This window comes from Bactrocera dorsalis, chromosome 2, assembly GCF_023373825.1.
Source record: "Bactrocera dorsalis isolate Fly_Bdor chromosome 2, ASM2337382v1, whole genome shotgun sequence".
Taxonomy (NCBI): domain Eukaryota; kingdom Metazoa; phylum Arthropoda; class Insecta; order Diptera; family Tephritidae; genus Bactrocera; species Bactrocera dorsalis.
Window position 1 is genome coordinate 69,294,901 of NC_064304.1, and position 131,931 is coordinate 69,426,831.

Genomic DNA, 131,931 nt, shown 5'->3' on the forward strand with positions numbered 1-131,931 from the left:
TGGATGACAATTGGTTTCGTCAAATGCTGCGTGTAGACCGAACTCAATTTACTCACTTATTGACACTCATATCAAGTGACGAAGTTTTTAAAAAATGTAGGGGCAAGCAATTCCTGATTGATATACAGCTAGCTGTCGTTCTATATAGATTGGGCTCTTCTGGAGAAAGTGCATCGATACGAAAAATTGCGTCAACTTGTGGGATTGGTGACGGAGGAACGTTAACAAATATTACTCGCAGAGTATTCAAGGCATTTTTAAAACAACTCCATTTATATATATATTGGCCAGATAATACTGAGCGCTCTTTAATAGTATGAGAAACGTTCAACGAACTACCATTTTGTGTAGGTTACGTGGATGGCACTGAAATAAAACTCGCCGAATCCCCAATAAAAAATCATGAAGCGTTCTTTTCCAGAAATCATATACGAGGGCTGTCCGATAAATAACCGACCTCAACGTGAAGCTAGTGGCACATCTGAAAAAAAAGTTTCTACTTCAAATTGTGCATATTATAATAGCTACTCGCCAAAATTTCAGAAATTTATCTTGCGCAATTATCTGTTGACAGTCGTTTTTGTGAGTCTATTTCGGTGATTTCCCCAAAATGGAAAAAATTTAATATCGAGCTGTAATTAAATTTTTATTTTTGAAAGGCAATACGCCTTCACAAATCAAAGATGAGTTGGACTCTGTGTATGGTGACTCTGCACCATCGTTTACCACCGTAAAATTTTGGGCAGCTGAATTTAAACGTGGTCGCAGGAGCTTGGAAGATGATGAACGTCCTGGGCGTCCAAAAACTGTAACCACTAACGATAACATCGCTAAAGTTCATCAATTGGTACTAGATGACCGCCGGATTAAAGTTAGGGAAATAGCTGAGATTATGAAGATGTCAAAAGAAACTGTTTGTCACATATTAAACCAAGATTTGGGCATGAGAAAGCTGTCCGCGCGTTGGGTGCCGCGTTTGCTTACGCTAGACCACAAACGTGCGCGCATGAACATTTCCAGCGCTCTGTTGGCTCAGTTTAGAGGCAATAAGACCGAGTTTTGGCGCCGATTGATAACTGTAGACGAAACTTGGATTCATCATTATACGCTCGAAACAAAAATCCAATCTAAACAGTGGATTGAAAAGGGGGAACAGGACCCAAAAAAACCTAAAGCTGTGTATTCGGCTGGGAAAGTGATGGCGAGTGTTTTTTTGGGACAGCCATGGAATTATTTTTATCGACTATCTTGAAAAAGGAAAAACTATAACAGGAGCTTACTACGCATCATTATTAGACAATCTAAAGGAAGAAATTTCGAAAAATCAGCCACATTTGCAAAAAAAGAAAGTCTTGTTCCACCAAGACAACGCACCATCTCACACCTCAACAGTCGCCATGGCGAAAATCCACGAATTGCGGTTCGAACTGCTTGACTATCCACCTTATTCACCGGATCTAGCACCAAGCGACTTTTTTTGTTTCCTCAACTTAAAACTGCGCTCGGCGGCCAGAGATTTTCGTCAAATGAGCAGGCAATCTCTTTCGTAAACTCGTATTTTGCAGACAAAGACGCCAAGTACTATTTGGAAGGGTTGCAGAGATGGGAGCATCGCTGGGAGAAGTGTGTGGAGTTACAAGGAGACTATGTAGAAAAATAAAAAAAAAAAAATTGAAAAAGTCGCGTGCATCATGGTTAGGTCGGTTATTTATCGGACAGCCCTCGTATATGCAATTAAAGCTCAAATGGTTTGCGACTACAAGCTCAAAATTCGCGATGTTGTCGTTGGCTACAGTGACTCTACTCACGATGCAAAAATATTTAAAAACTGTTCACTAAACAAATATCAGCCAAGATTTTTTTCAGGACAGGAGTGGATTGCTGGAGACTCTGCTTACCCCCTCAGTAACATTAAACGCCCTACAGAAGCAACTCTCAACAATTTGAACTACCTAAAAGAAAAAAATTCAACAAACAGCATAGCAAATACCGTGTAAGAATTGAACACTGTTTCGGCTTATTAAAAGAGCGATTTTGCAGTTTAAAAGAGCTCAGGATTCGGATTCGAAAGAAAAGTAGTCAAAAATACTGTAACGAATGGATACTAGTATGCTGCATTCTTCACAATATGCTACTTGATAACAGTGAAAATAAGAATTTCAACGAGAGTACAAATGAAGACATTTATGAAGAAGAAGTGGAAGAAACGATCTCAAGTAGCTTTGAATTAAAAAGACAATCGTTATATCATCTTATGTTTCCAAATGCTGTTTTATTAAATTAAAAATTATAATTAAATCAAAAATTCATTTTTCATTTTTATATATGTACATACAAAAAGTTGTATCACTAAAATTGTTACATATTATATTTGCACATTAGTTCAATCATCGCCAGTCTTTCTTTTTGCTCTAACTCCAATTTTTTATTTCAAAATCTTTATTTAACTTTTCTCTGTCCAATTCTAGCTTTAACTTTTCCAAATTTAACTTTTCTTTTTCAATTTCTATTCGTTGCTCAAAAAACTGTTCTCTTTTCTTTTGTATATCTTTAAGTTCACTAAGAATATTTTTTGGAGCACGTTTTTTCACTTTTTTGAGGAACGACGGAGTGGTAGGAGGATCTGTTGCTACCTCTGCTCCTACTGTTGTCTTTTCTGCTTTGTCGTTAAGTGAACCCGATGGTTCCGCAGATGATTGTGATGATTCGGCTGGAATTTCCATTACCTCTACAAGGTCTGCAAAATCGCCGCAGTATTGTGCTGACAATTTGCTGAAAGAACGGAGAATTATTAAAAAACCAAAAAAGTTTCACTTAACATTAAAGCCGCATTTACCTTTTATTGAGGAAACATCGCCAACGTCTATTCCAGCACCAGTCGATTTGCGCCACTCCTCAGCTTTATTATACATCTGCTTCCAGTACCAGACCTTGCAGCGCAGTTTCCACGCAACCACTGAGGTATGCAAATAGTGCGTTAACAATATTGTTTTTGGTGTTCGGTTCCCCAGTAAGCCATGTCACCCATATATATAAATAATTTTACAAACAACCGATATCTAATTCTACAGAACTTCAGCAACGCACTAATTTTGGCAGTTCATTTTAGCGCTATTCTTCTGGCATTCCTCCTTTTTCACTAACTGCTGGTTGACGGGACCCTGATTGTGTTTTGTTACCAGCTCAGAAAAAGATCAGGATCCGCTGTCAGAGAGAGTAAGAAAAAAGATTCTGATCAATTTATCCATGGCGCAAAAGCGTAGGGTAGGTAGGTTCGAACTGATGTAGTGCATGTTTTGAGCTCTTGAAAAATTCATTTTATCACATTGCGAAATGCCATCGTTTAGGTAGCTGATGTAGCGCATGTTTTGAGCTCTTGAACTGTTTAAATTTTTTATGTGGAAAATAAAGATAAAAAAGATAAAAAAATAAAACTAAAGATCCTTTTTTATACATATATTTCTGGGAAAAATATGAGCAATGATATTTTAATTTATGCTTGTATAAGTATACAAAATTTAAGACTTCGCGCATTCCCAACCCATTTTGCAAAATGTTTCTGTAAATTAACAATATTAAAATAAATATTAATTTTTTGGAAATCTTCAGAGAAGGAATATCCAAAAATAATTAATAATAATTAAGAACACATGGTATTTCTCTATGTTTCACTTAATTTTTTCACGTTTTTTACGCTATATATTTAAACATACACTCTAAGCATTGAAATAAGCTCACATTTCACACATTTAACGACGAATAAAACTAGAACTACGCGCTTTCAGCGAAACTAGCGAAATACCGCAAGACTTCTTTGACAACCCAAAAACCCAGAAAAGGAAGATGGAGTCATGTGTAGAAGTTTACGCAAGTGAGGAAAGTTCTCTGATCGCCATTCACTTGGGAGTGGCCAGAAACGATTCTTTTACATATGACTCAAGCAGCTCACGACTTCCGGTCTTTGACCAAGTATCCTCTGGGCAGCCTAAGAACATCCGTTTGAAGGCGAACTAAAGTGAGAAGGCGAAACATCCCCTGCATAGGGTTGCGCGCTGGGTTTGGGACCTGCCACCTAAAAAACACCCCCAATGAAAAGGAAAAACAGCCTCGGATGAGAGACCCCCCTCTTGATGACGACCATGGCAAACGAAATAAGGACTATGATTTGAGGGCATGCGCCTGAAATGTCCGGTCCCTTAATTGGGAAGGTGCCGCTGCCCAGCTGGTAGATGTCCTCGTAAAGATAAAGGCTGACATCACCGCCGTCCAAGAAATGCGATGGACAGGACAAGGACAGAGACGAGTAGGTCCCTGTGACATTTACTACAGTGGCCATATAAAGGAGCGCAAGCTTGGTGTTGGATTCGTGGTGGGAGAGAGACTCCGCCACCGAGTACTATCATTCACTCCGGAGAATGAACGTCTAGCCACAATCCGCATCAAAGCGAGGTTCTTCAACATATCGCTGATTTGCGCTCACGCCCCGACGGAAGAGAAGGACTATGTGACCAAAGATGCCTTTTATGAGTGCTTGGAGCGCACTTATGAGAGTTGCCCCCGCCACGATGTCAAAATCGTGCTTGGCGACTTCAACGCCAGGGTGGGCAAAGAAGGTATCTTTGGTACTACGGTCGGTAAGTTCAGCCTTCACGAGGAAACATCCCCAAATGGGTTGAGGCTGATCGACTTCGCCGGGGCCCGAAATATGGTTATCTGTAGCACGAGATTCCAACATAAGAAGATACATCAAGCTACCTGGCTGTCTCCGGATCGAAAAACCACTAACCAGATCGATCATGTTGTGATAGACGGAAGACACGTCTCCAGTGTTTTAGATGTGCGTGCGTTTCGAGGTCCTAACATCGACTCGGACCACTATATTGTTGCAGCCAAAATTCGCACCCGCCTCGCAAAAAACGCACGCCAACAAACACAAGGAAGGTTCCACGTCGAGAACCTGCTCTCTGAGAGCACTCGTCAATAACTCGGTATAAGGAAACTGTGGGACGGCATTTCAAACTCCTTACGTACAGCTGCAACCGAAACCATTGGTTTTCGGAAAGTGCAAAAGAACAGCTGGTACGACGAGGAGTGCCGTGTCACAGCGGAGAGAAAACAGGCTGCCTACCTCGCAACGTTACGATCGACCACAACACGTGCGGGATGGGATAGATACCGAGAGTTGAAGAGGGAAGCGAGACGCATTTGAAGACAGAAAAAGAAAGAGGCCGAAATGCGTGAGTACGAAGAGCTTGATAAGCTGACCGACAGGGGTAATGCTCGAAAATTCTACGAAAAGATGCGGCGGCTTACAGAAGGTTTCAAGACCGGAGCATACTCCTGTAGAACCCCCCAAGGTGATCTAGCCACTGATGCCCAGAGCATACTTAAATTATGGAGGGAGCACTTCTCCAGCCTGCTGAATGGCAGTGAGCGCACAACACCAGGAGAAGGCGAACCCGATACCCCAATCGATGACGATGGAGCAGACGTTCCATTGCCCGACCATGAAGAAGTTCGAATAGTAATTGCCCGCCTGAAAAACAACAAAGCGACATGGGCTGACGGATTGCCGCCCGAGCTATTAAATAAGGGCGGCGAAGAGCTGATAAGGAGCATGCATCAGCTTCTTTGTAAAATATGGTTGGACGAAAACATACCCAACGATTGGAATTTAAGTGTGCTATGCCCAATCCATAAAAAAGGAGACCCCACAATCTGCGCCAACTACCGTGGGATTAGCCTCCTTAATATCGCATATAAGGTTCTATCGAGCGTATTGTGTGGAAGATTAAAGCCCACCGTCAACAAACTGATTGGACCTTATCAGTGTGGCGTTAGACCTGGAAAATCAACAACCGACCAGATATTCACCATGCGCCAAATCTTGGAAAAGACCCGTGAAAGGAGAATCGACACACACCACCTATTCGTCGATTTCAAAGCTGCTTTCGACAGCACGAAAAGGAGCTGCCTTTATGTCGCGATGTCTGAATTTAGTATCCCCGCAAAACTAATACGGCTGTGTAAACTGACGTTGAGCAATACCAAAAGCTCCGTCAGAATCGGGAAGGACCTCTCCGAGCCGTTCGATACCAAACGAGGTTTCAGACAAGGCGATTCCCTATCGTGCGACTTTTTCAACTTGCTTCTTGAGAAAATAGTTCGAGCTGCAGAACTAAATAGAGAAGGTACCATCTTCTATAAGAGTGTACAACTGCTACCGTATGCCGATGATATTGATATCATCGGCCTCAACAACCGCGCCGTTAGTTCTGCTTTCTCCAAACTGCAGAAGGAAGCAAAGCAAATGGGTCTGGCAGTGAACGAGGGCAAGACGAAATATCTCCTGTCATTAAACAAACAGTCGTCGCACTCGCGACTTGGCTCTCGCGTCGCTGTTGACAGTCATAACTTTGAAGTTGTAGATAATTTTGTCTATTTAGGAACCAGTATTAACACCAAGTATCCTCTGGGTAGCCTAAGAACGTCCGGTTGAAGCCGAGCTAAAGTGAGAAGGCGAAACAAGCCTCGGACAAAGTCCGCTCTCGACGAACAAAAGCCAAACACTATAAGTCGCTCATAATTCCCGTCTTGCTATGTGGTACAGAGGCTTGGACGATGTCAACAACGGATGAGTCGACGTTACGAGTTTTCGAGAGAAAGGTTCTGCGAAAGATTTATGGTCCTTTGCGCGTTGGCCACGGCGAATATTGCATTCGATGGAACGATGACCTGTACGAGATATACGACGACATTGACATAGTTCAGCGAATTAAAAGGTAGCGGCTACGCTGGCAAGGTCATGTTGTCCGGATGGACGAAAATACTCCAGCTCTGAAAGTATTCGACGCAGTACCCGCCTTGGTCCGTTGGAAGAACCAAGTGGAGAAGGACCTGGCTTCGCTTGGAATATCCAATTGGCGCCACGTAGCGAAAAGAAGAAACGACTGGCGCGCGGTTGTTAACTCGGCTATAATCGCGTAAGCGGTGTCTACGCCAATTATGAAGAAGAAGAATATGAAATTTAGAAGAGCGAGTATTAAGACGGTTGTGTTGTGTTATACTATAAAAATAAAGTACATTTTCAAAATAACATTTTTCCCAAAAATTAATATAATATTTAGTTTAATATTGTTAATTTAATCTTAAATTAAACAAACTTATACAAGCATAAATGAAAATATCATTGCTCACATTAAATTTATTATTTAAATTGGTGTATAAAATTTATGCCACATTTATTATACACCCAGCGAATTATTTATAAAGCGGCCGTCAAATTTCATATTTTTCTTAAAAAAATTGGTGTGAGTGTTCACAGATTCTGCATTTTAAATTTACGGGATGACGTTTGAATTATTTCATATTGATTTATTTTATTTCTAAACGAAATATTTATAAAGCCAGGGGGCGCTTATTTGATTCCATTGTTATTTTAGTTGCGACAAATAAGACTACATGTGAATTTTTTATTGCATAAGTAATTTAATTAGCTATTTAATTTCATTATTTTTTTTTAAATTTTCTCGAAATCATAAAGAATGCCTCGCGGAAAAAAGAAGAGAAAGGAAAAATTATGGCATATCATGAACAGGGTTTGTCAAATCGAGAGATTTCAAGACGTTTAAATTGGTCGAAGGATATTGTAAGAAATTTTTTAAAATAGGGATCAATTATGGAAAATATAAGAGAATTGGGAGGCCTCCAAAAGTCAACGAAAGGCAAAAACGTAGCATTAAGCGACTTATCCTGCAAAAAATGTAAGTGCGAGACAAATAAAACAGCAAGTTAATTTGGAGATAGGAGTACGACGAGTACAACAAATACTTAAATGTGAATTAGATTGTATTTATGATAAAAAATGCGCCAAACCGTCATTGACCGAAAAACACAAATTGGCCAGGCTTCGTTTCGCCGAAAAATATCGCTTTTGGGACGACGAGTGGAAAACCGTTATTTTTACTGACGAAAAGAAATTCAATTTAGATGGCCCCGATGGTCTCCAAAAATATTGGAGGCCCATAGAGTCTACTAGGCAGAAATGTAAGCGACGAAATTTTGGTGGCGGATCACTCATGGTTTGGGCTGGGATAACTTACAGAGGGAAAACTCCAGTATGCTTTGTAACAACAAAAATGGACTCGGAATACTACATTAAATTACTGGATGAAGTTCTTATTGATTTCTGAGACAAATTTGTTGGAAATTAATTCATTTGCCAGCAAGACAATGCAGCGATACATCGTTCCAAGCTCAGAATACTAAATTTCTCGGCTCGGAATATTAAATTTCTCGATTGGCCTGCAATTAGTCCCGACCTAAACCCTATTGAAAACCTTTTGTCCGTGTTATCAGCCAAGATTTTCGAAAAGGAACAGCAATTTGATAACGTAAAATGTCTAAGAAATGCCATCGTTGAAAAATGGAAAACAATTGATCAAACCGTTATCCATTCTTTAATTAATTCTATGCCCAGACGATTGGAAGAAGTTATGGCTAACAATGGAGATCATATATCTTATTAAACATTTCATTTTTCTCTTAAATACTAAAAATAATGAATAATCAAAGTGGCTTTGTAATTATTTCGTTCGGCTTTTTTAAATTATGTTTGAGAAAGCTTGCATAATTTATATTTTTTCCTAAAACTAAGCATAACATTAATTTAATTAAATATGTATTCGAAAGAATAATACATAATATCAAAATTATGGGTTTTTCTTTCATTATTGAACTTAACGAAAGTGGCTTTATAAATATTTCGCTGGGTGTATAGTAATCCAAAAATATGAGTTCATATTTTTCCCAGAAATACATTTGTAAAACAACGGATAGTAATCCTTATTTTATTTTCCTCATAAAAGATTTAAACAGTTCAAGAGCTCAAAACATGCGCTACTTCAGTTCGAACCTACCTACCCTACGCCTTTGTGCAAATGATTATGTTATGATAACAAATGCCCACATACAGATTTGACAATGGTAATAGCAATAGATTTGACAGTTAGTAAGACATAGATTTTATCCTGTCGAGATGCCAAGTTAGCAATGTGCTGTCTCCTTTGGCATATTGCTAGCAATACATATTTTTAGCAAACTAAAATTGCCTGTTGAAATGCTCTTTATTGGTTCATTTTATAGTAGATTAGGGATGATCGATATTCAAAAAACATCGATGTTGACATCGAGTCATAATCGAAAGCTCAACATCGATGTTCGATATATATCAAAAACCGAACATCGATGTTGGATCCATCGAGAATTTTTCATTAATAATTGACAAAGAAATAAAACACAATATATAAATTCGAAATTTATTAAGCAACAGATCAAATTATTACATATCCCAATATTTTTTATTAATTGACTGAAGGAAAAGTAATTTTGGTAAAGAAGAACCTTTTACTCGGTTTCAGTTTGTTTGTTCTTCTTTATCAACCTCCCAAGGATAAACTCAGGCTCTTGGTCGCATTCTACACCGGCCACTGCAAGTTGAAAAGGCACCTGTTCAATCTAGGACTTGCCTCTTGCTCTAACTGCCGGTTCTGCGACAGGGAACCTGAAACCCCGGAGCACCTGCTAATCGACTGCATTGTCTGCAGTCTGCAGACGCAGGTCTAAGGCCCTTGGAATTACATTTCCGGATAGGGATCACATCGACTCACTAGCTCCCAGCAAAATACTTGATTTATCGATTTGTTGGGGCTTGGTGAGTCCCTGTGAGTTAGGAGAGGGCACAATAGACCCAAGGTCGCAGTGCATACCTCGATTAATTCTATTGTCTATTGTCTATTGTTGATAAAGAGTAGAACCACCTTTTGAAAAGCTTTCTGGGAAAAATAAGATAAGAAGAAAAGGAGAAAGATCCTTCTTTTACAAATCTACCTCTCGGAAAAATAAGAATTTATATTTTTGGACTACTATATAATAATTGTGGCATAAAATTTATATACCAATTGAAATAATAAATTTAAAATGCGCAATAATATTTTGATTTATGCTTGTATAAGTTTTTTAAATTTAAGACTTCGCTTATTCCCAACCCAATTTGCATAATTTTTCTGTAAATTAACAATATTAAACTAAATATTAATTTTTTGAAAAAATGTTATTTTGAACATGTACTTTATTTTTATAATACTGTTACGAATTTACTCCTTGCTAGTTTTACTTTGCTAGGTTCGTATCTCTGGATTGACGAATAAAACCAAAAACTGTTTAATTCAATTCAACAACTCTTTATTTTACAATAGTGTACGTCTACACTATAACAGTTTACTCTCAGCACTGGTTGATTACGTTGGCGCTGCCATGGCTTATATAGCCACGCACTTCTCGCTGATGCCGACGTGTCCTTCTAGAATATTGCGTCTGGAAATTACCAGAACATAATGCTATACGGCGCCAGACGCAAGCAGACAGCCGCGGCGCCAGACTCAGCAATTGTTTAAGTAGACAAGCAGACAGTGCGGCGCCAGATGTCTACAACAAGACAAATGCTAATCCATATGCCTACAGCTATTGTTCATAATAAGGGATGCATATAGCAATACAAATAGAACTTAATACTACTTTTGTAACAATACATATAACACAACCGTCTTAATACTCGTTCTTCTAATTTTCATATTGCCAAATTGAAAATGCCGTGGGCATATGTGCATATATTGCCTCTTCAAAATTTTCATAGAAATGAAAACTGCGTTGTCAAACTGCTGAAGTGACAGCTTCTAGCTTACTATACATGGCAAACTAGATAGTATTCTATATTTAGTAAGCTATGAGCAATGTGGAGTCTCCACAGGCAATAGAACCGGCAATGCAGCTAGTATTCTATATATTCTATCCTGTAGAGATGCCCGGTAAGTTTCATTGCTTTGGTGGACGTCGTGTCGTGCGTGAGGCCGTAAGTTAACATCAATGATCGATTCCGTTAACATCGATGTTGCGATATTTTTCGTATGTGCTTTCAATCCCTATAGTAGATTAGATTCCCAGTAGTGTTGTGACTGATATACATATGATATATTGTGAGTATTGCTGAGAAACATAATGAATTTGGTAAATAATTGAACAAAAAATTTCTTCCAGATGGAGGAATACGCAAGAGAACCTTGTCCGTTCAGGATTGTTGATGATTGTGGAGGAGCTTTCGCAATGGGTTGCATAGGAGGTGGCATATTTCAAGCAATAAAGGGATTTCGAAATGCTCCATCTGGATTCAATAAGCGCATGGTAAATAGTGAAAATGTTATTGGTACATAATCGAGTTATTGTAGTGATTTTAAACTCTGTTTAGGGGAAACTAAATGGAATGTTCTCGGCAACGCCGAACAATTTTTTTTGATTGGAATACCACTGTTGGTGTTAATATTATACCCTTTAGCTGAAGATGAAGTAATAAACACATGCATCATAGCATAACACACAAGTACCCAGCTAGAACAGTGACGGCTACGTTACTTAGTGGGTCTATTATTACACGAGGCAACAAAAGTTGCTAATTCTCGCGCGATTCTCTTTTGCTGTCGCCCATTACCTTCACACCAGCGGCTTGTGTTGCGCAACTCTGTTCGAGTTTTTTTTTTCTCTTTCACTTTACTTTAACCCATTGTCGTTTCTTTTTCCTTATAGGTGTTTGGGCCACTCTATCACATATACAGTGGCGGACAAAAGTCTACATACACCCCCTGTTTTCTTCGATGTGAGAGTACAAAAAGTTTTTAGAAAAATGTATTTATACAGTTTTATTCTAATATTTATTATAATAGCAATTAACTAAAAAAATCCATTATTTAACATAAAACAACAAATTTATGGAAGAAAAACTCAAAAATTGCTTTGACAAAAGTCTACATACAGTTCAAATCTCATACTTTGTACATTGTTATATTAACAGTAAGGTAACGTTAGCCTTTTTCTTTTATTTCAATATGTTTATTGTTTGATATTTATTGAATTTAGTTGTGGTTTAAACACTTCAATAGCTATAATGGCTCCGTGAAATGAAATATCAATTGATGTAAGAAATTTGGTGATAAAAGAAAGAAAAGAAAAAAAATCATTTGGTGAAATTTCTTAAATTTTAAACTTGAGTCGAGCAACAGTACAGACAATTCTAAAAAACTTTAAAAATAATGGTTCCAACGAAAATAAACCGCGCAGTGGACCCCCAAAAAAACAATCTCGTAGATACGTCAGCCTGATTCTCAACGAAGTAGATCAAAATCCAAAAGTAAATGCTGCAAATATAGCCGAACGCATAGCGAGTACGTCACAAATGAGTATCCAACCAAGAGCAATAAGAAAAAACTCTAAACGATAACGGATTCCACAGTAGAACACCACGGAAGAAACCTTTTATTTCTGAAAAAATCGGAAAATTCGTTTAAAGTTCGCCAAAAAACACAAAGAAAAGGAAATGGATTTTTGGAAAAAAGTTTCATTTACAGATGATTCTAAATTCACTCTTTTTGGTAGTGATGAAAGTGCTAAAATTTGATGGAAAACTAACGCCACGCTTGAACCGAAGAACGTAGTATCAATTGTGAAGCTCGGTGGCGGCAGCGTAATGGTTTGGGCAGTTGTTGCGGCCTCTGGAGTTAGAAATTCGGACTTTATCGAAGGTGAAATGGACGGTTATAAGTATAAGTCTCTGTTGGAACATAATTTGAAGCCTTTGGTGGATAATTTAGGGCTCGGTTCCGGTTGGATATTTCAACAAGATAACGATCCGATGCATGCGGCGCAAATTGTCAAGGATTGGTTGCTTTATTATACTCCAAGTCAATTAAATACACCACCTCAAAGTCCAAATATGAATATTATTGAACATGTCTGGGAGGATTTTGGAGCGTAGAATTAGAAAGAACCAAATTTCTAGCTCTGCTCTACTCTAAGAGCGCATATTGGGACCTTGGAACAATATTACATCTGCAGCGTTGACAAATTTTGCAGAATCAATGCCACGGCGTCTTCAAGCAGTTACAGATGCCAATGGGGACCCAACTAAATACTAAAACGTCTTAATAACTAGCATTTTGTAAAGTTTTTCGCACTAACTAAGATATTTTTGTACTGTATGTAGACTTTTGTCAACACAATATTTGAGTTTTTATTCCATAAATTTGTAGTTTTATATTAATTAACGGATTTTTTAAGTTTGTTGTTATTAGAAAGAAGATTAGAATAAAACTGTATCAACACATTTTTCTAAAAAGTTTTTGTACTCTCACATCGAAGAAAACAGGGGGTGTATGTAGACTTTTGTCCGCCACTGTATTAATCAGTTCTGACAATTAAGAAATACATTTTATGGTAAAGGTTCAGGAGAGCGGCTTTTCCGAAAACGTGCACCAATTTTCACGGGAAATGTCTTAAAATTCGTGTTTTTAATTCCAATTTACGAATATATATGGCGCGTTATCTATTTTTCTGTTTTTTTGCAATAAAAACAATAAAAAATATTTCGATTTTGCACAATATTCACGCTATAAATGGCATCACTGTTCGAAATTCAATTGAGAACTAGTGATACAAGCAGTGATCGGGTTCGAAATTCGAGACTATACAAGAATTGATAAAAATGAGAGATATATAATAGAAAAATATTATTAATTGGAAAAATAAAAATAAATTAAAATATCGATATTCTCAATATTCGAGTTTGAAAGAAAATTGGTAAAAATGAGAAATACACAATAGAAAAATAATAATAATTGGGAAAATATAAATAAATTAAAATATCGATACTCTCAAAATTTGAGGCTGATCGAGAATTGGTAAAAATGAGAAATACATAATAGGAAAATTCTTCTTCTTTCTGCAATAATAATGAATTATAAATTTTCCTATTATGTATTTCTCATTTTTACCAATTCTCGATCAGCCTCAAATTTTGAGAATATCGATAATTCGAAAACGATCATGAATCAATAGTGGCCATTCGCATTTACAACAGCTTTGCCATAATTTCGAACATACCTTGCCATTTTCGTTGAAGTGTAGTGATTGTAAAGTTTTTCATATTTTTATAAAAATAACAAAAAAACCTATTTATCTTATTGATTAACGAAAGAACATCAATAAATACGTGAATATAACTTATAGAAAGTATAATTTCAACATCCAAAGACGTGTAAAGTGCAAAAGTGAATTTTTGATTTCGGGAAATACGATGTTTTTTGATAAAAACAAAGAAAATACTGATTTTAAAGGCACGCGCCTAACATATTCGTAAATTAGAACTAAAAACGAGTAATTTAAGACCTTTCCCGTGGAAATTGGTGTACGTTTTCGGAAAAGCCGCTCTCCTGAACCTTTACCCATTTTATTTATAATTCAAAATTAAAACAAAGATTATATGACAGACTTTCACATACATACATATATCACCCTTTTCACTATCGTCTGAATCAATTTGTATGGCTTTCTCCATACATTTCACAATATCTTTAATTAATTCGATTTTTTCGTCATACTCCATTTTCTAAAATAATTATATTACATTAGGGTCGGCTTTAGTATACGATCCCACGATTTCAGGGTTAAAAGTGGTATGGTTAGATAATTGTTGCCGCCGCAAACTTATAGTTTTCGAGATATTTGCATTTAAAGTTGAAAATTTTGCAAATTTTATCTTGCAATTTCTCGATTTCTAGTAATTATTTATTTCATATTATGCACTTTTTATGCACTTATACTTCATTACATTGTTTCTACATATTTATTTTTTAGTATTTATTTAGTTATTTGCTTAAAATAAGCATTTTATATTTTACACAAATTTCATTACATGCACAATAACAAAAGTATTCCGTGTTGACAGATAATAAGTGTTGCCATAATTACACATTTATCAAACGAATAAAAGTGAATCAAAATGAATAAAAAATAAGATTATACCCCAAATACATAAATCATTGCCCCTTTTCTTCATACATCATAATTTTTCATCGGGCAGGCCACCAACGCAAAAAGGAGTTTTACTCAAAAAAAAAAATCCGTCACACCCCGATGTTGGATCGTCCAGTGTTATTTTTTTTTTGAATCGCGGCCGAAGGCCGCCAACGCAAAAAGGAGTTTTACTCAAAAAAAATCCGACACCCCGGTGTTGGATCGGCCAGGGTTATATTTTTGAAGCGCGGCCGAAGGCCGCCAACGCAAAAAGGACTTTTTCTCAAAAAAAACCTGACACACCCCGGTGTTGGATCGGCCAGGGCTATTTTTTTTTGAAGCGCGGCCGAAGGCCGCCAATGCAGAAAGAAGTGGGACGCGAATGGACTAATGTTTACCCTGTTTTACCTTTGTTGTGTTGCAAATAATCATTATGATCCTTTTATTAAATTATTAGATTAAACATACTTATACGCCTTAAAACTTTTCTTATTACAATGGAAAATTTATTTCAGATGGTATTTGTTTTCTGCGTTTGAGTTTTTATATCCATTCTTATTCGTTTGATAAATGTGTAATTATGGCAACACTTAATATCTGTAAACACGGAATACTTTTGTTATTGAGCATGGAATGAAAATTGCGTAAAATATAAAATGCTTATTTTAAGCAAATAACTAAATAGTTACTAAAAAATAAATATGTAGAAACAATGTAATGAAGTATAAGTGCATAAAAAGTGCATAATATGAAATAAATAATTACTAGAAATCGAGAAATTGCAAGATAAAATTTGCAAAATTTTCAACTTTAAATGCAAATATCTCGAAAACTATAAGTTTGCGGCGGCAACAATTATATATTTTCTTAATCTGGAGCATCAGCCCTATTCAACCATATCACTTTTAACCCTGAAATCGTGGGATCGTATACTAAAGTTTCCCCTTATATTATGTATATATGTATACATATTTGCAAATTACTTGCCAAAAGATGAAATAAAATTTTTTAAATATATTCAAAATATTAATTTCAAAAAAATATACTGAAATGCAACTATGTACTACGAAAGAAAGAACACGAATGCCGAAAAACGTCGCAGCGAACTGTTACGAATAAGAACACAAAGCGAGTTGCTGAACACTGGGAACTCGGCGCGATTCTCCTCTCCTCGTCGCCCCCCTCGCCTATAAACTAAGAGTTGCCGCAACAAAAGTTGCCGTGTGTAATAGGCGAGTGACATGCAGGTAACGCGTGCCAGTTTAATTGTCACACTTTTCTATCATTTTCTTAAGAGTGAATCAAAAAAGCTCCCAAAACTTTTGTGTACATGTGATTTTTTTATCACATTCTCGCTCACATATTTTCTGCCGTGATAAAACTATGTACTTATTTCTCACACTTTCGTTAAATTTAAGACAAATCGACAAAACTGCTTTCAGGAAAGCGTGGCGGTGCATTCCATATTAGCGTAGTGGGCAAACCACTCGCTTACCATTTCCTCAGTCTAGAGTTCGAAACGCGAAATATTTTTTTTTAAATTAAAATGTTTATATTAATTTCGGGTTGGGTTTAGTATCGCGCCGGTTAGTTTTGGCTCACTGTACCTAAACGAGAGAACCAAATTGAAAATTTTAAACACGCATCTACATATGCTTAAATTATCGAACTTTAACCCTTAAATGCATGGTTTTTCCTTTTTAAATACCAAGTGTGTATTTGTAAGTGGCGCGCCCAGCTGTCAAATTATTAAAATTAAAAAGTGAAATGTCATATCATGAAAGTTTGCGTTCAAAAACCAACACAGATATTTTTAGCACTTAATAAAAGTAAAAAGTACTGTGTTTGAGTTACCGTTTAGAAATTATGTAAGGAAGAAAACACTGATGTATATATACATCATCATGCATTTAAGGGTTAAGCACAATTCCGATTTATTTGGCGCCGCGATTTGAAGGTACCGTTGGAAAGAGGAAGTCCTCCTGATTAAAAAACATAGGGTTATAGGGTCCGCAAACGCTTAGTTTAGGAGATATTCGTCCTTAAAGTTCAAAAATTCGCAAAATTGGACCATTTCAAGGAGCTATTTCACCACATTAAACACACTTTTTTCACATTTTTCACTTCAAATTAATTAAATTGCACAATAATCTTTTAAATAAATCTACGGGTAAAATTTAGAATAGCATCCCCGAATTTCGAGGATAAAATGGGTATCACTGGAAAGGTGACGTTCTCCAGATCACGAAAATATACATATATATATAGTTGCCGCTGACTTATAGTTTTAAAGATATTTGCATTTAAAGCTGAAAAATTGACAACTTTTACATTGATAATTTGTCGGCGCCGCGTTTCAAAAAAAAATAACCATGGCAGCACTTTTCTTATTGTGCAAATGCAGAGAATTTAACTAAAATAAAATAATTAAAATAAAGCTTTATTTACAACAAATATTTAAAAAATTAATATACAGAAACGTTATAGTGAAGTGTTAGTATGTGAAAAGTACATAATATAAGTGAAAAAGTTATTCCCAATGTACGAATTATCAAAGTAAAAGTTGTCAATTTTTCAACTTTAAATGCAAATATCTTTAAAACTATAAGTCAGCGGCAACTACATATATATATATATTTTCGTGATCTGGAGAACGTCAACTTTCCAGCGATACACATTTTATTCCCGAAATCCGGGGATGCTATTCTAAATCCCAGCCAAATCTACATTTTACACTTTTAGCAGGTTTTTTACCTAAAAAATCTTTTTTTTTTTAAATCACATTTTACACTTGTTTGAACCTCATTTGTTTACCAAAAATTACGACGAAATGGAGCGCTGCCATGTGATGATACGGTAATTCGCTGAAATTCCTTTTTCGCAAAAATTCCTCTATTCATGCATATGGATATTTTCTTTTTTCAATTTATTAAGCAAATAAGTAATATTATATACATGTATTAGTAATATTATATAATAATATTATATGTATATATGTACATATCAGAGGCCTGCACGATTAAGGTAGGCATCGTACGATTACGTTACTAAGTAACACTTCTGACGATTACCACGATGCGAAGGTAACATTGCGCATCGGCATCGCGGCATCGTGGTACCGTACGATTACTATCTGGTATCGTCAATGGCAATTGAAACGCTATAGTCTTACATGATGTTAATTCGTTGCTGGCTCGACAACGACTGAACGATAGAGCAGAGCCGCTCAAAATAATGCGCAATTTATTTACCAACGCATACAATCACACATTTGATATCTGCTAGCGTATGATTGTGTGCGCGCGCTTGCTTAGTACACTGAGTGAAATCGTGCTATTTGGTTATTTTGTTATTAAAAATTTAGAAAAAAATAAAAAATTATGGTTTTTGATTAAAAAAGCAATTAAGAACAACAATAATTTTAAGTTAATTTTTTTAACTTTCCATGATTTTTTCCATATCGACGTCAAGATCGTAAGTTTTGATTCTCATTAAGTCCTCTATATGCTTATTCGAAACTGAATTCCTGTATTTCGAGTGTATTTTTGACGCTGGCAGAATTAGCGTCATAGCGTACATGCTTCGACTGCATTTGCTTGCCTATACTCCGAGTATAGGCATGAAAAATTTTGAGCGGCTCTGCGATAGAGCGTAAGCGTACGTGTGAAGTTAGTTTCCACAATTGTTCTAAGAAATGCCGACCACTGGTAACATGTTAGTAATCGGCGATGCCCGCGATGCCCGCGATGCCGATACCCTCGATGCCGATGCCCACGATGCCAAAGTACCGTTACGTAGCGTGTACTCGCCGCATCGGCATCGCCGCTTGCTAACATGTTACTTTTTTAATTACTCGTGCAGGACTCTGGTACATACAGTGGCGGACAAAAGTCTACATACACCCCCTGTTTTCTTCGATGTGAGAGTACAAAAACTTTTTAGAAAAATGTGTTGATACAGTTTTATTCTAATCTTCTTTCTAATAACAACAAACTTAAAAAATCCATTAATTAATATAAAACTACAAATTTATGGAATAAAAACTCAAATATTGTGTTGACAAAAGTCTACATACAGTACAAAAATATCTTAGTTCAGTGCGAAAAACTGTAAAAAATGCTAGTTATTAAGACGTTTTAGTATTTAGTTGGGTCCCCATTGGTATCTATAACTGCTTGAAGACGCCGTGGCATTGATTCTGCTAAATTTGTCAACGCTGCAAATGTAATGCTGTTCCAAGGTCCCAATATGCGCTCTTAGAGTAGAGCAGAGCTAGAAATTTGGTTCTTTCTAATTCTACGCTCCAAAATCTCCCATACATGTTCAATAATATTCATATTTGGACTTTGAGGTGGTGTATTTAATTCACTTGGAGTATAATAATGCAACCAATCCTTGACAATTTGCGCCGCATGCATCGGATCGTTATCTTGTTGAAATATCCAACCGGAACCGAGCCCTAAATTATCCACCAAAGGCCTCAAATTATGTTCCAACAGAGACTAAGTATAAGTACCGTCCATTTCATCTTCAATAAAGTCCAACTTTCTAACTCCAGAGGCCGCAACAGCTCCCCAAACCATTACGCTGCCGCCACCGAGCTTCACAATTTTATACTACGTTCTTCGGTTCAAGCGTGGCGTTAGTTTTCCTTCAAATTTTAGCCCTTTCATCACTACCAAAAAGGGTGAATTTAGAATCATCTGTAAATGAAACTTTTTTCCAAAAATCCATTTCCTTTTCTTTGTGTTTTTTGGCGAACTTTAAACGAAGTTTCCGGTTTTTTCAGAAATAAAAGGTTTCTTCCGTGGTGTTCTACTGTGGAATCCGTTATCGTTTAGAGTTTTTTTTTATTGTTTTTGGTTGGATACTCATTTGTGATGTACTTACTACGCGTTCGGCTATATTTGGAGCATTTACTTTTGGATTTTGGTCTACTTCGTTGGGAATCAGGCTGACGTCTCTACGAGATTGTTTTTTTGGGCGTCCACTGCGCGGTTTATTTTCGTTGGAACCATTATTTTTAAAGTTTTTTAGAATTGTCTGTACTGTTGCTCGACTCAAGTTAAAAATTTTAGAAATTTCACCATATGATTTTTTTTCTTTTCTTTCTTTTATCACCAAATTTCTTACATCAATTGATATTTCATTTCGCGGAGCCATTATAGCTATTGAAATGTTTAAACCACAACTAAATTCAATAAATATCAAACAATAAACATATTGAAATAAAAGAAAAAGGCTAACGTTACCTTACTGTTAATATTGCAATGTACAAAGTAGGAGATTAGAACTGTATGTAGACTTTTGTCAAAGCAATTTTTGAGTTTTTCTTCCATAAATTTGTTGTTTTATGTTAAATAATGATTTTTTTTAGTTAATTGTTATTATAATAGATATTAGAATAAAACTGTATCAACACATTTTTCTAAAAAGTTTTTGTACTCTCACATCGAAGAAAAGAGGGGGTGTATGTAGACTTTTGTCCGCCACTGTATATATAAGTATTATATAATAATATTACGTAATAAAGTGTACTGTATACAGTACAGTACGAAAACTCATATTTTAATTAGAATAATATATGTATATATCGTCGCCTAAAATACAAACCGATGTATCATCAAAAATAAATGGAAATCGCTGACAGATATAATAACCAAAATTTATCAATTTTATAACGAAAACTTAAATTTTATTTCAATATTGGATATAAAGTGGTTATATTTTTTGGTTATTATGCAGTCATCTTCTTCTTTACTGGCGTAGACACCGCTTACGCGATTATAGCCGAGTCAACAATAGCGCGCCAGTCGTTTCTTCTCTTCGCTACGTGGCGCCAATTGTACATTCCAAGCGAAGCCAGGTCCTTCTCCACTTGGTCCTTCCAACGGAGTGGATGTCTTCCTCTTCCTCTGCTTCCCGCGGCGGGTACTGCGTCGAATACTTTCAGAGCCGGAGTGTTTTCATCCATCCGGACAACATGACCTAGCCGTCTGAAAAACAACAAAGCGGCAGGGGCCGATGGATTGCCGGCCGAGCTATTCAAATACGGCGGCGAAGAGCTGATAAAGTGCATGCATCAGCTTCTTTGCAAAATATGGTCGGACGAAAGCATGCCCAACGATTGGAATTTAAGTGTGCTATGCCCAATCCATAAAAAAGGAGACCCCACAATCTGCGCCAACTACCGTGGGATTAGCCTCCTCAACATCGCATATAAGGTTCTGTCGAACGTATTGTGTGAAAGATTAAAGCCCACCGTCAACAAGCTGATTGGACCTTATCAGTGTGGCTTCAGACCTGGTAAATCAACAACCGACCAGATATTCACCATGCGCCAAATCTTGGAAAAGACCCGTGAAAGGAGAATCGACACTCACCACCTATTCGTCGATTTCAAAACTGCTTTCGACAGCACGAAAAGGAGCTGCCTTTATGCCGCGATGTCTGAATTTGGTATCCCCGCAAAATTAATACGGCTGTGTAAACTGGCGTTGAGCAACACGAAAAGCTCCGTCAGGGTCGGGAAGGACCTCTCCGAGCCGCCGTATTTGAATAGCTCGGCCGGCAATCCATCGGCCCCTGCCGCTTTGTTGTTTTTCAGTCGGGCAATTGCTATTCGAACTTCTTCATGGTCGGGCAATGGAACGCCTGCTCCATCGTCATCGATTGGGGTATCGGGCTCGCCTTCTCCTGGTGTTGTGCGTACACAGCCATTCAGCAGGCTGGAGAAGTGTTCCCTCCATAATTTAAGTGTGCTCTGGGCATCGGTGGCTAGATCACCTTGGGGGGTTCTACAGGAGTATGCTCCGGTCTTGATACCTTCGGTATCTATCCGATCCCGCACGTGTTGTGGTCGATCGTATCTTTGCGAGGTAAGCTGTCTGTTTTCTCTCCGCTGCGTCACAGCACACCTCATCGTACCAGCTATTCTTTTGCATTTTCCAAAAACCCATGGTTTCGGTTGCAGCTGTACGTAAGGAGCTTGAAATCCCACCACGTCCCACAGTTCCCTTATACCGAGTTGTTGACGAGTGCCCTCAGAGAGCAGGAGTGCAAGTCGAGTAGAAAATCATTCGAGTATCTGTTGTGATTGCAGCTTCTCGACGTCGAACCTTCCTTGTGTTTGTTGGCGTGCGTTTTGTGCTGCACAGAGGCGGGTGCGAATCTTGGCTGCAACAATATAGTGGTCCCAGTCGATGTTAGGACCTCGGAGCGCACGCACATCTAAAACACTGGAGACGTGTCTTCCGTCTATCACAACATGATCGATCTGGTTGGTAGTTTTTCGATCCGGAGACAGCCAGGTAGCTTGATGGATTTTCTTATGCTGGAATCTAGTACTACAGATAACCATATTTCGGGCCCCGGCGAAGTCGATCAGCCTCAACCCATTTGGGGATGTTTCCTCGTGGAGGCTGAATTTACCGACCGTAGTGCCAAAGATACCTTCTTTGCCCACCCTGGCGTTGAAGTCGCCAAGCACGATTTTGACATCGTGGCGGGGGCATCTCTCATAAGTGCGCTCCAAGCACTCATAAAAGGCATCTTTGGTCACATCGTCCTTCTCTTCCGTCGAGGCGTGGGCGCAAATCAGCGATATGTTGAAGAACCTCGCTTTGATGCGGATTGTGGCTAGACGTTCATTCACCGGAGTGAATGATAGTACTCGGCGACGGAGTCTCTCTCCCACCACGAATCCAACACCAAACTTGCGCTCCTTTATATAGGCACTGTAGTAGATGTCACAAGGACCTACTCGTCTCTGTCCTTGTCCCGTCCATCGCATTTCTTGGACGGCGGTGATGTCAGCCTTTATTTTCACGAGGACATCAACCAGCTGGGCAGCGGCACCTTCCCAATTAAGGGACCGGACATTCCAGGTGCATGCCCTTAGTTCGTAGTCCTTATTTCGTTTGCCATGGTCGTCATCAAAAGGGGGGTCTCTCATCCGAGGCTTATAGTTGATTTTCATTGGAGGTGTTTTTTTACGTGGCGGGTCCCAAACCCAGCGCACAATTATGCAGTCATATTGAAACAAAATTTGAGTTTTGGATATAAAGTAGTTACAGTGTGCGACAAAACTAAAGCACGGAATCTACCTTGTCGGTTTTTAACCGAATAAAATCATAAAATAGGCATTACATGATGTTTTATTGATTTGTATTATTAGTTCATGTATTCTTCTTTGAAAATTAGTAAAAATTAAACAAATTAACTTATTGAAATATTATATAAAATTAAATATCTGAAGAACTTCAAAAATCTGGTGCGACAAAACTAAAGCACATAGCCAATAATTCATATTAATTGCACATTAATTGTTTGTTTAACGGTTTTTAATGATCAAAAAATGTTGAATATGTGTAGTTATTAGCTAAATAGAAATATATTAGTGCATATTCAGTTTCAGTTCGTTATTCAAAATGATTGGTTGTATATTAAAGTAAAAGATATATCAATGGCTCGAAATAACTATTCTGTTCATTTTAGTAAAAAATTTTTTAAGGATTTTAAGAAAAGAGAATCGGTTTTGACTATTGCAAAAGAGTTTGGAATAAATCATTCTATTGTTTCCCGAACATTTAGCCGATTTCGCAAATAAAGCTCTTTGGTTACAGCGCATAGAGGTAGACGGCCACGGAAAGCAACCAAACGAGAGGATAAGGAAGTCATTCGGGCAATAAAAAATTACCCTTTTATATCGGCAATATCTATTGTAAGACAATTACGGTTAAATATATTACAGAGCTCCATACAACGTCGAGCTGTCCATGGGGGGTTTTCATGCTACCTGTAGTAAGTTAGTGCAAAAAAGCCGTAGTATTTATTTAAAGAACAGACTGGCGCGATTGGAATATGTGAGGATGCACATAGATTGAACGATAACCAAATGGTAAACTGTACTTTTTTCTGGCGAACTGAAGTTTAATATCAAAGATTGAGATGGGCTGAAGCTGGTAGGCAGACCGAAGGGACTACGCCTACATCAGCGCTATAAAACAAGCGCGGTGAAACATGGTGGAGACAATGTACTAGTGTGGGGTTGTTTTCCAGAGAATGGAATTGGGCCAATTCATTATATAAACAGTACATTGGGCAAATGCAAGCATAAAAATAATTTTCAGAATATTATGCTGCCGCATGTTGCAGAAGAAATGGTTTTAAAATGGAGTTATCAACATGACAACGACCAGAAACATACTGCTATTTGTGTAAAACAGTGGTTTGTTGATAACAGACGTGAGAATTGTAAAAATAAGGCCGTTTTATACATACAAGTAAAGGTAGCATGGAAAAGCATTTCCTGCGACACATAAAATAAATTAATTGAGCCCATGCCTCGCCGATGTCCACCTGTATTGAAAAATAAGGGATACGCAACCAAATATTGAAAGACATACATTTTTCAATCATAAAACCCTTTCGTGCTTTAGTTTTGTCGCACACTGTATATATTTTGGTTATTATGCACTCAATCTCATATTTTAAATATAATAATATATATATTGTCACCTAAAATACAAAGCAATGCATCATCAAAAATAAATGGAAATCGCTGACAGATATAAAACCAAAATTTACCATTTTATAACGAAAACTTAAATTTTGAGTGCATGATAACCATAAATTATAACCACTTTATAACAAAAAGTCAATATATATTTTTTTCAACACAGAAAGGGGTACTACGCGAAAGTACTTCAGTCACCCCGGATATTCGCTCGGCCAGGGTTATTTTTTTAGAGCGCGGCCGAAGGCCGCCAACGCAGAAAGGAGTACTATGCGAAAGTACTTCAGTCACCCGGGTATTCGCGCGGCCAGGGTTATTTTTCTAGAGCGCGGCCGAAGGCCGCCAACGCAGAAAGGAGTACTAGGCAAAAGTACTTCAGTCACCACGGGTATTCGCTCGACCAGGGTTATATTTTTAAAGCGCGGCCGAAGGCCGCCAACGCAGAAAGGAGTACTATGCGAAAGTACTTCAGTCACCCCGGGTATTCGCTCGGGTCATTTTTATCAGGGTTATTTTTTTAGAGCGCGGCCGAAGGCTGCGAACGCAGAAAGGAGTACTATGCGAAAGGACTTCAGTCACTCCGGGTATTCGCTCGGCCAGGGTTATTTTTTTAGAGCGCGGCCGAAGGCTGCGAACGCAGAAAGGAGTACTACGCGAAAGTTCTTCAGCCACCCCGGGTATTCGTTCGTAATATTATAATATTATCACAGGATTTTACTTATCTGTGTTTATTAAATATAAATCACATATTATTCATATATTCATATATGCATGTATCACTACATATTATAAAACAAAGTCACTTTTTCTGTCCTTATGTCCCCTTAAATGTTTAAATCTTGAAAACTAAGCAACTGATTTTGATGCGGTTTTTTTTAATAGATAGATTGGTTAAAGGGGAAGGTTTATGTCATTATAATGTGAAGAAATATATAAAGGAGGCGTGGCACTCGGACAAAATGTGGTAAAAAACCGTACATTTTTTGTTTACACAGCCATACATCATAAAAGAATCCACCGATTAAAATGAAACTTACTTGAAGTTAATCTTTGAAATATTTGCTTTCGTTCTGCATCAAAAAAAATAGTTGATTCATTTCTTATTTAACCAAAATTGTTTAAACAAGAGCACGATTTTTTCCAAAAAAAAAAACTGTTTGTGTGTTTGTTCGCTGTCAACCGAATGAAACATTAGAAGTTATGTGGGAATCTCACCCCACCTCATTCGTGTTGAATTAGACCGTATGGAGAAGATGTATTGATTCCCCGAATCCCTATGATACCATCGGATTTACCATTCCAATTTAAACGTTTACAATTTCCGGTAAAGACATCTTTTGTAATGACCATTAATAAATCGCAGGGTCAAACTTTCAACGTTGCAGGCTTAGATTTGAGTTGACTTGACTGTCTTTCACATGGCCCACTGTATGTCGCTCTTTCAAGAGTAACCTCAAGAGAAAACATGTTTGTATTGTCTAATGACAAGAAAGCTGTGAACGTTGTATATAAAGACATTCTGTAATATATTAATTGTTGTTGTAAAAATAAAATAAATATGTTAAAATGCAAAAAAATGTAGGGTATGAATTTAGATATTCCAAAGATAGCAAGGAAATCTTCATGGTATAAAGAAAGGGGGTTTTACTCCAAATGTAACGCGTGCGGGCCACGGGCAGTAATGAATAAATCAAAACTACAGGATCGATTTTAATCATTTTTTCAGTGAGTGACATAGACCTTATATTTTATTTCCGTGCGAAGCCGGGCGGGTTGCTAGTAATAGTATATGCAAAAGTGTTCACATATTCAATTTTAGCTTGAAAAATCTTCTTTATAGTTTTTTTTATAATTAATAAAGAAATAGAATCACTCGAAAGTACAAACAAAGAAAACGCTGTGAAACCCTGAAAAATCCTTCATTTTCGGTTTTTAAGGTGTGGCAATGCTGGTTTTCCTTGTAAATATAAGCGCTCTAAACTTTTCAGCCATTAATTTGACAAGTGATTTTTAAATTACTAAATTTAGTTGAAAAATTGCAAAATAAATGTGAGTTTATTTCAATGCTTACAGTGTATATTTGAATATACATAGTAAAAAACGTGAAAAAAATTAGTGAAACATGAAGAAATAACATATGTTCCTAGTGCAAATTTTTGAATTTTTAAACTTGAATATTTCAAAAAATATTAGTTAATTTTATGTTATTCTTGGATATTCCTCCTCTGGAGAAGCTCCCCTATCCGTACATACCCCATTTATACGGAAATTAGGTTTTTTACCCCTCCGCCAAAGTAATCGGAATCGTGCCGAACTTTATTTTAAAACCTATTTTATAAAAATCGGTTCACAAATTTTTCCACAAATTCACTTTAAAAAATGCTATTTTTTGCAAATTTCTAAATATATGCTAGTGTATTTTCATCTGTTGTGCATTGTACGAAACCAATTATGGATACATTTTCACTCACATAAATTACTTATGAATTATAAAAACCACTAGTAATGTTTTTAATTACTTTGGATTGTTAATTTCTTTGTAAATCTTTACATAAAATACACCTTTTTCTGCATTGAGTTCAATAATGAGAAAAACCAAAATGACTGCCTAATTTGAACTGTCAAATTACCGAGAAAGCACGAACAAAAGGGAATAAATTAAACCCACTTAGCAATAAATGTATGAAGTGAATGCGAAAAGGTGTTCAATGCTAAAATACTGTGGATGGCGTAGCCGGTGTTGGATCGACCAGGGTTATTTTTTTAGAGCGCGGCCGAAGGCCGGCAACGCAGAAAGGAGTACTACACGAAAGTACATCGGTCACCCCGGGTATTCGCTCGACCAGGGTTATCGGGATCGAGTTTACCATCCCTACTGGCAGCCATCGGGGCACATATAAAACCTCCGCACAATAACCACCACAAAAAAAAATGATTTTTTTTCCATGTAATTTATATGGGAAACAGAAAATTTGAAATAGGCACCTTTTAATATTAATATTAAGAGCTCATATTTTGAGTGACTTTTTTTTACACATTTTCGAAAGTTTTGAGCCTGTTTTTCAGTTGAAAAAGAAGGTTGCCTCTAAATGGCACACTCTAATGTATATACTAAATTTACCATATAATATGTTAGATGCCAGTAGAAATTTCGATAGGGGTTGTTTCCCTCCTCTACCGTCCCAGTTACACAAAAACAAAAATTCGTCAGTGTATATATGTCTCAGCACATCATGTAAATTATCTGAATTTCCCTTTGTTTTTAAAATAAATTGTTTCTGTAAATTGAAAATATTTAGCAAAAGTTTAAATAATATTTATTGAAAAAAAATGTATACATTACTAACCGTTGCAGTAGCAAATTCCTCGCATTTCAGTTTCTCGTCCATTTCCAATGCTGCAGCTATCGTTGTTATTGGTAGCGTGGAGGCAACTTCGGTTTGCATACTATCTATTTCTTCACCAGTCAGTCGGCATACTGAATGGTGAATTTCTAATTAAAACCTTACATTCGCGCACAGTTTTTTGTTGGGCCATTTCTTCGCTTTTATGAATTGTCTTTTATGTATGTATGCAGTTAGAGGATACAATAACAAAACAATACGTTCTCTATATTGATGAATACTTATAGAACAATATAAACTTACATTTTCTTTCATATAGCTGTCCATCTTTTTCTCCATATTGAATACTCTTGTCGTCAATACTTCTAATTGTGCAGAAATAGTTTTTAACATATTAAAAACTTCTGAAAAAAGTTATAAACATATTAGAGAACAATACATTTTAGAAAAGTATTGGATTACCATTTCCATCCACAGCCAAATTGTTTTCATTTCATTTTGCCTCTGAGTTGTAGCAACCAGAAACATCAAATTTTTTGCGCTTCAATGTCAGTTGTTCTACATTAACAAATGTGTACAAATAAAGTGAAAACTAAAACGACAAATTTACATGTACATACATTTTACAGGAGCTGAAGACGTTGTTGGGAATTCTTCAAAATCAATTGCATCAAAGAGCGCTGGTGAATCCATCTGTTCGTAAAATAAAAAATGGCAGTATCAAAATTCTTTTAAAAAATTCATATCATGAAATAAAATACATTCGGAAAATACCACAATTACTTTAAATAGTACTAATTTCAAAATTCATGAAATAGATGATGTAAAATTGGTATAAGAAGAAACTTGCCCTCATGTGGAATAGAAAAATATTTATAAACTATATCATCTTTTTCGATTTTAAACAATTGTGGATCTAATTTATTTGCCAACAAAATACCTAAACCAATTGACGATTCCAATGGTTCTTGAAAGTAGCTTTCAACACCCAAGAAACAATGCGCCGATACTATAGCACTACCAGACTCGTCTGTCATGCCCATTACTTTTATGGGGCCTAATTTTTGACTAAAACAATAAGAGTCTTTTTCTTTTTTATAATCTATATTAAATGAATTAATTTTAGAAATTTTATTGCAACTAAAATCTGCACTATTTCTTTCTTCAAGCCTTAAATGTAATTGCTGCAGGATTTTATTGGGCTTATTTATAAGTTTTTTTTTTAAAATTGCATGTGATTTTCAAACTTATAAGCGGAAAAGTTATCTAGAGGCCCATATAGCTTAGTACATTCAGTTAAATGGAGTAAACCATGTATGTTGTAACTAACTAAATATTGATTTCATCTAAACTTCTACATATTCGGCCGAACTCTGAAGGAAATAAATTGGAGAGAAATGTTATTTTTTCGTTAATTTTGCTTACGTTTATATTGCGTTTTTTCATCAACAATTGAAGCAACTTTTTACATACACCAAGGTCTACAAGGTGCATCGGGTCTAAAGGAAATTGGGAAACCATTTTGAAATTTCCTGACTCTAAAATGCTTTCTCTAAATTTAAAAGGAGTGATGTGATGTGATCTGTCATTTCTATTTTTAAAAGACAGGTCAGTCTTTAATTTTTTTATTTGTTTTGAAAAACAAACTCCGTTCTTTGTAGTCACCAATTTGATCACATTTAAAACAGCTACTTTTTCCAGTGTGCGATTGCACACCTGTAACAAAAGCTCTAGCAGGAGCATCGCAGCAAAATAAACGAATATCAAATTTTTTCTTTATAGGATAAACACTTACTTGAAGGCCATTTTTTTTAAATAATTTACCTCTTCGCAAAATTCTTTCAAAAAATCATTGATGTTTCAAGGTTTTTCTGTTCCAGAAAAGCACGCAATTGTAAACGGCAATACGTTTGGAAAATCAACTATGGACGCTAAAATAGGCCACAATACCTTATTTGAATTTTTGAATAATTTAAGGCCATCTATTCCCCCATGAAGCAAAATGGTATTCGTATTTTCCAGTTGAAGAAATAAATTATTCTTAAAATAATTTTGAATTTCCTTTTTCGCAGCGTTTGTAACAGATCTCTCAATGTATTGTGGGATACCCTATTTCTTAAAGCCCATGCTTTTAATTCTAAGCTAAATATATTATTTTCTATCATTTTTAAATTTACACTATCACTATCACTAATATCGCTATCGCTGTTTAGCAAAAAATCAAGGGAGCTTTCTAAACTGCACCCCTCCACAATAGAATCAAATTCAGAATTTATATCTTTTTCAGAAAAGTTCATAAACTGAGACGCACTAAGATTAAAAGCCTTTTTTTCTCGGCTCATATAAGTACTGAATGTATTTTTTTAATTTTAATTGTTATGTTTGCTACTTACCCTTTTCTCACACACGTTTGTAGTAACCACTTAAAAATTCTTTAATCAAATATTATATACATATTGTTGCGAATTTACTTCTTGCTAGTTTTACTTTACTGGGTTCGTATCTCTGGATTGACAAATGAAACCAAAAGCCGTTTAATTCAATTCAACAACTCTTTATTTTACAACTCGTCTACACTATAACAGTTTACTCTTAGCACTGGTTGATTACGTTGGCGCTGCCACGGCTTATATAGCCACGCACTTCTCGCTGATGCCGACGTGTCCTTCTAGAATATTGCGTCTGGAAATTACCAGAACATAATGCTATACGGCGCCAGACGCAAGCAGACAGCCGCGGCGCCAGACTCAGCAATTGTTTAAATAGACAAGCAGACAGTGCGGCGCCAGATGTCTATTGTTTCGACAAGCAAGCAGCCGCGGCGCCAGATGTCTACAACAAGACAAATGCTATTCCATATACCTACAGCTATTGTTCATAATTAGGGATGCATATAGCAATACAAATACAACTTAATACTACTTTTGTAACAATATATTATAACAAACAAATTTATTTAATTCCAGAAAATGAAAACTTCTTATCGCGACGTGTTCATAAAAGAAATCGCTTTTCTTTGAATTCAATTAGTCGCAACGAACAAGCAAACGTCAAATTCACGGTATCATGCCGTACGCTTTCACATCCATTGTTTTTAATAAGCAATGACAGCTAAAAAAATCAGTTTGTCTTCTTTTGTTTTATTTTTCTTAACATCTGTTGAGTGAAGAGCGTGTAATATAAAACAAGCAAAAGACACAATTGATTGATCTCTTACTCACTTGACAGAATTGTGAGGGTGTGTTAGTGACATGTAAAAATTGTGTAAATGTGTTGGAGTTTCGGTCACGCAGGTTTTGCTGGGTAGTTGCCATGTGGGGCTTTATATTTTAATAATAAAGATAGTGCACGGTTTTAACCTGCTAAATTATATATGACATATGTACTTGCGTAAGACTATTGTTTTTGTTTTTGTTGAAGTAGTTCGATTTCTAGTAATTATTCCTTTCACTTTTTATAAACTTCACTACATTGTTTCTCCATTATTTTTTTTCAGTAATTTAGATATTTGCTTAAAATGTGTTGCCTTAATTACACGTTTATCAAACGAATAAAAATGAATAAAAAAACTCAAACGCAGGAAACAATTACCATCTGAAATAAATTCTCCATTGTAATAAAAGAAGTTTTAATGCTTATAAGTATGTTTAATTGTATCTAATAATTTAACAAAAAGATCATAATGATTATTTGCAATATTTTTCGGGTTGAGTTTAGTATCGCGCCGGTTAATTTTGGCTCACTGTAACTAAACGAGAGAACCAAATGGAAAATTTTAAACACGCATGTATGCTTAAATTATCGAACTTTATTTTAAAACATATTTTATAAAAATCGGTTCACAAATTTTTCCACAAATTCACTTTAAAAAATGCTATTTTCTGCAAATTTCTAAATATACATAGGCTTGTGTATTTTCATCTGTCGTGCATTGTACCAAACCAATTATGGATAAATTTTTGCGCACATATGTATATTACTAATGAATTATAAAAACAACTAGCAATGTTTTTAATTACTTTTGATTGCACAGTTCAAAGTGGGCAACCACCGTGTAAACACGTCCCGTGACCTTCACGCGTTCTTTTCCTCTTTGCGATCGACTACGATAGTCTAGCTGATTCAGTTACCGCAGTAGTTGTTAGTTGTAGTTGTTAGTTTATTAGTGTAAACATAAAAAAAAAAAACTCAGTGTAAACATAAAAAAAAAACTCAGTGCCGTAGTTATCATTCGACACCATGAACAGGGCTGACCCCCCCGAAAGCAATAGGTTTCGGTTACTCGATCCCGATTTGCAACGTCCCGACAAACGACCAAAATTCAGTGACTTTGTACCACTTCCTGTGCCAAAACAAAATGACGACCATATCCCTCGGTTCTTAGTGGCAAGTGCCATCGGTACAATTGCAGATGACAAAATCCGTCCATTATCATCATATAATGTCTTTCAAATCGAAAGAGGTTTAAAACACATTTGCGGCGATAACACCGTTGTAACGGAACTAAGATCCGGTGACCTCCTCCCAAAAGTCGAAAATGCGAAATCGGCCGAAAAGTATATTAAAGCAACTCACATAGGCATTATACCTGTAAAAATTACCTCTCACAAAGGTCTTAACACCACGCAAGGCAGAATATTTTCCAGAAACCTAATCAATCTCTCCGAAGAAGACTTAGTAGAAGGGCTAGGAAACCAAAAAGTGATCGAAGTCAAAAAAATCATGCGAAAAGAGGGTACTAATCTCTACCGGTGCTGCAATTGTGACATTCGACCTAATCCGTAGACCAGAAATCCTTAAATTAGGATGGGAAAGGGTTCGTGTGCAAGAATTTATCCCAAATCCGATGCGGTGCAAAACCTGCCAAAGACTCGGTCATACCAAAAATAGATGTCGAAATATTGAGCTATGTAGCCAGTGTGCAACCTCTCCGCCACATAATCCATGCCCAAGAACATTCTGCATAAACTGCCAAATTGAAACCCATCCATCCAATGACCCTGGCTGTCCCACTTTCCTTAAACACAAGTCAGTAAATAAAATAAAAATAGAGCGCCGATGCACAATTAGAGAAGCTTGAAAAATCTTCAACAGCGACCCCAACACACATCAAATGCAACCCCCTCAAAAAAAAAAAACAAGGGCACCATCCTTCGCACAAATTGTAAAAAACACCAGCAGTATAATGACCGAACCAACAACTGTAAACACAACACACGACTTGCAAACAACTCCAGCAAACAAACCCCAGGTAGAAACTCCAAACAATAACCCACAAGCAAATAACGGAGCATCCAAGAAAACATGTCATACTAAATCAATCACACAAACAACTTCAACCATATCCAAACCTCAGCAGAAAAACAGCACAACAACATCCCCAGTAAGACAACAATCAGCAACTAACGTCAGCACACCAGAAATAGCGACTACAAGTAGAAATGCAGAAAAATATTACAGCCCACCCACCCCTACATACCCCAGCCCAATTATCAGTGATACCGAGAAGTCACCTTTCAGCCAATTACACGCAAAATTCCCCGATCTTAACGTCCTCATAACACCAAATACATATAAAACAACATTACCGTCACACAAGTCAACCAACATAGATAAGTCATAAATATAAATATCCTTATACTAACCCTTTAATTCATATACAAACACACATAATATATAACAAATGTTACCATTATTACAGTGGAACATAAACGGGTATGACAATAACTACATTGAACTTGAAATCCTAATAAAGATGTATAAACCCTCCATTATACTTCTAAACGAAACTCACCTTGCCCACAATTCCTCTGCCCCCACCCCCAAATCCTACGTAGGGCACTTCCACAACCTACCTCACATAATCTCAAAGAAACAAGGAATCGCCATTCTGGTTAAGAGAAACCTTCCCCACCACCCCCTTCCTACCCAAACCAATATATCCTCACTATCCATAGAACTTCAAACCCCCCTCAGGATCACAATAACTTGCGCTTACTCCCCGCCAAGTCAATCAATAACAACAGCTGACTTTTACAATCTTTTCCCCTCCCCTCCCCAACCCTTCATCCTTGCAGGCGACTTTAACGCTTGGAGTCCGCTCTGGGGATCTGCCTCCTATAATCAGAGAGGACATTCTATAGAAAATGCCATCCTCACCTCCAACTGCATCGTACTAAACGACTGCTCCCCCACCCACTTCTCAACCCACTCAACATTTACTCATATTGACCTTACGCTTTCCTCTCCCTCCCTTTCCAACAACTCATCATAGCACCTTATAGATGACCTTCACGGCAGCGATCACTTCCCGATCCTCATCAAAATTCTCACATCCCGACCCACCACTCCCTTCTCTCCCAGGATCAAATTTAAAACAGATAGAGCGGATTGGAACAAATTTGAAAGCGCATGCGACTTCTATTCCAAATCCTTCCCAACATCAACCAAGAAACTTCCAATATTCATAAAGCAATCCGCTGTGCATCCAACGTTTCCTTCCCTCTGTCCTCAACCAAACCAGTAAAGCCAGCCCCCCTATGGTGGAACAACGAAATTGCGTCCCTTAGGCAAGCCAAACAACAAGCGTGGCACAACTTCAAACGCAACCGGTCCACCACAACTCTCATTCAATTCAAAAAGCTGAACGCGCAATTTCGCCGGAAAATCAAAGATGCTAAGCTCGACTGTTTTCAAAAATTCACTAGCAGCATCAGTGCGTCATCCGATCCTAAAAAAATCTGGGCTGACATAAAAACACTCACCGGTTTACCCTCTAATTCCCAAATCTACTCCCTTAACACCTCTCATGGCAATCTTCTATATCCCCAGTATATAGCTCAAGAATTCGCCAGTCACTTCTCTAACGCCTCTTCAGACCAAACCTTCCCACCCGAATATATCGCCTCTAAACGCTTCCAAATCCTCCAACATCGTATCACACCAACCACTCTCTCTCCTTCAGCCAAACTTTTAGAAGCCGACATATCTCTTTACGAACTCCAACTCGCCCTCTCCGCAGTAAAAGGCCAGACACCCGGCATCGACAAAATATCCTATCCCATAATTAAGCATCTCCCCAGACTACTCCTTCACCGTCTCATTAAGCATTACAACAATATCCTCAACACAGGCCTCTACCCTCACGCGTGGAAAACCAGCGCAATAATACCCCTCTTAAAACCTGGCAAATCCCCTTGCGAAGTTAACAGCTATCGACCAATTTCCCTTCTTCCCTGCCTAGGTAAACTAACGGAGAAGATAATTGCTACCAGACTAACCTGGTACGCCCACTCAAACCAACTTATCCACCACAACCAAGTAGCCTTCAAGAAGGGACAAGCCACCACAGATGCCCTACTACACGTTGATCATTTTATTTCAAACGCGCTCTCCAGCAAAAACCATGTTTCCCTCCTTTCCCTCGACTTTCAAAAAGCGTTTGATCGGATTGAAACCCCGGTAGTACTAAGACAACTCGACAAATGGAAGATCGGCCCCAAAATGTACAATTTTATAAAATCATTTCTCTCAAACCGAAAATTAAGTGTACTTATATCCAACACCCGCTCTTCCATCTTTCCACTCGATAATGGCACCCCTCAGGGCCCCCCTTATCAGTCATCTTGTTCATTATAGCCTTCAATGAAATTAGCGACATCGTTAACAAGTTCCCAAACATCGAACATATACGCAGACGACGTTTTGTTGTTTTCCAAATCTAATGATCAAACAGAAGTCATGAGGACCTTTTCCAAAATCCTACGCCTATTATCCACATGGTCCCTCTCCTCAGGCCCCTCAATTTGTCCCATTAAAACCAAAATGCTCCATATATGCAAAAAACGATCCTGCAATTCTCCTTCATTTACCTTCAATCGTGTAAATATTGTATGTACAGATAATCTTAAGTTTCTCGGTATTGTATTCGATCCCAAATATTTCTTTCAAAAGCACTGTAATTACGTTAAGAAAAGACTCTATGTAAAGTTAAACATTATTAAGTACTTATCAAGCAAACGCTCGCTAATTAATTCGGCTCTGTTGATTAACGTGACAAACGCCCTCATCTTATCAACCATCAACTACGGCATAGAAATCTATGGATTACACGCTAAACAAAACTTAAAGATGATCGCTGCTCCTTACCATGCCGCAGTGCGAAGATCCATACGCGCACGTCATCCATAAAAAATATTCTGGTCGAATCGGGTTTGCCGGCTCTTCACGACAACTTGGAAGACAAAATATTCAGGCTCTATTCAAAGCTCACTCTAAGCCCCAATCCGCTTATCCGCATAGACTTCCAATCTGCTGCCTCAAGGGTATCCACTCCTAAACAACCCTCTTCAATACACGCCTGCTCCTTTTTCGCGAAGCAGGTTGAACTGCCGATCAAGCAACACATTCCGCGGTACACTCATCACCCCCCCTGGGCGGCCAGCAAAACATCCTTCATTAATGACCTAGCCTCCTTGCGGAAAGATAGCACACCAAACACCGTTTATAAAGCCAAGTTTTCCGAAACAATAGCACATTATAAATCGAACGGCTGGCAATTGATTTTCACAGATGGATCGAAGGCCTCACACACCTCCTATGCTGTGGTAAAGGAAAACCAAGAAGTTGTCGCGTACGGCCTCCTTTTTTCATTCTGCTCTATTTTCACCGCCGAAGCAACCGCTATATTCCACGCTGTTCAATACTCTGCCAAAAACAAGGGTAAACATATAATATGCACCGATAGTATGTCATGTTTCCAAGCCATACAAAACCACAACAAATCAGGCAGTATCATCAAAAATATAAAAAACACACTTATTTCCCTTCCGCGCAAGATCAAAATCATGTGGATACCTGGACACTCCGGCATAAAGGGCAACACACTTGCAGATACCATCGCCAAAGATATTTCCATCACACCAACAATCACATCCGAAGTCATCCTACCTAGCGACATATACCGACTAATTCATAGTCAGAGGCAAACAAAGTTATTACGTGAATGGGCGGATTATAATCACCATTATTCGGACATTAACCCCAACCGTACAAAACCTGTATACACAACATCGATACCTACTAACCACATCACCCCCTACACACGTCTCCGAATTGGGCACACCATAATTACCCACGCGCACTTATTACAGGGCATTAGATCCAACACCTGCCCCTTCTGTCAAGCAACAGTCAGCGTGCAACACCTACTGGTATCTTGCCCAGAACTTTCTTCTCAAAGACTTCATCATTTCGACAACAAGGACCCTCTCCTATTGTTAATGGACGCCACAGAAGATAATACTAGCAAAATTTACAAATTTCTAAAGGACACAGACCTACTCCGTCGTATCTGACCCAACCAGCCAGCCGAAAGCCTCTGCTGCTGGCGCTGCGTTTGCTTTAGTTTATATGATAATTAATTATTATGTAAGCTTTGTATAAATAAATAAAAATAAAATAAAATACTTTTGATTGTTAATTTCTTTGTAAATCTTTAAATAAAATACACATTTTTCTGCATTGAGTTCAATAATGCGAAAAACCAAAATGACTGCCTAATTTGAACTGTCAAATTACCGAGAAAGCACGAACAAAAAGGAATAAACTAAACCCACTTAGCAATAAATGTATGAAGTGAATGCGAAAAGGCGTTCAATGCTAAAATACTGTGGATGGCGTAGCCAGCCAGGGTTATTTTTTTAAAGCGCGGCCGAAGGCCGCCCACACAAAAAGGAGTACTATGCGAAAAAAATATGATACACTCCGGTGTTGGACCGACCAGGGTTATTTTTTTTGATGCGCGGCCGAAGGCCGCCCACGCAAAAAGGAGTTCTATGCGAAAAAAATCTGATACACCCCGGTGTTGGACCGACCGGGGTTATTTTTTTTGAACGAAGGCCGGCCACGCAAAAAGGAGTTCTATGCGAAAAAAATCTGATACACCCCGGTGTTGAACCGACTAGGGTTATTTATTTTGAAGCGCGGCCGAAGGCCGCCCACGCAAAAAGGGGTTCTATGCGAAAAAACATTTTGGTTTTCTTTATTTTGATTACTTGTCCATACAAAAATGTTGGCTGGGTTGCATTGGTTTCAGTTTGTATGGATAAATGAGCAAATACACTGATTTTTGGTAATTTTCAAAGGGCTCCCTACAGGTCTATAGGGGCTCTAGGGGGTCGAGGGGGGTTTATTAAAAAGTTCGATCCTTCCTCTTTCCAATAAGGTGGCGTGAGGGGGTAGCCCTCCCCCTGTTTTTCTCCATAAACGATACTAAAAATTCCCCTATTTTTCCTCCAAATATATTCAAAAATTAAATTGAAAAAATCTTCACAATTATTATAATCGTCTTTATTAAAAAACCGTTTAATTACGCGCCACGAACGGATTATCGGGGTAGCTGTGATTAACCCGTCTGTGTTCATACCCGTGACTGGACAGACAGTCGTATGCCTTCCAACAATCAGTACATATAATACTACCTGTTGCAACGTGCTTCTCTATCAAAGGTATGAGCACCTCAGCAGATCTCACATTGCCGGGACATATGTATAATACTTTCAGCCTAAGGTTGTCACTCCCATCCTCAACCATCCCAAGAACCCTGTGGCCTTCGACTCCGCTCTAAAATAAGATAAGATATACATACAGTGGCGGACAAAAGTCTACATACACCCCCTATTTCCATTGATATGAGAGTACAAAAAGTTTTTAGAAAAATGTATTTATACAGTTTTATTCTAATATTTATTATAATAACAGTTAACTAAAAAAATTCATTATTTAACATAAAACAACAAATTTATGGAAGAAAAACTCAAAAATTGCTTTGACAAAAGTCTACATACAGTTCAAATCCCATACTTTGTACATTGTTATATTAACAGTAAGGTAACGTTAGCCTTTTTCTTTTATTTCAATATGTTTATTGTTTGATATTTATTGAATTTAGTTGTGGTTTAAGCCCTTCAATAGCTATAATGGCCCCGCGAAATGAAATATCAATTGATGTAAGAAATTTGGTGATAAAAGAAAGAAAAGAAAAAAAATCATATGGTGAAATTTCTAAAATTTTAAACTTGAGTCGAGCAAAAGTACAGACAATTCTAAAAAACTTTAAAAATAATGGTTCCAACGAAAATAAACCGCGCAGTGGACGCCCAAAAAAACAATCTCGTAGAGACGTCAGCCTGATTCTCAACGAAGTAGACCAAAATCCAAAAGTAAATGCTCCAAATATAGCCGAACGCATAGTAAGTACGTCACAAATAAGTATCCAACCAAGAACAATAAAAAAAAACTCTAAACGATAACGGATTCCACAGTAGAACACCACGGAAGAAACCTTTTATTTCTGAAAAAATCGGAAACTTCTTTTAAAGTTCGCCAAAAAACACAAAGAAAAGGAAATGGATTTTTGGAAAAAAGTTTCATTTTCAGATGATTCTAAATTCACCCTTTTTGGTAGTGATGAAAGGGCTAAAATTTGAAGGAAAACTAACGCCACGCTTGAACCGAAGAACGTAGTATAAATTGTGAAGATCGGTGGCGGCAGCGTAATGGTTTGGGGAGCTGTTGCGGCCTCTGGAGTTAGAAATTCGGACTTTATCGAAGGTGAAATGGACGGTTATAAGAATAAGTCTCTGTTGGAACATAATTTGAAGCCTTTGGTGGATAATTTAGGGCTCGGTTCCAGTTGGATATTTCAACAAGATAACGATCCGATGCATGCGGCGCAAATTGGTAAGGACTGGTTGCTTTATTATACTCCAAGGCAATTAAATACACCACCTCAAAGTCTAAATATGAATATTATTGAACATGTCGAGGAGATTTTGGTGCGTAGAATTAGAAAGCACCAAGTTTCTACCTCTGCTATACTCTAAGAGCGCATATTGGAACCTTGGAACAGCAGTACATCTGCAGCGTTGACAAATTTAGCAGAATCAATGCCACGGCATCTTCAAGCAGTTATAGATGCCAATGGGGACCCAACTAAATACTAAAACGTCTTAATAACTAGCATTTTGTAAAGTTTTTCGCACTGAACTAAGATATTTTTGTACTGTATGTAGACTTTTGTCAACACAATATTTGAGTTTTTATTCCATAAATTTGTAGTTTTATATTAATTAACGGATTTTTTAAGTTTGTTGTTATTAGAAAGAAGATTAGAATAAAACTGTATCAACACATTTTTCTAAAAATTTTTTGTACTCTCACATCGAAGAAAACAGGGGGTGTATGTAGACTTTTGTCCGCCACTGTATGTAAAAAAAATTTATATTTTTATTATTACCTTGGTTGTATTTCCTCTTTCCAAATTTACTCTCATCTATTTGAACAGTTTTACCTACATCTACCTGGTGATCAACCTGGTATAATACTACGGCTTCGCGGCAGTAATTATACCAATCACATATATCTAGTAGCGCTAGATAAAACGGGTTCCCTGATAAAACTGTTCTTCCTCACTTCCGCATGCGACCAATGGGATGAATACGCATACATTAAATATAATACTTGAGGAAGTGGAATTTCTACGTTGTCGAACCGGGTATTGCTCGACCTTGCCTACGTAGTTCGGTTCCGACAACCACCTTTCCGGCATCGAAACACCCTAACAGTGCTACTTTTATTTAATGACAGCGTCTTTGGCACTTAATGCGTACGACACATTTTAGATTTTAAAATCAATCATGGCCGATCCAGCACCGGGGAGTGTCAGGTTTTTTAAGTAAAATTTCTTTTTGCATTGGCGGCCTTCGGCCGCGCTTCAAAAAAATAAAAATAAATAAAAATAACCCTGGCCGATCCAACACCGGAGTGTGTTAGGTTGTTTTTTTTTGAGTAAAACATCTGTTTGCGTTGGCGGTCTGCCCGATCAAAAATCATGATATATAAAGAAAAGGGGCAATGATTTATGTATAATACCCCAAATCCTATTTTTTTATTAACTTTTATTCATTTGATAAATGTGTAATTATGTATTTTAAAGTTTTCCCGATTTGCCAGCCGAATACAGAAAGTAGTTCGAAAAATAAAAATAATAGTGCCATGGAGGATATAACGCTCTGTTTAATACCTTAAGGGGGTATTCTAGTCTAGAAATGCTATTTAACTGCATTTTTTAAAGTCCAATAAATAAAAACTAAGAACATTTTTACTATCCAAATTTATATCAGATATTTATTGATATTTTAAGAATGCAAAAAAAAAAAAAAATAAAAAAAATAAAAAAAAATAAAAAAAAAAAATTTTGTCATAATTTGATTAATTGCGGCGTGGTGGCGTGGCGAGGGTTGAAAATAAGGCGGCGGCCTTCCTGACACGATTCCAACACTTTGGGTGATCCGAAAAAAATAAAATAAAAAAATTTTTAATCAGTACAAATGCCGCTATCGTCTGAACTAGGATAAATAAAAAAAAAATGTTTAAGTAAATGGCGACTGTTTGAACTTTTTGCCCGTTTTTTGGCAAAGATCAAAATTTTTTAAAAATAGTAAAAATCAATTTTTTTTAATAATTCTAGTTCCACCCATAGAGAGATATATAAAGAAGGTCCACACCAAATTTTAAGTAAATCGGCTCATTAGAACTTGAGAAATCATGTCAGAAGTGTTGAAAATAGTAGTTTCGAGAAAAACACGATTAAAGTTTTACGTTATACGATATTCGCTCACTAAAATGACAATAACTTTGAAAATAATTTGAGTTTTGAAAAATCCTTTTAGGATGATATTTTTGAATATCAAAACTATCGAAATATGAAAAAAAAATTTCGATTTTTTCAAATTTCTAGACTAGGATACCCCTTTAAGATAAGATAAATAAATGAGAATTGCACCGCGACCAAGGGTGTATTGTGCCCTCTCCTAACTCACAACGTCTCAACTAGCCCCAGCAAATTGATTAGTTCTAATATACTGCTAGGTGCTATGGAGGCGATGTGATCCCTATTTCGAAACATGGATCCAAGGGCCTTATTCCTGCGTTTACAGACTGCTGTGCAGTCCATTAGCAGGTGTTTTGGAGTTTCAGGCTCCAAGTAGCAGAACCGGCAATTTGCACAAGAAGCTAGGCCCATATTAAATAAGTGCTTCTTGAGCTTGCAATGGCCAGTGTAGAAGGCGATCAGTAGCCTGAGTTTTTCCCTTGTTTTGCGCGTGGTTCTACAACCCCTGCGGCAATCCGACGTTTTCGAGTCGTCAGTGTTCCACCTGATTGTACTATCTCTGAACAGTAGTTCGAGAACGGAGTCGCTCCATTCGCCTTTGTTGCTGAGGGTGATCTTAAAGTTCTTAGTAAAGTTCATCTTTTTGGTAATACTATCCCCAGGAAGAAGAGCCAGTGGTAAGACGCCACTTAGCTCTTCCATACATTGGGACGAGATTACCTCACCTTTGCCAGTCCCCTCTGCTGTCGTTTGAAGCAAAGTGTGCTTGGCGACTTGACCAATTACTAGATGTAGCGGGGTGAGCTCCAGCAAGACCTCAAGTGCATGTGCGCATAGCTCCCGACATACAGACGCAGGCGAGTCTTTGCAGCTTCGATAGTTTTAGTCCTACCGACGTCTGTACTGCTTTCGGAGCTCAAGCCTACGCTCCAAAAGTGATAATTGATCGCACTACCATGGTGTACAACCATCTGATAATCCTTGGTTTACATCCCCAGGATTTACCAGCCAGCCGATTGCACACCATCAGTGCCTTTGTGGCTTTGACGATGGCTGGGCTCCCATGCAACATGGAATACAGCGTGAGACCCAGGTATTTGACCATATTGGTCATCTCTAAGTCTCTGCCTCCGAGTGTTAGGTTTCTGAAGCCAGAAAGAGGGGGAAACTTTAGTATAACATCCCAGGATTTCAGGGTTAAAAGTGGTATGGTTGGATAGGGCTGATGCTCCAGATTAAGAGATTGTTGTTGTTGTCGCCGCAAACTTATAGTTTTCGAGATATTTGCATTTAAAGTTGAAAATTTTGCTAATTTTATTTTGCAATTTCTCCATTGCTAGTAATTATTTAATTCATATTATACACTTTTTATGCACTTACACTTCACTACATTGTTTCTACATATTTTTTTCCTGTACTTATTTAGTTATATGCTTAAAATAAGCATTTTATATTTTACACAATTCATTCCATGCACAATAACAAAAGTATTCCTTGTTGACAGATAATAAGTGTTGCCATAATTACACATTTATCAAACGAATAAAAATGAGTATAAAAATTCAAACGACGGAAACAAATACCATCTGAAATAAATTTTCCATTGTAATAAAAAAAGTTTTAAGGCTTATATGTATATTTAATTGCATATAATAATTTAACAAAAGGATCGTGATGATTTGCAATATTTTTTCTCCAAATATATTCAAAAATTAAATTGGAAAAATCTTCGCTATTATTGTAAATGTCCTTAATAAAAAAACGTTTAATTACGCGCCACTGGGACTCGATGCGTTAAGTGTGGGTCCCGTCCTCGGCAACGAACGGATTATCGGGGTCGCTGTGATTAACGCGTCGGTGCTCATACCCGTGACTGGCCAGACAGTCGTATGCCCTCCAGCAATCAGTACATATAATACTGCCTTTTGCCACGTGCTTCTCTAAGGTCGTCGTCACTCCCATCCTCAACCATCCCAGGAACCCAGTGGCCCTCGACTCTCCGCCCTAAAATAAGAAAAGATATATTAATTACATAAAAAAAAATATATTTTTTTTTATTATTACCTTTGTTGTACTTTCTCTTCCCAAATTTGCCTTTATCTATTTGAAAAGTTTTACCAGGGTCACCAATTTTACCTACCGCTACCTGCGGTTATCGGTTCCGACAACCCCCTTTCCGGCATCGGAACATCCCAACAGTGTTACTTTTGTTTAATGGCAGCGTCATTGGCACTTTAGGCGTACGGAAAATTTTAGCTTTTAAAATCAAACCTTGTTCTTCGGCAAAGGAAATACATTTCTCTTTTGAATCAAATGTTTGGAATATTTTTCCAATATTCCACATTGACTTCATTTCCGACACTTTAAGCACATTGGTTCGCTTTATGACACCTCGGCTGGTTGACGCTCCGACACAATCTATTTAAATACCTTAAGTTATTTTTTTTATTAATTTAAAACTTATATTACTTACCTGATGAATTTGCACTCATTTTTTAAAATTCAACTTTTAATAACACTGTGATAGCTTTTTTCAAAAAAAAAAAAAGACAAGACCAAATTCGACGGTTTCCCCCTATTTCGGGTCCTACGAATCGACTGCATCATTCTTTTTTTGAGTTACAATCATGGTTTCATACAAAAATTTTTGTTGAAGTTTTTCATCAAAGTGGCCCATTGTAAGAGAAAGGCACATTTTTCTTCGGTCTCTAACTTTTTTAATATTGACTTTTTTGGTAAACTTTCTTTGGCAAAGCTTCTCAGAATAAATCCGTCTTTAAGTTCTTAGATGACTGTAAACCCCAAAATCAATGTTTTTTGTGTCCTTATAGCCAATATGTCGAAAAAACTGAAATTTAATCCATTTTTTTAAATGTGTTTTCCCTCACGTTTCGTCAATATTTTAATTTACCCTTTGATACTTATACATTAAGTGACATCTTGTAATAGTAAGAAACGTTCTGAGCAAACTAACCATTAGAAAAAAAACTTAACAAAATTTGCATTTTTTAAAAAAGCTACACTAACTATGTTTGTGTGCTGTTTTATTTTTTTAGTATCTTATAAGTGTTATCAATAAGTATCATAAATTTGTACACAATATTTAAATTAAATTCATGTCAATGAAGAAGTTCGAATAGCAATTGCCCGCCTGAAGAACAACAAAGCGGCAGGGGCCGACGGATTGCCGGCCGAGCTATTCGAACTCGGCGGCGAAGAACTGATAAGGAGCATGCATCAGCTTCTTTGTAAGATATGGTCGGACGAAAGCATGCGCAACGATTGGAATTTAAGTGTGCTATGCCTAATCCATAAAAAAGGAGACACCACAATCTGCGCCAACTACCGTGGGATAAGCCTCCTCAACATCGCGTACAAGGTTCTACCGAGCGTATTGTGTGAAAGATTAAAGCCAACCGCCAACAAACTGATTGGACCTTATCAGTGTGGCTTCAGACCTGGAAAATCAACAACCGACCAGATATTCACCATGCGTCAAATTTTGGAAAATACCCGTGAAAGGAGAATCGACACGCACCACCTATTCGTCGATTTCAAAGCTGCTTTCGACAGCACTAAAAGGTTCTGCCTCTATGCCGCGATATCTGAATTTGGTATCCCCGCAAAACTAATACGGCTTTGTAAACTGACGTTAGACAATAGACAATAGAATTACTTGAGGTATGCACTGCGACCTTGGGTCTATTGTGCCCTCTCCTAGCTCACAAGGACTCACCAAGCCCCAACAAATCGATAAATTCCAGTATTTTGCTGGGAGCTAGTGAGTCGATGTGATCCCTATCCGGAAATGGGTTTCCAAGGGCCTTAGACCTGCGTCTACAGACTGCGATGCAATCGATCAGCAGGTGCTCCGGGGTTTCAGGCTCTCTGTCGCAGAACCGGCAATTGGAGCAAGAGGCAAGTCCCAAGTTGAACAAGTGCCTTTTCAACTTGCAGTGGCCGGTGTAAAATGCGACCAAGAGCCTGAGTTTGATCCTAGGGAGGTTTATTATGGATTTGAACCTTTTGAGGTTGTACCCCCCTATCAGCAACTTGGCATGCCGCATGCCCTGCGCCCGTTGCCAGTGACCTTCTCTGCCCTCTCTTTCCTCCTTACGGAGCAGTTCCTTTATCGTGTGGGGGCCCACCCCGGTGAATGGTTCGGGCCCTACCATACTTGTGGATGCTGCAGAGCAGGCAAGCTCGTCAGCCAGTTCGTTTCCGGCTATGCCTCTATGACCAGGTACCCAAACTAGGTGCACCTGATTCAATTCCGCTAGGCTGTTTAGCCGTTCCCTGCACTCCTTCACTAGCAGCGATTTGATCTCGTAGCCCGAGATTGCTTTTAGTGCCGCTTGGCTATCGCTGAGTATGGTTATTCTCTCATTACGATAGCCGCGGTGGAGGTTTATCTCTATACACCGACTTATGGCTAGGACTTCGGCCTGGAAGATACTGGGGAATCGACCCATCGGTATGGATAACCTTGCGCGTGGGCCCGCGATCCCTGCACCAATACCTTCCGACGTCTTCGAGCCGTCGGTGTACCACTTCAGTGTACTGTCCCTCAGCAACAGCTCAAGAGTGGAGTCATTCCACTCGCTCTTGCTACCAAAGGTAACCTTGAATTTCCTAGTGAAGTTAATTATCTTAGTAGTCCCGTCCTTCGGGAAGAGGGCAATTGGATTACTGGCACCTATCACCTCCATCCTCTGGGACGAGATTATTTTTCCTTTGCCGCATCCCTCTGACGTTATTTGCAGAAGTGAATGCTTGGCTACTTGGCCGATCACAATGTGAAGCGGTGTGAGATCCATCAGGACCTCCAGCGCCGCTGTTGGGCAGGACCGCATCGCGCCCGTCATGCAAACGCATGCTAGCCGTTGAAGCCTCGATAGTCTCACCACCACCGAGGCCTGTGCCGCAACAGAGGCCCAGGACACCGCTCCATATGTCACTATCGGTCGCACAATCATGGTGTACAACCACCTGACAATCCTTGGCTTGCAACCCCAGGATTTGCCTGCCAGTCGATTGCACACCATTAGAGCCTTCGTCGCCTTGACCATGGTTTGGTCCACATGCTGCTTCCACCGCAAAGTGGAATCCAGAGTGAGACCGAGATATTTAACATTGTTGGTCATCTCAATCACTTTGCCCCCAAGTGTGAGGTTCCTAAGCCCGGGTAAGGATCTACGCCTCGTGAACGGGACGATGGTTGTTTTCGAGGGGTTGATGCTCAGATCAACTCCCCTGCACCACTCCTTAGCCAGATTTAGCCCTCGTTGCACCAGGTCACAGAGAGTGTCCTCGAATTTGCCTTTCGCTATGATTACTATATCGTCCGCATATCCTTGGCAGCGAATGCCGTTGACGGTCAGCAATGCTAACAGGTCGTCCACGACAAGGCTCCATAGCAGGGGCGATAGTACACCACCCTGCGGACATCCCCTTGTTGTGCCTAGGCGAATCTTAGTACCCCCTGCAGTAGTCTCAGCAATCCTAGTGCGGAGTACCGCCTCTATCCATCTACGCACCGGTGCTTCCACATTCCTACCTTCCAGTGCCATTGCTACACTTCTATGAGAAGTGTTGTCAAAAGCTCCTTCAATATCCAAGAAGGCGCATAGCATGATTTCCCCTTTCTCCAGCGAGCTCTCTATCTCGGAGGTCAACTGGTACAGAGCTGTATTAGTTGATCTGCCAGCTCTGTATGCATGCTGAGCTGCATGCAGGGGTGCGTCCCTCAGCGCGTTAGACCTTAAATGATAATCTATTATCTTCTCCATAGTTTTCAGTAGGAAGGAGGTTAGGCTGATCGGCCTGAAAGATTTGGCCAGCGAGTAATCCTTCCTTCCCACTTTCGGTATGAAGATAACCTCAGCTGTTCTCCATGATTCGGGGATGTAGGCCAGCGCCAGGCTCTCCCTCAGCAGCCTTATCAGGTGTGGCATTAGAATCTGCTCACCCTGCTGTAGAAGCGCTGGGAAGATACCATCCACTCCCGGAGACTTGAACCTCTCGAACGAGGCTATTGCCCACCTGATCGAGTCCGCAGTAAACAGTTGTTTGGCGATCGCCCAATCAGTGCGGGACGGCCTGTGTTCAGTTGAGGGCAGACACCGATAAATCGGGACAGTCTCCGGGAAGTGAGCGCGCAAGAGCTCTTTAGCTCTGTCCTCTGCGCTGGTCGTGAAAGTCCCGTCACTCTTTTTGATGGCTAGCACTGTGTCCGTCTTCCCTTTAGCCAGAGCTTTATGCAGCCTGGCCGCTTCTGGTGTAGAGGAGACGTTCTCACAAAATCTCCTAAAGCTGGACTGTTTAGCAGACCTGATCTCTTTATTGTAAAGAGTCAGGTTGCTCCTGTACTCCTCCCAGACCCCTGTACGTTTTGCCTTATTAAATAGGCTTCGTACCTTTTTCCTTAGGTCTGCGAGTTTCCTTGTCCACCAAGCGCAATTGCGCCTGTCTGTGGATACCCCCAAAGGGCAGCTGTCGTTGTACGCATTAATTATGGACCCGTTGAGCATGGTCAATCTGACCTCAATGCCCTGGCCCGTGGCGCTACTGTCAGTCTGCCCCTTCCTCTTCAACTCCTCATCTAGCCTCTCCTGGAAGGTACTCCAATTGGTCCTTCGAGGGTTACGTCTAGGAGGGAACAGCTTGACCTCTGCCCTCAGCGTGAACCTTATAATTCTATGGTCCGACAGGGAGGGCTCCGTTGAGACTCTCCACTGCGAGACCAGCCCTGTTGCAGGCTCATTGCTGAGGGTGATGTCCAGCACCTCTCTCCTGCTTATCGTTATGAATGTGGGTTCACACCCTACATTCTCTACCGCTAAATTACTACCTACTAGATATTCTAAAAGGGACTCACCTCTCGCGTTGCAGTCGGTGCTGCCCCATTCCGTGTGGTGGGCGTTCGCGTCGCAGCCGATGATGAGGGGGAGCTTGTGCAGCCTACAATGCTCCACCAGCCTTTCCACCGCCTCCGGGGGTGCCGTTGCTGCCTCTCCCGGAAAGTATGCCGAGGCTAGGACGAAGTCTTTGCCCTCACTGTCTCTAGCCTGCACCGCCACCAAGTCCTGTGTCAGAAACTCTGAAATGCAAAAGAAATCAATATTGCTTCTGACGACTATACACGCCCTAGGCCTCTCGCTAGAGAGGTCCCAGATTACCTTATTTGTCTCGGTCTTCAGGCCCTTTACCTCTCCTTTGTATATCCAAGGCTCTTGGATCAGCAGCGTGCCCAGTTTCTCCGCCGTGAACCTGCTTGTTATGACCGCTGAGGCTGCCGCCGCATGATGCAGGTTCACTTGGGCAATTTCCATGTTGACGGCCATCATAAATTGGGCTCGAGGAGGGAAAGATCCTCGACCCCGCCGTCAACCGCGCTGCTGTCGATTGAGCCACCAAGTCCGTCTAGGAGCTCTTGTGTTGAGGGTAGCCCCATGCTCCGGCCATCATCGGGGACGTCGTTTGTCGGTCCTGGCACTGCCTGTCCAGCTCTGCTCACGCAGGGCTGCTCCGCCGACACGTCCACCTCCATCATCGCATCCTCTTGGGCGGATACCGGCACTGCCTGGCTAACGACGCCTTTATCATGTGGAGGCGCGGGCGTCTTGGCTTCTTTGCTCCCGGTGTCAGCAGGCTTGTAGGGCCGCATGACGACCGTGCTATACCTGTAAAACAGGCGGAAGCTCGCGGCCCGGACGTACTTGTACGACTCGTCGTCGATGTATACGTTCAGCCTCCATCCCTCCATATCGCCTAACTTCTCCTTCTTGCTGCTGGCAACACACCATGCCGAGATACTGAGCCCCCTGTTCTGGTTCCTCACCAGGCTCAGGGCGTACTCGTAGGACCTGTCCCCACTCCGAGGGAGGAAAACCGTCATGCTGTGCATGATTGGCACGTCCTCCACCCTCTTCGCGCAGAGGACAGGGCCCGTCCAGCCTCCCAGCTTTGGAGCGTGCTCTTTCAGCCAGTCGACGGACGACTCGTCATAGCAGTCTACCTGCATCATGCCTCCCCTGAAGTCAATACCAAGGAAAGACGCCGTGTATTCGACTCCTCCACACACCTCGTCCATGAGGATGTCCTGCAGCACGGTGAGCTGCTCCGGGTTTAGCGATTCCGCCGGGTATTTGAGAGGTAGAACAGCCATGCGAATGCCCCTAACAGCATCCGCATACCCGCGCCGCCCCTCTTCCACCCGGTGGGGAGCCGGTCCAGAATGTTGGCCCCCAGGTGCTTTCTCGTCTGTGCCCCTCACCCTCTTGGATCGTGGGGGCTCCTGTGGCGTGATTTGGCCGCTTTTGCGTTTCTCGGCCTGGGCACATGTGTCTGCGGGCAATGCCCTGCCTTCGCCCCGCCGCACGGACGGCGTTGTGCTGACCAGGCCACGGCCACTGCTACCGCTGCCCTGTGCTCGAGCTGGCACATTGCTGTCTCGTCCAGTTGCCGGGGTGACATTACTCCTTTGGCCCTTGCTCCTGGCTAGAGCCTCCGCCTCCTCCGGGGTTTTCCCATCATGGAGGTGGCGTAAGTACCACCTCATAGTGGAGCCACTCATCCCTCTCCTCCGTGGATCACCGCACCCGCCGGGTCGGCCAGCTTCTGGGAGGGGGCGTTGCCCACCTCTTCTGCGTCTTCTCCTCCTCTTTTTCGAGCCGTCAGGCTCTGCCCGACACGACTCACCAGAGGCTGACCCACTGCACCCTCCGGCGGGGGTCTTGGCGATGTCCTTAGCTGCATCGGCGCTAGTCGTTCCCCCCAGGTGAGCTCCGCTGCAAGAGGCCACGTCGTCAACATCCTCCCTGGCGTGCTCCTCGAACAGCGAGCGCTCCTCTGGCGTGAGAGCGGCATAGAAGCTGGGCTTACGCCTGGCCCCTCGACCCCTCTTACCTTCCGCTGCTCCGACCTCCTTGTCTTTGTCCGCTGCCGTTGTCCCTTGTAGTTGCGCTGTGTCCGTCATCAGTTCCGGTTTCGGTGTTTGTTTTTTGTTTTGCGTAAATTCGTTCATCTTGTTCTTACGACCCTTGGCTCAACAGGGTGAGCTGTCGGGTCTATGGTCTTTATGGGGATCAGGAAGGTCCGCCGCACCAGAGCCCCTTGGCGCGGTAAGGCCACCGTTACTTCCCAATTCGGCCCGGTGTTGGGAAGGCTCCGTTAGAATACAGCCGAATTTTCCTCCTGGCTGCAAATCATCCAATGGGCACGGGTCGCATGACACCCTGGATTAGGAGGTGGTAGACCTTGGTCGCCGCACGCATGCGGCTTCCGACAACCTGCCTGAATAGTGCTGAACAGCACCATCCACGCCGGTTGGGGGGCGCCGAGTATGCCTTGCGGCTAAGCCTCTGCACCGCGACAAGGTGCCTACCATTAGCAGAGGGAAAACTGACGTTGAGCAATACCAAAAGCTCCGTCAGGATCGGGAAGGACCTCACCGAGCCGTTCGATACCAAACGAGGTTTCAGACAAGGCGACTCCCTATCGTGCGACTTCTTCAATGTGCTGCTGGGGAATATTATTCGAGCTGCAGAACTTAATCGAGCAGGTATAATCTTTTATAAGGGTGTACAGCTGCTGGCGTATGCCGATGATATTGATATCATCGGCCTCGACATCCGCGCCGTTAGTTCTGCTTTCTCCAGACTGAACAAGAAAGCGACGCAAACGGGTCTGGCAGTGAACGAGGGCAAGACGAAATATCTCCTGTCATCAAACAAACAGTCGTCGCACTCGCGACTTGGCACTCACGTCACTGTTGGTAGTCATAACTTTGAAGTTGTAGATAATTTTATCTATTTAGGAACCAGCATTAACACCACCAACAATGTCAGCCTGGAAATCCAACGCAGGATTACTCTTGCCAACAGGTGCTACTTCGGACTGAGTAGGCAATTGAAAAGTAAAGTCCTCTCTCGACGAACAAAAGCCAAACTCTATAAGTCGCTCATAATTCCCGTTCTGCTATATGGTGCAGAGGCTTGGACGATTACAACAACTGATGAGTCGACGTTACGAGTTTTCGAGAGAAAGGTTCCGCGAAAGATTTATGGTCCTTTGCGCGTTGGCCACGGCGAATATCGCATTCGATGGAACGATGAGCTGTACGAGATATACGACGACATTGACATAGTTCAGCGAATTAAAAGACAGCGGCTACGCTGGCTAGGTCATGTTGTGCGAATGGATGAAAACACTCCAGCTCTAAAAGTATTCGACGCAGTAACCGTCACGGGAAGCAGAGGAAGAGGTAGACCTCCACTCCGTTGGATGGACCAAGTGGAGAAGGACCTGGCTTCGCTTGAAGTATCCAATTGGCGCCACGTAGCGAAGAGAAGAAACGACTGGCGGGCGGTTGTTAACGTGGCTATAATCGCGTAAGCGGTGTCTACGCCAGTAAAGAAGAAGAAGAAGCTGCTTCTGGTATTGATTAGACGTTTTCACTGAAATTCCTAAAATTCTCCTGTTTTGCAGACCTAATCTCATTATAAGCAGTTACGTTGCTTCTGCACTTCTCCCAGGATGTGATGGCCTGATTTAGAGCAGATAACGTGCTAAATTCCCAAGGCCGTTGTACTTCTGACTAACTTCTCATCCCCTTTTAGATAACGCTCTAACGTATCCCGATATGTGGTCCAATATGTGTTTTTGGGAATACGTTTGGGGGAGATTTGCAATACCTCCACCCCTAGCCCGAATCTCAAGACCCTGTGTTCTGACAGTGAAGGTTCTGACGACACCCTCCACTGTGATACCAACCCCGATATGAGTTCGTCACTCAGGGTGATGTTCAGCATTTCCCTCTTGTTGCTTGTGACGAAAGTAGGTTCACACCCTAAGGTTCGAGAAGAGACTCACTTGGTGCATTGCAGTCTGTACTCCCCCATTCAGTATGGTGCGCGTTCGCATCACACCCCAAGACCAGGGGCAGTTTGTTTTTCCTGCAGTAGTTCATCAAGGTGTGTCTCCTGGAAAATAGGCCGCTGCCAGGACGAGGTCCACACCTTCCTTGTCTCTGACCTGCACAGTAACAAAAGTAATCAATATTTCTCCTAACTACTAAACAAGCTCGCGGTCTCCCACTGGAGAGATCTTAGATTTTCTTATTGCAGTCCAAATTGTGGGCCCTCACCTCTCCTTTGTGAACCCATGACTCCTGTATTAACAAGATTATCGCCGAGAACCTGCTTGCGATTACAGCTGATGCTGACGCTGCGTGTTGCAGGTTCACCTGGGCTACTTCCATACTTGCGAGCACTATAGGATCGATTCAATGAGGAACTGGTCCTTACCTGCCTCGTCCCTGGCATTACCATCTAGGTCCTGAAGTCCCTCAAGAAGCTTTTGCGTAGAGGGTAGCACCCTCTCTTCCACGGTCGGCTTCACCGCTAGGACTTCCACTGTGGCCTTCGCAGTTGCAACCTGTTCGCCGAAACTGGTGCTGGGATGAGTGGCCTCCTCGTCTACCTCTTTTCTGTAGCCATCGGCTTGTAGGGCCTCATGACTACCGTGCTAAACCGATAGCTCAGACGGAAGCCCTCCTTACATCCCCTGTACACCTCTTCCATGAGGATATTTTGCAGAGCGGTAAGCTCCTTTGCTACCAGAGTCTCCGCCGGGTAGTTCAGAGGCAGTACAGCCATCCGTATGCCTTTAATGCATCCGTATACCTGTGCTGTCCCTCAGCTGCCCGAGGAGGACTCGGTTCCGAGAATTGGCCTCCAACTACCTGGACATAGTTGCCCCGTTGGAGTTTGGTGGCTCCTGTGGCGTTATATAGTTACTTTTGCGATTGGCTGCCGAAGTCGCCGTTTTACGCTTCCAATCCTCTTGGTTGGACTTATGATGCCTGGTCCGCCACTCCGAACACCGCTGCTTCTCTTGTTTCCGGATGCGGCATTTGCGCCTTTAGGCACCTTCGAGGCTGGGGAGGCACTTTTGCCTCTGACCCTGTTCCTCGCCAACCTTTCGGCTTGCTTCTTCCCGCCTGGTCTGTGCCTAGTTCCGGTTGTGAGAGATGAGCTGTCGGGTCTATGTTAAGGGGAACTAAAAGGTCCGCCGCATGCGGCACCCGACATCCTGCCTGGGCAGTGCCACTCAACACCACCACTCCGGTTGGGGGTGCCGAGTATGCCTTGCGACTTAAGCCCCTGCACCACGGCAAAGTGCCTACCATTCGCAAAGGATTTAATACCTTAACTATTTATTTTTTTTATTAACAGTTTCATCTTTCCCATCTTATTTATTTTTTGTTCGTTGATAGAATATGAGAATATGGATTAGTGGATAAAATATTGGATATTATAATTTCCATGTTGATTAGGATATAATATTAAAATTACATACTTTTTTTATGGTCTTTATATGGAAACTTCTATTCAGCACTGAGCGTAGAGTGTTCAATATCTTTAAATAGCGTTGTCTGCTTGAGTGTCAAATGACAAGTCCAACACTGCATTTTACGCAAGGCCTCAAGTGTCTTCGCTACTTGGAAAAGGGGATTTATCGAACGAAACGCCTCTCCTAAATTAGCAAGATTCCCATATTTATGTAGTGTCGAATTTCTACCTTTCGGGGATGTTGATCTACCAGTTACCGAATCACGAAATTCATATCTCTTAAGGGGTATTCTGATTTCGAAGCCCGAATTTTAGGTAATTTTTTTTGACGCGATAAAAAAATCAAAAATTATTCTGACTATCCATTTTTTTACATGCTTTTTTATTGATATTCTAAGAATACAAAACATAAATAATATAAAAAAAAATTAAATTAAAAAAAACTGCAGGTCGGCGAAGTAGAACCTGATGAAACAATGGCTTGTCCTGGTGTGCAGGATATAAATCCTTTCCGTGACCTAAAATTAAAACTTATGCGAAATCCGTGAAGAGTAAAAGTGTAGTTATCGCACCACGAAACGAATTTTTTTACAAAATGGTAGAGGTTGGAAAAAAAATGTTTCGTATTTTCCCTGTTTTTTTGTGGTTCGGAATTAAAAAACACAATTTATTCTTAAAAAGTACTTGAATGATTATCGCCCCCACTAGAATTATGAAAAAATGTTGATAAATAAAAAATTAATTAACGTTTTTTTAATTTTCCCCATGTGTTTTTACATAAATTTTGTCATAACGTTGTCAATAAATTATAAAAAATATAGAGACGATAGCCAGACGTTTTGTGAACATTAAAAAAAAAATTAAGCAAATCGGTTTAGTAGCTCGAGCGGAATCATGCCCGTCAGTTTAAAAAAGTGTGTTTTGAAACAAAAAAACGCGTTTAAAGTTTGAGGTGTGTACTTCGAGCGCTCCGAACGTCGAGCGGTATTATTATTTTTGCACCTTTTTCGAAACCTTCCAGTGGTAAAGTGGGTATCTACATTAATTGTAAGGATATAAGGGAACAGAAAATGCAAAAAAAAAATTAAGATTACCCTACTGACCCCTTAATTCATTGAACTATGTTAATGTCTTCGTATAACTCGTACGGCTCAACGTTCCTTCGAATGCGACATTCGTTGTTGCCAATGCACAAAGGACCATACATCTTCCACAAAACCTTTCTCTCGAAATCTAGCAACGTCGACCCATCAGATGTTGTTATCTTCCATGCCTCCATACAGCAGAACGCCAATAATGAGTAATCAACTCACTCATTATTGGCGATTGATAAATGAGGAATGCATTGCGACCTTATGTCTTTTGTGGCCTTTTCTAAATCCCAAAGACTCCGATTGATCCATATTCGGAGACATGGATCCATGCGCCTTTAACGTGCGTCTGCAGACTACTGTGCTGTCAGTTAGCTCGTATTCTGGTGTTTCAAGCTCCCTGTCGCAGAACCGGTAATTTACGCAAGAAGCTAGGCCCATGTTGTGTAAATGCTTCTACACCAGTAGCAATTTGCTTTCATAGGATGAGATCGCTTGACTATCGCTAAGTATGGTTATACGTTCGTTGCTATAGTTCCGTTTGAGGTTCATATCTATGCACCGATTTATGGTAAAGACTTCTGCCTAAAATGCTCGGAAAACTTCTCATAGGTATGGAGAGATTGGTACATGGTCCTGCAACGCCTGCATCGATATCCTCGTCGGCCAATGGCATAATACCACTTAACTCTTTCATCCGCTGGTACGAGATACCTTACCTCTGCCATACCCTTCCACTGTCATTTGTAGAAGTGTGTGCTTGGCTACCTGACCGATCACTAGATGAAACGGTGTGAGCTCTGGCATGGCTTCAAGTGCTGCCGTCGAACAAGTGCGCACTGAACCCGACATGCAGATATATGCAAGTCGTTGCAGCTTCGATAGTTCCAGCCCTACCTAAGTCTGCGAATCTTTTGAAGCCCAGTCCTCCGCCCCATACGTAATTATCGGTCACACGATCATGGTGTGCATCCACCTAACCTGGCCTACAGCCCCAGGATTTTCCAGTCAGCCGATTGCACACCATTAGTGCTTTAGTCGCTTTGTCGTTTTGTCGTATATACATATATCTTTGACAGCGGATTCCATTGCTAGTTAGCAAAAGGAGTAGTTCGTCCATGACAAGGCTCCATAACAACGGGGATTACACACCACCCTTTGGGCAGCCTCTTGTAGTGCCGAGAAGAGTTCTGGTATCCCCTACTGTGATTTGAGCTATTTTGGTGTGCAGTACAGCTTCTATCCATCTGCTCACTGGTGCTGTCTCATTCCTTTTCTCTAGTGCTCTGGCTACGCTCTTGTGAAGATCCCTTCGATGTCTTGAAAGGTGCAAAGCACTCTATCGTTTTGGTTAGCTGGTGTAGAGTAGTATTTGTTGATATGCCTGCTTTGTAAGCATGCCATATGTCATATGTCCTGCGTGCAATGAGTCTCCGCATGACACTGGCCACCTCTTTGCTTGCTCCGCCAACCTCACTCATCTGACACCCTTTTCCCTTTGGCCCAACCCCCGTCGAAACAGCAGATAACGTCGACGACAACTTAGATTATCCTCACCACCCTAACGGGGAATAGATTTTCAGCGCCTTCGACCTTATTTCATAATCTACGATTTTTCCATATTTATGGTAAAAAGGAAGTTAGACTAATTGGCCTGACGAAATTACCAGTGTATAGTCCTCCCTTCCTACCTTGGGTATAAATATCACCTTCACAGTCCTCCATATGTCAGGGATGTACGCCAGTGCGAGGCTATCTCTCATCAGTCGAACAAAGTATGGCAGTACACCTGTTCTCCCTGCTGTAAGATGGAAAGACACCGCCCACTCCCGGATACTTAAATTTCTCGAGCGAAGCCGTAGCCCACTTGATCGAGTCCGCAGGAAACAATTACCTTGCGATCACCCAATCTATCCGAGATGGCTTTTGTTCGTCTATTGGTAGCCACTGGTTTCTTCCGCGCTGGTCGTAAACGTCCCGTCGCTTCTTTTGTTCGCTAATGGCTGGTTCTCCTTCACGCCGTCGCCCGCGCTGCCACTCATCGACCCCTTCAGAAGTTCCTGCGTGGAGTGTAGCTCTCCTCCTTGTTTGCACGTCAGGGACTTCCAGCGTCGCAGCCTGCATTTTCTCTCCGCTCTCGGTGCCCGTTTTAGGATTGTAAGGCCTCAAGACCACCGAGTTGAACCTGTAGTTCAGATGGAAGCTTGGTCTCCGAACGTACTTGTACGATTCGTCGTCGATGCAGAGGTGTAGTCTCCATTTGGTCTCCAGGCAGAGGTGATGAGGCCAAGTTCTGATTTTTAATCAGCAAGAGAGTGAACTCATATGGCTTGCCTGCGCACCTAGGGAGATACATCGTCATGATGTGCATGAGCGAGATGTCGTCGCCCCTTTTGTGCAGAAGACGGTGTCTTTCCAGACTTGCAGCTTGGGAGCGATCTCCAGTAGCCAGATAGCGGACCTCTCGCCCTTGCAGTCATCCTGTAACATGTCTCCCTTGAGCTGTACCCCATGGAAAGACGCTGCCTATCCAGATCCTCGTGAGTACCTCTTCCATGAGGGAGATCCTGGAGCACGTTAAGCTCCTCCGACCTCAACGTCTCCGCCGTGTTAGCACAGCCATTTGGATGCCTCTTAGAGCCACCGCATATCTGCGCAGTCCCTCTTCCACCCGGTGCGGTATTTGGTGCAGAGGGTTGGCCTCCGGCTACCTCTGTGCTGCTGGCCTTAAGCTTCTTAGAGCTGGGCTCCTGTGGCGTATACGACGGAATGCGTGCACTTTACTGTTATTCCTAAAACTGTATAATATAAGATCTTACAGCTTTTTATACCAGTGAGATGCGGCTGCTGTTATCTGTTATCACTTGTTTGGTATTGTTGAGATTCGGCGGTGTTTATCGAAGTGTATTATTCCATTGCCAGATGTTTGATGATGCTTAGTGGAAACTTTGTTTACGTGTCTTGTGATACCTTTACACTCCTTTGCAGCGATTTACTTGCTGGTGGTGGAGATGGCAATTGGCCCTCCTTTCTCCGTTTCCTCTTTTTTTGAGCATCTTCGGTGTTCGCCCGATGTAAATCCCCCGAATCCGAGCAGTTGAGTCTGCTGTGGGGAGCATTGAAGAAGATGTTTATTGGTAGCCAGTCATTTATTTAATTATTTAACGCTTTAGTGTCGTCAATGAAGTACAGGGACAAGGAAATAGAGAAAAAATGCAATTGAGTAGAAAACGAGGTGTACATGCGATCACGCGCAACTTACCATTCAAACTTTTCAAGTGTTTCTCATATTTAGCAATACTTTGTAGCGTTAATTTTTGCGAACACGATTTTTTTATTTAGAAATAAGTAAGTATTATGTTATTTATCAAAAATATTAAAAATTTAAAATAAGACATACTAAGTTGCAGACTAAATCATTTGAAAGTTACTAGTTAGTCTTGACGTCCAAATATAAGAGAATGACACTCTATGAAAAATTTATATTTTTTAAAATAAATGTATTAAATGGAATAAAGAATGTATTAAAAAGAATAAAGAAAGTTACTAGTTAGTCTTGACGTCCAAATATAAGAGAATGACACTCTATGAAAAATTTATATTTTTTAAAATAAATGTATTAAATGGAATAATTAAAATTAACGTTTTATTTAATAATGTAACAACAATAAGTAGAAGATTGTACCTTTGTTTATTTATCTCTGCAGCTTGTTTTATTTTCTCCAGCAATTTCGACAGGCTCGGAGAGGTGGGCTTCACATTTTCACACACTACGATCGATAAGGCCTTATACCCAATTTAAGGTTTAGGCAGGGCACACTTAGGTTTAGTCGCCAGATATGCTTACGTCCAACCATATTTTGCAAAACAAGCTGAGCATGCATCTTCGCCGCCGCATTTGAATGGCTCAGCCGGTAATCCATCGGTCCCTGCCGCTTTGTTGTTTTTCAGGTGGATAATTGCTATTCGAACCTATGATAATGAGGGGCAATGGAACCTCTATTCCATCGTGATCGAATGCGGAATCGGGTTCGCCATCTCCAGAAGTTACACTCTCACTGCCGTTCAGCAGGCTGGAAATGTATTCCCTCCATAACTTCAGTATGCTCGGAACATTACCGTTAAAAAAACAAGTAAGGAAGGGCTAAGTTCGGGTGTCACCGAACATTTTATACTCTCGCATGATAAAGTGATAATCGAGATTTCATTATCCGTCGTTTACATATTTTTTTATTTTGCTGTAAAATTAATTAGAATTAAATTCTGAGAGATTTACCGATATTTTCGGTGAAAAATAACATAATTTAGGTTAGGTTAGGCACTGAGTTCTTCGTGTTCGATATCAGGGACCTTGAAAAGTTATAGTCCGATCACGACAATTTTTCCACAAGGGATAGCTCAGCTCAAATACCGTATTTGTGTAAAGTTTTATTCCGCTATCATCATTGGTTCCTAATGCATGTATATATTATACAGAGAAGGCATCAGATGGAATTCAAAATAGCGTTATATTGGAAGAAGGCGTGGTTGTGAACCGATTTCACCCATATTTCGTACATGTCATCAGGGTGTTAAGAAAATATTATATACCGAATTTCATTGAAATGGGTAGAGTAGTTCCTGAGATATGGTTTTTGGTCCATAAGTGGGCGACGCCACGCCCATTTTCAATTTAACCCATTTACAACCATTGTACTCGCTTGTGTACAGAAATTTGCACACAAATTTTTGATCATATGCGTAGTTTTATTCCTAGAAACAACAAAAAAAATACATTCGCTTCACGCGAATTCATAACGGCACTTTTTGTGGCGTCAACTTCTGTGCGGTTTTTTCATATTGTGTGATTTTGTGTCTTTAGTCATTATTTTGCTGTTGATGAGCTATTATCTCTCGGTTGTTAGTTTTAAAGTTGTGTAAGATAAGACTAAAGAGATCAATTTTACAAAAAAAACCCATTTGAAAAACCTATTCTTATTTGAGGTATGTGCCTTTCAAAAGTTGTGTACCCGCTAAGGTACAATGGCAAAATGTGTAGGTGAAATTAAAAATTGTATCTTTTGGTTAGGATGGCTATTTCCACTTCGTGTTTTTATGGAAAGATATATAAACAACTTTCACAGGCTTTAGCTGACATCGCTGATGATGATGAGGCAGATGATGTCGATATCGCTATGATTCCTCCTGATGTCGATGTCAATAATGTCGTAACTATGGGAACTAATTTTGATTGGGTTGAACCGTTGAAATACGTAAAGCGTTGGTCAAAACTGGAACAAAAAAAGATAAGTATACCTCAGCCAAATTTACTTTCAAATTACAACCACGGTATGGACGGTGTTGATCTACATGATCAGGCCGTAAATGTATACAAAATTGGGATTCGAGGCAAAAAATGGTGGTGGCCGCTCTTTACTTCGATGATGTGCTCCACAATGGTAAACGCTTGGAAGCTGTACAAAGACGTGAATAATAGTACCAAAGATTTGCTTGAGTTTCAAGGGACATTATGCGATACTACCTATGACACTAGACATTGAAAAGATATTCTAAGCGCGCGTTAGCTCCAAGTGCTTCTACAGCTGGAGGAGCACATTTTCCAAAGAGAATCCTCAAGCCTCTTAGATGCAGAGTCTGCCATAAACGAATCAGGTAGATTTGCAAGCTATGTGGTACTGCTTTGTGCGTGGAACGCGACTGTTTTAAAATAGCCCATTCATAAATATTTTATACACTTTTGACCATTGTACTCGTGTGGGTACAGCAAAATTTTCGTATATGCAATAAAAAAAAAAAAAAATTTTTTTGTTCATCTCTGCGATGGTATAAATCAATAAAAAACTGAAAATTTTAAATAAACTTATTTTTTGACTCCTTGGTTGTAAATGGGTTAAAAAAGGTGCAGCTTCCTTCTGCCATTTCTTCCGCAAAATTTAGTGTTTCTGACGTTTTTTGTTAACGGTTAACGCACTTTTAGTGATTTTCAACATAACCTTTGTATGGGAGGTGGGCGTGGTTATTATCCGAATTCTTCCATTTTTGAGCTGTATATGGAAATGCCTGAATGAAACGATTCTGTAGAGTTTGGTTGACATACCTATAGTATTTTCCGAGATATATACAAAAAACTTAGTAGGGGCGGGGCCACGCCCACTTTTCCAAAAAAATTACGTCCAAATATGCCCCTCCCTAATGCGATCCTTTGTGCCAAATTTCACTTTAATATCTTTATTCTTGGCTTAGTTATGAGACTTTTTAGGTTTTCGGTATCCGCCATTTTGTGGGCGTGGCAGTGGGCCGATTTTGCCCATCTTCAAACTTAACCTTCTTATGGAGCCAAGAAATACGTGTACCAAGTTTCATCATGATATCTCAATTTTTACTCAAGTTACAGCTTGCACGGACGGACGGATAGAAAGATATCCGGATTTAAATTCTATTCGTCACCCTGATCACTTTGGTATATATAACCCTATATCTGACTCTTTTAGTTTTAGGACTTACAAACAACCGTTATGTGAACAAAATTATAATACTCTCCTTAGCAACTTTGTTGCGAGAGTATAAAAAAACAATGGTTTCGCTTGCAGCTGTATGTTAGGATGCCGTCCCACAGTTTTCTTATAGCGAGTTGCTGATGAGTGCTCTCAGAGAGCAGGAGTAAAAGTCGATTAAAAAACAACCCTTAACTCCAATATGTCTCCTTTTTAGCCGTCACACCAGGCTCCACACGGTTACAGCGCCATACACAAGACTTACTCACATTTCTAGGGTGCGAAGCGAGAACGCAAGAGTAGGAATTAATTTAACTCTCCTAAACATAATTATTTTAAATTGTATGAATGGAAATTCCTTTGAATATCTTTGGGTTCATTTAACGATTTTTGTAAAAAATTTTTGATTAATACTTCGTAAATCTAAACTCAACTTTATAGTAGGGGAACCCAAGAGGGGATTTTTGCAGTTACTTAAGCGTGTCAGAAAACTTTATGGGGAGAAACATTGCACCTTTTTAAGTACCCCTACCAAATATGAGCCCTTAATATGGAGGCGTGCGTTGGGGGGAGTTCGTCAGATTAGAGAAAAAAAATCGATCCTTCGGGATACTCGAGCGCGTAAGGTTAAGAGATGGTAGATTAGAGAAATAGCAGGGTGTCAAATCTGTAAAAAAAAAAACGTCACCTTGAAATACTCGAGCGCGATAGATTTTTTTTTTTTCATTTTGAAGGTAATTCTGTCAGAATCACGAAAATCACATAATCTGACAGTTTCCGTGGGGCGATACAGGTAAAATCGTCGACAAAAGGTCAAGTGTACTGATCACCATAGCGTGGTTGTTGTTAGTAGAGATATCTACTCCTAGTACTTTCATAATAGGGGCTGTTGATACAATAGACTAGTAAGTGTTAATGTAATAGATTATTTATTATATTGTATTAAATTGTGATGTTGAAAAAAAATTATTCCTTTCAATTATTATAATAAAAAAAATGTTCTGATTATATTAACGTTTCAATAATTCTATTTAAAAAATATATGAGAATATATAAATATTATATTATAAATAATTAAATAAATATATATACATATATATTGTAGGCCGTAATGAGAGGTTAAAGAAAAGTTATTCGAGCGTGTCAGATTTTCAAAGCGTAAACCTCTAAAAAGTGTGCCATATAAATTTCTGACAATTTCGGCGTGACCAAAAGTCATGACTGATTTTAAAACTTGTAAAAAAAAGGTGACCTTTAGATACTCAAGCGCGTCAGATTTTTATGCAGTGGGATGAACTGATGTCAGAGTCTTCCCAAAAGATAATCTGACATTTATATAGAGGGATATCGTTAATCTGACGATTTAAAAGTGGAAGAATTCAGTTTGGTTCTTGTTTTTGTTACAGGATGTAATAAAAACAGTGTATACATATATACGTATAGAAAATTGAATAATTTATTAATATGAAAATAGATATAAATATTAAAAAAAAAACATGTCAATTTTCGTCATTCGAGTCATCGTCGAAGTTGGTTTCCATTTCTTGAAGTTCTTGAACTTCCTCGTCATTTTGCATTTCTGTAACCGAGAAAAAATATAAAACTTTACAATTTTTTACTTCTTTTATGACAGTATAGTCTTCAAATAAAGATTCACCTGCATCAGAAGTATCTCCTAAAATATCAGGTTTTATGACCTTGTACGCTTCAGGAAGTTGGTGTCCAACAAACCAAGTCGGCTCCAACTTTCCATCTACGTTTTTCCATCTATAATCTGTTGGCGACAACTCCATAAGAATACGATTGTGCGCGTTTCTCCACAAACACGCATTTATATTTCGTCCGCAGTAAATGTTGTTGCAGCTCTGATCGGCATAGTGGTAAGTTACAAGCGTTATAGTTACTCACATATAATGAGAAGGGTTGAGACGTTACTGTGTACGTTTAATGAAAAATTTCCATTGTAGCACTATTGACATCAGACAGCTTTTTTAATCCGTACAAATGGCAGATGAAAGATTCTACAGTAGGAGATAATGCTTCAATATAATAATCTGTAGAACCCAAGTTTGCAAATACTTTTTGCATAGGTATAAAAATAGAAAACACCACAAACAAACAAAAATGTCAAGCGTCTACTAACAACAACCACGCTATGGTGATCAGCTGAGATGGCATCATGGCGGCAGACGCTAGTATGAGGACGGTGCGAGAGAGTGAGGAAGAAAATGAGGAGTGGGTGATACACACCTCTCAGCATCAGTACGCTTGACCTTTTGTCGACGATTTTACCTGTATCGCCCCATGGAAACTGTCAGATTATAGGAATTTCGCGATTCTGACAGAATTACCTTCAAAATGAAAAAAAAAAAAATCTATCGCGCTCGAGTATTTTAAGGTGACGTATTTTTTTTTTTTACAAATTTGTCACCCTGCTATTTCACTAAGTCACCCTCAAACTGTCAGAATATTGAAATATACACTCGTTTTATGTATTTTATTTATCAGCTCTTAATCTGACGCGCTTGATTTTTCTCGAAGGATCGATTTTTTTCTCTAATTTGACGAACTCCCCCCAAACACCCCTCCATATTAAGGGCCCATATTTGGCAGGGGTACATAAAAAAAATTTCTGACACGCTTTAGTAACTTCGATTATTCTCGCTTGGGCTCCCCTACTAGGAATAACGTGATCATCACCTAGACCACCTTACCCCCAATGTCATCCAAAATGCAAAGCAAATAGCCAGCATTTCATTGTAGTAACGTAATACTTGAACAGGTCCCTATATTCAATACAACATATTGGGATAGTTTATAAACCGAAATTACGTAAAAGGCACATAGGGATACCATAAATACTCGTACATACATACGTACTGCTGTGCATATGAAAATAGTAGGCCAACAGCTACTTGCCAAGTCAAATTATAGAAATGAAAAAATCCTGTTACATTTTTTTCCACTGTCTTTTTTATGACGCATTTTTATATTGTCTAAAACAACAAGCTGTGTCATTAAGGGACGATAAATGCAAAAAAAAAAATTAAATGTATTTAATAAGTGGTTTACTAATTTTGTGTTAAATTTTTTTTTATGAAATCCTAGTGACTTCCATTTTTGTTTTCGATGTTATTTTATTTATTTGATCTGCTCTTTTTAAATTGTAACAATAAGTTATGAAATATTAAATCTATTTAAAAACAAGTAAGGAAGGGCTAAGTTCGGGTGTCACCGAACATTTTATACTCTCGCATGATAAAGTGATAATCGAGATTTCCATAAGTGGGCGACGCCGCGCCCATTTTCAAATTTTCAGAAACCTGGGTGCACCTTCCTTCTGCCATTTCTTCCGTAAATTTTAGTGTTTCTGACGTTTGTTGTTAGTCGGTTAACGTACTTTTAGTGATTTTCAACATAACCTTTGTATGGGAGGTGGGCGTGGTTATTATCCGATTTCATTTTTGAACTGTATATGGAAATGCTTGAAGGAAACGACTCTATAGAGTTTGGTTGATATAGCTATAGTAGTTTCCGAGATATGTACAAAGAACCTAGTAGGGGGCGTGGTCACGCCAATTTTTCCAAAAAAATTACGTCCAAATATGCCACTCCGTAATGCGATTCTTTGTGCCAAATTTCACTTTAATATCTTTATTTATGGCTTAGTTATGAGACTTTGTAGGTTTTCGGTTTTTGCCATTTTGTGGGCGTGGCAGTGGGCCGATTTTTGCCATCTTCGAACTTAACTTTCCAAGAAATACGTGTTTCATCATGATATCTCAAGTTTTACTCAAGTTACAGCTTGCACGGACGGACGGACGGACAGACGGACGAACAAACAGACATCCGGATTTCAACTCTACTCGTCACCCTGATCACTTTGGCATATATGTATATAACCTTATATCTGACTCTATTAGTTTTAGGACTTACATACAACCGTTATGTGAACAAAACTATAATACTCTCCTTAGCAACTTTGTTGCGAGAGTATAACTAGACATCCTCAAGCAAGTGAATGAGTTGTTTTGGTGATACGTTGCTCCTTAGTACGCAGGTATATCTCTTCTTTTAAGGCATGTGTGATCACAGGAATGTATCAAAGCATAGGTCAAAAGGATATTTTCATTACGCATGTACTATGCTGAACATGATTGTTCCCAGCATTTTCGATTGGAACATTTGTATTATATCAATATTAGTTGCACAGGTCGTACCCCACATCCAAATTGGCTTTATGACCGCATTATATAAAATCACTAGAGGGATTCTCTAGCTCTTGCAAAGCCCTTGCACGGTGCACGATTTGCAGAATTTTCCTCTTGATGTCACGGAACAACAATAAACACACGCTGAAAATTATTTGCAATGGCTGTAAAATATATCAGACCAAAACCCATGTTTATTTTTGTTCAATGACACGTAAAAGATAATTTCGACCCTGTTTTAGCTGTTATTTTACATAAAGACATATTTCGCCGTTAAATTGTTGAGGAAGGTAAGTTTTAAATAGATTTTATAATTTCTACTTAAATTATAAAAATTTCTTACAGTTTTTTGTTAGGAATGAATGCTGAAGCTGTTGGAAGATCTGCTGTATTATGATGTATAGAGTTGGGCTTAAAACATATCCCTTATCTGTCTTTCATCAGATAATTTGTCTATTATTTAAATAAATCTCCAATGTTTTATACAATTCTACAGGTAGAATTTTTTTAATTTTATATAAAAGGCCACACCTTATCAAACGCCTGAGGTACATCAAGAAATGTTGCTGAACAGTACTCCCTGGGCCCAAATGCTTACTTATTTCGTTAGTAATTCTATTAACTTGCTCTATTGTACCATGTTTCGCACGAAATCCGAATTCATGCGTTGGTATTGTTGGTGTATATATTGTGCAGGAAAGGAGACATCTTTGATAGAAATACTTTTTCAAATATTTTAGAAAAATAGGGTAAAAGATAGATTGGTCTGTATGAAGACGGCTGTGTTAAGTTTTTTTCGAGGTTTTTCTATCAAGATAAACTTAGACATTTTCTATGAAATTGGTTAGTATTCGAAACTATGAATTGCATTGAAGAGCAAAGAGAGGATACTCTACAAGAGTATGCTCCGGTCTTGAAACCTTCTGTTAGCCACCACATTTTTTTGTAGAATTTTTGAGCATTACCCCTGTCGATCAGCTTGTCAAGCTCTTCATAGTCACGCATTTCGGCCTCTTTCTTTTTCTGTCTGCAAATCCTTCTCGCTTCCCTCTTCAACTCTCGGTATCTATCCCATCCCTCACGTGTTGTGGTCAATCGTAACTTTGCGTGGTAGGCAGTATTTTTTCTCTTCCCGCTGCGACACGGCACTCCTCGTCGTACCAGCTGTTCTCTTGCATTTTACGAAAACCAATAGTTTCGGTTGCAGCTGTACGTAAGGAGCTTGAAATGCCGTCCCACAGTTCCCTCGAGTAGAAAATCCTTCGGCTATCTGTTGTGATTGCAGCTTCTCGATGTCAAACCTTCCTTGCGTTTGTGACGTGCGTTTTTTGCTGCACAGAGGCGGGTGCGAATCTTGGCTGCAAGAAGGTAGTGGTCCGAGTCGAGGTTAGGACCTCGGAGCGTACGCACATCTAAAACACTGGAGACGTGTCTTCCATCTATCACAGCATGATCGATATGGTTGGTGGTTTTTCGATCCGGAGACAGGCAGGTGGCTTGATGAATTATCTTATGCTGAAATCTAGTACTACAGATAACTATATTTCGGGCCCCGGCGAAGTCGATCGCCACAACCCATTTGGGGATGTTTCATCGTGCAATCTGAATTTACCGACCGTTGAGCCAAAGATACCTTCTTTGCTCTTTCGTTCATCCACTGAGGTAAATGACAGTACTCGGCGACGGAGTCTCTCAGCCACTCACAAAATTTGCGCTTCTTTATAAGGCCACTGTAATAAATGGCACAAGAACCTATTCGCTTCAGTCCTTGTTCCGTCCATCGCAAAGCACAACTGAGCGGAGGGAATGTTTCGCTTTCTAACTTTAGCTCGCCTTCAAACGGATGTTCTCTTACCCAGAGGATACTTTGTCAAAGACCGGAAGTCGTGAGCTGCTTTAGCCATATGTAAAAGAATCGTTTCTGGCTACTCCCAAAAGAATGGCAAACAGAGAACTTTCCCCACTTGAGTGAACTTCAACACATGACTCTATCCTCCATATAAACTGCGGTTCGTTCGTGTTTTAATAGTCCGTCACCATTGCCAGAAACGAAGATATGAAACTTTAATAAATCATCTACTTGTTGAATTGATAAATATTTCAACAGTGCTCCTAAACAACATGCAGAAGCAGATCGAGTAATGTCTTCTGAATGTCCTATCATATTCAGAAATGTATCGCTTAATGGTTGTTTTAAACATTCAGACTTTTTCCTCCAACCAAACATAACATAGTATGGACGGGCCATCATTATATTTTATCTCATTATGAATTTCATTAAAATTCGAATCAGGCCGTGAATGTATGATAACCAATTCCGATATTGCTTGTCAAGCTATCATGCGAACATATCTATTCGAGTCATGTAAAGCCCAAACATTTTTTTGTCCAATATCTCTTTATTTATTGGAACTGCCTTTTGTTTTAACAGCCTAACAATTAGTTAAAACATCTTAAATCTTTAAAAACTAGACAAGCTCAAGCAAGTGATTGAGCTGTTTTAGTGATTCGTTGCTCCTTTGGACGCAGGTCTCTTCTTTTAAGGCATGTTTGATCGCAGGAGTGTATCAAAGCATTAGCCATAGGTTTTGGGTGGTTTCGGTGTTTAGATATATATTTAATTCTGCTATTCATTACACATGTACCATGGGGAACACGTGATTGTTCTCAGCAATTTCGATAGGAACATTTGTATTATATCAATATTAGTTGCACAGGTCGTACCCCACAGTTGAATGCCATACATCCAAATCGGCTTTATGACCGCATTATATAAAATCACTTTGTTTTCTAGGCTAAGTTTAGAGATTCTCCACGTGAGCCTTCTATCTAGGTATGTTACTTCATTCACTTGGGGTGTTAAAAAATGTGCCAAATTTTTGGTCTTAGCGAAAATGTAACATCTTACACTTTTGTTCATTCACCTTTAGACGCCAATTCGATAGACATTCACAAATGTGAAATTTCTCCGACAAAATTGAAATACTCCGCTAATATTTTACATGGTTAGCTGTTGGAAGATAATATGTATCGAGTTGGGTCTAAAACACTGCCCTGTGGTACACCAGCCCTTATCGGTCTTTCATCAGATATGAAATCTCCCACTTTTACCATAAATTGTATATTATTTAAATAAGACTCCAATGTTTTATACAATTCTAAAGTTAGATTTTTTTTCTTATATGCAAGGCCTTCATGTCACACCTTATCAAACGCCTGAGTCACGTCTAGAAATATAGCTGAATAGTACTCTCTGTGCTCAAATTACTTATTTCGTTAGTAATTCTATTTACTTGCTCTATTCTGCCATGATTTGCACGAAATCGGAACTGATGCGTTGGTATTGTATTATTTTCGGGGAGGAAAAGATGGTAATACTTTTTCAAATATTTTAGAAGGACAGGGTAACCGAATGATTGGTCTGTATGAAGACGGCTGTGTTAAGGTAGTCCTGGTAGCTTGGGTTCAAAAAATCGAAATTTTTTTTTTGCTTAATTTGAAAATACAATGTCTTGAAAATATACTGTCAAAATTTCAGACAAATTCGAAATATTTCGGAAGTTATAACGTGTTTCCTCCTCCTCGGAGTTGTTGAACTTTAAACGCGTTTTTCTCAAAACATTGTTTTTCTGGTCGGCCCGGGTTGTAACTTTTTGTCTACTGAACCGATTGCTTTCAAATTTTAACAGTCAGTTCTACACACTTATTTTTTTTTTTTTGTTATTTACTCTTGAAATTTAACTTCAGTAGTTCCGACCAGAATGCCATGCCTATAGATTAAGAATAAACAAGAATATTTAATTTCAAATAACATCAAGAGCCAAAATCACCCGGGCCACCCGCGTGCATTTTTTTTAGGTTCCAACTTCGAGTGAGAATAATAATGGTATAAAGTATAAAGGGGGTATTCTACTCTAGAAATCAAATTTCGGGCAGTTTTTTGAATTTTATTAAAAAAAACCCAAATCATATTTACTATCCATTTTTTATGATGGTTTTATTGATATCTTAAGAATACAGAAAAAAAATTTTACAAAAAAAATATTAAAAATTAAAATAATTAGAGGGGGTGGGAGAGACAGATGTAAAAAAATAATGGCGCATCCTGGCGACATTGATCCTGACTCTCCTGGTGGTCTGAAAAAAAATCAAAAGAAATTCTTAATCAGTAAGGATGCTGTTATAGTCCCTACCTCAGGGAACAGGAATTTTTTTTTAATGGCGTCTGCCTGAAAATAAAAATCATTTTTTACGCTTTTTTTTTGAAATTGCTGAATTTTTTGTGGGACGATCCACAATATATTATAATATTACATTGCAACATTTAATACAACATGGCAACATCATGTCAGCAAGTCAGCTGCGCCTGGCTTACAAGCAACGCTGAAACGAATGCAACACAAAACGAAACAGGGAATACATAGTTAACCGTTAGGTTTGAGGACGCCCGCGGTTATTACTATATAGGACTATACATCACACGAGCAAGCTCTCTTCTCCTGCTGACAGCCACCGTGTGCACATCATTTTATAACCACCACAACTGGTGACCCCGACGTGATTGCTAGTTCCACCGCGATCCATTAATATAATTTTAAAATTCGTTAACTATTTCGGCTACAGTGCACCTCGTTTATTAATTAAAACTACGCAAACAGTTTTTCTACGCCATCTCAGAAGTCTCGACAACACCGTCCCGGACAACATTCTTCGAACTAGGTGGCTAAGCAAACTTCGGATGTCAACGCAATCTATACTTGCATCCCAAGCGGATATGAGCCTTGATAAACTCGCGTCTCTGGCAGACAAAATACACAACATCACACTACCAGCAGAAATTAATTCGCTCCAGGAATCAACAACAACATCAACAGTCGAATCACGCATTTCCCGTCTCGAAACTTCGATTAACGAGCTAGCTTCCAGTTTTAAGCGGCAGAGCATATCTCGTACCCGTTCTCGTCAGCGCTTTCGTTCGCGCACATCTTCACCAGCATTGAACAACGACACATGCTGGTACCACCAAAATTTCGGCAATAAAGCAAAACGTTGCCGATCGCCGTGCTCATTTCAGGGAAACCTATCGTCGGACCGTTAGTGGCGGTTAACGGCTCCTCACGCGAATCAAACCGCCTTTTCATAACAGATCGTGCAACCAAAATCCAATTCTTGGTGGATACTGGCGCCGATCTCTGCACTTTTCCTAAATCTCTCGCACCGTGGCCGTCCGAACGAATCAACTATAATCTCATAGCAGCAAATGGGTCTACGATTAATACCTACGGTTGCATAACTCTAACACTAAACCTTGGCCTCAGACGAAATTTTACATGGCGCTTCGTGGTGGCGGACATAACGAAACCTATTATTGGCGCAGATTTTTTAGCTCATTTCGGTATCTTACCCGACCTCAAGAATAGCTGCCTTATCGACTCGATAACTGGACTAAAAGCCGCATGTAAGTTATCTCCATCAAAAATCATTTCGGAAATTAAAGTACTGGCCGTCGATCCTATATGGGCAGATGCACTAAAGGAGTTTCCTAACCTGACAAAGTCCGAATGAATGTGTCAGCCAACAAAACATAGGACGCAGCACCACATATCTACTACACCAGGCCCTCCAGTTTCCTGTAAAGCTCAAAGACTTGTTCCCGACAAACTTAAAATTGCCAAAACAGAGTTCGAGAAAATGTTACAACTAGGAATCGCTCAACGTTCGAAGAGCTCTTGGTCATCTCCGCCCCACCTAGTTCCAAAGAAGTCTGGTGAATGGCGACCTTGTGGAGATTATCGACGACTTAACGCCCGTACATTGCCGTACTGCCAGACATTTCAACGATTTATCGACGAGGTAACACGGGGACTAGACGACTTCTTATTTCCATACATAGACGACATCCTAATTGCTTCCAAGGATGTTACGCAACACCGCAGTCATCTTCGCTTACTTTTCGAACGACTCAATAAGTATGGTGTCGTAATTAACACCGCTAAGTGCCGTTTTGGTCAGTCCGAAGTGGACTTTTTGGGACACCGCATTTCAGCCAAAGGAATCTTACCTCTTTCTGGTAAAGTAGACGCGATAGTTAACTTTCCACGACCAAAAGCGGTCCGAAAACTGCGTGAGTTTTTGGTATGATCAATTTTTATCGTAAATTTCTTAAAAACGCTGCTAAGCTACAGACACCCCTGCACGAGTACATTCAAGGAACTTCAATAAAAGGTTCTCATCCGGTCTCCTGGACACCAGAAGGAGATGCCGCGTTCGTTCAATGCAAAGAAGAGCTACGTAAAGCAACAATATTAGCATACCCTGATACAACGCTCCCTTGGGCAATATTTACTGATGCCTCAGAATATGCTATCGGCGCCGTCCTCCAACAACGGCGAGGACAACACTGGGAACCATTGGCCTTTTTCAGCCAAAAGCTTCAACCTGCTCTTAGAAAACACTGTCCGTACGACCGTGAACTTCACGCTATCTACGCAGCTTTAAAATTTCGTTATATTTTCGAAGCACGATATTCATGGATCACAAAGCTTTGCTACTTGCTTTTTCTCACGGCCTAGATTTCATCAGCCAGTTTACAACCGATATCTAACATATAGCCGGAAAAGACAACATCGTCGCAGATGCTCTTTTTCGAATCGAAAAAATTTCAATGGCAGTATCTTCAAACGAACTTGCACAAACACAAGCTGAGGACGAGGGACTTCAGCAAAGAATACAAAGGGAACAACACGATTCACTAAACTTGCGACCTGTCAACATTCCAGGCTGCAATAAACCAATATACTGCGACGTTTCGTTCCCATCGCGCTGAGGAAGAAAATATTCGACGCTCTCCACAGCATTAGTCATCCCGGAGCACGAGCTTCCGCCAAATTGTTAACGCAACGATACGTTTGCCAACGAAATAAGGTATCTCGCCACGTTTTATCACCAATCCAAAACTTTCCAAGCCGCACAAGACGTTTCGAACATATCCATGTGGACATCATTGGTCCATATGTACCTTCAAAGGGGTATCGCTCCTGCTTGACAATCATCGATCGTTTCACCAGGTTTCCAGAGGCATTTCCCATCGAAAGTATCGACGCCGAATGTGTTGCCCGCACACTTTTTGCTGGATGGATATGCCGCTACGGTGTACCATTCCAAATCACAACGGACCAAGGAACACAGTTTAAGAGCCAACTCTTTAACGCTCTTGCTCGTCTCCTCGGCAGTAAACATATAAATACCACCACTTTCCATCCGCAGTCGAATAGAATGGTGGAACGTCTTCACCGTCACTTGAAGGATGCCATTCGTTGTCACGAAAACAGCTCATGGGTCGACATGCTACCCATCGTTCTCCTTGGAATTCGCGCCGCTTGGAAGGAAGATCTTGGCGCAACTCCTGCCGATCTCGTTTATGGATAGCCAATTCGTTTACCAGATGAATTCCTTACGCTTGAGAAATTACTTCGCAGATCTTGCACCACAACCCATGATCCGACATGGTCAGAGGAAAACATTCATTTTCAAAGAACTATCTACATGTTCACATGTTTTTATTCGTCGCGACGCTCCACACCATGCATTCACTTCACCTTATGAAGGACCTCACCGAGTCATTTCAAAGCATGAAAAATATTTTATCGTAAACGTCAAAGGTGAAAACACTGCAGTTTCGATCGACCGACTAAAGCCTGTTTATGTACCTCCCGACGATATGCTCAACGAGACTGAGCAGCACAACGACGATGACAACAATACTATGCTTACTACATTAACTTCACCAGAGTCATTTGAACCTGGGACATCTCGATTTTCGTCGCTATCATACCACCCATTCTGAATCCGATTCCAACTTATCTACACCGTCACCCAAAAGGCGCGTTAGATTCCGCTGAACTTTTAATCATCTTCCTAAATTATCAATAATTTTGATAACGTTCTCCAAGAAGGGGAGTACTTGTGGGACGAGCCACAATATATTATAATATTACATTGCAACGTTTAATACAACATGGCAACATCATGTCAGGAAGTCAGCTGCGCCTGGCTTACAAGCAACGCTGAAACGAATACAACTCAAAACAGGGAATACAACCGTTAGGCTTGAGAACGCCCGCGGTTATTACTATATAGGACTATACATCACACGAGCAAGCTCTCTTCTGCTGACAGCCACCGTGTGCACATCATTTTATAACCACCACATTTTTTTTTAAATATTAAAAACAAAGGATTAAGGATTATATAAAGACAAAGGACAAAGGATTATATAAAGAAGGTTCACCCAAAATTTCAAGTAAATCGGTTATATCGGTATAGAACTTGAGATAATGTCAGTACCGTGTGGAAAAAAATAGCTTCGAGAAAAACGCGTTTAAAAAAATGAGTCTACCTACCTACCGGGCTAGGAACTGCGTCACTAAAGTAACTGTAGCTCTTAAAATAATTTTAATTTTTAAAAATCTTTTGGAGGATATGTTCTTAAGGGTCTAAACTTTAAATATACGAAAAAAAATCGATTTTTTCAAAATTTTACAAAGAAGTCATGAAAATAGGCATAAGTTATCAGACTACTACCTTAAGTCTTTCCCAGGTTTATCTATCAAGATTATCTGCGACTTTTTCCAGGAAATTGATTTGAATTAATTAGTCGTGAGCCCTAATACATGTGGTTTGCATTGTAATCCTCACCTGCTAGAAATATATGACCTAGCCTTCCAATAAACTCTTTAAATTGGTTGTCGTTAATTTTAAACCGATGTGGGCGGTATATAGCCGTCAAGTTTAAGTCCCCGCACCGATTTTTTTTATAGATATTGTTGTAGCGTATAACTGCGCTCTGCCACCATGTGCCTTTGTGCCTTTACATCTGGGTGATTTATAACATAGATTCTAAATCCCGGTATAAAGAAATTGTTTTTATTCGTAAGATGAGTTTCTGACATCATTACTATTATTTTCATCAAGAAATCTAATAAGATACAATTTATGTTGGTTAACACCGTTAGCATTCCATATGCAACTGTTTTATTTAAAAAAGTGCATAAATTGTGTCATACATTGGGTATGGTTGAAATTCGTAGTTTCAATACTTCCATTTGGTTGGTTTTGGGGCAATTACATTTATGCAGTGTTGCCTTTCACCACATTTGCATAGCTCCATTGTGTACTAGAGATGAGCGATTTTTCAATATCTGTGATTTCAGTGATTACTATTTTTAAATCACTGCGATTTTATATTGCTATTGCGGTCGCGACGTTCAAACGGAGACATTTTGTTGTTGTTGTAGCAGCTGATTTTGCCGATTTGACATTGTTTGGCCGAATAAAAGTCCGGTTCCTCCAGTTACGTAGGCCCAACTGTCGTGGGAACGACGGAAACCTTTTGTCGTTATTGGTGGCAAATTCTCTTTTGGGTCCTGTAACGCGAATCAAGTTTTTCCGTCTTTCTTTTCTGTCTCGAAGTTCCGGCTTGTTTCTATTAGTAAAGCAAAAGTTAATAACTTTATATTAAAAAATGTTATGTTATACATATCGTCACCTGAAATGCAAAATAACGTAACAACATTTTCAGAAATTTACAGTGGCATGAATGAAACACAAAATAAAATCGAACCCGAGTGAAACAAACTATTAATATTGGTTAAGACTGGTTTATATATGACCGCAGAACCAGAAAGTGTTGAACATATGTAATATTATGTATATAATTTGAAGTAGTGAAGCGTAATCAATAAGACACTCAATTTAAATTTTTTTGATCATACGTTATTTTGCATTTCAGGTGACGATATACATATATACAATACCCTGAAGAAAGCTGCTGTTCATAGAAGCGAACTGCTATTTATAAAATGTGATCGCAGTTGCGATATGCGATTTTTCAATCACAGTGAAAAAATCACCGGTAGTGAAATATCGTTCATCACTATTGTGTACCATGAATTGTAATAGTACCCGGTTTTTAAATATGGACATATATATCATTTGATTGCGAGTGTGTGAGTGCTTGAATTCCGTCAGGCAATTTAATTTTTAAGTCTTTATATACAGGGCAACCCCTATAGTCTGAAGTATGATTTCCCCCACAATTACTAATTTTTTTATTTAAATCCTCCTTCTTTTAACACGTTCGCGGACGTGAATGCTATAGCATTCATTTTCATACTGATGCAAAATGACGTGAATGCTATAGCATTCAAATTTTAAAGCCAATTTTTATTCATTTAATTTTATACAATCTTTAGTTTTTGTAATTTATACACATTTCAAAATAATGAGCAATCATTAGATACTTTCATATTATTTTATCTTTTCTCTGTGTATTTACAAATTTCCTTAAGTCGGCTACATTGAGTAAACTAGAAGCGTAATACATGACGTGAATGCTATAGCATCTATATTTCATAGAATTCTGAGAGAGACCTGACTCTCTCATTGTACATTTTTTTTTTGAAAATTCCCGTTACTTTCAACAATGTGCATTATAAGTGATTAGACATTTCATTATCTGCTTCAGTTAGACATTTGAAATTAAAGCGAAAACATCATTTTTTTAATTATCGTATAACTTTATTGAAGAAATATAAATTCAAATAAGAAGCGTACGCGAATTTTGAGATTATTTGATGATTCTGATTCAGATCAAGATATAGGTAAGTGTATTACGGAAATAATTGGAAATGAAATCAGTAAATTTGATAGAGACCTTTGTGATAGGCTATGAGCAATTCAGCGAAAACTCTAGAGAGTGTACCCCTAATATATTTTTGTCAAACAACATGGGCTTATCAACATCATCATCTTCTGATTCAGAAGATTCTAACAACATAAATATATCAAATGGGATAGATGAGACAACTACCTTGTGGAATGAAGATACTGCAGAAATACAAGACTTTCATTTTGAATGGTCTTCAATGGGTGTAGCTGATGATGTAAAAAACTGAAAAACTCCGAAAGAGATTTTCGATAAAATTTGGTCTACGGAAATAATGCATTTAATTGTTAGTTGCACAAATGAATATGCGAAAAATTTGCTGTCACTATCACGTATACGTACGAGAAATTGCCGGATACAGAGTTTCAAAGAAACAAACTAGCAGGAAATGGAGATATTCTTCGGCCTTTGTATGCTGCAGTCTCAAATAAAGACACCTAAAATTCGTTCAAACTGGTCTAACAATCCGTTGTATTATCATCAGATTTTCGGGCCATCTATGACCGGGCGCAGGTTTGAACTGCTATTGCGTTGCTTAAATTGTGAATCCGTATCAACTAATGATATACTATCTAAGATTTCCAAACTTCTTAAGCGTGTAAATAGTTCATTTCAAACGGCATATAAACCTGAAAAAAATTTATCGTTAGATGAATCTATGATGCTGCATCGAGGGAGACTAAGTTTTCGGCAATTTATAAAATCAAAGAAAAATAGATATATATAAAGGCGAAGTAACACATGAGGTGTCTTCCTCATCTGTAGTGGATTCTGTGGTTATGAAACTAATAGAACCATATTTATCGAAGGGCCATTCATTATTTATGGACAACTACTATAATAGTGTCGGACTGAGCAATCGATTACTAAGTTTTAAAACTCATACCACTGGAACCTTACGTAGCAATCGTAAAATGAATCCAAAAGTTGTAATACAAAAAAAATTGAAAAAAGGAGAACACATATGGAGAAGACAGAACAACGTCTATATAAGTAAGTGGAAAGACAAGCGGGATGTGCTCTGTATCACAACGGAAAACCATCCCCAAATAATTGACGTGCAGAATAAATATGGTATCTCGAAAAAAAACCAATAGAGATTGCTAATTATAACGCAAATATGTCTGGCATAGACAGATGTGATCAAATGATATCATATTATTCCACACCTAAAAAATCTATTCGTTGGTACAAGAAGGTTCTATTCCATCTATTAGATATTTCTGTATGGAATAGTTATTACATTTATAAGAAGATAAGTGATTCAAATATGAGTTTCCTTGATTTTAGAGACAACCTAATGAATACGCTTTTAAAAATACCACAGAATTCAAATGGTCGTGACTTTTTGCTTGATAATGGCAACTCACAAACCCATGTTAGATATACTCCGCCAACACATTTTCAAGCTGCACACTATCAGGAAAAAAATTCCAGCACCTTTAAATTACAAACATATTTCCTGAAGTGCAAATATTGTTACAGGCACATCATACCGATGTCAGAACTGTGTAAATAAACCTCCACTGTGTCCTGGAGAGTGCTTCCGACAATGGCACTTACCTCCTGAAGATCACAATACCTCCAATTCGGATATGGAATCCTAAAAACATTCAATCATAATAATGGGCAGAAATATTTAGTTTTGTTTTCATATATGCATACATACTATGAAATTATGGATTTAATTTATTCATTTTTATATTTGTAGACAAATAAAGATCTATTGTTAAATAAAAAGTGTAATGAAACTATAATAAACCTGTTTTCCTCATGTATTCTATGGATGAATGCTATAGCATTCACGTCATTCTGGTTGAAAAATATTATCTATATCCTCGTGGATGCTAAAGCATTCATTGTATATAACGGTTAAAATACGATGTTCTGACTACTCTTATAATATATGTCTAATTAGATTTCGGATATTACAACTAGTTCCAAAAATAACTGCCTGTATATTTTCGCAGCTCCCTAAAATTTTTTGCGTCCGCGAACGTGTTAATGTGGCATGTAAATCACCGCACACCACGCAGACACTGCGTAAGGTGCAATATGATTTCGTGTGTCCATACTCTTGAAAGTTCGTACATTGTACCGGCCATTTCTTTTGTGTGGTTTCTCAACGGTAACTTTGCGATGGATATTTTAGGTTGTAAATGGGATGTGTGTCGTTTTTCTTAAGTTGGCTAGAATTTGGCATCAATTCGATTTTGAACATTGGTTGTGGGACTTTGTTCCTTTTAAAAATGTTAACCCTTGATTTAATACTAAAACCACCTTCTTCCAATGCTTCTACCGAAGACTCTATACCTTTTATGACAACAACTAGGCCTTTTGAGCTCTTCAGTTGGTAAGAGTAGTAATTCCTGTTATTATTTGACAAGTATTTTACAACATCCATGAAACTTTTTTTTAGTGTATGTTTGAATTTTTGTTTCATCTATGTTACCTTTTTCAAGGGCACTATGTGGAAATTGTTTGTGTCTATTATACGGCTTAGTTTTGACACAAGCGTATTTGAGCTCCGCTCACGCAAATATATTGGAGTGGGTTTGGCATTTACGACTGTGGTGGTAGTCTTTGCATCGTCGTTACGCTCTTTGCTATGTAAGGCAAATCTGTTGCCATTAAAGATTTCTGGCTTTTTACCATTTGACGTGCTCTGTTGAAATTATTGACCGCTGATTTAATTAGTCTTCCTTTTAGGTTTATATAGCGATCAATGCCAGTCTGAACAGATGGCCCTTGTTTGCTTGGAACATTCTCAACTTGCATTTGCTTTCTTTCGCTGTCCGGGTGCTTGCTGGTACCTGCATACTGGTTACTGTCAGCGCATTTATTGTTGCCCTAATGCTGTTTTCTGCTGACTGCGCTTGCTTAGTTTCCATTAGCTCAGGGATGGGCACATTTTTGCCCAAAAAGTTTGCAAAGTGCGCACGGGGGCTAGATGAGGGGAATATCAGTGCACGGAGGGTAGGGCATAAGAAGTTGCGAAAAAAAATCAGTTACATTCCTCCGCAACTTAATGATCATCGCAGAATGGTTTCGGCAATGCTGACGTATAGAAATTTAAGAGCGGAAGTTTACTTCATATCGGAATTGTACAGCTGTGTGAACAAAAAGAGGTAAACATAATTTGCACGTTTTAGAGATTCGCATTAATATCTGTTTTAATTTACCTTTGGAAGCTGAAAATTCTAATCACTATTAGCAAAATATATATATGTTATACATGTATCTAAAAACAATTTTATTAAATAAGAAAACATCATATTTTAAATCTTCACAACACCTTATGACTGTTCCTATTTTGTTCACACCACTGTATAAGTGATAGATCAGTTAATGGTGGTGATGCCAGTTGTAAAAATTCATTTTAGTTACAATTGGGAAAACTTTTCTCAAGTTGCGGGCTTTTATACGTACATATGCATATCTGCATATATGTATAAAAAAGAAAAGTTACTTATGACCATTATATATATTGTGTTTAAACATATTGCAGTTCCATTTAATGAAAATGCTTATATAAATATATGATTTGTGATATTTTCAGGTTGGTTGTTTTATCAAAATATTCAAAGAATTGAGGTTTTTTCTATAATTGTTTTGTTAAATTTTAAAAATCTAAGTTGCCTCTGGAAATGTATTAAAATAATAATATGCGTTATAGAAAGGGAACACATATTTTTAAAAATATAAGAAAAGAAAAGAAATATCATCAAATAAAAATATATATGCGTGGTATGGCATTATTGATTGAGAGTGGCTAAGCACACAAATAGAATACAAACGCTAATGGCATAAACATCTTCTCACTTCGCTACGAGCGGCAAGCATTTTGTTCTCGTTTTCATTCGAACAATGTTGTCATTACTCAATACGCATATGTAGTTTTGTACACATCTAAGTTTTCAATTATAATTTTTCATAATATAAAATATCAAAACTGAAATCAAACTATTAAAATTAGTTTATATATTTGTAAATAATAGCATTCGATTTTGAATTTGAGTTATTTTAAGAAAATTTCAAATATTTTGAAGACAATGCTGATATAAAGACATGTTAAAAAATGATTACTAAAATCAAATATTTATTATACTTTTTGTTATTTGTCTTACATTTTATAAATTTATAGTAGTTACAAAGAAACTTAAAATTGTTAGGCAATTTTACATTTATTACCCACAGTGCAACTTCCATTTATGCGCGCGCTCTCATTTGTAAACATGGTGTGGCAAAATACGTTGCTCTCATTTATAAATATGGAGTGCTCTCACTTCCCTCTTCATGTTTGCTCGCGATGATCCCCTCACCTTGCCATCAAAATGTGCACTCGTGCCTGCACGGGTAAAATGCCACTGAGGGCTAATATGCCCACCCCTGCATTAGCTGATCACTGCGTTGACTCATCATCGCCGTTACATTTGTTTTTGCTAGGAGTTGCTTTTGTTGGCCTTGCTGGTGAGGCTAAGCAGCACTCATTTTGGTTTATCCGCTAAAGACAAAATCATAACCGAAATTCAAAATAAGATTGTATGATTTTCGGTGGTAGTAAACTTGTTAAAAGTACTCGTAATGTTACGTTGTTTTGAATTTTAGGTGACGATATGAATGTAATACCTTATCTTTTAACTAGGTTGGAAGTTTAACTGCGATCAAACTCCGCTCTCCAGTGATTGCAGGAAATTTTGCAGTTTGGGGAGGAATGTTCAGCACTATTGATTGCACATTAGTGCATTTTCGCAAAAAGGAAGATCCATGGAATTCAATTATAAGTGGATTTACAACAGGTGGAATATTAGCTGCAAGGAACGGTAATTATTGATAATGTGTAAATAAGATATAAGATATATTTCTTACGTATAAAAACTTTACCCAAAATCTGATTCCACATTGAAAGTTCTAACTAAATGTTGCTTGTCACAATTAGAGCGTAATTTTTTAAATATATTTTAGAAATATATACATAAATTACATATAATATTTACATAAAACTCAGTCTGAATGGCTTTGACCCAATCTTTGGTATGTACATCATTGCCATCCCCAGAATATAGCCGATTTGGCAATGAACCATCAACTGCTTGAGATCGGACTGTTCGAGATTTTCTTTTATTTTATTCCTTATTAATTAATTCACAGATTTTATTCCTTGTGCTCTGCTGACGCGATTTATTTGTGAAAATAAAACAAATTATCGATATGTTGTACTGTACTTTGCGTAGCTTAAAAAATCGATTTTTTTATAACTCATTTCCTCGCTTTCACCAACAGTTTGAGAAGCACTACAAAACAAAAAAATACTAACTTATACCACTTGTATGTAGTTAAAGGCATCACTTTTCAACCGAACATTTTATATTCGTTGAACTTGCACGAATCAAAGCCAGGAAGATGTAAAACGTCAACCAGGGGTTTTATTAAGGTACCTTTCATATAATCACCAATCACATCGAGTAAAGTCGGTCGGATGGTCGAAAATCCTGATATTATATGTAATATCGGGGGTAGTTCACGTTTTCGCCTAATTTTTATATATTTTAGGCACAAAGATACACTGTTATGAGTAAAACACGCTTTGTAATTGCCATTGAATTACAGTAGGTAGAAAAAGTAAGTTATCAAAACAACTAGCGCTGTTTTAAATGCTCAATCTTTTACGATTTATTGAATATAATTTTTTTGTATATGTTCGGAAAGTACCGCAATTGATGACCGCGTGTCTGGTAAGAAATTTGCGAGGCATTCTATAAAAATGCTATGTGACATGTTGGAAAGGGCTAGGGTGCAATCAAACATTTTATATCTTGCAGTTTGCAGGAATAAAAGCCAGAAAAATATCTTATGGTGTAAATCGCCAAATAGAATTTTCATTAAGATTATTCAAATATTGACCTATATATCCTGCATAATGTCAGCTGGAAGTTCGAAAATCTATATGTTAAGTGTATGAGGGCTGAGAGAAGCATTGACTCGATTCACACATTGACCGATATTTTCGGTCAAAAGCCAACTATAGATACTGGGGTACACATATTCGGTACCGTGGGTCTTGAACAGTTTTGTTTGAATTTAGACAATTTCTGGTGAAAAGGTTGCATGCTTTAAGGGGTATTCTACTCTAGAAATCAAATTTTGGGCAGTTTTTTGAATTTTATTTAAAAAAAAAAAGAAAAAATATTTTTACTATCCATTTTTCATGTTTTTTTTTATTGATATCTTAAGAATACAAAAAAAAAAACAGGGAGCACGAAATTTTTTTTTTTGAAAAATGGCGACTGTCTGAAAATAAAAATAATTTTTTACGTATTTTTTTTTTGAAATTCCTGAATTTTTTTAAATATTAAAAACAAAGGATTAAGGATTATATAAAGGATAAAGGATTATGTAAAGAAGGTTCACACAAAATTTCAAGCAAATCGGTTGTATAAAACTTGAGATAATGCCGGTACCGTATGGAAAAAAGTAGTTTCGAGAAAAACGCGTTTAAAAAAGTGAGTCTACCTACCTACCGGGCTAGGTCCTGCGTCACTAAAGTAACTGTAGCTCTTCAAATAATTTTAATTTTTAAAAATCCTTTGGAGGATATGTTCTTAAGAGTCTAAACATTAAATATATGAAAAAAATCGAATTTTTCAAAATACTAGAAGTAGAGTACCTCCTTAATGAAATTATTACTGCAAAATTCTATTTCGTTATATTAATTACATCTCGGGATAGATACCGAGAGTTGAAGAGGGAAGCGAGACGCATTTGCAGACAGAAAAAGAAAGAGCCTGAAATGCGTGAGTACGAAGAGCTTGATAAGCTGGCCGACAGGGGTAATGCTCGAAAATTCTACGAAAAAATGCGGCGGCTTACAGAAGGTTTCAAGACCGGAGCATACTCTTCTAGAACCCCCAAAGGTGATCTAGTTACCGATGCCCAGAGCATACTTAAATTATGAAGGCAACACTTCTCCAGCCTGCTGAATGGCAATGAAAGCACAACACCGGGAGAAGGCGAACCCGATACCCCAATCGATGACGATGGAGCAGACGTTCCATTACCGGACCATGAAGAAGTTCAAATAGCAATTACCCGCCTGAAGAACAACAAAGCGGCAGGAGCCGACGGATTGCCGGCCGAGCTATTCAAACACGGCTGCGAAGAACTGATAAGGAGCATGCATCAGCTTCTTTGTAAAATATGGTCGGACGAAAGCATACCCAACGACTGGAATTTAAGTGTGCTATGCCCAATCCATAAAAAAGGAGACCCCACAATCTGCGCCAACTACCGTGGGATTAGCCTCCTCAACATCGCATATAAGGTTCTATCGAGCGTATTGTGTGAAAGATTAAAGCCCACCGTCAACGAACTGATTGGACCTTAACAATGTGGCTTTAGACCTAGCAAATCAACAACCGACCAGATATTCACCATGCGCCAAATCTTGGAAAAGACCCGTGAAAGGAGAATCGACACACATCACCTCTTTGTCGATTTCAAAGCTGCTTTCGACAGCACGAAAAGGAGCTGCCTTTATGCCGCGATGTCTGAATTTGGTATCCCCGCAAAACTGATACGGCTGTGTAAACTGACGATGAGCGGCACCAAAAGCTCCGTCAGGATCGGGAAGAACCCCTCCGAGCCGTTCGATACCAAACGAGGTTTCAGACAAGGCGACTCCCTATCGTGCGACTTTTTCAATCTGCTGCTGGAGAAAATTATTAGAGCTGCAGAACTTAATCGAGCAGGTACAATCTTTTATAAGAGTGTAAAGCTGCTGGCGAATGCCGATGATATTGATATCATCGGTCTCAACACCCGCGCCGTTAGTTCTGCTTTCTCCAGACTGAACAAGGAAGCAACGCAAATGGGTCTGGCAGTGAACGAGGGCAAGACGAAATATCTCCTGTCATCAAACAAACAGTCGTCACACTCGCGACTTGGCACTCACGTCACTGTTGATAGTCATAACTTTGAAGTTGTAGATAATTTCGCCTATCTTGGAACTAGCGTACACACCACCAACAATGTCAGCCTAGAAATCCAACGCAGGATAACTCTTGCCAACAGGTGCTACTTCGGACTGAGTAGGCAATTGAGAAGCAAAGTCCTCTCTCGACAGACAAAAACCAAACTCTATAAGTCACTCATAATTCCCGTCCTGCTATATGGTGCAGAGGCCTGGACGATGTCAACAACAGATGAGTCGACGTTGCGAGTTTTCGAGAGAAAAGTTCTGCGAAAGATTTATGGTCCTTTGCGCGTTGGCCACGGCGAATATCGCATTCGATGAAACGATGAGCTGTACGAGATATACGGCGACATTGACATAGTTCAGCGAATTAAAAGACAGCGGCTACGCTGGCTAGGTCATGTTGTCCGGATGGACGAAAACACTCTAGCTCTGAAAGTATTCGACGCAGTACCCGCCGGGGGAAGCAGAGGAAGACCTCCACTCCGTTGGAACGACCCAGAGGAGAAGGACCTGGCTTCGCTTGGAATATCCTATTGGCTCCACGTAGTGAAAAGAAGAAACGACTGGCGCGCGGTTGTTAACTCGGCTATAATCGCGTTAGCGGTGTCTACGCCAATTAAGAAGAAGAAGAAGAATTACATATTGATTTGTGTACTGGAAAGTTAAGGAATCAAATGAAATTTTAATTTACGAGCTCGTATTTTTTTTTTTGTACTAAGGAACATGCATACCAAGTTTCATCAAGATATCTCAATTTTTACTCAGGTTATAGCTTGCACGGACGGACAGACAGACAGTCACCCTGATTTCAACTTTTCTCGCCATCCTGATCATTTATATATACATATATTACCCTATATCTCGATTCGTTTTAGGTGATACATACAACCGTTAGGTGAAGAAAACTAAAATACTCTATAGCAACAGTTTGCAAGAGTATAAAAAGCATTAAATGTGCAACAATTTTTTTTTATTTAATGTGCTCAAATATTGAGGTGATTTTTTTTACAAGATTTTAAAAAATGGTGAATTTTAAACTTGCCGACTTTAACGCCAGGATGGGAAAGGAAGGTATCTTTGGCACAACGGTCGGTAAATCCAGCCCTCACGAGGAAACATCCCTAAATGGGTTGAGGCTGATCGACTTCACCAGAGCCCGAAATATGGTTATCTGTAGTACTAGTTTCCACCATAAGAAAATACATCAATCTACCTGGCAGTCTCCGGATCGAAAAACCACCAACCAGATCGATCATGTTGTCATAGACGGAAGACACGTCTCCAGTGTTTTAGATGTGCGTGCGCTCCGAGGTCCTAACATCGACTCGGACCACTATATTGTTGCAGCCAAGATTCGCACCCGCCTCTGTGCAGCACAAAACGCACGCCAACAAACACAAGGAAGGTTCGACGTCGAGAAGCTGCAATCACAACAGATACTCGAATGATTTTCTACTCGACTTGCACTCCTGCTCTCTGAGAGCAGTTATCAACAACTCGGTATAAGGGAACTGTGGGACGGCATTTCAAGCTCCTTACGTACAGCTGCAACCGAAACCATGGGTTTTTGGAAAATGCAAAAGAATAGCTGGTACGATGAGGTGTGCTGTGACGCAGCGGAGAGAAAACAGACAGCTTACCTCGCAAAGATACGATCGACCACAACACGTGCGGGATCGGATAGATACCTAAGTTATCAAGACCGGAGCATACTCTTGTAAAACCTCCAGAGGTAATCTGGAAACCGATGCTCAGAGGATACTCAAATTATGAAGGCAACACTTCTCCAGCTTGCTGAATGGCAGTGTAAGCTAACGTCAGGAAAAGACGAACCCGATTCCCCAATCGATGACGATGGAGCAGACGTTCCATTGCCTAACTACGAAGAAATTTGAATAGTAATTACCCACCTGAAGAACAACAAAGCGGCGGGGGCCGATGTATTGCCGACAGAGCTATTCAACTACGGCGGCGAAGAACTGATAAGGAGCATGCATCAGCTTTTATGTAAAATATGGTCGGACGAAAACATGCCCAACAATTGGAATTTAAGCAATTCCCACTACATCCGGTTCTAAACACTTACGACTCATAGAGAGTGGACCACGACTGACAACATCGTGCAGTATCGTCTAATCGATGAAGATATTGACCACAGGGATACTACCCTAGAAGGTCAGGCGATGACGAGCTTGAAATACTTAATATATACATCCCCCCAGGTGCTACTTTGGACTGAGTAGGCAATTGAGAAGTAAGTCCTCTCGAAAACCAAACTCTATAAGTCACACATTATTCCCGTCTTGCTATATGGTGCAGACGCATGGACGATGACAACATCTGATGAGTCGGCTTTAGGAGTTTTCGAGAGAGGTTCGAGTTTCTGCAAAGAATTTATGGTTTTTTTGCGTTTTGGTCACGGTGAATATCGCATTCGATGGAACGATGACCTCTATGAGCTATGCGTTGACATTGACATAATCCAGCAAATTAAAAGACAGCGGCTACGCTGGCTAGATCATGTTGTACGTATGGACGAAAACACTCCAGATCTGAAAGTATTCAACGCAATACCCGCCGGGGAAGCTGAAAAAGAGGAAGATCTCCATTCCGGTGGAAGGACCAGGTGGAGAAAATCCTGGCTTCGCGTGGAATCTCCATTTTGCGTCACCTTGCGAAAAGAAGAAACGACTGCCGCGCTGTTGTTAACTCGGCTATAATCGCGTAAACGGTGTCTACGCCAGTAAAGAATAGAAGAAGAATTTTAAAAAACGAATGGGAAGCGTTCAGTCATAATTAGTTTGCATAAAGATGGTCACATACAGCGTTATATTGCTGATAAATTTAATAAAACCAGGTCGGAATATGAAAAGTTATTGCCGACTACAACAAAGAATGTCGAGTCATCAGGAAGAAAAGATAAGGCGCCCAAAAATTACAACGGAGAGAGTTGGTAAACGAATTTTGATTATTTCCAATTCTGAATCTTTCAAATTAGTTCCAAAATCTCGCCACAGCTTATAAAAGAAGGCAAGAAAGCTCAATGCACAATGTCCGTAACAGTTTGCGCCAAGCCAATATTCATATTTTTGGCATAAAGTGCTTTTAACTGATGAATCGATTATTAGACTTCTTTATTCTGACAGTGTGGCTTACGCTTGGCGCTCACCAGAGCAAGAACTATTATACAAGTGCACTTCACCCACAGGTTAGTCGGTGGAAAAGGGCTTAATGGCTTGGGGATGATAATCTGTGAATGTCCTTGACAATATTGTAGTCCTGGAAGGAAAAGTTACTGCTGCAGCTTATTTAAATATTTCAAACGAGCAAGATATCCTCGAGGGTCACCGACTAATTGAAACTAATTTCATTCTTCAACAAGCAATGGGCCCATTCATTTGCGAAAGTTATCCCAGAACATTTACCATGTGAAAATGTGAGTGTATTGAAATGGCCTCCTCAAAGCCCTGACTTGTCACCAATTTATAATGCTTGGGCAATCCTTAAGATGCATATAGCTGAGATAATCCCCAAAACCTGGCTGATTTGAAGGACTTTATCTATAACATTTGGAATAATTTTCCTAAAAATCAGTGTTTGAAGCTTTTCAACTCCATGCAACAACGATTGGATAAACTAGTAACCGGAAATTGTGGACACTAAACAATTTGATAACATGCAACTACTGTATATCTTTATGTTTTCTTTTTATAAAAGCAATGATCTTCTTTTTTGTTTTCAAATTATTTTAATTAGATACTTTGAAATATGGTCTCAATAAAAAAAAATATTTTGTTTAAAAAGATCTAAACTTTCAAATTTGATTCACTTCGCTGACTTATATTTCAGTTTGATAACCTACTTTTTCTATCTACTGTATCTTTTGCCGATTCACACTGCTGATCCTAGATGAGATGCACCAAATTTTTTTTTTTAATATATTATGTTCAAAATGGCTTTCGTATCAAAAGTTCGAATCTTGGCCGAAAAAAAGTTGCTCGTGTTTGGTTGAAATGCGAAAAAACTGTAAATTTGAACTTTACATTTCTTTGTTTTGCGTAAACAAGTTCAGTTTTCTCTATTGAAAATAAACAAATAAATTGTTTCCCAGCTAAATTTAAAATGTAAATGGTAAAAGCTGAGCTTATTGGAACGTGAAAAATATACTTGTTTCACTCACAAGGACTATCTAATCGAAACATTGCCAAACAGATAAAACGTAGGAAAAAATCAATCAGTATGCAAAATGGTTAGAATTGCTTCCAATTCGACTAAGTATGTAGCTAATATTAAGGAATTAGCCGGAGTAATAGCAACCATTTCAAGTGTTCAGCGTCAATCAAAAATGCAGTACTCCTAAAGCGTCTATAAACCAAGTAAAAATCCCTCAATGAACTACACAAAGAATATAACGTGGACTATCCAATCTAACACTCGACTTAATGATTGGCGTTCAGTTGTCTTTACTGATGAAATCAGTTTCAATTTAGTATGTCCTGAGTTGCCACCACAACCGAGAAGGTGGAATCATGATGTGGGGTGTCATAACGTTTTATGGAACAATTTATTTGATCGATCAGAAGATGAACTCTTTGGACCAATTCCGCGGATTTTTTTAACAATCTTAACGCAATTGAAAATGTATGGGGCTGGCTAACACGGAAGGTATATTAAGGTGGAAAGCAATACTTGTACGAAGATAAGGAAACAAACTGTAGCTATTAAACGTGCTTGGAGCGAGATTTCCTTGACCTACATAGATTCCCAGTATCATTCTATGAAAAACCGGATATATGGCAGTACTCATTACAGAAATTGTTTTTGTTTTTTATTTCTAATATATTAGATACTAACATACACTAAATATTTAAATTAAAAAAATACCGTATAAAGAATCTGTATGTTTGAAAAACACAATATCGTTTGAATAATCATTAGAATGTTAGGAGTATTCAGACCAGTTAATTCGTTAGTCGTTATTCGATAGTTTTTACCATGCGTTTTGTTTTTGGAAAATTAACAGATTACCGTGTAACGCAGTGCCAGACTGGCAAGCATTAGGGGTATTCAGACCGAACTTGTTAAGCGGGTAGTTCGTTAGTTGATACTTCGTTAAAACACTTAACCGTGAACATACTGTTTGCTGTACATCAGTAGTGGGTGTAAATTTTGTTTCAAAATAGCTGATTTAATTATATTAAATACTTGCTTTTGAAAAAATTGTCAGAAACTAATTTGTAGTAGACAGCAAATGTATTTTTTCGCAATGAATTAAGATAACTTTTGAGACGAACAACGCAAACAAAACAGCTGAGTGATGTTACCAAGTAACATTATTCCGATTTCATTCATGTCATCATTTGCACTGCCGGTAGAGATTTTTATAGTATTATTGCTCAGCAAATTTGGTTGTTGTGGCTTCTGTGTTTTATGAGATATGTATGTACATGCCACGTACTAATTTACGAAATCGGTGGGTCGGGTCCCGAGATATAAGATTTCACCAATGCACGGTGCCACGCCTATCGTCCAATTTTCACACCGAATCTCATGAAGCTCTCTCTTACCATCTTTGAGGTAAAATTTAATGTCTCTGGCGTGTTTTGTTATTGATTTATTCCGGTTTCAGTAGTTTTTAGTGAGCGGGGTTATCTTCTGATTTCATCCATTTTCGCACTGCTGGTAGAGGTTGTTATAATATTTGTGCTCAGCAAATTTGGTTATAGCTTTACTAATTTCGGAGATATGTACATTAAACTTATTAGAGGGCGGGCCCACACCCATTTTTTCAAAAAATTTTCTCCACAAATGCCCCTAAATATTGCGATCCACTGTGTCAAATTACATTTTTGTATCTTAATTTAGTGTTGTGTAATTAATTACTTCCATCTACGAACTCGTTTTTTGAATATGAGTTAAAAAAACCTATAAATCGTGCTTTTAAGGTACATTAAATACAAGCAGCGAAAAATAAATATAGATTAAAACAACTAAAAAAATATGCCTTTTAGGCAATCAAACCCCTAAATGGCAAAATAGTTTTTAATATAAACTGATAGAAATTGTCCGAAAAGTACTTGAACTACTTGCATTATGAGAAAAACATTCATGCATATATCAAAGGCAGAGTGTAAAAAATGTTTTTCTTTCTATATCTAAGTTTGAAAATATGTTAATGAAATAAAACAGCGTAATGGCAGACGACACATAATTAATTTTTGTCCTTACATAAAAAATTCGCAACAACATGTAGTGAACACGTTCAAAAATTATCCATTATACATCCCTTCTGCGTCTCCAACCAGAAGAACGTGAGACGTGATCTGAAGTTGTTGTTGCGCAGAAAATATTTAAACCATTTTGTGAATTTAGGTATAATAAGACAATATTAATAATTTTTTTATTTAAGGACTTGCATGCCTTAAATATACCGGACAAGAGTTTCTCTGATATTAATGTGCTCCAAACACAAAAACAAAAAAGCAGAATGTGTTGTTTTCCGCTTTTATTTATGTACACTTCATAATCAGATCTATCTCATCAATTAGAAAACAACATACATTTATAAGTATATTATGTTAACTGTAAATTTGAGTAGAAAATCATAAATAACTACATTTCCTACAAGGTGCCTTCCAAAGTAAACAGGACTTAAAAAAAAAATAACAAATCGTTTTTTTTGGCAAAATCAATTTATTTTATTCAAAATAGTGTCCTTCTGCTTCAATTCAGCTTTTTGCGCGGTCCAAAAGCATGTCGAAAGAGAGTTTTAGCTCGTTGGCCGGTATGGCCGCCAGTATGCCGGTGCAAGCCTTTTGAATGACCTCTACGTCTGCATAACGCTTTCTTTTCATGGGCAAATGCATTTTTTCGAAAAGGAAGAAGTCACACGGTGCCATACCAGGTGAATACGTGGAGTGGTTAATGGTTAAATGTGATTTTTGGTCAAATAATCGGTCGGAAGCGTCGATCGGTGAGACGGCGCATTATCGTGAAACATACGCCTACTTTCATCTTCGCGATATTCGGGCCGAACACGTCGAATACGGCGCACCAAACGTTTCAAAACTCCAAGGTAGAATACCGCATTAACGTTTTGGCCAAGTGAAACAAATTCTTTGTAGACAATACTCTTGAAATCATAAAAACAAATCAGCATTGTCTTCACTCTTGACTTCTCCATGCGCGAGTTTTTGGGTTTCAGCTCGTTCGGTGCCTTTCATTCAGCACTCTGGCGTTTCGTTTCGGGATCATATTGGAAACACCACGTTTCGTCTCCAGTCACAATATTGTAAAGGAAGTTTTTTTTTTGTCCTTTTTGACCTCTTTAATGATGTCCTTCGAATGTTGGATTCTGAACAATTTTTGGTCGTCAGTCAATTTATGCAGAACAAACCATGAACACACCCTTCGTAAGCCCAAATGCTCGGTCAAAATGCGATAAATCGATGTTTTGGAGATGTTCAATTCCATTTCCATAAATTTCTATGATGATTTCGGGTGTTTTTTGATGAATTCACACATAGTTTCGATGGAATTTCCGGTGATCAGGGATTTTGATTGGCCCTCATGTTGATCGTCATTTATGTCCCCACGACCACTTTAAAAACGTTGAAACCACTCGCTTCACTCTGCTAAGGGATAGACAATCATCGCCATAACTTGTTTCATCAATTTAAACGTTTCGGTAGAAGTTTTACCAATTTTAAAATAAAAATTTAATTCAAAAAGTCTTGTTTACTTTGGAAAGCACTGTGTACACTCAACGAATAATCGGACAAATCTAAATAGTAATAGAAAAATTACTGTTATTTTGTAAACGTGCACTTGGTGATCGCCGTTTTTGCTCTCATTCAGTCATAATTTTATTTAATAGTTTAGAATTTTGTATATTTTTTTAAATGGTTGCAAAACAAAAGTACACTTCGATCGAAATAAGGTCACGAATAAAAAAATGTATGCCTAGTCCATTCTTAAGTTGTGCCCAAATAAAATATAGGGTGGACCATCTAACGTTTTAAATTTGAATTATCTATATTTCGACATTGGAAACGTCAAATACCATTCGGAAAGTGACAAATATTCAGTAAAAAGTCTAAAATTTACGAAATGGGTCGCTTTTCACTATTCTACAGTCGCAGATTGGGCAGAAGATCGTTTGACCGAGGATGGTAAATTTTACCGAAAAATTATCTTTTCGGAAGAGGCTCATTTTCACCTCGATGGTTACGTTAACAAGCAGAATTGTCGCATTTGGGGCACAGAAAACCCACACGTAATTGTCGAGAAGCCAATGCACCCAGCACGAATCACTGTATGGTGCGGATTTTGGTCTGGTGGAATCATCGGCCCATTTTTCTTCGAAAATGTAGAAGGAACCGTAACCATCAATGGTGAGCGATATCGCGCAATGTTAACCGAATAAGCTAAGCATTGTTGCAGACTGAGTAGTCGCTTGCGTTTCACAGTCAATACTTCTTTTCTATAAAATTTTATTATGATATATGCTAACGTTATGGGCAACATATGTTTTACAAATGTCATTCATAAAATACTTAACATACTTTTATATACTCCAAATAAATCTCCTACTGTTCCCAATATCTTCCCGAAGAATAAACGCGCAATGTAAGCAAAAACATTTGTTCTGGCTATAATGCATGATTCCTGAAAGAAATGTATACATAATTGAGTCGTATGAGCCAAATTAGATGTACCACATGGTTTTGTGCTCAATTTGTAGTCGAATAGAATTGAGCACATTCCAGGTTGTGCACTTATTGTGGAAAGCTTAACCTGGTTCGTTTTGCAGCTTTGAACAAGTGTTTTACCTCCATTCACTCCTTCTCTGTCTATCCTTCTATTTATTATCAAAGATTCTCGATATGATTCAGATCCAGCGATTGAGCTGGTCATTTTAGTATTTAATATTTTGAGCTATACGATCCAATTAGTCACTGGTTTAGACTTGTACTTTGGGTCGTTGTTGTGTTGGAACGTCCATGGCACATTCACATCGGCATGGGGAAGCATCACGTTCTCTTGGATATTCTTGTATATGAATCGATCAATAATGTCATTTATTCCATGAAGAGGCCCAACACCAACCCCGGAAAAACATCCCCATACCATAATGTCAACTCCACCATGCTTAACCACACCTTGGCAGTATTGGGGATCTAATCTCTTATTTTTTGGTCGGCGAACTTTTTACATTCCGTCCGAATATTTCAAATTGATTTGATTCTTCAGAGAAAAGTATTTTAGCTGCCCTATAACTTGTTAGCTTACCTGCATACGCTCTTATAGTTCTCTAAGTATTTTTAAATCGTCATGTCGCGTTGTAGCCTTGGGTCGTCCTCCACAGTGGTGAGTTTTCACAGATCCACTGTCCCTAAATTTCTTTATCTTCTTTACTGGCGTAGACACCGCTTACGCGATTATAGCCGAGTCAACAACAGCGCGCCAGTCGTTTCTTCTCTTCGCTACGTGGCGCCAATTGGATATTCCAAGCGAAGCCAGGTCCTTCTCCACTTGGTCCTTCCAACGGAGTGGAGGTCTTCCTCTTCCTCTGCTTCCCCCGGCGGGTACAGCGTCGAATACTTTCAGAGCTGGAGTGTTTTCGTCCATTCGGACAACATGACCTAGCCAGCGTAGCCGCTGTCTTTTAATTCGCTGAACTATGTCAATGTCGCCGTATATCTCGTACAGCTCATCGTTCCATCGAATGCGATATTCGCCGTGGCCAACGCGCAAAGGACCATAAATCTTTCGCAGAACTTTTCTCTCGAAAACTCGCAACGTCGACTCATCTGTTGTTGACATCGTCCAGGCCTCTGCACCATATAGCAGGACGGGAATTATGAGTGACTTATAGAGTTTGGTTTTTGTCTGTCGAGAGAGGACTTTGCTTCTCAATTGCCTACTCAGTCCGAAGTAGCACCTGTTGGCAAGAGTTATCCTGCGTTGGATTTCCAGGCTGACATTGTTGGTGGTGTTTACGCTGGTTCCAAGATAGACGAAATTATCTACAACTTCAAAGTTATGACTGTCAACAGTGACGTGAGTGCCAAGTCGCGAGTGCGACGACTGTTTGTTTGATGACAGGAGATATTTCGTCTTGCCCTCGTTCACTGCCAGACCCATTTGCGTTGCTTCCTTGTTCAGTCTGGAGAAAGCAGAACTAACGGCGCGGGTGTTGAGACCGATGATATCAATATCATCGGCATACGCCAGCAGCTGTACACTCTTATAAAAGATTGTACCTGCTCGATTAAGTTCTGCAGCTCGAACTATTTTCTCCAGCAGCAGATTGAAGAAATCGCACGATAGGGAGTCGCCTTGTCTGAAACCTCGTTTGGTATCGAACGGCTCGGAGAGGTCCTTCCCGATCCTGACGGAGCTTTTGGTCCCGCTCAATGTCAGTTTACACAGCCGTATTAGTTTTGCGGGGATACCAAATTCAGACATTGCGGCATAAAGGCAGCTCCTTTTCGTACTGTCGAAAGCAGCTTTAAAATCGACGAAGAGGTGATGTGTGTCGATTCTCCTTTCACGGGTCTTTTCCAAGATTTGGCGCATGGTGAATATCTGGTCGGTTGTTGATTTACCAGGTCTGAAGCCACACTGATAAGGTCCAATCAGTTTGTTGACGATGGGCTTTAATCTTTCACACAATACGCTCGATAGAACCTTATACGCGATATTAAGGAGGCTAATCCCACGGTAGTTGGCGCAGATTGTGGGGTCTCCTTTTTTATGGATTGGGCATAGCACACTTAAATTCCAATCGTTGGGCATGCTTTCGTCCGACCATATTTTACAAAGAAGCTGATGCATGCTCCTTATCAGTTCTTCGCCGCCGTGTTTGAATAGCTCGGCTGGCAATCCATCCGCCCCCGCCGCTTTGTTGTTCTTCAGGCGGGTAATTGCTATTCGAACTTCTTCTTGGTCGGGCAATGGAACGTCTTTTCCATCGTCATCGATTGGGGAATCGGGTTCGTCTTCTCCTGGCGTTGTGTGTTCACTGCCATTCAGCAGGCTGGAGAAGTGTTCCCTCCATAATTTAAGTATGCTCTGGGCATCGGTGACTAGATCACCTTGGGGGGTTCTACATGAGTATGCTCCGGTCTTGAAACCTTCTGTAAGCCGCCGCATCTTTTGATAGAATTTTCGAGCATTACCCCTGTCGGCCAGCTTATCAAGCTCTTCGTACTCACGCATTTCGGCCTCTTTCTTTTTCTGTCTACAAATGCGTCTCGCTTCCCTCTTCAACTCTCGGTATCTATCCCATCCCGCACGTGTTGTGGTCGATCGTAACGTTGCGAGGTAGGCAGCCTGTTTTCTCTCCGCTGCGACACGGCACTCCTCGTCGTACCAGCTGTTCTTTTGCACCTTCCGAAAACCAATGGTTTCGGTTGCAGCTGTACGTAAGGAGTTTGAAATGCCGTCTCACAGTTCCCTTATACCGAGTTGTTGACGAGTGCTCTCAGAGAGCAGGAGTGCAAGCCGAGTAGAAAATCGCTCGGCTGTCTGTTGTGATTGCAGCTTCTCGACGTCGAACCTTCCTTGTGTTTGTTGGCGTGCGTTTTTTGCTGCACAGAGGCGGGTGCGAATCTTAGCTGCAACAAGATAGTGGTCCGAGTCGATGTTAGGACCTCGGAGCGCACGCACATCTAAAACACTGGAGACGTGTCTTCCGTCTATCACAACATGATCGATCTGGTTGGTAGTTTTTCGATCCGGAGACAGCCAGGTAGCTTGATGAATCTTCTTATGCTGGAATCTAGTACTACAGATAACCATATTTCGGGCCCCGGCGAAGTCGATCAGCCTCAACCCATTTGGGGATGTTTCCTCGTGGAGGCTGAATTTACCGACCGTAGTGCCAAAGATACCTTCTTTGCCCACCCTGGCGTTGAAGTCGCCAAGCACGATTTTGACATCGTGGCGGGGGCAGCTCTCATAAGCGAGCTCCAAGCGCTCATAAAAGTCATCTTTGGTCACATCGTCCTTCTCTTCCGTCGGGGCATGGGCGCAAATCAGCGATATGTTGAAGAACCTCGCTTTGATGCGGATTATGGCTAGACGTTCATTCACCGGAGTGAATGATAGTACTCGGCGACGGAGTCTCTCTCCCACCACGAATCCAACACCAAACTTGCGCTCCTTTATATGGCCACTGTAGTAAATGCCACAAGGACCTACTCGTCTTTGTCCTTGTCCCGTCCATCGCATTTCTTGGACGGCGGTGATGTCAGCCTTTATTTTCACGAGGACATCAACCAGCTGGGCAGCGGCACCTTCCCAATTAAGGGACCGGACATTCCAGGTGCATGCCCTCAATTCGTAGTCCTTATTTCGTTTTCCATGGTCGTCATCAAAAGGGGGGTCTCTCATCCGAGGCTGGTTGTTGCTATTCGCTGGGGTTGTTTTTTTACGTGGCGGGTCCCAAACCCAGCGCCAACCCTATGTAGGGGATATTTCGCCTTCTCACGTTAGCTCGCCTTCAAACGGATGTTCTTAGGCTACCCAGAGGATACTTGGTCAAAGACCGGAAGTCGTGAGCTGCTTGAGTCATATGTAAAAGAATCGTTTCTGGCCACTCCCAAGTGAATGGCGATCAGAGAACTTTCCTCACTTGCGTGAACTTCTACATATGACTCCATCCTCCCTTTCTTTATAATAAAGCTAAATGTTGATTTATTGACATAAAATTTGTTACAAATGTCTTTTTGTGATAATTCATTCCTGTAGTCTTTAATAATTAATTGTTTTAATTGAATTTAATGTTTGTTTCCAGCCTTGGCCACTTTTTGCTCTTAATTTCTTTGAATTAGGTAGAATTTTAATCGCGTCACAACTTTTTATATAAAGAAAGTTCGTTAAACTAAAAAGATGTTGTGTGGATGTTTAATGTTTTCTGATTTGGGTTTTTAAAGTGTAAATTTGTGACTTGTGTTTACCCATTCATTTTACAATTCCTATATGCTTTTTATTATTATTGAATGCACATTGCATGTAAATGCATATGTCTCTTTTTTATTATGGTTGGGGTAAGCATCGAAAGCCGGAGTGCGGAACTTTAATCCTCTAAACCTAACCTACTCCCAACTCAAGACTCTCTCACGGAACCACCGGCTAAGTATTACTTCGTGGGAGGGACACATTTAAGTATCTTCTATTGTGCGGTCTGACGGACGTCTAATGGGTTTGAAAACGTCTCAGTTTTGTCATTACGGATGCTAATGCTTCGCTGACAGCCTTCCATTTATCAGTGAGTGTCGTTAAATTATCGACCGTAAAACTACCACGGAGTGTTTTTAGTTTTTTTCTCGAATTTGAAAATTGAGAGCAATAAAATAATACATGTGCAGAGTCTTCTATATACTCTGTACACGTCGGATAGTACGGACTAATGCCATTGTGGAATCTGAAAAGGTAGCTTCTAATGCACCCATGTCCATTAAGTATTTGCGTCAGATGGAAATCTAGGTCCCCATGTCGTCTGTCTATCCACGAGTGGATGCCTGGTATAAATCGATGGACCCAGCGCCCTTTGGATGAGGAATTCAACCTCTTGCCACATTTTAATGCTCTTGTTCACCTCCTTTGTTTTTGCCGATATTGTTTTAGGCGTTGATTGATAATTATTATTAATTAAACGCTCGAGCTCATCTCCCTCGATGTCAATGGGCGGCATGCTGCCTAATACTTCAACAGCGTCGGTTGATATAGTCCGGAACGCAGAAGAATTATGAACACCGGGTTTTGGACCGACCAGGGCTCGAAAAAAATAACCCTGGTCGGTCCAAAACCCCGGTGTCCATAATTCTTCTGTGTCCAACTTCTTCTTTCTGCAATAATAATGAATTATAATAATGTTTTTCTCATTTTTACCAATTCTCTTTCAGACTAGAATATTGAGAATATCGATATTTTAATATCTTTTTATTTTTTCAATTATTATTATTTTTCTATTATGTATCTCTCATTTTTATCAATTGTTGTTTAGTCTCGAATATCGAGAATAACGATATTTTAATTTCTTTTTATTTTTCCAATTAAATATTATTATTTTTCTATTATATATCTCTCATTTTTATCAATTCTTGTTTAGTTTCGAATATCGATATTTCGAAACCGATCACTGCTCGTATCACTAGTGCCCAATTGAAAAATGAACAGCGGTGCCATATATAGCGTAAATATCGTGCAAAATCATAATATTTTTTATGGTTTTTATTACAAAAAAAACATAAAAATAGGTAATGCGCCATATATATTCGTAAATTGGAATTAAAACACGAATTTTAAGACCTTTCCCGTGAAAATTGGTGCACGTTTTCGGAAAAGCCGCTCTCATGAACATTTACCGTATTTTGAAGTAAAAGCCGTCTTATTTTAAATATTTTCCATATAATGGAAATAATGGACGCATTTTTTCTTTTGTTAAGTCGATTTTCAGGTTAAATTAGATTTATTTCTTTACAAAAATTTCATTGCTTAAATTTTTTTCTCTTTGTAGTGTCTAAATCAGCTGTCATAGTGTAATAGATTTCCAATGCTAACAAGTAGATGACGCAAAACACTTCGATGAAGTGATTTTGAACTGTCATTTTTGTATGACGAAATCTTGATAAATTTATCGGATTAGTAGGATAAACCACTTAACAGCCGAAATCCTGTGATTAAGTCTCGGTCTGAACATGATATTACCTTGTATATCTTATTACGCTCAAAGTTCAATCGAGTACTTTGTTTAAAAAAAATTCTCGAAAATCGCCTAATTTTTCATGCGTTACACTGGTATAGCCCCTTAAACAAAAGGCTAACTTCTGAACAGTATATTAGAGCCGCAATTAACCGTATGTTTAGACTTGGGTACAAATAAATGATCGTAGAACACGCTGTTTATTTCAAACAAGCAGGCAGAACCGGTCTAAACCGGTCTAAACCGGTAAAATCCCTGATCCACGGATTGAAAATATGAGATGATGCAATGTAACGAAATTTTATGTACTGTAAAATCTGAAGCCATAGGTTACAGAATATCTGTGAGTGTTTTCAGATTTGACTTCAGGGCATCAAACTGCATTAGAAACACCTAAGAATTCTCATGTCACGAATTATGTGGCTACCAGTGTTATTGAAGGTTCATGAGATTCTTCCAGGGATTCTTCGAAACTTCATTTTCTCTTCAGTCTTTCTCTATTACTTCTGTTGTTTCTATATCAGTTTCAGAAGATTGATGTATAGAAGATAGATAAAATATTTGAACTTTTGTAAAGTTTTTTAAATCCGAGTCAATGCGGTTTAAAATTTCCGGTTCTTCTTCTTGGTAAATTCTTCTAACAGTACTCGTACATAACGCTGAACAGAACTATAAGAAATTTGGACTCGCTTTCTTGTAATCTCGTTTTACAATGTTTAAGGTTCTCGAAATACCCAATCGTTATTTCAAAGTACAATTTCTCAACTTCAATAGCAATTTCTGTAAAATACTTTGTTTGAAAATTGGGCATTTAGAGAAACTCAAATTTCAAAAGTTTGATATGTTAACATTTTATTGTAATTATTTTGTTGAGATCATCAATTATTTTTGTGAGGAGTTCAATTTTCCTCTTGAATATGGAAATTTTTTTCAATGGCTTTGCTGAAATAGTGTTTGACGTGTACAATAGCTTTTCGGATAAATCTGCCAGGGCATCAAGAATTTTGTTCCTGTTTATTCCCATTTTGAGAATATTTTCCGCAACACTTTTCGTATTTGTGTAACTCTGGATATTCTCCAAAGAAATCGTTGGAGGTGTATTGATTTGGTCGCCTCGTTGACCTTACAGCTGATTGTGAAATTTGTTTATTTATTTAAAAAAAAGGGAATAAAAATGAATAAGAGAAATTATTAATAAAAATTTTAGTATTTTTGGAAGATCAATATAAATTTAACGAAAAAATTCGTTTATTATTATCTACGTTAAAGATAATGGAGTAAAATTAAAGCAATAATTGATTGTAATGCGGAAAAAGTGTGCAAAAAAGTTAAGAATATTGGAAAAATGGATAGCAAAAGTGCGACATCTGTCAATAAATAGCAAAAATCGTTCAAATATAATAGAGTGTAAAACTGCTTACCTCTGATGCTGTAAACGCAAAGGAAAAAATAGCAAAAATAGGCAATTTTTGAGCAGTGTTGCCTACCCAAATTTGGTAAATTCAGCTAAATGCACGAAATTCTTGTGAAATTTGCATTAAAGTGGGTCAAATGCGCAAGTATATGTAACTTATAGCCCTGACAGACGAGCAAAATTAATGCGCCTTAAGCAACGCTAATGCGAATTGAAATTTTATGGTGACAGACGGCAGGCTTGTGCATTTGGACAGCTGATAGTGAAATTTGTTTCTTTATTAAAAAAAAAGTGAAATAAAAATGAATAAGATAAATTATTAAAAGAAATTTTGGTAATTTTGGAAAATCAATATAAATTTAACGAAAAAATTCGTTTATTATTATCTACGTTAAAAGATAATGGAGTAAAATTAATAGCAATAATTGATTGTAATGCGGAAAAAGTGTGCAAAAAAAGTTAAGAATATTGGAAAAATGGATAGCAAAAGTGCGACATCTGTCAATAAATAGCAAAAATCGGCCATTTTTGAGCAGTGTTGCCTACTCAAATTTAGTAAATTCAACCAAATGCACAGAATTCTTGTGCATTGCAAACATGCTTTAACATGGGTCAAATGCGCAAATAAATGTAAATTAAGCCCGCTAATGCATATTAGCGCTGTCGTCTGTCAGGGCTATAAAAATTTTACCAATGCACGATATTAAATTTTTTCCATTGTAAATAAATACTGTGACACGGCGACACTAAATGGCTTGTAAACAAAAATAAATTGATAGATTGATTGTACCAACAAAACAAAAAAAAAATGTTGGGTTAGTAGCAGCGCCCTCTCTTATCGAACGACAAAACTCATTGAACAACCTGATATTGACTCCCTTTGTTTTATCTGATATATAAAAATGAATCCCAAAATGTGTTGGTAAGCGCATAACTCAAAAACGCCTGAACCAATTTTGCCAATTCTTTTTTTTTAAATGTTCGTTGAGGCTCAAGGATGGTTTTTACGGCAAGAAAAATTCGAATAATTGCCAGAAAATCCCTAAAAACAGCCCTTTTCTTTTTTCCATACAAATGAATGAATCTTTGTTTATTAGTAACGCTAAGGGAACGACTGAATCAATCTTGATGAAATTTTCAGAGAATGTTTTGTGTGGATCGGGGAAGGTTTAGAAATAAAAAAGGTATGCTTTTCGTAAGGAAAAGTCGGAAAATTGCATTGAATAATTATGCAATAACTTATTAATTTATTAGGAATTGAGTGGTGGACTCAACTTAAACTATTCCACTTTTACTCGCATTCGCGTGAGTGTTTCAAAAGAAAAATCGGTGTATTTATAAAAGGCACAATACTTGTATATTTATAATCATCGTATTATTATATACATATATTATAAAAGTGGGTTGGTAACGAAGTAAAGTCCAATGTTTTATAATGCTACCTATATGTCGGCGCGGGCGGAACGATGTCGATGAGATCCAAAGATAGTCTTGACACGGCGCAGTATAGATTCGGACGTTGATGCTGCGCGCGGGATGGGCGTTGTAACCGGAAAATGTGTCAAAGCGTATGTGTGTATGGCGAATGTTTAGAACAAATTGAGGCCGCTATCCTTTTTCCCATCCTTTTTGTTGAGTAGGTTGATGGATGTAGAAGTGTGGTGAGTTGTGCTGTTACATTAGGATGCGTCAGTTTTACCGAGTAGAGGGGGTGGACGCGTAACTCATTTAAACATCCTGGGCCCCCTAGGCGAATATTTTGCCTAGTATTGCGTATGTATAAGCTGTTGCATTTATTTCGGCGTACTGCTGGTAGAGTAGCCAAAGCGCGGAATACGTTGTGACAGCAGAAGTATTGAAGTTGTAATATACTCGTATTTATCCGTGTGTGTAGAGAACGGATTTTGGTTTTAAACATGCCACATGTATTTGAATGTGCATTTTAATATGCGGGTAGGTGCTTAAGAGAAGCAACTTTATTTTGCGGGTTTATTCGATTGACTGAAAACCTTTTGTGTTTGCGATTTTTTTCTTTTATCGTTTTATTAAGTGGATTGTTTGTTATTTGCCTTTTTTGTATGATCGGCAATTGTTTGCATTTAATTTATTCTTGGCTTATGAAGGATAGTAGCTCCATGCCTGGCTCAGATATGGCCAGAATGGGTACTCCCTAGCCCTGGAGTTAGGGCTGTGCCAATAGAGGGATCTTGCGAGAGAGAGGCCGGTAATTGCGAACGGCTTCATTAGAATTAAAAATTTTTTAAGTGGGATGTTCATGCTTTACAACAGATTCTCACCAACTACCCTTATGAGGAGCGCTTATGTAGGGGCGATAAGAGCGATCTCTGCTTTTTTTTTAGTTTTTTTTTCTATTTTACAAGTAAGGCCTCTGTGGGGCAATATTGTATGAAAAGTGTCGATTTTTTTGTCTTTTTACTTTTTGAGACACTTTGTTTTATATGTTTAAGTGCGTATGCACTAATTTGACGTTTAGTACCGCGCCACATAGTTTGAGATTTTTTAAGCAGGTTTTTTGTATCATTATTGGCGAAAGCCATCCTGCGGGGTCGAAAAGTTACGAACATATATTTGTGTTTTTAAATGAGGTTGTCCGAGGGAATCTGATCTTGCTTTTTCTACCTTTATGTGGGGTATTGGATAATTGTGGCTCTAGTGGTAGTCGTACGACGTACCGGCCATTATTTGATCGAGTAGTTGAGACTTTAGAGAAGTGCTCACAATACTCATCTTGTATAGTTTTGTTTGTTATTGGAAGTTTCCTTAACATTCGAAATTTCCTTAATTGTGAATTAAGGTATCTGTTTGTTTTATACTCAACTATAGTTGGCATGGTGGTAACTACTTCTGTAACTAGTCCAATTTGTGTTTCGCTGTGCAGCGTTTGAACTTTTTGTGCCTTTGAGCAACATGGTGTATCTTGGCAATTTTTATAATTTTGGCTGTCGGTATTTGCTTTTGTAATTGAACCCGTGGTTCTTTTTGTATATGCGCTCCTTCGAGGTGAAATGGGATATGTGCTGTAATGAAGCATTGTATGATGTCTTTTGTGGCAATTTGAGCAGTTACATTTGCTTTTGCAATTTTTAAGACTGTGTGTATGGGACAAGCAGTTTGTACAGAGTCTTTTTGATCTGACAAAGTTGTTCCTTTCGTTAATGTTTAATTTTTTAAACTTCTCGCAAGTTTTAAGTTTATGCCCTCTTTTACAAAGTTCGCATGACGTATGTTTTTTCTGTTCGGATGTGAACGATTGCGTTTTGTAAAAGTTTTTGTTTGAATTGATTTTGTTACTAACTTGGGGTCTATTTAAGCTTCCATTTTGGTCGTGTTTGTTCTTAGTTTTGATTATTCTTTCTTCGAACTCTTCCGCAATTTCATATTGGGTGGTGAGAAAATCTTTCATTTTTTGCCACGTTGGGCACTTTTTTCGTGATGAGAGCGATTGCTCTAACGACTTTTCTGGTAATGCGGCGGGACATTAAGTGTCGATAGAACCGACAAACAATTAGAAACAGTGGATTCTAGTTTAATGAATTCTACACTTATTTCTTTCTTTATTTTAGGCAAGTTTAATAGTGTCGTTACTTGCTTATCGACCAATATTCTTTCGTTTTCAAATCTAGCTTTTAGAGCTTCCCAAGCCAAATTGAAATTGTCATTTAATGCGAACTGTTTAACTATTTCGCCTGCTTGACCTTTAGTTTTGTATCTGAGGTGATACAATTTTTGCGCTTGTGACAATTGAGGATGGTTTATGTACACGGCCATGAACATGTCCCGGAAGGACGGCCATTCTTCATAACCTCCGTAAAAAGTTTCTGTATCACATGCAGGCAGCTCGAGGTAGATGCCTGAACTTGCCTTTTGACTGTCTGTTTGTGGCAGCTCTACTCTACTGTGGGGAGTAGGTGCAATTGCTGTTATTAGCTTTAATTGATCGGAGATCATCGCTTTCGTTTCTTCATATTGGTCCAAGCAGTTTTCGTAAATATCGTAAGCAGATAATTTAAAATTTTGTGGTAGATCTGAATCATCAGAATCTACAATGGCGTCATAAGCCGCTTGGAGGCGAGTCCAAAATTTTTTTAGATTTTGATTTTTTATTTCTAGTAACGATTCCGAGTTTTCGTGAATCGGTGAGGAGGCAAATCTAGTGCAGTATCTTATTAAACTGTCACTTTGTGAAATGAATTTAGCAACCTGATTTGAGCGTGTAGCTTCTGCAGGTGTATTTTGATTGGTTTCGTTATTAGCCATTTTTGCGAAATAATATTTTTTTATTTATATTTTAGTTCGAAAATATATTTGAATTGTTAATTGTTATTAAAAACCGCGCTTTTTATTAATTAAAATATTTGATGCCCAAATATTTTGAATTTAGGTACACCTTAATACGTGGACTTGTGCGTGCTTTTGTTTTGTGCAATTGAGAGCTCGTTGTAGAGATCAATGCGCTATTTAGCTATGCACGAAATGTTTGTGCTAATATATGTACATATGTATGTGTGTTTAATTTATTTATTTTTTCTTTTGTGCAATACTGCTTGTTTTTGTTTGACATAAAACCAGAGGTATTGCGGGATGTTTGCCAATGTGGGCTTTGAATATAGTTATGTATATATGTATAGGAATGTATGTACAATTGTAATGTACCAATAATATATTTGTGTATATAGTGTTCATAAACTTATTTATATTTTGTGATACTAATTTGTTTTTTTTTTTTATATTCGCTCAAATAATTATATTTTTTGATTTTTGCTTCACCGTTCCGTTTAGTTATTTACGGAAATTACGATAAATTTTTCATTGAAGATTTATTAAAATTTAATAATTTGATATGTATGTCATACCCAGTGTAGGGTATGCTATCATAGGCTGATTCTATCCCGTACATGTACATATATATGTATGTTCGCTCTGGGAAGAGAGCGCGAAAATGAGTTGGGTAATGTCCCTGTATGCTCCAGTATACACTTTGTTAATATATTTCTTTTGTTTTTGTTTTGTAATGTATTTGACAGATTGAATGCCGTATGTTTATGTATACTTGTTTTTATATTTTATTTTTTCGCAAAGGTGAGAGAGCGAGAAAACGGAATGGCAAAAAGGGTATTTTCCTTTGTTAGTGCATATGTAAATATGTATTTTTAATATAAAATGTTAGCAAATGTATTTATTATGTATGTATGTATGCATTTACTTGTGTTTGTTGATAATGCTAGTTGTGTTTTTTTCACAGAAGAGATGTTGCTAAACACAAATAGGCAACCGGTTACTATATATCTATATTTGTATATAGTATATATATAAGTGAATATATAAGGCCGGATTATTTTCGTTAAATCCGAAATATTAACCGTATAAAACTAGTCAACGGAATCGTTACTAGCGTTATAATATTGCATACAACTATTTTTTTTTTCATATAATACATACATACATATGTATATGCATGATAATTTTAAATTAAATGAACTGAATACGCTCACTTTGGGTTTGTATGGTATATTCCTGTGTATGGCATGCCTGCTCGTATTTTTCCAATTCCTCTTTCCTTCTTCCAGCTGCTTATGGGGTTCTTGAAAATGTTGTTTGTTTGTTAAATTCGCGCCCGATTGTTTATTAGATTTTCTTTTGTTTGCTGATTTCGCGACCGGTTTGTGTTGGGGTTTTTTGGTTTGCTGGAATTGTTTTACTCTGTATTTTTATTTTCGATGTAATTGGTTTTTGCGTTTGTCACTTCACCCACCGCAAATCTTTATATTTCATGTGTATGTAACATACATTCGTTACATTTTTGTGTACTGCACTGCACTTTGTTCTTTTTTTTATGGATTATTATATACATATGTATGTACATATTGTTTTCTTTTTTTTCTTGTTTTTGTTCGCCGCTGCACTGCACTGCACTGATTTTTGTTTTGTTTTAGTTTTAGTTTGTGCTTTGTACTCGTATCGTCTTTTTTCGAAATTTTGTCACCAAAATTTAAAATTTTTTCCTTCTTGGACGATACTAATAGTGCCATTCGGAATGGCTCGAAGGACCATGAATAATTATGCAATAACTTATTAATTTATTGGGAATTGAGTGGTGGACTCAACTTAAACTATTCCACTTTTACTCGCATTCGCGCAAGTGTTTCAAAAGAAAAATCGGTGTATTTATAAAAGGCACAATATTTGTATATTTATAATCATCGTATTAGAAAAGTTATTTTGAATATAAAGCTGAACAATTTCAGCGCGTTCTTTTGGAGTGTACTGTTCCATGGTATAAATTGTCTTCGAATGACGCTTCTAACGCGGTATGACATTAGCCGATTTGTCAGCGCTGTTAAAAGTTACAGCGTTGCCAGATGGGTCAACTTCAAATGGCCTACCCTGTATTATATACATATGTATATTATAAAAATGGGTTGGTAACAAAGTAAAGTCCAATGTTTTATAATGCTACCTATATGTCGGCGCGGGCGGAACGATGTCGATGAGATCCAAAGATAGTCTTGACACGGCGCAGTATAGATTCGGACGTTGATGCTGCGCGCGGGATGGGCGTTGTAAACGGAAAATGTGTCAAAGCGTATGTGTGTATGGCGAATGTTTAGAACGAATTGAGCCCGCTATCCTTTTTCCCATTTTTTTTGTTGAGTAGGTTGATGGATGTAGAAGTGTGGTGAGTTGTGCTGTTACATTAGGATGCGTCAGTTTTACCGAGTAGAGGGGGTGGACGCGTAACTCATTTAAACATGCATAATTCCAAAAAGTTAATTTTTTCCATTCAAATTTGTCGTTTGCTTCAAAAATTTTTGAAAATTATTCAATGAAAATGTATGTACGTTGCACACAAAGTGATCATTTACAGATTGAAATCTGTAACGATGCCACGAAAAGGTCGCGATAATATCGGTCGGCTTTCTTTTTGGCATCAACACACATTAGCAGCTCAAGGCACATGACAGAATACTCCCAGGATGCGATGACATACGTGCGGTATTATGGATCGCTGTTAATCAGCAAGCGATCGTCACGATGTCGCAGAAAGATTTTTCAAGCTACAGCTTAGATGGTCTTTATCTTTAAGCAACGTATATATGGTGCTGTTATGTAGATGTTTACTGACAAGAGAGAGATTTTCAGCACGCACACATTCTTCTTCGGATAGTGATTACACCAGATCAAATTAATGAAGTCATTCAATCATGCGGAAATTCCTGATGCAAAGGAAGATCCAGTATTATACGAAGTGATGAAAACCAATAAGGTTCATGGACCTTGCGGATACCACAATCCCACTTCGGTTTGTATGTCTGACAATAAATACACGAAACAGTATCCACGTGCTTTTCCTTCGGAAACACAAACTATAAACGTTTGCCGACTGTTGTGTGTCTCGCATTTAATTTGGAGAATGGCCAAAGAGTGTATTTCAACCCAGAGAACACATTACAGCCAGTGGAAACACTTTCAGAAACAAAATTGACTTTGACGATTATACATGGAATGCATCGTCGAAGACATTTTACATCGTATTCGCTAAGAATTGGAAATGTGTCAGTTCCGGTTGATACTTCCGGTGGTTTGATATCAATTCCATCTGCCGTTTATCGATTCACAAAAGATGAACTCATCAAGAATGTTTATCCGAACATTAGCCAAATTATCGTAACTACGATTCTTCGAGTGCACGCGCAATTTTAGCTGCCAAATTTGCCGATGTTGTTGACTGAAACTGGAAGATTCAAAGTCAAATTCCGGGAGACTTGCGCTCATACATATCGATCGATCGTCTTGACAATGAAGACGACGCCGTGAATTATTCAGAGGAATTTATAAATTCTTTTGACAGGCTTGGTATGCCATCGCATCATTTGCGTCTCAAAGTTGGATCTTTAGTTATTGTGTATCGCAATCTGCAAGCGCCGAAACTGTGTAATGGAACCTGACTGATTGTGACGCACCTATCGAATACAAGGGGGCAGAATACTTGATTCTACGAATTCCTTTGAGTTCTATCGATTTGCATTTTAGTTCAAACGAATTTCGTTTCCAGTAAAAATTGCATTTGAGATGACAATCATCAGGACACAAAGATAGTCGCTAGAAATGTGTGGCATAAATTTGGAACTGCTATGTTTTTTACACGGCCAAAAATACACGAGTTGGAAAAATATTCTCTTCTCTACATTTACGCACCGGAACAGAAACCGAAAAATTTAGTTTATTAAGCTGCGTTACATTAAAAAAAAAAAAGAAATGATAAATTTAGCTTTCTTTTCATTTCAAAACACATAATTTCACGCAGGACAACGGCTGCGGGGTCAGCTAGTATTATTATATATGTACCTCATACAAATAATTATATGTCCATAACTAGGTTCCTTGTTTTTTCGCCGTATATAAAAAACTATCCCGTTTCTGAAATTGAGCAATTTTTGGTGATATGCTGTTGTGTATTGACCAAAATTTTTGCTTTCTCCTCTCATTCGTAGTACTGTTGCTTTCAAAATGAGCGTGAGCTTTCGGTGCTGCGTAGTAAATAATTATATATGCACATCAGTGCGAAATGATCGCAACTGCTGATAATAGCGTTTTCGGAAGTTAAGTTGCAAAAATTAGTTTGAGATATTTATTGTAAAAATTCAACATCTGATTTAAAAAATTGGGTATTTTCTAAGGAAACTCTCATGTTTTTTTTTTTTTTTGTTTCAATATATTTTTATTTATTGAATCTGCTTTTTGTTTTGAAAGCCTAACAATAAGTAATAAAATCTTAAACCTATTTAAAAACTAGACACGCTCAAGCAAGTGATTGAGCTGTTTTGGTGATACATTGCTCCTCAGTACGCGGACATATCTCTTCTTTTAAGGCGTGTTTGATCACAGGAATGTACCAAAGCATTAGCCAAAGGGTTTGGGTGATCACGGAGTTTAGATATATATTTAATTCTGCTGTCTTCTACTTCTTTCCTTACCATAGAAATACCAAGGTCTTTATGGATATTTTCATTACGCATGTACCATGGTGAACACGTGATTGATCTAAGCATTTTTGAATGGAACCTTTGTAAAGGGTGATTTTTTAAGAGCTTGATAACTTTTTTTTAAAAAAAAACGCATAAAATTTGCAAAATCTCATCGGTTCTTTATTTGAAACGTTAGATTGGTTCATGACATTTACTTTTTGAAGATAATTTCATTTAAATGTTGACCGCGGCTGCGTCTGAGGTGGTCCATTCGGAAAGTCCAATTTTGGGCAACTTTTTCGAGCATTTCGGCCGGAATAGCCCGAATTTCTTCGGAAATGTTGTCTTCCAAAGCTGGAATAGTTGCTGGCTTATTTCTGTAGACTTTAGACTTGACGTAGCCCCACAAAAAATAGTCTAAAGGCGTTAAATCGCATGATCTTGGTGGCCAACTTACGGGTCCATTTCTTGAGATGAATTGTTGTCCGAAGTTTTCCCTCAAAATGGCCATAGAATCGCGAGCTGTGTGGCATGTAGCGCCATCTTGTTGAAACCACATGTCAACCAAGTTCAGTTCTTCCATTTTTGGCAACAAAAAGTTTGTTAGCATCGAACGATAGCGATCGCCATTCACCGTAACGTTGCGTCCAACAGCATCTTTGAAAAAATACGGTCCAATGATTCCACCAGCGTACAAACCACACCAAACAGTGCATTTTTCGGGATGCATGGGCAGTTCTTGAACGGCTTCTGGTTGCTCTTCACCCCAAATGCGGCAATTTTGCTTATTTACGTAGCCATTCAACCAGAAATGAGCCTCATCGCTGAACAAAACACGCGCGCGAAACACATTTCGAACCGAACACTGATTTTGGTAATAAAATTCAATGATTTGCAAGCGTTGCTCGTTAGTAAGTCTATTCATGATGAAATGTCAAAGCATACTGAGCATCTTTCTCTTTGACACCATGTCTGAAATCCCACGTGATCTGTCAAATACTAATGCATGAAAATCCTAACCTCAAAAAAATCACCCGTTATTATGTCTATATTAGTTGCACAGGTCGTACCCCACAGTTGAATGCCATACATCCAAATCGGCTTTATGACCGCATTATATAAAAGCACTTTGTTGTCTAGGCTAAGTTTGGAGTTTTTATTTAATAGCCAATTTAAATTTGCAGCTCTTATCTTCATGCAAGTTATTTTACTAGATATATATTTTTTCCACGTAAGTCTTCTATCTAGGTGAATACCAAGATAAGTTACTTCATTCGCTTGGGGTACTAAAATATTGTTAATTTTTACTGCCGGACACATTTTTGGTCTAAGCGAAAATGTAATATGCTTACACTTTTGTTCATTTACCTTTATACGCCAGTTGGCTAGCCATTCTTCGACAAACCTTAGGTGCTCGGCTAATATTCTTGATGCTATTATGTGGCATTTGTTAGGGCTCACTATAGCTGTGTCGTCCGCAAAAGTAGAAGTTAATACATTGTTAGCTGTTGGAAGATCTGCTGTATATATGATGTAAAGTGTTGGGCCTAGAACACTGCCTTGGGGTACACCAGCCCTTATCTGTCTTTCATCAGATATGAAATTTCCCACTTTTACCATAAATTTTCTATTTTTTAAATACGATTCCAATGTTTTATATAATTCTGAAGGTAGAATATTTATAATCTTGTATAAAAGGCCCTCATGCCATACCTTATCAAACGCCTGAGCCACGTCTAGAAATATAGCTGAACAGTACTCTCTGTGCTCAAATGCTTTTCTTATTTCGTTAGTAATTCTATTTACTTGCTCAATCGTGCCATGTTTTTCACGAAACCCAAATTGGTGCGTTGGTATTATATTATTTTCGTGGAGGAAAGGAGTCATCTTTGATAGTAACAATTTTTCAAATATCTTAGAAAGACAGGGTAGAAGACTGATTGGTCTGTATGAAGACGGCTGTGTTAAGTCTTTCCCAGGTTTGTCTATCAAGATGATCTGCGACTTTTTCCATGAATTTGGATAGTGTCCGAGATTAAGAATTGCATTGAAGAGCAAAGAGAGCACCTTTACGGCAATATTTGGTAACTCAATTAGCATTTTTGGGGTAATATTATCATGTCCTGGTGATTTTTTGGGGTTAAGTTCTTTTATTATTCTAGTAACTTCAGAAGTAGAAGTCCTAATAGACACATGCGAATCGTTTGCGGTATTGGGCAAGGTTGGTAACTCAAAGTTGTTCTTTGGGCAATTGGGTTGAAATACCTTTTCTAGGTGATTTGCAAAGCAATTTGCCTTATCCTCATAACTACGTGCCCAATTACCATTCAACTGTCTTAGAGGCATGTTGGCTGAATATAATTTTTCCAATACTCGGCTGACGTCTTGCAAGTGCGTTTTATAATCATTGGAAAATATAATAATGCCATCTATGTAAACGTGACAAGTCTTTCCAATTTCCTCTCTCAGTACGTCATCTATTGCTCGTTGAAAAATGCTAGGACCATTTTTCAACCCAAATGGCAACCTACAAAACTCGTACTTTCCGTTGTTTACGGAAAACGCAGTTTTTCCCTATCTTTTTCGGCAAGTGTAATCTGCTGAAAACCATATTTCAAGTCTATTGTCGTAAAAATTTATAATTTTCCTAGATTTGAAAGAATTACGAATATGTCGGGAATCGGGTATATGTCGCTAATAGTCTTTTCGTTAGGTTTTTTAAAATCTATGACCATTCGAAGTTTCTTTTTCCCTGCGTCATCTGTTCCTTTCTTGTTAACAACCCATACTGGACTATTGTATGGTGAGCGAGACGGTCTAATGATGCCGTTTCGCAGAAGATCATTTACTTCCTTGTTAACAAATTCAGACGCTGCCATAGGATATGGATAAGATTTAGAGTAAACTGGATCACTTTTAGTTGTTCTCACGGTTGCTATGATGTTTGTATTGAACGGCAATGCCTCGTTCGGATCAGAAAATACGGCTGCGTATTTCGCCTTTAGTCGTTCAACATCTCCTTTTAAAACTATGTTATTACCGTCGCTACAATGGAAATACATTAGTTTTTCTAACCCCCTTCATAAAAAATAATTCCATTCTTTATGTCCAGCTTCGCATCGATTTTCCTAAGGAGATCAGGAGTGTAGGTAAAATAAAAAAATCGAAATTCGAATTGAAAATGTGTATGGTGCATCTTTCTGAAATTTTATCTACCCGATGAATAGAACTTACTAAAAATTTGGACGTAATGGGTTTTATACCCCTCCAGTTTGCTGGTTTTAAATAATTTTTGGATGAAGATTTCAGTGGTCTTTCAAATATCCTGCTAACATATGGTAGCAGGGTTTTCATAAAAATTGTAGTCATTATCGAAATCTACAAAATCATTATATTCATCTTGACTAGACTTCGATTGAAGGATATTGGTCTAAATGGTTTATTCGTCGCAATATGTTATTAAAGCGGTTGCTATCGTGATGTCTTTTTTGGGCTACCTGCATACCGGAGCTTCTTGGGTATTGATTCCCGAAAGCTGTCCCACCTGAAGGAAAATCTCTGGAAGTAGGATTCGATGGAGTAACATTAAATGAACTCACCTGCGGTGTGCGACATTCATTCGATCGATCATTTTTCCATTGACCATTTTGTTGTCTAGGAAATGGTACACTGTTTCTCACAAGAGGTCGACTGTAATCGGAAATTCTATTATCAGAAAATGAAAATCTGTGAGCAAATAATGAACGCGCCTGATTTGATTCAAGTTCCTGAGCGAGTGCTAAGGCCGATGCCATATCTGATGGCCTTGATGAAAATAAAGTATCACAAAGTGGACGGTTTAGTCCGAATATAAAAGCTCTTAATGCATCCTTCTCATTTTGGTAGGTCATTAATGTTTTGTTAATAATGGCTGTTAGTTTCTTCTCTACTTCATCATAAAATTCGGTTATTGTCTGTCTTCCCTGGCGAAGGGTAGACATTTCCTGTTCCAGTATGTAAACGGGTTTTTTATTCGCGGGACAGGATTGAATCTGAAGATCCCAATATTTTATTCCTTATTATGGCCACTGTCTAAAAATATATATGCGAATATAGAACAATCCAACTATTGTCTACAACGAAATCCATTCTTTTCAGTTTTACTGTGATAGTTTGATCGACGCCGATGTAGTGAATAACCATCTTTACCGGTGACAGTTTCAACCGTTAATTTCCGTTGATATCGTTTGGAACACTTTCCGTCGATCATGCAAGGTGATTGGGGATTGAAGGGGCCACATGGTTCATGAATCATATTTCTGGTTACAACATCATGTAAGTGTGGATCGGTTACATGATCGGGCATCTCGGCACATCATCGATTTTCTCTGGTTGAATTCTCTCCACTAACCAAATAAGGATGTGTGCGTGAGGCAAGCCTCGTTTTTGCCATTCGATTGAATACATCCAGCATCGAGTTTCTCAAAAAATACGTTGTTTAACAATGAAGTTCATCAAGGATCGGATTTTTTGTCTGAATACAGGTGCTGTGATGTCATGTCGATCACTTAATATTTGTTCAGGAAGCAGTAATTTAACAATCTCTATCCATTTTGAATTACATGTAAAAGTAATAAAAAGATCTGGCCGACCGTAATGACGTACATAAGTCATTGCATCTTGCGCATATTCATGCATACGACGGGGATTACCTACATACGTCGCTGGAATAATAGTTAATCGACCAATGTTAGCTGCATTTCCTTCTGTACTAATTGCATCACGTAAATGGATGTATTCCTCAGAACACAGTTTTCCTTGATTCAACCGAATGAAATTTAAACGCTCAGATTCAATTTTGACGTACATGTCAACACAGTACTGCGATAACAATCGTCGAAACCGCAATAAATAATTGTCAGCATTTTGTCGAATCATTAAACGATATGCGTAATAATTCATCGAGCTAATCTTCTTTGTAGTTTCTTCACCTTAAATTAAAATATTATAATTATTATTTTTTATGTCTATTGTGATCAAATTGAAACGTGGATTTTGTTGATTTCATCCCCTCCAAAGTAATCTCCTGCCGCTGCAATACACTTATGCCAACGAATTTTCCAGTCATCATAGTACTTTGAAAAATCCTCTGTCGTGGTGGCCATCACAGCCTTATTCAATTCAGCTTTTACGTCCTCAATTGAGTCAAAACTATGTCCTCGGAAGTTAGACGGAGGTAACACGAATGCAGTGGTTGCGGCACGATATTAGTTAAAAGTGGCGAAATTATCACAAATAACCAATGCAGTATGAGATGGTGCATTATCGCACTGCTTTGTTAAATCAATTCAGACATAGTAAAAATCAAATAATTAACTTTTAGAGCCTCACAAAACGACGCGTATCTCAAATACTAACGAATATTTTGACGTGAAATTTAGCATAGATGTCACTAACAGTACTACCAAGTTAAATAAAAAATTTACCGATTCGAAAAACACGCGATGTTTAATCTAAAAACTTACTTTTCAGTTTCATCACAGTATTTTATTTGTAGGATTTTAAATATGTAAAGATAATTATTTTTCTCTTGCCAGTAATTTGTCCAATATTCTCTAAAAAACTATTATATTGAAACTCACCATTCAGTCGATTTTTCATTTTGATGTTGAAATAATATCCATCTTCACCTTGCCAAAACATCAGCGGGTATTGCTATGTGTCATACGACCGATGAGTTTCAAATATTTGTTTAAGTTGCCCAATATCGCGTGTTTCCAACTTTTCACCAACAATCAAGATTGCAACTTCATCTATTGTTGGAGCGTTAAATGTGCGTTCGTGTGTTCCAGATGGTCGTTTATGTGCTCTGATGATGACTTTGTAATCATCGTTTGGCACACGTTCCAATGCACTTTTAAACAGCCTGACCAACGTATGATGTTCATGAAATAGCTGCTGCAGATCTTGAAGAATTGTTCTTTTCACTGCTGCATTTATCTCATGACGCCGATCAAGTTGCTCCTCCATGCTGCCCACGAAGTATATTTTAGAAAATTTATGCTGTGCATCGTCTAAAGGTTGTAATGATCCAATTCGATGGTGAATCTGTCCTTGTATCTACAAAATAATATGTATAGTTAGTTTTTTATAATCCCTTTTTTGGAATAAGAATAATAAATGAATAAATACTTTGAATGTCGGATTAAATCCTTGTATTTCGATAATATCTGCCACAAATGACGTCATTTGAGCTGCATCACTTTACTGGTGGGATTGAGAAACACGAACTTGCGCCATACTAACGCGGCACTTTTCACGCGCAATTCCTGCTTCTTCTTCTGCCCAGTGTCCAATGTTTCTAATCCTTGTTGCATTATGGCTTCGTCTTCAAAGATTTGATTGTGTTTGTCGCGGCATGGCTGTCTTAAGGGCTATAGCGGTACAATAAGCTAATAGAGATTCGAAACAAACACATCAACCGGTAAATTTCTAAATTTTACCTACCTTTTTTCTCTGATAAATTACTTTCAGCTGCATTTTGCTATTTCACGTTTTAAATAGTATCGTGCGTTATTCGGTTTAATTATTATCTTTTCTTCTTTTTTTGTTTTCTTCTTTTTTTTTAAAGTAATAAAATATTGAACTGATTTTTCCAAAAATGAATTTTGAAAAAATGCTTATGATTTGAAATATACTTTTTGTATTTATGAATTGTATTAAATTTTAACATATAGGGATAAAAATTATCCTATGTCCTTACTCTGGTTCTAAGCTACGTCCCCACCAATTTTCAGCCAAATCGGTTGAGCCGTTCTTGAGTTATAAATGGTGTAAATAACAACAACTTTCTCTTATATGTATAGATTTAGTGACACTATTTGGTTTTGTCCGATTATTTGTTGAGCACAAAAAATTGAATTGTTGTAGTTTTTTTGTTTAAATTCACAGTTTATGTTCAAAAGGGTTACGTTTTCTTTACCACTTATGTATTAGATAATAAAAAGTGTAAATAAAAGCGAAAAACAACATATTTTGCCTTTATGTGTGGAGCACAATAATGCTAGACAAATTCCTGTCCGATTATGCATTGGAACCACTGTATATGTATGTACGAGTACATAAACGTTAAACACCTTCATAGCCATACAAATGCAGTTTTACAAACTTTAATTACTTTATGACAAAAGTTTCCGTCGCGACATGCAAATGAATATCCGTTCAAAACATATGGAAATTTAATGGTTTTTATTAAACCTTTGGCATACGAAGAATTTTTTTCTAATTCTGACACTAAAATTCGTGTTAGAAATTTTCATACATATTTACTTCGAATAATAGAGCTTGTTTGTAAAACTACAACGGGAATTGTATTAATCATTTTTGTGATCTTATTTTTAGGTATACCTGCAATGGCTGGAAGTGCTATAATTGGCGGAGTGTTGCTGGCCTTAATTGAAGGAGTCGGAATTTTATTTACCCGTCTTTCTGCAGAGCAGTTTCGGAATCCTACGCCACCGATTGATGATCCCACAGCACTAGGCGATGCTGCACAATCTTTTGGTTTTGGGCAGAACCATCAACATCAGTCGCAATATCAGTGAAAATGTGTAAAATGAGCACTTATTATACATATGCGTTGTGTCATATTTATGTATGTATATCAATACCGGTATATGTTTTCACAGCACACCAATATCATTTAGAAAATAATAAAAATTATGAAGTATGTCGTTATGTTGTTTTAATAGATCTGTAATATTCCGATAATAATATCAATTAAATTGGGATCGTAAAAAGTTCAACGCTTGAGTTCACAATATGAAAGTGGATGTTTTGACCTATTTGGAAAATATCGGATTACTAATTTTGAAAACAATATACCTGAACCTTGAATAACTGCCTGAATTAGATATTTTCGTAAACTGTAATAAGGGAAGATATTAAGCGTTTGAAAAACTACACTACTCCCGTAGCACCGCTCTCACTTTGTCGCGAGCCACAGCATAGCCTTCTTCTTCTTCTTTACTGGCGTAGACACCGCTTACGCGATGATAGCCGAGTCAACAATAGCGCGCCAGTCGTTTCTTCTCTTCGCTACGTGGCGCCAATTGGATATTCCAAGCGAGGCCAGGTCCTTCTCCACTTGGTCCTTCCACCGGAGTGGAGGTCTTCCTCTTCCTCTGCTTCCCGCGGCGGGTACTGCGTCGAATACTTTCAGAGCTGGAGTGTTTTCATCCATCCGGACAACATGACCTAGCCAGCGTAGCCGCTGTCTTTTAATTCGCTGAACTATGTCGATGTCGTCGTATATCTCGTACAGCTCATCGTTCCATCGGATGCGGTATTCGCCGTGGCCAACGCGCAAAGGACCATAAATCTTCCGCAGAACTTTTCTCTCGAAAACTCGCAACGTCGACTCATCGGTTGTTGTCATCGTCCAAGCCTCTGCACCATATAGCAGGACGGGAATTATGAGCGACTTATAGAGTTTGGTTTTTGTTCGTCGAGAGAGGACTTTACTTTTCAATTGCCTACTCAGTCCGAAGTAGCACCTGTTGGCAAGAGTAATCCTGCGTTGGATTTCCAGGCTGACACTGTTGGTGGTGTTAATACTGGTTCCTAAATAGACGAAATTATCTACAACTTCAAAGTTATGACTGTCAATAGTGACGTGAGTGCCAAGTCGCGAGTGCGACGACTGTTTGTTTGATGACAGGAGATATTTCGTCTTGCCCTCGTTCACTGCCAGACCCATTTGCGTTGCTTCCTTGTTCAGTCTGGAGAAAGCAGAACTAACGGCGCGGGTGTTGAGACCGATGATATCAATATCATCGGCATACGCCAGCAGCTGTACACTCTTATAAAAGATTGTACCTGCTCGATTAAGTTCTGCAGCTCGAATAATTTTCTCCAGCAGCAGATTGAAGAAGTCGCACGATAGGGAGTCGCCTTGTCTGAAACCTCGTTTGGTATCGAACGGCTCGGAGAGGTCCTTCCCGATCCTGACGGAGCTTTTCGTGTTGCTCAACGTCAGTTTACACAGCCGTATTAATTTTGCGGGGATACCAAATTCAGACATCGCGGCATAAAGGCAGCTCCTTTTCGTGCTGTCGAAAGCAGCTTTGAAATCGACGAATAGGTGGTGAGTGTCGATTCTTCTTTCACGGGTCTTTTCCAAGATTTGGCGCATGGTGAATATCTGGTCGGTTGTTGATTTACCAGGTCTGAAGCCACACTGATAAGGTCCAATCAGTTTGTTGACGGTGGGCTTTAATCTTTCACACAATACGCTCGACAGAACCTTATACGCGATGTTGAGGAGGCTAATCCCACGGTAGTTGGCGCAGATTGTGGGGTCTCCTTTTTTATGGATTGGGCATAGCACATTTAAATTCCAATCGTTGGGCATACTTTCGTCCGACCATATTTTGCAAAGAAGCTGATGCATGCACCTTATCAGCTCTTCGCCGCCGTATTTGAATAGCTCGGCCGGCAATCCATCGGCCCCTGCCGCTTTGTTGTTTTTCAGTCGGGCAACTGCTATACGAACTTCGTCATGGTCGGGCAATGGAACGCCTGCTCCATCGTCATCGATTGGGGTATCGGGTTCGCCTTCTCCCGGTGTTGTGCTATCACTGCCATACAGCAGTTTGGAGAAGTGTTCCCTCCATAATTTAAGTATGCTCTGGGCATCGGTAACTAGATCACCTTGGGGGTTCTACAGGAGTATGCTCCGGTCTTGAAACCTTCTGTAAGCCGCCGCACCTTTTCGTAGAATTTTCGAGCATTACTCCTGTCGGCCAGCTTATCGAGCTGTTCGTACTCACGCATTTCGGCCTCTTTCTTCTGTCTGCAAATGCGTCTCGCTTTCCTCTTCAACTCTCGGTATCTATCCCATCCCGCACGTGTTGTGGTCGATCGTAACGTTGCGAGGTAGGCAGCCTGTTTTCTCTCCGCTGCGACACGGCACTCCTCGTCGTACCAGCTGTTCTTTTGCACTTTCCGAAAACCAATGGTTTCGGTTGCAGCTGTACGTAAGGAGTTTGAAATGCCGTCCCACAGTTCCCTTATACCGAGTTGTTGACGAGTGCTCTCAGAGAGCAGGAGTGCAAGCCGAGTAGAAAATCGTTCGGCTGTCTGTTGTGATTGCAGCTTCTCGACGTCGAACCTTCCTTGTGTTTGTTGGCGTGCGTTTTTTGCTGCACAGAGGCGGGTGCGAATTTTGGCTGCAACAATATAGTGGTCCGAGTCGATGTTAGGACCTCGGAGCGCACGCACATCTAAAACACTGGAAACGTGTCTTCCGTCTATCACAACATGATCGATCTGGTTGGTAGTTTTTCGATCCGGAGACAGCCAGGTAGCTTGATGTATCTTCTTATGCTGGAATCTAGTACTACAGATAACCATATTTCGGGCCCCGGCGAAGTCGATCAGCCTCAACCCATTTGGGGATGTTTCCTCGTGGAGGCTGAATTTACCGACCGTAGTGCCAAAGATACCTTCTTTGCCCACCCTGGCGTTGAAGTCGCCAAGCACGATTTTGACATCGTGGCGGGGGCATCTCTCATAAGTGCGCTCCAAGCACTCATAAAAGGCATCTTTGGTCACATCGTCCTTCTCTTCCGTCGGGGCGTGGGCGCAAATCAGCGATATGTTGAAGAACCTCGCTTTGATGCGGATTGTGGCTAGACGTTCATTCTCCGGAGTGAATGATAGTACTCGGCGACGGAGTCTCTCTCCAACCACGAATCCAACACCAAACTTGCGCTCCTTTATATGGCCACTGTAGTAGATGTCACAAGGACCTACTCGTCCTTGTCCCGTCCATCGCATTTCTTGGACGGCGGTGATGTCAGCCTTTATTTTCACGAGGACATCAACCAGCTGGGCAGCGGCACCTTCCCAATTAAGGGACCGGACATTCCAGGTGCATGCCCTCAATTCGTAGTCCTTATTTCGTTTGCCATGGTCGTCATCAAAAGGGGGGTTTCTCATCCGAGGCTTATAGTTGATTTTCATTGGGGGTGTTTTTTTACGTGGCGGGTCCCAAACCCAGCGCACAACCCTATGCAGGGGATGTTTCGCCTTCTCACGTTAGCTCGCCTTCAAACGGATGTTCTTAGGCTACCCAGAGGATACTTGGTCAAAGACCGGAAGTCGTGAGCTGCTTGAGTCACATGTAAAAGAATCGTTTCTGGCCACTCCCAAGTGAATGGCAATCAGAGAACTTTCCTCACTTGCGTGAACTGCACATGACTCCATCCTCCACAGCATAGCCTTAGCATAACAATATACATAAAAGTATGTGCTCAACTCTGCTCCAAGTTTTGTTAGGTAAAAAACTATAGGTGAAGCGAGAGCAAAAAATGAAATGTTAAGGTATGCTCTGGCGTAGCGGTGTAAAAAAATTGGGAACGGTAGCAGAGCGGAGCTAATGAAAATTTTTTTTTGTGCTACAGCTTCCTCATGCGTTTGTTGTTTTTTCTTTTTTGCTATTTTCTGTCATAATATTTGAATTAATTGAATAATTCAAACAAAAAATGTTATGCAAATCATTTTGGCATTTGTTGCATCAATTGACTTTATAAATCTAAAATCCTTGTCCTATGTCCTTACCCTGCTTCTAAGCTACCTCCTAACCGATTTTAAGCCAAATCGGTTCAGCCGTTCCTGAGTTATAAATGGTGTAACTTATACGACTTTCTTTTATATACTACTAGAGGACCCGGCGAACTTTGTTTTGCCTTAGATAACACAAATAAGCTGGTTTTTAGTTTTATTAAATCCCTTTTTAGGAAATAAAAATTAAATTAATTAAACTTTTTAATTTAAGCTTTGTTATTTATGTATTCTGTGCATATGTCGTTCTCTTCAGTTCTGCTTACTTATCATGCGCAATAACAAAGATCGTAGGTGGTCTTCCGTCCCCAAACCACAAACTTTAAAATATTTACCTTGCAATGTCCGTATCCGACTTGGAGATGCAGATATACAGGGGTGTTGTGGAATGCAAGACAGAATTGCTTAGCTGTCAGAATTGCAAAGCTATTCTGATTTTCAATGGTGTCACAGAATCTAATTGGATTTTTGTCTTTTCGAACATACGCAAAACCAATATTCGAATCAGCTTTTTAATGAATACATTTGGAAGCAATCTAATTGAAGTTTTTAATTTTATTGAATGAATATAGACGCATTTGGGTGTTAAATTTCGTTTTTTCATTTTTACGATTTTTCTTAATTGGCTTAATCTTAATCTTTTTTAATTTTTTCTTTCCTATAGAAATCTCGACATGCATCCTGCCTCTGGCATGTACACATGCGAGAAGCATCTGACAATTGCTTCGCAAAGGCATTTTGTATCAAAAAAATTTGCGGATGATGTTTAAATATATAACTATAAACCCTAAAAATTTCGCTTCAATTATTTATTTCCCTTCTAAAAAAACCTCAAAGAAATCGATTTTTAAAGTCTCTAAAGCAGGCTCCCCTTAAACATCCGCATTTTTTTCCAAAACTCAATAATTAAGACATTTCTTGTTTTATTCTTATGTTTTCTCCTATAGAAATAAAGGTAAATTATTTCGTAACAATAAAATAACTTGATTTCTTAATTCACATTTCAAATCTGTGTGCGACTATCTCTTGATTTGTTTCTGACAGCAAAACCGATAAAATTGGTTTCCGTGACACCCAAAACCGATACAAATTCTGTTTCGGATATCAAACCAATAATATTTGAATTCATGATACCTACTGCTTTTTATGATCGGTTTAAATTCTGAATCCGACAACTATCAGATTCCACAACACCCCTGATAATTTATTGACGATTGTCGTTTCCCAATGATTATCGTTTTCTATTAAATGGAGTTCTTCACACGATATGTTGGGAATATTATGCCATTAACTTACTGTTTCAAATGATGTTGGCCCACACACATTTACTAACAACAACCGCAAATAGAAGCATAACCAGGAACTGCTTCGCTTTGCTTCTGTTGTTTGAAATTTCTTCAATGAATGAATGTCTTGAATCTTTTTTAAATAAGTGGCGCATATGGAACAATCAAACTGTTGTCGATAACAAATTAAATTCTGTTCAATTTTGTTGTTGGAGTTCGACCATTATCATCTGCTGATCGACGCCGATTACTTTTTTTGGCATTCAATGGATATAGATGGTAGATGTATATACTCCTCAGAACGCAATTTGGCTTGGTTCAACCTTAAAAAAGTTAAAAGCTCTGTTTCTAATTTGACGAACATGACGACGTAATTCTGCTGTAACAATTGATGAAACACCAACAAATAATTCTCATAATTTTGACGAATCATCAATTGATATGCGAGCTAGCTGGTATTTTCTTCACCCTAAATTAAAAAGTTACATTTAATATTTCGTATATAAATTTTTAACATATTTATAAAGTGGTGTTACTTAGTATTTTAAAAATCTCTTTATCTCGACAGCGACAAAGCGGGTTGCCAAATGACCTTCAATTTATTTTAAGTGTTGTCCACTTCTACCTTTTTCGCTTCACTTCCTTTCGTACATACTGTGCGCATATTTTTTTAAGTATTATTTTCCTCAAAGTTTTTAAAATACCCGGAAAAATAAATATGCAGACAATATGTTAAAATATCCCCCCAATTTTGTTCCATCTTGATAATGTGATATCTTAAAACATGACCAGACTTTTACGATGGCTGTCCGATAAATAACCGACCTCAACGTGAAGCTAGCGGCACATCTGAAAAAAAAGTTTCTACTTCCAATTGTGCATATTATAATAGCTACTGGCCAAAATTTCAGAAATTTATCTTGCGCAATTATCTGTTGACAGTCGTTTTTGTGAGTCTATTTCGGTGATTTCCCCAAAATGGAAAAAATTGAATATCGAGCTGTAATTAAATTTTTATTTTTGAAAGGCAATACGCCTTCACAAATCAAAGATGAGTTGGACTCTGTGTATGGTGACTCTGCACCATCGTTTACCACCGTAAAATTTTGGGCAGGTGAATTTAAACGTGGTCGCAGGAGCTTGGAAGATGATGAACGTCCTGGGCGTCCAAAAACTGTAACCACTAACGATAACATCGCTAAAGTTCATCAATTGGTACTAGACGACCGCCGGATTAAAGTTAGGGAAATAGCTGAGATTATGAAGATGTCAAAAGAAACTGTTTGTCACATATTAAACCAAGATTTGGGCATGAGAAAGCTGTCCGCGCGTTGGGTGCCGCGTTTGCTTACGCTAGACCACAAACGTGCGCGCATGAACATTTCCAGCGCTCTGTTGGCTCAGTTTAGAGGCAATAAGACCGAGTTTTGGCGCCGATTGATAACTGTAGACGAAGCTTGGATTCATCATTATACGCCCGAAACAAAAAACTAATCTAAACAGTGGATTGAAAAGGGGGAACCAGCCCCAAAAAAACCTAAAGCTGTGTATTCGGCTGGGAAAGTGATGGCGAGTGTTTTTTGGAACAGCCATGGAATTATTTTTATCGACTATCTTGAAAAAGGAAAAACTATAACAGGAGCATACTGCGCATCATTATTGGACAAGCTAAAGGAAGAAATTTCGAAAAATCGGCCACATTTGCAAAAAAAGAAAGTCTTGTTCCACCAAGACAACGCACCATCTCACACCTCAACAGTCGCCATGGCGAAAATCCACGAATTGCGGTTCGAACTGCTTGACCATCCACCTTATTCACCGGATCTAGTACCAAGCGACTTTTTTTTGTTTCCTCAACTTAAAATTGCGCTCGGCGGCCTGAGTTTCGTCAAATGAGGAGGCAATCTCTTTCGTGAACTCGTATTTTGCAGACAAAGACGCCAAGTACTATTTGGAAGGGTTGCAGAGATGGGAGCATCGCTGGGAGAAGTGTGTGGAGTTACAAGGAGACTATGTAGAAAAATAAAAAAAAAAAATTTTGAAAAAGTCGCGTGCATCATGGTTAGGTCGGTTATTTATCGGACAGCCCTCGTATTTAATGATTCTTTATTGGTAGTGTATTTTTGTGCATGGATTCCACTTCTTAGTGAAGCACCTAGACCACATTTTTCGTTTTATTATCAGGTGCAAGAACAAATAGTCCAGATTCATTACATAAATAGGCAGCACGTTATGTTAAAATATCCCCCCGTTTATTGTAACGGAATTCTGTGATTTTTCGTTGTCACAAACAAGGAATTTAGTATTAAATTTAAAATTCATACTTCGTATTAAGGGTTCTTTGATGTCTATTATTGCCCTAGATGAAATTGACTGACCTATTGAAAATTTCGAAAACTTATCTATGCAAGTTAGATAATGTTTATTGTCTGTAGAAAAAATATATACATGCAGAATTTCTCCGAGTCTGTGGGGTATTGGGGTTTTCCCATTTCAGGATTTGGAGGATGGCGCTGATATTTAGCAAGTTTTGCAGTTAAATATGATTTTCTTTATCATTTTTTAATATTTGCATAATATTTTCTTTGAGAAAATATCCAGAAAACGCGTTTAAAGTTTTCAACTGACTACAACCTTACACGGTGACTCCAACCGTACACCTCTTCTCAAGCGGAGCATATAAGAGGTATTCATATGAATTTTTCACTCAACATGAAGTATGATATAACGAACAGTTCTGCAGCATTAACTCAAAAATCACGTTTTTTTGATTTATGCCGGTCTTGCAGCAAACGAGCGATATTTCAAGTCTATTGTCATAAAAATTTATGATTTTCCTAGATTTGAAAGAATTACGAATATGTCGGGAATCGGGTATATGTCGCTAATAGTCTTTTCGTTAGGTTTTTTAAAATCTATGACCATTCGAAGTTTCTTTTTCCCTGCGTCATCTGTTCCTTTCTTGTTAACAACCCATACTGGACTATTGTATGGTGAGCGAGACGGTCTAATGATGCCGTTTCGCAGAAGATCATTTACTTCCTTGTTAACAAATTCAGACGCTGCCATAGGATATGGATAAGATTTAGAGTAAACTGGATCACTTTTAGTTGTTCTCACGGTTGCTATGATGTTTGTATTGAACGGCAATGCCTCGTTCGGATCAGAAAATACGGCTGCGTATTTCGCCTTTAGTCGTTCAACATCTCCTTTTAAAACTATGTTATTACCGTCGCTACAATGGAAATACATTAGTTTTTCTAACCCCCTTCATAAAAAATAATTCCATTCTTTATGTCCAGCTTCGCATCGATTTTCCTAAGGAGATCAGGAGTGTAGGTAAAATAAAAAAATCGAAATTCGAATTGAAAATGTGTATGGTGCATCTTTCTGAAATTTTATCTACCCGATGAATAGAACTTACTAAAAATTTGGACGTAATGGGTTTTATACCCCTCCAGTTTGCTGGTTTTAAATAATTTTTGGATGAAGATTTCAGTGGTCTTTCAAATATCCTGCTAACATATGGTAGCAGGGTTTTCATAAAAATTGTAGTCATTATCGAAATCTACAAAATCATTATATTCATCTTGACTAGACTTCGATTGAAGGATATTGGTCTAAATGGTTTATTCGTCGCAATATGTTATTAAAGCGGTTGCTATCGTGATGTCTTTTTTGGGCTACCTGCATACCGGAGCTTCTTGGGTATTGATTCCCGAAAGCTGTCCCACCTGAAGGAAAATCTCTGGAAGTAGGATTCGATGGAGTAACATTAAATGAACTCACCTGCGGTGTGCGACATTCATTCGATCGATCATTTTTCCATTGACCATTTTGTTGTCTAAGAAACTGTTTCTCACAAGAGGTCGACTATAGTCGGAAATTCTATTATCAGAAAATGAAAATCTGTGAGCAAATAATGAACGCGCCTGATTTGATTCAAGCTCCTGAGCGAGTGCTAAGGCCGATGCCATATCTGATGACCTTGATTAAAATAAGATATCACAAAGTGGACGGTTTAGTCCGGATATAAAAGCTCTTAATGCATCCTTCTCATTTTGGTAGGTCATTAATGTTTTGTTAATAATGGCTGTTAGTTTCTTCTCTACTTCATCATAAAATTCGGTTATTGTCTGTCTTCCCTGGCGAAGGGTAGACATTTCCTGTTCCAGTATGTAAACGGGTTTTTTATTCGCGGGACAGGATTGAATCTGAAGATCCCAATATTTTATTCCTTATTATGGCCACTGTCTAAAAATATATATGCGAATATAGAACAATCCAACTATTGTCTACAACGAAATCCATTCTTTTCAGTTTTACTGTGATAGTTTGATCGACGCCGATGTAGTGAATAACCATCTTTACCGGTGACAGTTTCAACCGTTAATTTCCGTTGATATCGTTTGGAACACTTTCCGTCGATCATGCAAGGTGATTGGGGGTTGAAGGGGCCACATGGTCCAGGAATCATATTTCTGGTTACAACATCATGTAAGTGTGGATCGGTTACATGATCGGGCATCTCGGCACATCATCGATTTTCTCTGGTTGAATTCTCTCCACTAACCAAATAAGGATGTGTGCGTGAGGCAAGCCTCGTTTTTGCCATTCGATTGAATACATCCAGCATCGAGTTTCTCAAAAAATACGTTGTTTAACAATGAAGTTCATCAAGGATCGGATTTTTTGTCTAAATACACGTGCTGTGATGTCATGTCGATCACTTAATATTTGTTCAGGAAGCAGTAATTTAACAATCTCTATCCATTTTGAATTACATGTAAAAGTAATAAAAAGATCTGGCCGACCGTAATGACGTACATAAGTCATTGCATCTTGCGCATATTCATGCATACGACGATGGAATAATAGTTAATCGACCAATGTTAGCTGCATTTCCTTCTATATTAATTGCATCACGTAAATGGATGTATTCCTCAGAACACAGTTTTCCTTGATTCAACCGAATGAAATTTAAACGCTCAGTTTCAATTTTGACGTACATGTCAACACAGTACTGCGATAACAATCGTCGAAACCGCAACAAATAATTGTCAGTGTTTTGTCGAATCATTAAACGATATGCGTAATAATTCATCGAGCTAATCTTCTTTGTAGTTTCTTCACCTTAAATTAAAATATTATAATTATTATTTTTTATGTTTATTGTGATCAAATAAAAAGGTGGATTTTGTTGATTTCATCCCCTTCAAAGTAATCTCCTGCCGCTGCAATACACTTATGCCAACGAATTTAATTAGCCGTTTTGATGTTATTGAAGTTGTCTTTGAGTTGTCGTTTAACCACAACGACAGTGCATATGCAAAAATTCCACAATCTTTTGTTAAGGTGTAAAATCGATTTTTTAGTAAACACATATTTAGCAATCGATATCAAGTTGCGTAAAAATATGAACTTTACATTTTTCTGCTAATTAAACGTGTTGTGTTATTGGAGTTGTCATAGAGTTGTCGTATAGCCGTAATGACAGTGCATATGCAAAAATTCTACGATCTTTTGTTAAGGTGTAAAATCGATTTTTTAGTAAATGCACGTTTACCAATCGATATCAAGTTGCGTAAAAATATGAACTTTACATACTTATGCTTATTAGCCGTTTTAATGTTATTGGAGTTGTCATAGAGTTGTCGTATACCCATAACGAAAGTGTATTTAAAACAATTTCACAACCTTATATTAAGGTGTAGAATCGATTTTTTAGTCCATACACATTTGGCAATCGATATCAAGTTGCGTACAAATATGAACTTTAAATATTTTTGCTAATAAGCCGTTTTGAAGTTATTGGAGTTATCATAGAGTTGTCGTATAGCCTTAATGACAGTGCATTTGGAGAAATTTCGCAATCTTAAATTAAGATGTAGAATCGATTTTTTAGTGGATACACATTTAGAAATCGATATCAAGTTGCGTAAAGCAATGATCTTTAAATATTTGTGCAAATTAGCAATATGAAGTTATTAGACTTATCATAGAGTTGTCGTATAGCCATAACGACAGTGCATTTGCAAAATTCCACAATATTTGATTAAGATGTAAAATCGATTTTTTAGTACATACACATTTAACAATCGATATAAAGTTGCGTAAAACTACGAACTTTACATGTTTGTGCTAACTACTTAGTCATTTTGAAGTTATTGGAGTTGTGACAGAGTTGTCGTATAGCCTTAACGACAATGCATATGGAAAAATTCTACAATCCGTTGTTAAGGTGTAAAATTGATTTTTTAGTACATATACATTTAGCAATCGATATAAAGTTGCGTAAAAATATGAACTTTACATATTTATGCTAATTAGTGTTTTGATGTTATTGGAGTTGTCATAGAGTAGTCGTATAGCCAAACCGACGGTGCATATGCAAAAATTCTACAATCTTATAAGATAAAAAGTTTGATCTCTTGTTGACATTTCGTAAAAATTTTAAGACAATTTGATAACTGCAATCGATGTTATCGATCAAAAAGTGACAGCAGCTTTTGGTCATCGTTCGTAAATTGCATTTGAACAAAGAGCAAATATTAAGTTTTGTTTTAAACTTGGGAAAACGTTTACTGAAACATTTCAAATGATGAAAAAAGTTTATGGTGAGCAGTGCCTATCCCGTAGTAATGTGCATGAGTGGTTGAAGCGATTCCAAGAAGGTAGTGAGGACCTCTTTGACGATCAGAAGTCGGGCCAAAAAAAGTCTTCTTCAGAAGTCAAAATTGTTTTTACGATGCCGAGGGTATTGTATACCGAGGGTTCGTCCCACCTGGTCAAGAGATTAATGCTGTGTTTTACCTTGGTGTTATGAAGCGTCTTTTGTCACGCATTCGTCGTGCTCGACCACAATACCGTGAGGCAGCGTCCTGGCGCCTGTTGCACGGTAATGCGCCGCGTCATCGGTCGACGCTTGTCACTGATTTTTTGACAAAAAAACACCATATTAACTATTAATCACTCAGCCTACTCACCTGATCTGCCACCCTGTGATTTTTACCTATCTGGAAAACTTCATTTGCCCATGAAAGGGCACTGGTTTCAGGACATTTCAGCTATCCAAATGGCGACGACCGATATTCTCAAGAGCATTCCGAGAAATGACCTTAAACATTCATTTGAAATGCTAATTGACCGGGCTAAACGCTGTATCGAAGCACAAGGAAACTACTTTGAATAAAAAAATATATAGTTTTTGAAAAATATTAATTTTGTGTTGTTTTTTTTTGTTGAAATGCAGTCCTGCATATGACAACGTACAAAACTGTACACACAAACATGCAAAATACAGCTGGCAGCGGTCAAAAGAACAAATGGAAAAATTTCAAATGCTACATTTGCGGCAAAAAGGGGCATTTCGCTGCTCAGTGCAGAGAAAAACAACAACAATACAACAATCAGAAGAGTGACAACAGCAACAGTAACGGATTGTTTGCGGCAGTCGGGTTGAAACAGTTACATGCCGGCGTTTGGTGCAACGACAGCGGCGCCTCATCACATTAATGCTACAGTTGCGGCAAAAAGAAGCATTTCGCTGCAAAGTGCAGAGAAAAACAACAACAATACAACAATCAGAAGAGTGACAACATAAACAGTAACGGATTGTTTGCGGCAGTCGGGTTAAAACAGTTACATGCCGGCGTTTGGTGCGTCGACAGCGGCGCCTCATCACATTTATGCTGCGATCGAAACATGTTTGTCGAGTTCGAAGAATGTGCAGAAGCGATCATACTAGCAGGTGACAACAAAATTTCAGGTACTGACAGAGGAGTTGTGCGTTTGAACTCGAACATGTGTGACGTGACACTTGTTGATGTGTTGTATGTATCAGGGTTGCAATGCAACTTCGTTTCGATTGCAAAGGCAGTCAACAGGGGATACATTGTAGAATTCAACAATCAAGAATCAGCTCGGAGGAATAGTTTTACGTGCAAATACTCGTAAGGTCAGTGATTTGTTTATTTTAGAGCCAAATAAAAACACATTGTTTTTTGAAAGGAAATCAATTGATGATGCTATGAAGTAGCATTCGCGCCATGGGCATATTAATTTTGGTTCGGGGACATTTGTTGTGCTGTGTGCATAACCAGCAAATGTACGCAGAAACCGTATAGAAGTACAGAAGGGCGATCAGCGGAAATATTGGGGGTAGTTCACAGTGATGTCTGCGGCCCAATGAGAATTCCATCACTTGGTGGCGCAAGATACTTTCTAACGTTTTTTGATGACAAAACGAGACACGTTTTTGTTTATTTTTTGAGGAGTAAAATGAAGTCTTCAATAAATTTAAAGAATTTAAGAAGATGGCAGAGTGCCAAAGTGGCAAAAAACTCAAAGTACTATGTAGCGATAATGGTACAAAGTTCGTGAATAATTCGTTTGATAATTTTTTAAAAGAAAATGGTATAGTACGAAAACTTACTGTACCATACAGACCTCAGCAGAACGGCGTTGCAGAAAGGTTCAACCGAACGCTTGTTGAAATGGCGAGGAGTATGTTAGTCAGTTCGGGTGTAAACGAAACCCTTTGGGCAGAGGCTGTTTACACAGCAGCATATCTACGAAACCGTGCGCCAACAAGAGCATTAGACTCGATAACGTCATATGAGGCATGGCATCGTTATAAACCAATGGTAGGACATTTGCGTGTATTTGGTTGTGTGGCAATTGCTTTAGATAAGAGGCAAAGCAATAAGTTCAAACCAAAAGGCAAAGAGTACATATTGGTAGGATACTCTGATGTAGCGTACGGGTTATACGATCGTGAGACGAGACGATTGATAGTTAGCAGAGATGTATATTTCGTTGAATCAATGGGGCGCAACCAACAAACGAATATACAAACAGCGGTAGGTGTACAGGAAAGCGGCAATAGTGATGTTGCAAATTTAAATAGTAATTCAGGCGAAAGCAAAGTACTACAATCAGCACTAGTTAACAGCGATGATGAGTTCCAATCCGCTGAAAAGGAAGAAGTTCCAGTACTACAAAAGCAGAGAGGACCTGGTAGACCGAAAATTGTTCGAAGTGGAGGGCCAGGCAGACCAACGAAGCAATACAACTATTTAAATATGATGCAATATAATGAAATAGAAGTACCAGAAACGGTAGAACAGGCGTTGGCAAGCCAATACGCTAGTGAGTGGAACAAAGCTATGGAAAATGAATACCAATCGTTATTGGACAACGATACATGGCAACTTGCGGAATTGCCAAAAGGGCAGAAAGCAGTGCGCAGTAAGTGGGTTTTTGCTTTAAAGAAAGACAAAAACGGTAAAGTAGAACGTTTTAAAGCAAGATTAGTTGCTAAGGGCTGTTCGCAAACTTACGGTGTAAATTATAAAGATACGTTTTCACCGGTGGTGCGGTATAGCACAAAAAAAAATGATTTTTGCGATTGCAGCGGAATATGGTTTATATCTCTACCAAATAGACGTTTCAACAGCATATTTGAACACCGAGTTGTGTGATGAAATTTATATCAGCCAACCAGATAGGTTTGTAGATAAACGTTATCCAAATCATTGTCTGAAGTTGAAAAAGGTATTGTATGGACTTAAGCAGTCTGGGCGGCAATGGAACATCAAGCTGGACGGTATATTAAAAAGTATTGGATTTCAACCATGTAAAA

The 131,931-nt window shown here is 38.7% G+C and overlaps 1 protein-coding gene and 1 long non-coding RNA gene across 4 annotated transcripts; one reads left to right on the plus strand and one right to left on the minus strand.

The window, feature by feature from the left end:
- Nucleotides 1-10,871: 10,871 nt before the first annotated feature.
- On the plus strand, nt 10,872-117,110 carry LOC125776645 (mitochondrial import inner membrane translocase subunit Tim17-B). Of its 3 annotated transcripts, XM_049450110.1 has the most exons (4): nt 10,872-11,033; nt 11,095-11,238; nt 80,955-81,132; nt 116,779-117,110. In XM_049450110.1, the coding sequence occupies exons 2-4, from the start codon at nt 11,095-11,097 to the stop codon at nt 116,979-116,981; spliced, it is 525 nt and encodes a 174-aa protein (XP_049306067.1). In that variant the 5' UTR covers nt 10,872-11,033; the 3' UTR covers nt 116,982-117,110. The 3 variants fall into 3 exon arrangements, with proteins under 3 accessions (XP_049306067.1, XP_049306064.1, XP_049306066.1); XM_049450107.1 differs by lacking the exons at nt 10,872-11,033; nt 80,955-81,132; nt 116,779-117,110 and adding an exon at nt 28,389-41,018; XM_049450109.1 differs by lacking the exons at nt 10,872-11,033; nt 80,955-81,132; nt 116,779-117,110 and adding an exon at nt 11,303-28,223 and having other exon boundaries at nt 11,099-11,238.
- On the minus strand, nt 27,556-28,382 carry LOC125776801 (uncharacterized). Its single transcript, XR_007421974.1, has 3 exons — nt 28,222-28,382; nt 27,763-28,163; nt 27,556-27,693 (listed from the first exon to the last, which is right to left on the minus strand). It is a non-coding gene; the product is annotated as an uncharacterized LOC125776801 (long non-coding RNA).
- Nucleotides 117,111-131,931: the final 14,821 nt, after the last annotated feature.

Bases quoted from the DNA above. Each gene is read 5' to 3' on its own strand.
- LOC125776645 (XM_049450107.1), top strand. From the start codon at position 34,171: ATGCGACTTCTATTCCAAATCCTTCCCAACATCAACCAAGAAACTTCC.